The sequence below is a fragment of the Myxocyprinus asiaticus genome, chromosome 34 (genome assembly GCF_019703515.2).
Source record: "Myxocyprinus asiaticus isolate MX2 ecotype Aquarium Trade chromosome 34, UBuf_Myxa_2, whole genome shotgun sequence".
NCBI classification, from domain to species: domain Eukaryota; kingdom Metazoa; phylum Chordata; class Actinopteri; order Cypriniformes; family Catostomidae; genus Myxocyprinus; species Myxocyprinus asiaticus.
The window spans coordinates 26,041,397-26,175,554 of NC_059377.1; the positions used below are offsets into that span (position 1 = coordinate 26,041,397).

The 134,158-nt window shown below is 37.6% G+C and overlaps 4 protein-coding genes across 5 annotated transcripts; 1 reads left to right on the plus strand and 3 right to left on the minus strand.

Moving 5' to 3' along the window:
- The first annotated feature begins 13,187 nt into the window (after positions 1-13,187).
- LOC127425357 (acidic leucine-rich nuclear phosphoprotein 32 family member E) lies at positions 13,188-19,942 on the plus strand. Of its 2 annotated transcripts, none has more exons than XM_051671278.1 (7): positions 13,188-13,376; positions 16,770-16,919; positions 17,095-17,217; positions 17,493-17,655; positions 17,817-17,944; positions 18,056-18,101; positions 18,221-19,942. In XM_051671278.1, exons 1-7 carry the CDS (start codon positions 13,323-13,325, stop codon positions 18,298-18,300), a joined length of 744 nt encoding a protein of 247 aa, XP_051527238.1. In that variant the 5' UTR covers positions 13,188-13,322; the 3' UTR covers positions 18,301-19,942. The 2 variants fall into 2 exon arrangements, with proteins under 2 accessions (XP_051527238.1, XP_051527237.1); XM_051671277.1 differs by having other exon boundaries at positions 13,189-13,376; positions 18,218-19,942.
- A 14,532-nt stretch (positions 19,943-34,474) lies between these two features.
- Positions 34,475-53,391, minus strand: LOC127425351 (pleckstrin homology domain-containing family O member 1-A-like). Its single transcript, XM_051671264.1, has 6 exons — positions 53,200-53,391; positions 52,572-52,718; positions 43,586-43,726; positions 42,561-42,665; positions 41,784-41,882; positions 34,475-36,425 (listed from the first exon to the last, which is right to left on the minus strand). The coding sequence occupies exons 1-6, from the start codon at positions 53,224-53,226 to the stop codon at positions 35,322-35,324; spliced, it is 1,623 nt and encodes a 540-aa protein (XP_051527224.1). The 5' UTR covers positions 53,227-53,391; the 3' UTR covers positions 34,475-35,321.
- A 2,350-nt stretch (positions 53,392-55,741) lies between these two features.
- LOC127425350 (vacuolar protein sorting-associated protein 45-like) lies at positions 55,742-64,040 on the minus strand. The gene is made up of 15 exons (XM_051671263.1): positions 63,785-64,040; positions 63,308-63,442; positions 63,122-63,182; positions 62,899-62,978; positions 62,016-62,084; positions 61,777-61,914; positions 61,474-61,584; positions 60,295-60,429; positions 60,009-60,122; positions 59,718-59,885; positions 59,236-59,394; positions 58,966-59,073; positions 58,730-58,851; positions 57,376-57,507; positions 55,742-56,576 (listed from the first exon to the last, which is right to left on the minus strand). Exons 1-15 carry the CDS (start codon positions 63,875-63,877, stop codon positions 56,495-56,497), a joined length of 1,707 nt encoding a protein of 568 aa, XP_051527223.1. The 5' UTR covers positions 63,878-64,040; the 3' UTR covers positions 55,742-56,494.
- A 10,161-nt stretch (positions 64,041-74,201) lies between these two features.
- zgc:153441 (retinol-DH_like_SDR_c domain-containing protein) lies at positions 74,202-80,661 on the minus strand. Its single transcript, XM_051671275.1, has 7 exons — positions 80,568-80,661; positions 79,362-79,496; positions 78,325-78,516; positions 78,075-78,236; positions 77,428-77,547; positions 77,070-77,274; positions 74,202-74,339 (listed from the first exon to the last, which is right to left on the minus strand). The coding sequence occupies exons 1-7, from the start codon at positions 80,659-80,661 to the stop codon at positions 74,234-74,236; spliced, it is 1,014 nt and encodes a 337-aa protein (XP_051527235.1). The 3' UTR covers positions 74,202-74,233.
- Positions 80,662-134,158: the final 53,497 nt, after the last annotated feature.

Sequence of the window (134,158 nt, forward strand, 5' to 3'; positions counted from 1 at the left end):
TGACATCCTGATTAATAGTCATGCATTTCAAGCCGATGCTCTGGTAAAAAGCCAATCTCAGTAATAAAGTCCTGGAACATGCATACAGGATACACTTTAACAATGTCCATGTGGCAGCTCTGATCCATCAGCAAGCAAAATTACAGTCATTAACTACTAGTTCATTTACAGCCTGAATTCAGCAAGAATGATCACCTGCTAAAGCAACCAAACCATTCTTTAACTTTCACAGTGTCTTTTTTTCTGTCTGAAGGCCTTGGCTTCTTGGCAAGTTTATAAATATATATATATATGGCATACATATGAAGATATTCTTATATAAAAAAAAAACTTAGTGAAGTACTGTACACATTCAAAGAAACAGAAAGAATTACTCTTAAGAGGAAGAAATGGGAAAAAGAAGATATTAGAGATTAATATCTTTGCTCCCACCCCATGAAAGAGCTGGCTTCATTTTGTGCATAACAAGTTTCTTATGAACTTTTGAAATTTGATTAAGTGTTTTTGAGGGTTACAAGAAATCATTACATCATCACTTTGGAATCCTTAATTTTTAAGCCATAATGTGAATATAAAGACTTATTTGCTTTGTTGCTCAAGTACTGAACATAAACCAATCTTGTTGAATTTTCTGTGGTTCTTTCTGGATTTACATGTGAGCAGGATGTGAGCCACACTCCCACTGATATCAAAGCTTGATGACAGCTGACCAGTTGACCAACAAATGGGATGTATGTGAGAACAGAGAGAAGATGAGTCTCAGGGATCCCAGGGGGAGCAGGGATGGGTCTGCCACTCTGGCTGTAAGGTCCCACAATGGACAAGCCAGTGGGAGAAAACATTTGTGAGTGTTTAGCAAAGAGCATTTGCATGGAATCTGGGCACTCATCCAGAAACTGTTTTCCATGCTTACTGTAAGCACTGACCTGTAAAGAATTCTGCATCATAAATTGCTTATACAGAAAACTGAATCTCTTTCTGTTTTAAGTTTTTCTTTGATAATTAGAGATCATCAAAGTCAGATCTCAGTATTAGTGTAAGCAATGTAGATAGATCCTGAATATAAAAGTTACTGTATTTATTCAGTTTTTATGGTTATAATTATAAAATTATGTTTAAAGGTATAGTTCACAAAAAATAAAAATTCTGTCAACATTTACATTGTCAACATTGTTGTTCCAATCCGTATGACTTCATTTCTTCCATAGAACACAAGGAGATATTAGGCAGAATGTTAAGTACAGACAGCCTCATCCACCATTTAATTTCATTGTATGGAAAAAAGATGCAATGAAAGTGAATGGTGACTGAGGCTGTCAGTCCTTAACATTCATGCAGGTGAGTAAATGATGACAGAATTTTTATTTCTGAGTGAACTATCCCTTTTAGTAGAACAGCATGTCAAACACAGTCCACAGTAGAAAAATTACCAATCATGCCAAAAAAGAAGAAGAAAAAAACCCCCAAAAAACAGTGACTACACTAGGTAAATGACTGCACAGAATCACCATAGCATTCATAGCTACCCTTTAATTTGTCAGAAAGAAAGAAAGGAAGAAAGAAAGAAAGAAAGAAAGCTTTCTATGATGTTAATCACAAGTCCTAACATATAAAATCAGATATCATGGAGTAAAAACATTGCCAATATTTGGTCCAACATCCATTATTTTTTTAGCAAAAAAAGCAGCACTTGCCTAAAGCCAAGACTAAATATCAGCCTGAGAGAGCAGACTGTTTACACTTATCCCTCCATCTGCAGATCCCTCATATAATGCTGGCACTAGGAGATTTTCTCAAGTGATAAGAACAGTGTTTCTGTTACACTGCAGAAGGCCAGGATGACCACAACACAAGTTCAAATGAGAGGATTCAGTTGACACAGCTGGGAGAGACTAAACCCTTAGTCATTAAATATCTATGACTTGTGCACCATAAGCATATTTATATAATAATTGATTAATCTTTGTATGGAGACTTTAACTCTGAGTGTGTATTTCCACTGTTGAACCATACATATCTTTTTCATGTATTGAGCTGCATTTATAGTTTTTGGAGGGTTTTCTCTCTCTCAACCCACCCACAGCATAGAGTCCATGGAGAGGTAGGAAAGATGGGATTTGGAATGGAAGCCAAAGTTTGGGGTACCTGCAAGGTCTGTAGTTCCCATCGTTCCCCTTGCTGGAAACTTTTGAAGGAAATGAGCTCACTAAGAAAAACGGTCTCTGACTACAGCATACTCAAACTGATTGACAGTTAGCTGTTAAATCCACACAACTATGTTTAGGTAAAGAATGCAGACATTATGATTTCCTTAAAGGGATAGTTCACCCAAAAATGAAAATTCTGTCGTCGATTACACACGTTGCTTCAAACCATGTGACTTTCTTTCTTCCACAGAACACAAAAATAGATGCTAGGTAGAATTTTAGCCTCAGTCACCATTCACTTTTATTGCATCTTTTTTTCTCGATACAATGAAAGTCAATGATGACTGAGAATGCAGTGAAGGGGGTGATTTGTCCCCCCTAATCACCCATCTGTCCATGTTTATATATTTTGAGCAACACTCAAAATAATTAAGTATGAGATATCTTACAATTGTGTGACTGTGAGTTTGCCATAATCAGACAAAAACTGAAGTCCCCCCTCCATTGTACAAGTTGGTATCACCCAACTAGTGTTGTGCAATCCACCTCTAGCAGAGCTCCTCTGTCATATGGTACCTGTTACTTTTCTCAGCACTACCCAGATTGGGCCAATCACAGTCGTTTATTATTACTGAATGAGGATTTTTTTTAATGCTTTTGTAGATAATGCTGTTGCAGATTTCCATTCACAGGTATGAGTCCTTGCAATGATCAGTTATTATTAAAAAAATAACTATCCAATGAAAAACATATTCCAATGAGATATACAATGTCCTGAGTTTTAAATGCCAAACAGCGTGCTGACAGTGCTGACGCTGTTTCTTTTCTCAGTGCTGGCTAGGATGGGCCAATCACAGCCGTTTATTGCTACAGGATGAGGATTTAAAAAATGTTTTTTTATAGATAATGTTAAGGCGGATTTCTGTTCACAGGTATGAATCCTTGCACTTATAATTTTTTCTTAAAAATAAATATCCAGTGTAAAAATGTCTCCAATGAGATATGAAATGTTCTGAGATTTAAATGCAAAACAGTGCGGTGGCGGTATGGAAACATGGTACCTGTTACTTTTCTCAGCGCTGGCTAGGATGGGCCAATTACAGTCATTTATTATTACTGGATGATTTTTAAAAATGCTTTTATAGATAATGCAGAGGAGGATTTCCATTCACAGGTATGAATCCTTGCACCTATCAGTTTTTATTAAAAATAACTATCCAGTTTAAAATGTCTCCAAAGGGATATAAAACATTCTGAGATTTAAATGCAGACTCATGGAGGATTCTGTTTTCAGAGGTCCAAGCGCCCCCTGTTGGAATATAATGTTGTGACTCACAAGACACCGTCAGTGGCTGACAACATGTGCTATTTTGGTCTGTAGGTCTGTTACCCACAAAAAACTTTCATAAGAATTTAGAAAACATGAAATCAGTAATATGTAGAGTCAGTGAAGATGTTAAAGACGTCCATAGAAATGATCAGTTGTTTTTTGCAGAGTGAAGAAAGCAGACAGGCATTTCAGATGAGCAGGTAAGAATTGTAATTTTCTGAAAGGGTTCATGCTTTTCTGAAACATTTACCCTAATCCTTTTTCTGAATGTTTGATATGATACACAATCTCCAAAACATGTGTAATTAAGTTCACTTAACTTGGTGATCATATAGAATGAACTTAAGTTAAGGTAACTATATTCAAGTAGACTTAACTCAGATTTCCTGAGTTTTTAAATGTTGTTGTTTCTACTTAATAATTTTTATTGAATTAAAGTTACACAATAACACAGCATAAATAAAGAAGATTATAACTGATTCTAGGTCATTCATTAAATAAACGTATTTCTCCACAGAAATGCATAGACGCCTGTACTTTAACTGCACATGCACAAGGATAACTGGGATAGTGTTAACTGGGTCTAACTTGGCTCAAGGGGACACAGATTACCCTAATGACATCACATGAACTATTTGCAACAAAACATAAATAATACTACAAAAGAGCTATAAAACCTTTATGAATTCTGAATAACAACTATTTAAATGCCCCCATATGTTCCCTTTGACCAAGAAAACATATTTAGATAATTTAAGCACAAGGCATTATGGATATTCCCCATAGCTTCAATTTTGTACTCAATAGTTTGAGTTATCAACACTTAAAATCTTAAGTCTATAGATTTATAAGAAAAATGAGTTCAAGGAACATAGAAATTTGAGTTATGAGCCCAAAACTTGACATTTCCAGTAATGACAACACAAGGGTTTACAGTGTATGTCAACTTTTTTTTTTTTTATGTGACACTTTAATTAAATAGGGGTAAATCATCAACAATGCCCAAAAGTTACCCTGCAGCTTACTATTCAGTAAGTTACCTTCAGCCAATATGACAAATTCTCCCATGAATGTCCATAAATGCTTCCATGAACTGTTCTACAAATGTAACTTCACTTCTCAACAAGTTTTTTTCCAATATTTATTTGAACTAAGGGTTAAAAAAAAGCACTGATTTACAATGGATAGTAAGTTCTCATGTATTTCAGGCTGTGCAGAAAGGCCTTCACTGAATGGTTAAAAACTCAGTCCCAAGTCAGCATTCTCCTTGTCCCCAGAGGAGTTATGGACCTCTGTCCTTGACCTTATACAGTGTTCAGGTCCATGTTCTTTTCCCTTTGTAAATCTGTCATGGAATATGGTCAGAATGGCCATCCTGAGGAGCCTATGAAAACAGAGTTTGGGATTCTCTGGAGCTGATTTGTATGTGATCTCAAAATCACGCTCCCAGAGTAAAAGAGTTGTGGGTAGTCTAATTTGGGATGACTGTGTGTCCACTGATGTCTTCATTTATTTATTTATTTTTTACTCATGATGGGAAGTTTTTAAGAGGTGGTAGTGGACTTGGAGTGAATAATGGATGAACAGGAATGGGTGAGGGGGTGAATCAGGGTGTTAAACTGGGCTCAGTCATTTAAAGGATAGATTATCTCCTCCACAAATATCTGAGTTCATCTCTTGAGTATTTCCTTTTAAACTGGACCAAACGGTAATTAATAACAGCCTGTATCTGTTCATTGCTGCTCTGTCTCACGGGTTCTTGTAAATGAAAGGAGCCTTATGCTTAAAATGAAATGAGAAATGGGAATTTTCTGAAAGATGATTACATCATCTGATTTGAATCATCCATATGACCACAGAGCATACAAAATGCCTTTGAAAAGGACAAATATACAAATGTGGACATTTTCATGGAGACACGATTTCATTTTTTTCCAAAGGGCACAAACTGTAATAGTAAAGTTTCACTATGCATTTTCTAAGATGACAAACTTAACAGTCTTATGACAACTCGTAATAATTCATAAAAGATGGGAGAATTGTAAGATATCGTACGACTTGGCTCATGCAAAAAGGTTAGACATTTAGACTAATCAATCAACAAATAGAATTTCAAATCGATACAATACAGGCTTCAAATTTTAGCTTGCTTTATTTTAAGAAAGGAAACATCTGTAAACAAAACTTATTCAATATTTATTTTTGCAATACAAATGACTTATGAATCTTAATAATCTGTAATAAATTTCCCTTGTCTTTTTTCCATGGTACACAAAAATGTTTTTCCTTTTAAAATCATGTTTAGGTTCAATATTCATTCCATTCTTTTTGTCCATTCCTTTAAAGATTTTTGGCAATAGCAAAGCTACAGTTGTGCTCAAAAGTCTGCATACCTTTGGAGAATTGGTAATATATGTACCATTTTTAAAAAAAACATGAGTGAGCAGGCATAACACATTTCTTTTATTTCTTATGGGATTCATATTCAACTGTAGGTTATAACAGAATGGCACAATCATAAAACAAAACATGGCAACAAAGAAAAAAATGAAAGTCTTTTGTAATAGTTGTCTATGAGGCCCCAAATTCTTGCAGGTGGTATAGCTGCCCATTCGTCTTGGCAAAATGCCTCCAGGTCATGCAAAGTCTTTGGTCGTCTTGCATGAACCGCATGTTTGAGATCTCCCCAGAGTGGCTCGATGATATTAAGGTCAAGAGACTGTGATGGCCACTCCAGAACCTTCACCTTTTTCTGCTGTAACCACTGGAGGGTCAACTTGGCCTTGTGCTTAGGGTCATTGTCATGCTGGAAAGTCCAAGAGCGTCCCATGCGCAGCTTTCGTGCAGAAGAATGCAAATTGTCTGCCAGTATTTTCTGATAACATGCTGCATTCATCTTGCCATCAATTTTCACAAGATTCCCCATGCCTTTAGAGCTCACACACCCCCAAAACATCAGTGAGCCACCACCATGCTTCACAGTGGGGATGGTATTCTTTTCACTATAGGCCTTGTTGACCCCTCTCCAAACATAGTGCTTATGGTTGTGACCATAAAGCTCTATTTTGGTCTCGTAACTCCAAATTACAGTGTGCCAGAAGCTGTGAGGCGTGTCAAGGTGTTGTCGGGCATATTGTAACCAGGCTTTTTTGTGGCATTGGCGCAGTAAAGGCTTCTTTCTGGCAACTCGACCATGCAGCTCATTTTTGTTCAAGTATCATCGTATTGTGCTCCTTGAAACAACCACACCGTCTTTTTCCAGAGCAGCCAGTATTTATCCTGAGGTTACCTGTGGGTTTTTCTTTGTATCCCGAACAATTCTTCTGGCAGTTGTGGCTGAAATCTTTCTTGGTCTACCTGACCTTGGCTTGGTATCAAGAGAAGAATTTTCCACTTCTTAATAAGTGATTGAACAGTACTGACTGGCATTTTCAAGGCTTTGGATATCTTTTCATATCCTTTTCAATCTTTATAAAGTTCCATTACTTGTTACGCAGGTCTTTTGACAGTTCTTTTCTGCTCCCCATGGCTCAGTGTCTAGCCTGCTCAGTGCATCCACGTGAGAGCTAACAAACTCATTGACTATTTATACACAGGCACTAATTGCAATTTAAAACGCCACAGGTGTGGGAAATTAAACTTTAATTGCCATTTAAACCTGTGTGTGTCACCTTGTGTGTCTGTAACAAGGACAAACATTCAAGGGTATGTAAACTTTTGAGCAGGGCCATTTGGGTGATTTCTGTTATCATTATGATTTAAAAAGGAGCCAAACAACTATCTGATGATAAATGGCTTCATATGATCACTATCCTTAAATAAAAGACAGGGTTTTTTTGCATGATCAGTCATATTTTCAAAATCAATGCCAAAATTTCACAATTTCTGCCAGGGTATGCAAACTTTTGAGCACAATTGTATATTCACACCCTCCTTGGACACAGTGGAGCACAGTCCTTGACACACTCCTAGACACACCCTCACTTTGTGCTGCAGGGTGTTATATATGAACACATATGCACAAATAAACTCTCCAGTAACACACAGTGTTTAAGAAACAGTGCAAAATGCTGCTTAGTGATCTCAGTCCCTCTATTTATAATGGAATGTATTTCATTTACAGAGCATCAATGTGTTCATTGAAAACGCATTTCTGCAGGGCTCACACAGCCAAATGAAATAAGTCTTACTCTTTGGCTATGGCTTTGTTGTTATGATGAATGAACAGTGCTGGACCCCAGCCCATAGCTCGCAAAAAATATTACAGGCACGCTGGACTGAATGGGTTCATGTCTGAAAATAATCTGGAAACAATTAAAAGTTGTGTATGCAATGTAATGTTGTTTAACCTTTGAAGTTACTAAAACTTTTAGTACCTATTATGAAATCTATAGTATTCAGTGCTCTCAAAGTACATTTTTACAGTTAACAACTAAGCACTTTATTAGTCTCATGATAATAATAGCGATCTTGAATCACTGTATACAAATGTCCGTAATTTTAATGGTAAAAGACTAAAAATGCTACAGTAAAAAAACATTAATTGGTTAACGGGTAGTTACCTTAAAATAAACTGTAAAAAAAAAAAAATTATATCTTTAAAAAAAAACAATACATGTAGTTAAAAATTTATATTACGTTTAACAAGAGAGTGCATGTACTTTTGAGATTTTGTTGCCAAAGTACAAAAAAAAAACCCCTATTAACATAAAAGTCAAATCAAGTCAAATAATTCTTATTTGTATAGTTTTTTATTTGTGCTTTTCCCAATGCACATTGTTCCAAAGCAGCTTTACATAAAATCAGCTGTAATGTTTGTAACATCTCAAAAACATGAATAACCAACACTCCTGGAAACATAATAAACAATTTGATTTAAAGAAAAAAAAAAAAAAAAAAAATTGACTTTCTGTAGCTTGGTATTGTTTAAAATTTCACAACCTAGTCCACATACAGTATGTGGATATAAATGTTTAGCAAAAATATTTGCTCTAGTTTTTTTTTTTTTTTTTTTTTTGCATATTTATTAGGTGCTACTAGTTACAAATCAAAAAGGGAAATTGAAAATGCACACAGCAGTCACTCTCGGGTCTCAGGAGGTTGAAAATGTATTACTATATGTTTAAATTTACATTAACATTAAGAGATGAATAAATCCTGTAAATGTAATGTGTTAGTTCATGTTAACTAATGTTGTTAATTTACGTTAACAAATGCAACCTTATAAAGTGTTACCAGTAATTCGAAAATAAATATTGATCCTAATAATACAGTTTCCTATAATGTTTAAAAACCCTTTCACAGAAATCTGTATATTTAAATTAGCAATTGTAATGGAAATGCTTTTTAGTGTTTTGTTCTGCAGTATGTAATACTCCCCATTTGAACGACTAATTATTCTAAATAGTCTTCACGCCTTTATAGCCTAAAACGTATGTAGTCTCTTGGGCCTGCCTTTTGTGTCTGGCTGTGTATATCTCTCAATCACTCCCATATTAAACACTTGTTAGGGATTACCAAGGCAGTCTGATTGCCGTTGGCCCATTGTGGACTTTGCATGAGAATACAGAAGTGTGTGCCTCCCATTATTCATGCCTGAACGTGAAACCCTCTTCCCCCATCTGTCTACCCCCTTAGTGGGCCACCATGCAGCTGGAAGACAAAGGGTTCAGGAAATACAGAGAAGATGTGACAATGGCCCTTGATCAAGGTCAAGCCAGAGAACATCCATGGTTCAAGCACAATGGGCATAACCAGAAATGTGTTCAATTGGCAATGGATGTCACAGTCAGAAAAGCCAAAGTGTCTGTGTGTAAAACAAATCTTCAAGTACTATACAGTGTGCAGGCTTATGTTTTAAAATACATACAGCTTGTGTGAGGAGGATGAGTTTGCAAAGCTTTAGTGCTCCATCTAGTGGTGGCTTCCCTAAGGCAAAAAGGTACACAAGCAGTCCTAACTGGTCATAACTGGTTTTGATGTCCTTGCTATTCCTGCAACCTAGTGGATATTTCTGGTATTTTTGTCAGCATACATCCAATTCTCCTTCAGTCACGGAGTTACACATGATAAAGATAGCTGGCTAGTGCTAGTGTAAAATAACTTGAATATCAGTATGACCAAAATAGTAAGCCGATGTTATCAAAACCTTAATTACACATTAAACATAAACTACAATACAACTGTGAACGATAATAATACAAACTGTTGAAGTGTTTACATTGTGTTTTAATTTGTGTAATTCTAATTCTGAACAGCTTATTCCTGCATTTTATCCATCCCCCCTTTGCTAGAGCATTTCCTGTCTTTTGTATACCTACAGGCAAATTATTTCTAGCCAGTCAGTCCACTGACGGCCATCTTTGGAGAGCTCCCGGGAAGCTATATCCAGTCATGAAAGTGCAGCTCCTGTCTAGTTGAATGGGGAAAGACTGAAATCCTTAAAAAGGCTGGTTAAGATTAGAGCCCGACCGATATGGGATTTTTGAGACTGATACCGATACCGATTTTAAAGGGGGGGGAATTAACCGATTAGCGATATGGTGGCCGATTTAAATAGCTAAATAAACATCAGTACTGTATGTTTAGTATCAGTCAATGGCTGACCATTAAAATAAAGAATAAATTCAAATAAAATAAATAGCTAAATAAACATCAGTAGTACTGTTTAGTATCAGTAAAATGCTGACCATTTAAATAAAGAATAAATAAAAATAAAATAAATAGCTAAAACATCAGGGGCCGGTTGCACCAGCTATATGTACAACTTAGCCTAGTTGTGGCGTAAATGGGCACAAAGTCAAAATGTATGCACTACTAACTATTTGAGTGTTGCACCATTACATTTATGTAGGAAGTAACCCTACGTATAAACTAAATATTTATGGAAGCCTCCGACCAGGAGTAACTGATGGAATAAAAAAACAGACTCACTTAATGACATCAATGAGCTCATGTTTTGGTTGACAGGCTTCAGTCCTTTCGACATATATGATGATGTTGGCATTTACACTTGTTTACATTTACGAGAGAGAGAAAAAAACATACTTTTAAGGGGCTCTTCAGTATGAAACCGATCTAACGGTGCAGTTTTTAGGGTGCGTCGCCCAGTGTCAAGTTTCAACACATTCAAAATATATATAGGATATTAAAATGAATAAATGTCTATTTTTCCAGCCTGTTGTATTAGTATTTATTTATCACCCCTTATTTATTTTAGATACAGTTCCTATATATTATTATTTACACAGGGCAAATATACTATTTATTAAATCTACTTTTATTACATTTCCTATTTTAATGTCTGGAAAACCAGACTTCTAAATATTACATTTTATAAATGACACGACTGAAATTGTTCGATTGAAGGGGGTACCAAACTGTGAATCCTGAACAAAACAGTTTGGTGAATACATGTTTACACATTAGCATCCACTCGGCTGACAAGCAATGAAAGTAGCTACGTGGTTAGCTACTTAGCTATAAGTTCGTTGTCACGGAGAGTAAAAGATGGACCAGCATTGCGTCTCACCAACTAGGTAACAGCGTAGCGTGAAATCAACACTCAACAGACACAATCCACCACCGCACCGTTGTCTGCTGAGCTGCAAAAAGATGCTCTAATGCTTACCTTTCAATCTGCTACATTACTTACTGAACTAACAAACTATAGCTGGATAACATAACAAACAGATGTGATCAACATGAGTGACATGGTTGTCAGAGTTAAGGTTATATTGGTTATATCAAAGGATTGGGTCATTTTTTATTAACATTCCAGTATGTATTTCACAAACTAGTTAGCAATTAACCAAGAAGAGACCACTCAGCTCCGCACTGCTGTACTCCGCCCTGTCTGCAGAGCCACCGTCAGCTCAGAGTCAGCTCTGTAAACAATGGAGTTGGAGCGCGCTCTGCTGGACAAACTACATTATGACACCAATTCTAAAGCACTGTTTTCTGCATTATATGTTCTGAAAAAAAGTTTTCATATCTGCGCATATCGGTAAACATATAAGATAATACCGATATATCGGTCGGGCATTAGATAAGATTACGATCAAAGAACATATTTCAAATCAGCAGTAAAATCTGACAACACTGGAATCATACATTTTGCTTCTTTACCTCAGATAATGCTATACCTTGTATAGGTAAGGCGTATGCAATTTCTCGAGTTGATTGACAGGCGAGGTCTGAATCTAAAAGGTAATTTTCTCTTTTACCTGTAAGGCGGTACTTCCTTTCTACATCCATTGGGTGTTCCAATTTCTCCCATTCATTTTAGTAGAAGTGGCCCGTCTCTGCTAAATGGTCTCTGCTACGGGCGATTTCCAAACAGCATTTTTTCCCACTTCTAGGGCACTTTGGTAAGGGGATGCTTGCAAACAAAAGTAAGAAAATGAAAAGGACCCTTCCACAAGGCTGTTAGTGAAGGGTACATTCATATAGTAATGCCATGTTCCCTTCAAAGAACCCACTTCAAGTGCTCTGCCCTTCAAAGTAAGTAGGGTATAGGAATGATCACTTTCGATTGGAATTTGCCCTACATGTGCTTCAACCCAATATCTAATTATTGGGCTTCCTATGAGATATCAACATGTTTGCACACAAAGGTACAACAACTAAGTATCTTATTTACAACACGTTATCTTTGTGCTATACACAGCCTGATACATTAATTCAGTTTCCCAACAGCTCTGTAAATAGTATTTAGGAGAATATGTCACTTCAGACTTTATAAAATATTGAAAAAAATACATAATAGTCTGTTCTAACGATCGTTACACAAAATATGATTTACTTTTTCTCTGGAACCCTTGATAAATCAACATAGGAGATCAGTTGTTGTGTCCATTCCATTTCAGGGTCAGTGTGCCATGTGTCCCTAGTGGTCACCTTGAGGTATTGCACTAATGCACATTGCTGAAAGCATTTGTTGTGTATTATTTTCCCAATATGATTAAGACATCTTTAGACGAAAGTCTGGAGAAGTTTTAATGTAGTATTTTACCTAGCTACCAATAATACAATAAATAATCACAGAATATATTAGCTTGCTGGTACTCTTCAATGGTGGACCAAATGGGACTTCAGTCTTTGTGAGATCTTTAGTTAAGCGATCAGCAGCACAATACATGGGACAGATGGCGTGGCGTGCCTGCAGTCTTTAAGCCACCCTGACTGTCTGGATTTATGGTCAGCCATTTTGTAGAATAACAGTATGGGACATACTCAGTGGCTAACAGTATTATGAGCTCATTTGTGCTGTATTATAAACACATTTCATTTGTATTGGAGAAAAAGAAGTGCATTATGGTCCAAGAAAACAGAACCATTTTTTTCTTTAATTATTTTGCCATTTGTTGCCGTTCACCTTATGCTCTTTTCGGTAGATTTTTTTTAACCTGGGCTCACAAATTGATTTCGAATTGTTGGAGTATTAAAAGAAACGGACATCGGCCCAACTTGTCAATGAGAACAAAGAATGGGCGGATTTACAGTTTGAAAGCTTCATACTGACGTTCTGACCGACCCGTGTAAAATCTTCTGCGCGCGCATTTCCAACCAATCACTTCTGTCTAGAAAGAGCGATTATGTTGATAAGTGTGATCCATTTGAATGGCAGGCCGATCCACCGCTCACGCGTTCGAAAATAAATATGGACCAATCAGGGCGCGCTGTGGGCGGGATCTCAGCAAGGGGGTTGGGTGCGAAGTATCATGGAGGATCAGTTAGAGAACGGCAGCCATTGAAGATAGGCGAGCTGTTTGTCCGCGCTGTGGAGTTTCGAATAATTTTGTTTCTTTAAACGGTCTAGCCTCAGTGTAACAACCACCAACTAAATGGAGATGAAGAAGAGAATCAGTTTAGAGCTGAGGAACAAAACTCCAGCAGAGGTGAGATATTGAGCTATATTTATTTTTCGCCGAACCGCGAAATGCTGTTAGATCGCAACCTCGGAGTAGTTACTAGACTGAAGGCTGTAACACCTCATGGACGCTTAAAAGGATGCGAGTACGATATATTTTCAGAGCGAGATCAACAGAGCACAGAATATATATTTAAACGCATATAATATGTCATTAAAAAGAAAGGCCTCTGTTGTTTGGAGTAAGTCTAATCCTTATGTTAGCGCGGAAAACGACTGAATCTGACTCCGCCGCATTAGACCTGTAGATGTGGGCGTCCTACTAGCACATTAAAATAACGTACTTTTAATAAGTTAAATGCAATTAATATTGTTGTTCAGAAACTATTTATATTGTTCAACAAGTGATGACCAATTCGGCTAAGACTTTATAGTCCTGTGCTGATACAGTATACCTGTTTTTGACTGGAAACGGTAATAAGGAAAACAAACACCTGTGTTATTATGCGATTTCCAGCAAAGCCTTTCCTGATCATATGTATGCAAAATATTGAGCGAAACACACCGCGAATGCTCTATCTGCTCATTTAGAAAAGCTAATTGTAGACCAGCTTCACGGATGCGTACGTTTCTCACTATGACTTCTCTAACCTACTTAAACAAGCAGTTTTACTTTTGTCTTCCAAAGGCGGACATCTTACACTCCAACTCTTCAACATTAGACATTCAGGGGGCACTTGCCTTCGATCTTCCTCGTCATTATGTTCAGAGTTTGAGCTCACATATCGAGCGGGTCAACGTTATGAGCAAAGCGCAGTGTATAATAATGCGTTCATGGCTTCTGCAGCGCCTCGCCGTTTGTGTGGTTGAAGATTGTGGTGCGCGTGAATGCTGCTCGAGTGTTCGCGTTGACGGGCGGGGAGTGGAAGTCATTTTGTTGTATGAATAGTTGAGACGCAAATTACTGTTTTTGTGGCATTGACTCTGGTTCTATTAATCAGTGTAAAAAAGAGAGAGATTTCTGATTCACTAAACTTACTGTGGGACAGAATAACATGCGCATAGAGCCAAAATAGCCGCGGTTATACAAGACATTTCGGATAAACACGCTGCCATTTCCCCCATTGCGCAATTATGTAACCTATTGTATTATGTATTTTTTTGAAGCCGTTTGTGTTCCGTCGTCGTTTTATTAATTGAAGGAATGTGGCAGATGGTGAAGGGGCGGACCCCCACCCCCTCCCTCCGATTTGAGTAGATTAATGTAGGCTTGCTTACACCGAAGCACAGAGCCTCGCTTCTTTTGAATGGGGGTTCTGGTTTAAAGGATCTTACGTGAACACGAGTTAATGCTCCCACAGTGCAGACGTGTATTTGTTACGTGGCCTCGCGAAATATTGTCGCCTCGCGCATAATCGCGCGCGATCTGAAAATCTCCTTGTGATGCTTTGGCTGTAAATTCAGCCTAAATTCTTATGTTAAAAGCATTACCAAGGCTATACATGTGTATTTATTCTTGCTGGTGCATGGGGAATGCCCTTCTGAAATCTCCATATACAAAATGTAACGTCACTCTTTCCACAAGGGCAACAAATGATTGAATATTAAAATTTTAGGGCTGGAGTGCATGACATTGGTGTTTCAAATGTATTATTACAAGAAGACCATTCCAGAATCAATTTGAGAGTTTTTATGAAAATGGATCCTTTTATAGGTTTTTACCTATTATTACATTTTAACCTAGATTTTGCCATGAAAATGGCCATAAAAACTGGAATGGCGATTTTAAAAAAAAAAAAAAAAAGACCAGCATGTTCCCAAAGCCCCATGGTAGATTTATTTAAATAAATTAAGGGAAGAAAAGGTTTCAAAGCATGAATATTTTTAGTCTTTGGGAGTTTTTAGGGTTTGGGGCAACTATTCAGCCATCAGAGTTTCACTTTTGGAAAGCTTAAATGGATAACACGCTTATGTTCTCAATACTTTCTCAATAAATTCATGCGTTAATTAGTGGTTGACCGTTATAGGTTTTGCGACATCTGACATGATATCTAGAGTAGAGGTCAATCGATAGTGGATTTTGCCAGTACTGATAAATGAAGTGGTGAACAGAGCAGATAACCGATTCATCGGCCAATAGTTTTTAAAAGTGATTTATTGAATGTTAAAACATTTTCTTAGTCTTTCTTTACTGTGTTGGGCACAGACATAGAGGCTACAAGAGTCCAAAATAAGTAAAATCCCTGATGCGGGATTATTGTGCAAGTAAAATCCCAATAATGACCAGAATAAAATGAAGAAAAGACGGAACTTTTAACTATAAACAAGCCCAAAATACACTGGGACTCTTATTTTGAAATGTCTGTGCTTCCAAACAAAACACACACTCTTAAAACCATCTACAATGTTATAAAATAAAAATACTATGAAGTAAACATTGTCATATTGGCTAATAAATACTGTATGAGCAGTAATTCATTAACATTAGATCCTCATTCATCAATAGTAGATAAAAAGAGTTTGCTTGTCAGTTGTCTGTTCTGATATTATAAAATACTTTTTCCCTCTTCCAATGACATTGTCAGTCAAAATTAACATGAACTCAATCAATTAAGGTTATATAAAGAATTGTTAAATATTATCTATGCTTAATACGTCTTTTTTTTTTTTTTCATATTTCTTATTTAGTCCATAATCAGTGATGGTGACAGTGACTTTGCTCCATTACAGTCCTCTATAATGTAAATATTCACCAAATAGGCTATAAAAAGCTTAATATATTCATCAGGTTAAGGGTTTTGGCCACAGAGGAACACGGAGAAATAAATAAAAACTATCTGTATTGATTTTTTTTTTATTTTTTTTTTTTCAGTGACCGATAGTTCCAGAAAGCAACTATCGGCACCGATTAATCTGTTAAACCGATACATCAGTCACCTCAAATCTAGAGACCAGGTTGGCCGATATAATCAAATGTACACAAAATTTCTACATTGAAATGAACATTTATTGTATTCAGTACTTGCTCGTATTTGCTTAAACTTAAAGAAAAAAAAATGTGAAAACCTTGACATTTTTTTACTATCTATTGAAAAACCTATTGGTCGATTCTGGAATTGACACAAGGGACCAGTAACACTTCTGTTAATTGGCCAAGTGAACATGGTTATTGGCCAATACAGTTAATCACAAAATGGCCTAATATCTGCCCATTAATGGACCTGGCCGATATATCAGTCTATCACTAGCGTTAACAAGGCACATAGTATTCCTGTAATAAGCTGTTAACTATTCATAAGATTAATAGTTATGTGGATAAGATTAACCCTTGTGGATATTTATGCCCACAGTATCATTCTTTCTTTGCCAGTGGCCTTCTCAAATTCATGTTCATGGCTTGTTTGCACTTTTTGTACTGCAGGTTGCAGAGCTGGTGGTGGATAACTGCCGCTCAAGTGACGGTGAGATTGAAGGCCTGACAGATGAGTTTAAGGAGCTGGAGTTCCTCAGCATGGTCAATGTTGGTCTCACCTCACTGGCCAAGCTACCCTCACTGCCAAAACTGAGGAAGGTCAGTCAAAAGATTCAGCAAGATCATACCTTATATTACTCATAGTTGTACTCAGTTCCTATGTAATTACACAGTAACATAACTTCTGTGTACCTTGTATTACCTACTTTATAGAGCTTAATTTTTTTAGACTTCACAGTTTATATAGAGGTTAAGGATGTTTTTGTCTTTACAGTTGGAGCTGAGTGATAATAACATCTCAGGGGCACTCGAGACACTCTCAGAAAAATGCCCCAACTTGACGTACCTTAATTTGAGTGGTAACAAGATTAAAGAACTCAGCACACTGGAAGCCCTGGTAAAAAAAAAAAAAACACATGCATTATTACTTGCCCAGTAAATAATCACTGTATAAATAGAGTTTGGATATATATGGGAGGTCTTACACGTAACCATACTAATTTGTAAAGAAATCAGCCCTTAAATCTTATGAAATACATGTTTGCACCCTACATATAAAGTCAAGGTTTTTTTTTTCTCTTCGTGTTGTTGTCCTTTATGCATTCATACATTGTCTAAATAAAATGTCATAACCCATTCAAAGTTCTTTAACCTTGTTTGATGTCTTTCCAGCAAAACCTAAAGAACCTGAAGAGTTTGGACCTGTTCAACTGTGAGATCACCACATTGGAGGACTACAGGGAAAGCATCTTTGAACTGCTGCCTCAGGTCACATATCTGGATGGCTTTGATGCAGAGGACAATGAAGCTCCAGACTCTGATGCTGATGACGATGGTAAGAACAGTGAACAAGACTGGAATCTTTTTTGTTGTAATTTATGGATATTGTCAAGTAGATGCACTGAAACATTTAAAAATCATACATGTAGCAAAATGCAAATGTGATTAACGTAAAAGTTTGTAACAGTAAAGGAATATTGCTACTTTTCTACATAGATGATGATGAGGATGGTGAGGAAGGACCTGGGCAACTCGGGGACTATGAAGAAGAAGAAGAGGAGGATGAGGAAGGCTCAGAGAGTGGAGAAGTTGGGCTGTCCTATCTAATGAAAGAGGACATCCAGGTAATGTAGCTTCTACTTTTTTTTTTTTTTTTTTTTTTTTTTTAAACAATGATTGCTTTTCTAAAACTTTACATTGTTAAAAATCTCTAACAATGGATTACTTCATAACAGGATGAGGAAGATGATGATGACTATGTAGAAGAGGAAGAAGGAGAGGGTAAGCATGAATCACCTAGAGTTATAGTCAATAGAACATCTTCAGTTGTATCTTTTAAGCGGTCACATTTTTGTGTAGCGACTCTATAATGAGCAATAACTTCTTACTCTGTGCAGAAGAAGAGGCTGGAGTTCGAGGAGAGAAACGAAAGAGGGTCGCTGAAGATGAGGGTGAAGATGATGATGAAGACGATGACTAACCCTATTTGTTTGACTTAGAAACAATATCCAAGCTGTAGATCATCCCTGAAAAAGACAGTGATCTTGCAGATTGTTTTTCTCTTTGTAAACCATAGATAAATCACTGTATAGCTAATTGTTTTCTTTTATAAATACATTATATTACACTTTATAAAAGGGGTTTATTGACAATTCATTTATAGCCATTCCAAGTTTATTTCTCAACACAGAAGTCCATGTCATCAAGGGGTGTGCTTGGGGGGGTTTGCAGGGCAAGTTGAGAGATTTTGTGATTCCAAATCAACACCTGATTGGAGATTTGAGACGGCAGCAGTTGTTAGTCCAAATCCGTAAAACTCAGCCACTCAGTTTGTGCTCCGGCTCCCACTGACTTTCCCCAAGACCTCTGTAAGGAGAGTACTGCTCCTCATCTACCTCTCCAGGTATAATTTTCAGCCCACCATGGAGCAGCAAGCCAGTCATCTCCAGCCATCAACCCCCTTTGTTGCTGGATAGACCAATCGCTGCCAAGGATGTTGTCACACTTTAAATGGGATGGTTTCCACTTGATTCAGCTTTTCTTATGGATCAGGCTTGCTCATGTTGGCAGACCAGATGGTATGTGATCTCATACATTTTAAAATGTGATGTAAATTAATTGAGAAAAAAATTAGGAGTTGAGCAATTAAATTATTTTAAATCTCAAAATAGTTTATTATTGCAGAGATAAATCATGGATTGTTTTTTGAGCATTTTGCCCTTACTCAAGTTTTATGCAGAAGTCATCTATTTTTGACAAGATGTCATCTTAGATCTATAGCGAAGTAAAAAATTCAGATTTGTTCCATTTTAAGAGAAATGGCATTGCTGGAAATTTCTTAATGTTCAGGTTTAACAGCTTTGTTGGATTGAGCCCTTTCTACCTTTGTCTTGCTGTGGAAACTGGTTAGTTTCTACCTTTTGTTGAGGTATTTTACAGAGTAATACCTTGAATCATATGTTCGTATGGCAATATGTATATAGTATCTGTTTCAACAGGTTGCCGTTTTTGTGTGTTCTTTTTAATCTATTTGGTCAATTGTTTTAATACAACTTACACGCAGGTCACCTGTTTTAATTTCCAGTACTTGGTTGTTGTGCGAGTGTTGTGTTTGGGGTTTTATGTGCTGTAAACCTCTCGAGGATTTTAGTTTGGTCGTTGGATTTTTTTGATGTGTTGAATGTTTTTTTTTTTTTTGTTTTTTTTCCTTCAGTTTTTTTTTCTTCCTTTTTTTTCTTCTTAGTTTGAAAACTCCATTGTCCAATTATGAACTCTGTTGGAGTTTGTGTAATGAGTGAATGAACTGTCCTTTTGATGATTAAAATGATATAACTCCTTGGGATGTTATGTTTAAAAGATGATCCTTTGTGTGGAAAAGTTTTCTGTAATTTGGTTATAAAATAATGAATTTTACAAATTGAAGTCTATGATGGCCGTTTTGCAAACGGTAGCCTCAAACATAGACAAAGAAACTGTTTTTAATGTCTCCAGAGTTGATGATAGAAATTGGTGATGTTTCAATCTATTTTTAGATAAATTTGGAAGATTTATAAAAGCCTTTCGAGGAATGCAACCTGGTGTAAGTTTTATGTGGAAAATAAAGTAAAAACCTTTCACCTTAATGTCCTTGATTTTTAGGATATGATTTCATTGTTTTCTTCGACTTTAATTTTATTAATTTTTATTTTACTTATTAAAAATTGTGTAAAGGAAGTAGAACAGCAAAAGTAGGTATTTTTAAATCCCACATGTCATTGACTTTATTTAGCTTGTGGCATGTGAGCTCCACTACCATCTGCTAAGCCTTTTACTTTGACCATTTATCTTTTATGAGTTACACAAACTTTAAGCGGTAGAGCATAGTGGAAAAGGGTGAGGCGTGTGATGAACAGGCACTAGCAGAACAGACAGTTTCCACAAGAGTCATTAATTAATTAGGACTCGGAGTAAAGCTCTCATCATCCAGCCAATCAGAATACCTGTGGAACACTGGTGGGGTGGAGTCTTCTCATTATTTATATATTTGATAAGTGAGAGTGTTTCACTATAGGTGATTGTTAATAAAGAGTAATAAGGATAATGCAACTGAACAATACTTGTTCTGATCTGACAGGAATATTCCAGGTTCAATACAAATTAATCTCAACCGACCGCATTTTTGGCATAATGTTACGGAAGCTCTGAACCGCAAGGTGGAAAAATAAAATAGTGTCTCAGTTCTTTCCTGAGCCTAAGTCATACATTTTCTTCTCTCTTCCTAATTTTTTTTTTCTCTCTTCCTAAATGTTTTTTGTTTTCTCTCTTCAAAAAAATGTTTTTTCTCTCTCTCATCAAAAAAAACAAAAACGTTTTTTTTCTCTCTTCAAAAAAATTTTTTTTCTTCAATTACATTACAGAATGCATATGGAGAGATAAACAACCTGCCCTCATATAACCCCACTCACACACACGCTCATGATAATAAACGCCGGGGGACGAATACAGAAAATGACATTACAGAAAAAATTTGGAAGAGAGAACAAAACGTGTTTTTTTTTTTTTTCCACCTTGCGGTTCAGAGCTTCCGTATAATGTTGATTAGCACAAAAAATAATTTATTTTAAAAAGCAAAAATGTAGGTTACAGTGAGGCACTTACAATGGAAGTACATGGGGCCGATTTTTGAAGGGTTTAAAGGCAGAAATGTGAATTTATTTTAAAAAAATAATTTAAATCGTCGTTTATATGGTCGTTTTAATTTTTTGGGGTTTGCGGCGTTACGTCGTCATGGCAACAATGTTGTAAAATTGTATATAACTTTATACAGAAATGGTTAGTAAGCAATTTTATCCACTAAAATCATGTTAATGCACATATTGTTCACATCTTGTTACTGTACTTTTAAACAGTGTGTATTTTAACATTTACCGATTGGCCCCATTGACTTCCATTGTAAGTGTCTCACTTTAACCCAGATTTTTGCTTTTTTTCTTTCTTTTTTTTTTTAGAAAAGGAAAGATAAGTCAACATTACATTTTGTGGTAATCAAAATTGTGCCACAAATGCTGTCGATTGATCTTGTATTGAACCCAGAATATTCCTTTTAAAATGTTGTAGGACTGAAATCCATAGAAGTAATGATGTTCAGATATTTGAAATATATATTTTCTTTGCAGGTTAGTGACATAATATTTTTCTAATACTGGCTACTAAGAAAATTATGACTACTATGCATAAACAAAATTTTGCAAATATTTGCAAAAAAAACTAAAAACAGAAGTGAAACTTATTAAAACACCCTTAATTCTCCAGGGTCTTTCTATTTAAAAAATGGTAATAGTATGATAGATGATTTTCTGTGATAGTAACTGGTTCAAAGAAAATAATTTTCTTCCTGTTGTTTTAATCACATCATCTTACTTTTAACTGGGCTCCATACATTTTGCGGCCATTTAATGAACACATAAAACACATGTTAGCAGCAGCTTTGTCATCTATAATTTTTCAACCCTTCAGCACTTTTCTGGCATTATACAGTGAGTGAGTGTGATAAATGCAATTGAATATTTGTCTATATATGTCTATATATGTATTTTTTTATTATCAAATAATATGACATTTAGTGAAATATTTCAAATATTATAAACCACCAGACATTGAAACTTTGTTTCACTGCAACATGGGCTTTACACCACGTGAGGGAGCTAGTTTACTATTAATGCTTGTTTTGTCTTCCATAAATTAATTCTCACATCCTCTCATGGTCATATCCCAATTACTGTAAAGGCCTGTTTAAGAGGCTTTGACTATGTGAAGATATTTCTGTGAACATACTTAAAAGGGCCATGGATGGAGCTACACAAATGTCTGTTAAGCTTTGCATCCTGTTTTGCATAGGGAATTGCACTTATGTTGCATTGTCTGTGATGTGTATGATGGCCACTACTCAAAGAGTATTTTGACCTTACATTTGAAATGTGTAAAATAATGCTTTATCAGTGCGTGTGCGCCTTAAAAATATTCTTTTGTTCCTCAATAGGGCTTAGATGAATCTACACACGCATACAAACACACACATATGTCACACAGCCTAAAGCTCATCCATGTGCAGACTGTCCCGACCCCCCACTGCGTGAGCTGGAGTCGTCCAATCAGAAAGCCATAGCCTGTGTAAGCCTTATATGGAGTTAATGCTGTGAAGAGCCAAGAATGAATGTGCAGTTATGATGCGTAGCCATTTAGCTTTTGTTACATATCCACTCCTCCAAGAGGGAGCTTATATTACAATAGCTGCGTTTACATGGACACTTTTTGTTTTAATCGGAATGAAATAATTCCGATTGATGATTCCGTACGCACCGTTTACATGAACGCTACATAAAGTGATCGGATTGACGTGAGCGTTTATATATATTAAGCAGCGCCGCTGAAAAAGATAGTTGCGACACTATTTGAACTCACCGCCACGTGGTCACGTGGTTCATGTAGTTCCAAACAAATCCGCGCTGTCGACCTGTTTGAATGGGATTAAGCGGGGCAGACAGCATCAGCGACTATATTTGCAGCCATTTTCTGTAAATATTAACACATAATGTGCATCAATTACTACGTTGACCATTTATAGTTGAATTTTTTCTGCGGAGTGATGGAGAGACAGCATTAATCAGTTTTTCTGTGTTTAATTTTGGAGGGAAGGGGGATTGCTCCCATAAGGTAGAATACATTTACAGTATGTATGTATTAATATTTTTATCGTGCTTCTATGGTCATAATTACTCACATCCTAATGTTATCTTGTGTTAAGACAGTCACATAAGCATGCACAACAAGTGAATATCAATGAATGCAAGCAACTGCTCAATTTAACCCAAGAAATAAGTTTGGTCAATAGTGCAAAATAAACAAGGCAACCAGTTGCATTCAACAAAATATTTTATTATATAATATATCCAGGGAGAGGGTGGATACGTTTTTCCTTGAATGGGCAGTCTTTCTAGAAACTCATTTGACCTCCAGGTCAGGAAAGGCATAAAAGTGTTCAAAATAGAGATTGCATTCTTTCTTTCACCGCACAGTTGGAAGAAAAAGAGATTCACTGGATGATGACTGCTCAAAACATCTCCAGACACACATGCATGAACCACAGAGTCAAATCTTTATCCATAAAATGATAGCAAAAAAATTCAAACTCCGTGCCACAAGTAATGCTACAGTTACTTGAAAATTTGGGTGAGGGCATTCCACTGCCAGAAGCAGACAGTGGTGGAAGATGTATTCAGATCTTTTACTTAAGTACTAAAGTACTAAAACCACACTGTGAAAATACTCCACTGCAAGTAAAAGTCCTGCATTCAAAACCTTACTTAAGTCTACCGCCCCTGGAATCACAAGTTCGAATCCAGGGCGTGCTGAGTGACTGCAGCCAGGTCTCCTTAGCAACCAAATTGGCTCAGGTTGCTAGGGAGAGTAGAGTCACATGGGGTAACCTCCTCGTGGTTGCTATAATGTGGTTCTCGCTCTCGGTGGGGCACATGGTGAGTTGTGCGTGGATGCCGCGGAGAATAGCGTGAGGCCTCCACACACACTATGTCTCCGCTGTAATGCGCTCAACAAGCCACGTGATAAGATGCGCGGATTGATTCGTCCTCTGCCACCCGGATTGAGGCGAGTCACTACGCCACCACAAGGACTTAGAGTGCACTGGGAACTGGGCATTCCAAATTGGGGAGAAAAACCTTACTTAAGTAAAAGTACACTACCAGTCAAAAGTTTTGAAACACTTATTCTTTATTATAATTTTTTTTTCACATTTAGAATAATAGTAAAGTCATCAAAACTATGTAATAACATAAATGGAACTATGGGAATTATGTTGTGACTAAAAAAAATCCAAAATAAATCAAAACTATGTTATATTTTAGCATCTTCAAAGTGGCTACACTTTGCCTAGAATTTGCAGAAATGTACTCTTGACATTTTCTCAACCAACTTCTTGAGGTATCACCCTGGGATGCTTTTTAAACAGTATTGAAGGAGTTCCCATCTATGTTGGGCACTTATTGGCTGCTTTTCTTTATTATTTGGTCCAAGTCATCCATTTCAAAAAGTTTTTTTATTTTTATTAAATTTTAGTTTTATAATGAAATAAATTAATAGGGTGGCACAATTATATTTTTGTATTGTACTAATTTCAAACATTTAAGCATACGCCTTCAGATCAAAAGATTTTTAAGATCATGAGAAACATTTCAGTCAAGTGTTTCAAAACTTTTGACCGGTAGTGTATGTAAGTATTATCAGCAAAATGTACTTAAAGTACTAAAAGTACTTACTCTGCAGAAAAATGTTCCCTGTCAGTGTTTTACTATTATATATGATGTTTTTGGATTAATATTACTGCTGCATTAATGTGTATGTTGCATTTTACTGCTGTAGATGTTTAAGGTTGAGCTTATTTTAACTAATTTATATACTTTTGGGTAGTTTAATCTACAGCAATGCATCATATTCTATCATCATATGTTTGTTGCATCGTTGTCTTGTGAGAACCACGTATCTAAAAAATCTACTTTTCATGATCTCAGAAAACAGCCCTATTTTCAGCTTTGTGACAGTACATTTTCTAGCTTATAATTTAGTTTAAGTAGGAGAATTTTCTCAACCCATAAAGGAACACTTAATCTTTCAGTTCATCACAAACATTCAAAATCACCATGAATGATCATTTGGTGATACATGGTTTTCACTGGACAGGAAGGGTATAAAAATTGTAAACTGACAAGTAACTACTGCAGTAAGTAAAGTTGTCAGACAATTGTAGTGGAGTAAAAAGTACAAAATTTGCCTCTGAGATGTAGTGGAGTAAAAGTATAAAGTTGCATTAAATGGAAATACTCAAGTAAAGTACAACTACCTCAAATTTGTACTTGAATACAGTACATGTACTTAGTTACATTCCACCACTGGAAACAGACCATGTCATAGGCCCCAGAGGAGACCGGGTCTTGAGTCGAGTCGAGCCTGTTGCTGCTGGAGAGAACTGAGAGTAGTAAAGAAAGATGAAACTGTGTTAAGGTTAATACACTGAAGGATATAGATTAAATGCACATCGAAAACCAATGTTTCCCAAAATTTTTAATGAGGTAGAGATTACAAAAGTGAGAGTACACACCTACAGTTAGGTCCATACGTATTTGGACACTGGCATGATTTCTGTCAAGTACATTGAATCTGAAATTTAATAATGACTATGGACTTCAAGTGCAAACTCAGCTTAAATTTGTGGGTATTTTCAAAAAGTTATTGCACAAGTTCCTATAAACCTAAAGAAAATGATCATATTTAGTACTTGGTTGCAGATTCTTTGAATTTGATGACCAAATAATACCCTCATACTAAAGCTGAAAGTCTGCATTTTAAACTCCAAATCATTGTTTAATTTAAAATCCAATGTGCTGAAGGACAGAGCCAAAATAACCAAAAATTGTGTCACCATCACCCCACCAGCTCCAGCACTCCACCATTCCAATACCCCCACTAACCAGCTTCTTCATCACTCCACCGCTTACAGGAATGGCAAGCTCCACCAGCCTGGTCAACTCAACCTTGGACTACAATTCCCAGAATACCTTTCCTCCCACCATTCTCACATACACCTGTTTCCGATTCCCTCATCAGCTCCCTGTGTATTTAGTCTCTGCTCTGGCTTTACTTCACCTAGTTTTTTTGCATTTCTGAGCGTTCTCTATATTGTTAGCCTGCCTGTTTTGACCATTGCCTGTTCCTTGGATTATCCCTGTTGTCTCTCGATTTGGATTTATTTGCATCGTGTGGATTTGCTTATCTGGTTTGACCTCTGCCTGTTTGACTACTCTCTCTAATAAAATCTGCTCATGGATCTTCCCTCTGTGTCCGATTCTGATTCGTCACACCACTCTCCACTCATAAGCCTTTTCTGTTGAAAACACACACACACACACACACACACACACACACACACACACACACAAAAGCCACTTTTGTTTAAGGAAGAAAAAGAGAAAAAAAGGAAAGTATTAATGAGCCCCAGTAATTTTAATCTCCTTCATAAACAGCAGAATAACTGCTTATAATAACAGACCAGTCTGATGTGTGTAAAGGTGTGTGTGGTTATGTTGTATTAGTTGCCTGTATTAAATAAAAGAAAGAAATAATAATAAGAAAATCCCATCTGTTCAACAGCTGGAAAAAATGCTGAAAAATGGACAACTGCCATATTGACCAGCACAACGTATAACAAAAATTACTGAGTGCACCTTTAGCTTGACATGGCATCAAAAATACAAGGCATTCCTTTGCAAGATGCTGAGAAAACTGAGACGTGGCTTAACTGTCTTTGAAACATCTAGCTAGCTAGCGTTGTACGTAGAAATACAAATGGAAAACAGTGCGGATGGATGCAAAAATGTGTTCATGTGAACAGTCCATAACTTGTAAACATGTAATGTAATCTAACTTGTAAGAGGCAGGCACTGATTGAGGTATTGATGTCAAAACATAAATAGACATAGGCAGAAAACAAGTGAACACTGAATAAGTTGACAGAACATGGAACATTAGGCTACTGGGCAAACATTTATGTGTGCCAATCATTTTTTGCCTAAACCATTTAAAGCATTTACATGACCTTACACATCTGAAGTGCAATCGTTGTAAGATTGTGCATGTAAACACACTCAGTGATTTATAAAACTGAGCAGATTTTTTCTAAACAAAGAGGAAGAATACTTACAGCATATTGCATCATTCACAGTCCAAGATGAGAACTCATGAAATTGTTGCCAGTGTGCAGCTGTTCTTGGTAGAATCCATTTCACCAGCAGTTGCTCATTATGCAACAGCTGCCAGCAATAAAAATGTGAATTCAAATCTGGGTGGGAAATCTTATTTAGAGGCATGTTTGTATCATTTGTATTCTATCGTGAAATATTGCTTTGACCCAGATACACCAGAACACATGCAAGTAACAGTAAACAGTTGCATTGTGGATCCCTTACAGACCAAATCCCATTGGCCATCTCTAGACCTTACACAAAACTGTGGAAGTTACTTTAACCTTGGAGCAATCAATCTTTATTCCATCAAAATAATGGGGCTGAAGTCATTTTTATTGATTCAGCAAATTGTCACCACTCTACATAGTAACTGTCTGAATGGAGGTCATGGACAACATTGCACTGAAAGAAACAAAGAATATATGGCAGCACAGAACAACCAGAAAGCATTCTCATTAGCCCTTGAACACTAATTTAGGGTCTTTATTCATTTTACAAAGCTATAATCATCTGTAATGTTTGCTTCATGAATTAAACATGAGAGGGCATACTAGCAGCTGTTTTGAACCCAGGGTAAAGTGATCACGAGGACAGAAGAGCAGCCTGAAATTAGTTTCCTTCTCGTTAACTGGAAAGTGTTAAAAGACGTGTTTAAGTTGCAAATGATTGATTTAAGGCAAGGAAACTACCACACATCCTGTATTGGGGATGTACAAATCAACCATTAAAAAACATATACTGGTCCACTATTTATCTGAAAATTGGGAGGCTCGTGGCCCCTAAATGTCTATGGTGGTTACGGCCATGATTGAAGGGGACCTAAAACACAAATTTGTGCCTTGGATTTGAACATGATAATGCTCCAGTACCCTGACATTGACCCCATTCTCCCGAGTTACTGACGAGCCCCGCCATCTCCCATCAGACATTTTTGCATTAGTTTATGTGTGGTTAGTTGCCTTCTTCTGCGGCACGACCGATAATGCATTGCATCAACAATCATCAGAGACCTGGGTTCTCATCCTGTGTTGTAACCAGTGTTGGATGTAACCTGGTTACAAAGTAATTAGTTACTGTAATTTAATTACTTTTGTAGTCAAAAGTAGTGCAATGCATTACATTTTAAATTATTGTAATCAGATTACAGTTACTGACTTTCAAAGTTAAGTATTTTTAAGTACATCACTTGGGTTATTCATATTTCTAAAATAATATTATTTATATAGAAACCATTTAAAACATGTTCATATCATGTTCATGTTTGTTTGTGTTTCTGTGACAGCTGAAGGGACAACGACAGTGAAAAAGGCAGAAAAATAGACATTATTTTGAAATCATTGAGCGGAATAACCAACTATTTTCTGTGAAAATTGTTTTAGAAAGTAACTCAAATATAAAGTAATTTGTAATGTAATTACTTTTCCCATGAAGTAACTGGTAAAGCAATTTGATTACAATTTTAGAGAAGAAATAAGTAATTTGTAGCAGATTACTATTTTTGAGTAACTTACCCAACACTGGTGGTAACCAGAGGTTCCGTTTTCCCTCAGAGATTACATTTTGACTCCACTGATGGTTAGGTTTAGGGTTGGGGTTTGGTGGTAGAGTTAATAAAATATGTATTTCTCTTCATTGTATAACATCACTGACAACTAAAAACAACTCACTTTACAACTAGCTTTGGATCTCACACGTGCCCATATGTTCAACCACTGGGTCACTAGTTTGTAGACATAGAAATCTGAAAACAGCTCTCATAGGAATTGTTTTGAGTGAAAACTGGGGGCTGTTCACACCGTACTTGTACTAAAAAAGCTAGAGGCAGCACCACAAATAAAGCACAATTCAGGTGTCTTGAGATGCGTTTTTAACAGTTGATGTTCTTTTTAAGGACTTTTAAAGGTAATTTACTAATTAATAGTCATTTTTAAACATTTGTATAAAATCATGACTACTCACATGAGATGAGACTTATCAGTAACCTTATAATAGCTGTTTTATTCCACATGGACAAGGTCCACTCATTGGGGCTGCCATGTTAAGATCGCATGACCAGCTGAATACTACTCACTTAATCTTATTAACCACCCTATTATTAGACACTTTCACTCTTGGTTTCAATTAATCATGGCTGACTGTGAATAGTGATTTTCTTCAGGGGCATCTTTAACTGAAAACTATTGCATTTGAATGATGCTGCAAGCTGCACCCATGCCCCTAGGTGTCAGTGTAAGTCTAAAACGACATTAACAAAAATGTACTGTGTGCACCTTTAATTTAAGTACCAATGTTCCACTGTCAAGCTAAGGTTCAGTTTTTGATTGCAAATGTTGGTAAGCATGTCACTATCAGATTCTGTTGGTCTACTATCCCCAGGTAGCACACATACATCTCCAAAATGTCTTTTTAAGAGAGATGAAAGCATCACATTCTAATTAACATCTGATATACATATTAAAAAGAACAGATTTACATACATTCTAAATAATAAATGTCTCAAAGACATCTTCTGAATGTCTTTTTGACATCTGTCTCATTGCAGATGATTAAACTATCTTAATAATACATCTTTCAAATGTAAACACCACACATCAAATAGATGTGTAGGGTCACTGACTACCTTAAAATGATATCATAAGGCAAATGTAACCTGCTCAAGTCAGATTGGTTCTCTTACATTTTCATCTGGTAAATCGACCTGAAGGCTCTCAATTTAATCAAGGCCGCCTCAGTGGAGTGAATTGGTTTGATTGATTAATTGCGCTTGAGGCATACCATTAAATAAATGCACAAGGTACAGACAAACCATACAAAGCCCGTATTGCTGCACTGTGACTGATCTATCTATTAATATAGGTCACATTCAACAGCCATTCTTTCTAAGCCTTCTCCTATGAAGAAATATAATTTAAGGGTGAGCAAGGCAATACCATTTAGCCCCTGAACTCAACCACTGTTATATGTCTCTGGGATGTCTCTATTAATTTATTTGAATCAGTAGAAGTACACTAAAACCAGATGTTGCTAGGCTAATAAGTCACAATGCGACACCCCACGCCCATCTTAACCCACAGGTATACAAGCTCTCACTGGCCCAGATGAACCGTTGCCTCCGAGTGAATCAGGTGAATCAGATCATCAACTCAAATGCTTGCACTTCAGGCACTGCATACACAATCAACCTTCATTTGTGAAAGCTGCTACAAGACTGTTAACATGAGCCCAATCCAAAACAGGAGTGAAAGCAGTGCTTTGAATGTATGGCTTCTGGGACAGTCCTACATCTCATGTTTGATCCTACATAATCACATTTGAATACAAAACTCCTCTCTATTGGATAATGTGATGAAATGTACTGCTGAACCTCCAGGGCCCTAGAGCTTATTAATGATGGTGAGAAGAGTGAAACAAAGGAAAGTGGGTTATAAATACTTTATTCTAGTCAGGCAGCCAAATTAGTTCAGCACACTGATTTGTGGAAACTGTTTTTTTTTTTTTTTTAACATAAATTAAAAAAAAAAAAACAGTATAGTAAACCATAAATGAAAATTTTGTCATCATTTACTTACCCTCATGTTGTTCCAAACCCATAAGACTTTCTCTCTTCTGTGGAACACAAAAGGAGATATTAGGCAGAAAGTTAGCCTTAGACACCATTAACTTTCATTGTATGGACAAAAGTGCAGCATTAACATTCTTCAAAATATCTCTTTTGTTCCACTGAATAAAATAAATAAATAAAAAGTTATATGGGTTTGGAACAACAAGAGAGTAAGTAAATATTTGCGTAAACTAACACCTTAAGTAGTGCACAATAATTGTAATTAATTTTTAAGATTAATTGTAAAATTAATTAAAAAAATTGTATTGAGGCTAACATTTGTACTATATTGTGTAATGCAATTAATGTAGTCCATGACAACATAGTAACATGGAGCAGACATATTTACAATTGCATCTTGCATCTTGCTCATAACGAAGAATATTGGTAACACTTTACAATAAGGTTCCATTTGTTAACATTAGTTAATGCGTTAGCAATCTTGAACAAACCATTAACAATATATTGGTTACAGCATTTATTGTGCATTTATACACGTGTATACATGTTAACCTATTGTAAAGTGTTACCAGAATACTGCATGTGTTTTGATCATTATTGCGATTTATTTTGTGCTGCAAAGCTGGGGGTTATTTTAAACCTTAGTGCTATGTTCATAATGCCAGAGGCACTGTATAACAATGAACTACTTCTCTAAGAACAAACCACATTTTGCATTTGATCCTGATGATAAGACTTTCAAGCTCCGCACACTGAACTTGATTCATTATAACCTGGAACTGGGCCAAGAGGATGACTCCATTTTGTATCATACCCTAAAGGGTTTAGTGAATGTTTTGCATGAGTACACTACATATATTTACATGACTAGTGTACACAGGCTGTTACTCAGACTAAATGCATCTAAATGCATTAAGTGCATCACTGTACAGATGTGTTATCCTGTACTTAAATGGATGGATGGATGCATGCATTTGGAACAAACCTCATGAAAATTTACCATGGTTTTAGTATAGTAATACCAGATGTAACTATGGTACTTTGGTGGGAATGTCATAGATTCATATTAAAATATCTGTTAGGTGAGTGAATGAAACCAGCAGATGTCATAATTTCTAAATGTGTTTGTCCTACTATTTTCCCCATAGCAAATACCACAGTATGTTTAATTGAACCAATAATTACATTGATCTTACAATTAACCATTAAACTATGGTTACTATTTAAGAAATATGAGTAAAGTTAACCTGGCTAGATTCAGAATTGTAGTTTTGTCACATAATCAGAGCAATAATTTGCCACCATTATTATACAGTAATCATATTACAATGGCTCAGTAAAAATCTTAATGTTAAACAACATGTGTGAGTGTTGGGTGATACGGCAATGAGGATAGCGACTGTAAGTCAAGATTTGTGACACAGAAAGGGTAAGACCTCACTTGGCCTTAAACCTAATGCAAATAAGCTTTGCATGTGAAGCCTGGCATGCTGGAGTCAAGCTTGCTTTGGAAAGCTGTGGCCTAGATTACAAACATAATTTAGATTACATAACATTAATTTAGTGGTCTATGATTTATGCTAATTTTTTCATCTAATTTGACTAAAAGTCTGGGCTTTTAGAAGTGTCATAATATAACGGGTACTTGTGTTTCCTAATAAAAACTTTAATCATACAGACCAATTACTGTTATAATCATAGATTGTAAAATTAGATTCAGGTCTTTTAGAACATTCGCAGATGGAACAAAAATGTGCCTTCACTGACTACAGGGACAGTTGTTGACCTTGTTCACTCACCCCACTGATTTGAGGTAAGATCAGTAACTCATGATATGCCTGTAATTATGACCTCATAATTACCATTCAATGGGAGAGAAGTTAATAATTAGCTACTTCAAATAACAATGTGCCAGTTCAGAGGCTTTACTTCATGGAATTCAGTACAGTACATTTTCAAAACAACACAAGGCCTCCGAAAATAAAAAAATGAATCTGGAATTGAATGATGCAATTCATGTGAAAGAGTATTTACTGGATAGGTCCACTGAGTTGAGTCCCTGTTTTTGAGGTATGTGGCAACATTTGTGTTACTGTATAAAAAAAATAAAAAAAATAATAATAATATAAAAACAGTTCTGTATCTTTTTTTGTTTTGTTTTTATTTTCTCCCTTTTTTGGAATGCCCAATTCGCTCTAAGTCCTCATGGTGGCGTAATGACTCGCCTCAATCCGCGTGGCAGAGGACAAATCTCAGTTGCCTCCACGTCTGAGACCATCAACCCACACATCTTATCATGTGGCTTGTTAAGCGCATTACCGCAGCGTGTGGAGGCTTCACGCCATTCTCCGCGGCATCCACGCACAGCTCACCACGCACCCCACCAAGAGCGAACCACATTATAGCAACCACGAGGAGGTTACCCCATGTGACTCTACCCTCCCTAGCAACCAGGCCAATTTGGTTGCTTAGGAGACCTGGCTGGAGTCACTCAGCACACCCTGGATTTGAACTCACGACTCCAGGGGTGGTAGTCAGCAACTTTACTCGCTGAGCTACCCAGGCCCCTACAGTTCTGTATCTTTTGAATTCTGCTCCACTAATTTGTTTTGACAAGCAGTGTTCCATGAGTAATATTTTGTATAACACCCTGTCTACACTGGACGCTTCCGTTTAAGTAAATATTCTAAAAAAGGTGCCGATAGCACGGGCCAATCAGCTGTGAGCTTGAGTAGACTTCAGCAATAGTTAAATGGGTAAATAACCTGCATCCTACTTTATTTTCAACAGAAATCCACTGATATAAACATTTACTTGTTAGGGGCCCCTATTTTTTTGATAGTGTTCTTATTAGGGGCCAAGCACAACTGTATCATTTGTGCTTACTGCAACATATTACTAGCTTTATATTGGCACAGCCCCGATAATTGCTGCTTGCAGCTACAGTATATTTACTGTATATCATTATTATTGTAATGTTATTGTTCCTAATAATGCATATAAATGTGGTTAGAAACAAACGATTATTTAAACTAGTAGACCAGGGCCAGAAAAATCACACACTGGTTTTAATATACCAATCAGATGTTATTTAAATATTAATGGATAAAAGGTTCAGACATATGATATTTGGTGAGTAAAATAATTTTATCTCAGACGGACAGGAAAATAAAGTGGTTGGAGTAGCTCTGCAGCACGTCAGCAATAGAACAGAGTGTCTGTTTTCTGTCAGCGCAACGCTTTGCAACAGATGTTTCCAGTGTAGAAAGCTTCATTGATTATAATGGAAACTATCTGCTTTTGATGCAACGACCAAAGGTGTAAACAGGGTGTATGTCTTGCAAAGAGTGTAAACAATCTTTTTTCTTTAGCAGAGCAATAATAAACACACTAGTTGGCCATATTGTGTCTGAAATGTCAGTTATTCAATATTAACTTCTTGTTTATAGAACTGTAGTATAAAAATAATTGGTATCATACTCACAATCATGCTGTTGTACTGAATATAAGAATGGCTGCTATTACATATGACCTGAGGTGAGAGCAAAGGTGCATGTAAGACTAACCCAGAAATGCATGTTGTACTTTTGAAATAAATAAATCATGTTATAGGTGTCCTTTTCATTTTTCACTAACACTTACTGCTCTAGTTTCTCAGATACTCAAACTGTAGTCTGTCCAAAAAAACAAACAAAACAAAAAATACATTAACAAGACAAATTTTATTTTCAAAGGCTGTGTGCCTTTAGTTATTTAATAATAATAATAATAATAATAATAATAATAATAATAATGTCTATCATGATTGGATCACTGCTGGCCTTCACAGAAAACACTCCAAGCTTTCCATCATGCTCTCCTCAAAATAGCTTTTCCACCTGAGTTGTTTCTGCAAAAAGGGAATCAATACTAACTACACAACACACACCAGTTCTTACCAATGGCAAGAGTACACCTTTGCAGCCTTTAAGGGATAGTTTGCCCAAAAATTTAAATTCTGTCATTATTTACTCACCTTAATGTTGTTCCAACCTGCATGACTTTTATCGTTTCAGTCACTTCTTACTTTCATTGCATCTTCCATACAATGGAAGTGAATTATGACTGAGGCTGTCTGTGACGAGGAGGGCGGGGCCGGGCTGTGAGGGCACACGGCCGGCCCCCAACTGGGCTAATCAGCCGAGGAAAGGGATAAAGCCGAGCTGGAAGCGGCAGTTCGGGAGAGAGAGAGCCACACGCAGGTGCCATGTGTGTTTATGTTTATGTCTTTTTAAGTTTTCATTAAACATTATTTTGATGGTTCTGCCGGTTCCCACCTCCTCCTTGCCCGACCTTTACCTGTTACACTGTCATTCTGTGTTCCAATGAAAAAAGAAAGTTATTCTTTCTTTTTGGAACAACTTGAGGGTGAGTAAATGATTAAAGAATTAAAATTTTTTGGGTGAACTATCCTTTTAAAAATAGAGTCAAATTTATAAACAAGTAATATTACTAATTTAAATTCAAAGTGCAAAGACAAAGGGTTGAGGTGTCAGAAGAATGACAATTAATATATAAACAACAGACTTAAATGAAGCAGGGCACTATTGTTCTCCATCCTTGCATTCATTGTAAAGGCTCACAAGTCTTTGACAGCATTATGACTGGCTAAAGATTTGGTTTGGGGTTTTTCTGCTTGCGGTTCTGTGAGGGTGTTGTGGTCGTTTCAGTTGTACTCTGCTCTGCCCGCTGCTGTCTGGCTTGTAGCTCCTTTACCTCAGCCAGTATCTCTCTAGCTTCTCGCCAAAAGGAAATGGCTTCCTGTAACAACCGCTCAGCTGCTGCCCTCCTGCTCTCCCAGTCCAGAGCTTCACTTAGGGGAGAGTCAGTACTCTTCATGCCTTTGAAATGGGGTGAGTTACAGATCCGAAATAAAGCAGAGTGTGTGGATCTCAAATGGGGTGAGTTTGAGCCAGTGGAAAGTGGTGAGTCTGAGCCTTTGATGTGGGTCAGATCAATGCATTTCATAAGGGGTGAACTTGATTCTTTAGAATCAGGTGAGTCAATGCTCTTGGAACGAAATGCACTCCTGGAATGAGCCGATTTTGATGCTTTAAAGCGAGGCGAGTCCTTTGATTTTACGTGAGGCGATTCCTTCCTCATGGAACCAGGTGAATCTTTTGCCCTTATTGAGGGAGAGTCAATGCCTTTACTGTGGGGAGAGCTTTGTGAGCTTGAGCCCTTCAAGTGTGGGGAGTCAGAGCCCTTGAGATGGCGAAGTCGGGGGGAGTCAATGCCTCTCAGGTAGGGGTAAGATCCCATCCTGCCTCTATGGGGCTCCTGTTCCTGGATCTCAGCCAGTAGCTCTTGAGTCCTCCGCAGCCTCTGAGTGATCAGGTCCTGCAAATGACTTGTGGGACTCTGGGCCAGTGTTGCCTGAAGCCTATTCTTCTTGGTCGGTTTTCGCTCTCCTCGGGACAGAGCATCATCCATGGAAGCACAGCGGTTGCGGCCCTGAGCAAACATTTTCTTACCATTTTGAGGGGTGTGAGACTTGTTCTCACTACAGCGGGGCAAGCTGCTGGTTTTCACCTTGCTTTCTGTAATGGAGGCTGATGGCCTGGACACATCAGTGCCAGCTCGTCGACGGCCAGGAGCCAGTTTATCCAGGCTGACCTGATGGTCCTTCATCCACAAATCATCATCAAGCATACATGCATCCTCCTCATTCACCAAGTCCAGTGTCAGCATTCTAACAGAGGAGGAGGAGGCCTAAAACAAGAACATAATAAATACCATAAACATTAATTACCCAGTTGAGCTTCACTAAACAAGTCAGTCCTACATTAGTAACTGTTGTCGTCCACCAAATTATAAGACAAGCTTTTGCTTTTTTCTAATGGAAGTCTTTAGAGTGTTTGGATAGTTTAAAATGGAAATTTACAGAAATCACAAAACATTGTTGCACTTACAATAGTAAAGAACCCAGAGTGGATACACACAGTATGTTTGGTTGCTTTTCAAGTCCTTAAATGAATCTTGAGAAGTGCATGCGGTGGATTAAACTACACTGAATTAAGTGGTAAACCACAATTGTTACCTCAAGGATCTTGCTATTTAACCCATAAAAAATACTTTCGTTGATATAACCTAAATTGTCAGGTAAATTTGGTCAGGTTAAATTATTTTTTTTTTTATGGAATAAAACCAGTTAATTTATATGTGTCACAGTTTGTCACCTTTCTGTTCATAAGGGCTCTTATTTTGACATAGTTATCGTCTTCTGTTATTAGTTTACCCCATACTACATTTCCCATGATGCACTGCCCTCATCACAGCCATCTGTTCCCCATCTTCCTCACCTGTTCCCTATTCCCTCATCAATCATCAGTTTGTGTATATATATATATATATATATATATACCCTCTAGTTTATCTCACTCTTTGTCAGTTCTTATGTTACCATGTATGTTCCTTAGATTGTTGTTAATGTGTTTATGATATTGTTTGGTTCTTTGTATAACCTTCATCACCTTCATTAAAAGCCTGCGTGTAGATCCATCATCTCTCATCTCTGCTACAAATGTTACAATGTTACCACATGAAGAATGTTTTTTTAGGTTGCACCACAAAACATTTTTACACTGTGTCAGTATTCAGTCCCAAATAAGCCCATGTAATATCGCTTAGGACACCAACATTTGCTCCAAGGTATATTAATAAAATGTTATATTTCATGATGTTTTCAGCTATAAATAAGAGTGTAGAACTCTCTGCTCCATTTAATACATTTTACTACTGAGTCACGTGACGCCATGCAAGGGTCGGACGTGAGCGGTGAGCTCTGCGCACTTTGTTAGTTTTTAATACTTTTTGTGTCATAAACTGGTAAGATTCGATACACCCTGTTCCATAACTGTTCTATGAAGACAATATGTCAAAGAATTCAAAATCCTTGAGCTCTGGAGACATTAAAAGACACTTACATGCTCAAGCTTATATCCCAGACAGGGCCGCAGACCAGGGACTCAGTTTGGATGGTGCGGCGGGAGAGATTCGGCGTCAACTGTCGAGCATGTCGGCAATGCTGGCGAAGGTCATAGCTGACTTGGAGGATCTTGCTCCATCTTGAGGTGGTTACAAGAGTGTCGGACGTCAAGAAACGGATCGATTATCTGGAGTCATCGGAGAGGGAATTAGCTGCTAACCTGCTAGCAACCAAGATCGCGTTTGGGAAAAGTTGGAAGACCTTGAGAATTGTAGCCGGCGAAACAATGTCCAAATTGTTGGAATTACTGAGAGCGAAGAAGGCCAAGATATGAAATTCCTAGATGAGCTCTTCCAGAGTCTGCTCGACATAGCAGGCCATAAGCTGGAAATCAAGCGAGCTCACAGAGTTCCGGCTCAGAGATCCACTGAGGGAGACAGGCCCCGATCAATTCTGGCCAAATTTCTGAGGTCATCTGATAAAGATCTTGTGTTACGTGAGGCGAGGAGTAAAGGAAGGCTTTTTTGGAAGAACCACAGCATTTTCTTGTTCCCAGACTTTGCAAATTCGACAAGAGAGAAACGTGATCGATTCAAGGAATGCAAGAAACTCTTACATCAACAGAAGGTTGCTTTTGCACTGATGTTCCTGGCCAAATTGAAAATAGATACTAAGGATGGCCGCAAAATATTTACATGCCCACAACAAGCGATGTCCTTCATAAAGTCAATGGAGTAAGTTATTGTGTGACACTGTCTATGCAGCCGAGTGGACCTGACTCACTGAACATTCAATTGATTCACTTGTCCAAGGAAACTGGGTGTCTTCTTTGTTTCTTTTTGTGCTGGTTCTGCCTAGCGGTTGGAGTTTGTTTTGTGGAGTAGCACTCCTTTGGGATGGTTTGTGGATGAATCTGCACATTCTTTGTGCTTATTCTTCCTATTGGTTGGAGTTTGTTCTTTGGAATATTTCTTGCAAAGCATTGGAGTGATTAGGGATTTTTTTTTTTATTTTTATTTTTTTTTTTTTTGCATTCACTTGACTGTCCAAGGAAACTTGGTGCCTTTTTAGTTTCTTTTTGTGCTGGTTCTGCCTAGCAGCATAAGATTTATTCTAAAATAGATTTTTTATATATCTAAGTCCCTCATTTCATCTGTTGTTGATTGCTCAATTGGAAACATCTTAGTCTCAGATCACACCCTGGTGAGTTAAGAAGTGTTGCCACATATAGAGAAAAAGAAATCATATAGTTGGCGCTTTAATGTATCCCTTTTGCAAAATCCTGAATTCCAACAAATGCTAAAGGCTGGAATCAATTTTTATATGGAGACTAACTGGTCCTCAGTATCCTCTAAAGGCATGGCTTGGGAGGCAGTTAAGGTGGTTCTTAGGGGTCGGATCATACTGTATGCTTCATTCATAAAAAAAGCCAAAGCACGAGAACTCGTTGATTTGGAAGGGAATATTAAAAATGCTGAGGTAGAGCTGAAGCGCCGAATGTTATCTGATGGCCTCAGAGAATTGACCCGATTGAAATACTGATATAATACTATTTTGTCGCGGAAGGTGGAGTTTTGGCTGTTCAGGGCAAGACAGTCATACTTTGATTCGGGGGATAAAGCAGGGAAGCTTTTGGCTAGATATATAAAGAAGAGAGAGTCTTTTTCTACCATACCCTCATTGAAAACTGCTAGTGGTGAAATATTTACCTCAGCCATTGATTTTAAAAATGCTTTTAAAGAATTGTATCTTGATCTTTATAGTTCTACGTCTTTGTCTACTGATGAAGATATTAGAAACTTTGTGGAACCATTAGATCTCCCTAAACTGACGACTGAGCAAAATAATTCTCTTGATTCTGAGATAACCTTGCAGGAGCTTGACGAGGTAATTAAGGTCTTACCTACAGGCAAGTCACCGGGGCCAGATGGCTTTGCTACTGAATTTTTTAGATCTTATGCTACAGAACTGGCTCCACTTTTGTTAGAAGTTTATATGGAATCATTAAAGAATGGAAAGCTTCCGCCAACCATGACACAAGCCCGGATCAGTCTGATTCTTAAAAAAGGACAAAGATCCAAGCGAGTGTAAGAGTTACCGTCCAATTTCCATGATCGAGCTAGACGTTAAAATTTTGTCAAACATTTTGGCTAACCGATTAAGTTATGACATCTCTTATACATACAAATCAGGTGGGGTTTATTCAGGGCCGCAGCTTTTCTGATAACATTAGGCATTTCATCAATATCATGTGGTCAGTGGCGAATGATCAGACTCCGGTCGCTGCCATCTCACTTGGCACCGAAAAGGCGTTTGATATGATTGAATGGGATTATCTTTTTAAGGTTTTGGAAATATACGGGTTCGGAAATACTTTTACTGAATGGAATAAGTGACTTTATAGACACCCGGTAGCAGTGGTACAAACAAATGGATTAATTTCAGATTATTTTACTCTGGATAGGGGCACCCAGCAGGGTTACCCTCTTTCCCCATTATTGTTCTGTCCTGCCCTGGAACCATTAGCAACCGTGATAAGAAAGGAGGATGATTTTTCAGGGGTAATGGCGGGGGGTGTGGCGCATAAGCTTTTGCTTTACGCAGATGATATTTTATTATTCGTCTCTGACCCCATTAGATCTATGCCTTGCCTCCACAGGATTATTATTCCTTTTCTAAATTCTCAGGTTACAGAGTCAGTTGGTCTAAATCCGAAGCTTTGGCTCTGACAGCGTACTGCCCAGTAACGGCTTTTCAACCGCGCATCTTCCAGTGGCCCAGACAGGGCATTAAGTATTTGGGCATTTTATTCCCAGCAAATTTGTGTGATTTAGTTAGAGTTAATTTTAACCCTTTAATAAAAAGGTTTTCGAGTGCTGTGAGTAGGTGGGCTTCATTACATTTATCTATGATTGGGAAGGTTTATGTTATTATAATGAACTGTATTCCAAAATTCAACTACCTGCTACAGTCTCTCCCTATAGATGTCCCCCTCTCTTATTTCAAGCAATTTGATAGCATAGCGAAGTCCTTCATTTGGAATGGTAAACGTCCCAGATTACATTTCAACAAGTTACATAGGCCGATTGATAAAGGTGGGCTAGGCCTACCCATGATTTTGTTTTATTATTATGCATTCAGACTCAGACATTTTGCCAATTGGTCGCTTCCACTTGAGAAAGCCCCTCCCTGGTTTTGTACTGAACAGGAATTCCTTGCCCCTATTTCACCATTGCAAAGCCTTTCTATTAAACTAACCGGAGAAGTTAAGTCACACCCCGTTATCTCGCATCTGTACTATTTTTGGGAGTAGTATGCACCCCCCTAAAGCGGCAGATACTCTGGAAGTGGTGATTACTGCTTTTGGAAAAGGTCATGAGGCATTGGTGTATTACTCCCTGTTAATTCAGAGTCTGGGGGACGGAGCTTTGTCTTCTCTCAAGAGATTATGGGAGAAAGATTTAAATTTGGTATTGGAGGAGAGAGTGTGGGCTAGGATTCTAAAAAACATCAAGTCTACATCTAGAGAAGCAAGGGTCCGTCTGATGCAATTTAAGATTTTGCATCGATTCTATTGGACCCCCTCTAGATTGTCGGGGGTTGGGGTTTAATGTGAATAATTGATTCCGTATTTTATGTTGTGTTTGTATGTTTTATGATTGGAATCAATAAAATAAATTTAATAACAAAAAATACATTTTACTATGTTTAAATCCCTTCCAGAGAATTCCACAGATTTTTCCTCAAAACCAGCACAGAAATATGCTTTAAAAAAAGTAATCACATTCAAAAGAGAATTTTCTGTTTAAATTGACCATAATAAGTGTTTTCCTGTATTCTGATTTACTGTTTCCACAGTTTTTAAAAGATGCTGTGCAATGTCATGGTTCAATCTGACCCATTTGCCAATTGTCTTTATTCCATAAAATATGGCCATAAAAACCTTCAGCAAAGTTTTCTGTCTGATATGACCATCTCTTTGTTTTGCAGTTGTTTTATTAATAGCTGCATATCAGTTTTATTTCTAATGCATCAAACAACAACCAAGTGCCCATCAGTATATTTCCACTGGCACACAACAGAGTAAACAGACAAATAACAACTGTCCTCAGACTCAAAGTCAAAACATTAAAGCCACCCACCACAGCCATAAGATGACCTCGCGTGGGCAAACGACGCCCGAGTGGGATCCTGGCTCGATCACGTGTAGGGTGTGCCAGAAGACTCTCCTCAATCATGACCTGCAGAGGCAAAAAAAAGTCTAAGTAAACTATAGATGCGATCACTCACACCATATAGGCTTGTATTAGCAGCCTTATATGGATTCTAATTTACACACAACAGACTTAAATGGCATGAAGAGCTATGTAGAGAGTTAGAAAGTGTTAATTAGTCTCACTTTCATCTTACCCAGAAGTTGTTAGTGTGAAAATGAATTTGCAGATTTATAAATAGTGGTGTGATATACACATGTTGCTAAATTCACACAAGTGAGTTTCAAGTAATGCAAAATGCTGTTATTTATTGGAACCAAGTCTGTGTAAAATTTGTTTCTCCATAAAGTCAGGTTGTAGCTAGACCTATAACTACAGCAAAGACTTTGTGCGGTGCATGGGAGTGCCATCTGAGGCTGAGACTAGCTTCTAGTAGACACAAGACGCTAACGTGAAAGGGTATTAACTTAACCGCAATTTTACAAAGAAGATTTTAGTGTCTACATGTAAAATTGTTGTATGTTCAATCCCAGCCCTTTTAGCTTTTAAATTTAAAACCTACTTGATTTGGGGACAATAAATGTAAAAAAGAAATGCTTGGTGTTGGAAAAAAAGGATAGAGTGTTGTAGGAGACTGCAGGAGGTTGGAAAAAAGCATTAATCATCAAAAAATAAACAGTGAGTATTTGAAATGTCTGTGCTTACCTCATCCAGAGCATGGTTCTTAGCTCTGGTAATAGCTGTATTTAAAACATTGATCCAAGATTCCTTTTCTTCTGGACTCACAGCCAGAAATACGAGATTGGGACTCTAATGGAAAGAAAGCCATTTTAATATTAACTAACATAGCCCTTAATTCCATGGTGATAGTAAAACTATAGTACTTTTTCAAGACAGTCTTTTCCCAAAAAGTATGTACTGTAAAAGGGTTTAATGAAAAATAAAAATTTTGCACCGTAAAAAGTAGGGTGCATCATTGTTCAAAGTCAAGTTAAAGCCTTATTTTCTCTTTAAATGATATTTTCTTTGTAATTATATTTTATTCATAATGTGCATGAAAGGGAAAATATCCTTTAAATATTAGAGTTGTAAGAAAAAGATTAAAAATATTGCTATAAATATTATATAGCACTGTACGCTTTAATATCTACAATAAATGTAATACAGAAATGTTGTTGATTAATACCAGCTGTGCTTTAATGCGCAACCTTGTAATCGTGTCGCAGGTAATTGATCCATAAGTGTTCCATTGTTTAGTAGATCAACACCCTTGCCAGTGCCCTAATTCGTGTTCACAACAAAGGGAGCAGGGGAGCGAGATGAGACACCCTGTAGCTTCCATTCAAAACTCCCTTCCCAGTTCAAAAACACTAATTAATGAGACTTTGCTGCAAAAACAGTTTGCTTCCAGATCTAAATGGTTGATATGTAATTAAACAAAACAAATAATTAAACTAAAGTACATTACTATTGTTTTTGATATTATAAGTGAACTTTTGGTTCATTCTTAAAATGACTTCAGGAAGCAAATGGTAGAAAAAAATTATGATGTGACCACTCTTAATGAAAAGTACACTGATATTAATTGTCACTTCTTTTCTTATTTTTGAGTGCATTAAAATGTAAGACCAAGAAACAAACATTATGGTCTATAACATTTAAATTGAGTCTACTTTTTTATTTGTAATATTACTCCAAGGCTCTTTTTTCAAGCCTTGTTTTGTTCTTACATTGTTCCCAGGTTGGTTGCGGCGCAGCAGGGTGAATTTACTGTGGTTCTTCTTGCTGTGGCTCTTGGCCTTTCGCAGTTCCTCTGAACGCTCGTACTGTGCCAGGTCAAACACTTCATGAGTCTTTCCATCATTCTTCATCTGGACAGAAGAAGAGCAGCATCAGCACACAGTCACAGGCCATCACCAGGCCTGAGGGTACATGTCATTTCTACTATTAATTGACAGGATCTGCAGCGCTTTCCCAGACCCACTGTGCAGACAACAGTGATTCATGGTGGGACATATTGACTTTAGCTCGAAGGACAGCAATAATTAATGTTCATGCTGTGAGTTCACTAAGGGCTCAATTCATGCAGACAGAACACTAAACAAAATTACAATAAAATGGAGACACAAGCATTTATGTTTAAAAAATGTACAATAAGCATCTGTACCCTTGAGGGTATATGAAAATAAAAGTGATAGTCCCACCCAAAAGATAAAATGTCTTCTTTTACTCACTCTCATGTTATTCCAAACTCTTATGACTTCAGAGGTAGTCAAAAACGCATTTGTCCACATCGCATTTAAGGTGTAAACGCTAATCCGTCCTGAATGCGTCCCGGACAGCAGCAAAGAGCCACCTCACGCGCTGCACTAAAGGAAAAGGAAATTGTCCGATCTGAAATTTTGAAAAAGCTAATTTTAAATACAAGCACGCAAACTTCATGGATCTTGGTCAGTGTGCCTGATATCAACATTCAAGGACACAGATGACAAGCACACACATCTGAAGCTCAGGTACTCCACTAAAAACAACAGATAATTCCTCTCGAAATGTTGCGTTTGAGCTTAGGTTGAATTTCAACAGCATCTGGGAGAAACTGCGCGCCAGTTTTATCTATGAATTGTATTACTTTTTTACAGTTTATTATCATGCAGTAACATGCAAACAGAGTGATTGGTGTATGTCGTCATGAAATCAAAGACCCTACCCTGGAAATCAAGTGGTCACAGGAAACGCATTTAAGCAACCAGGTGTAAACAGAGATGTGTCTCACCTGACCACATGTGATCGGATCAGCCGAAAGGCATCTTAATACAGGGACATATGCGTTTGGAAAAACATTAGGATGAACTATCCCTTTAACAAAGAGCAAATATTGTTCTGCATATGAAATTGGTCAGATGTTTCTGTGGACAGCATCTACTAAAAAAGGAAGCATGTTTAATGGTTCAGTTCTGGAGAAACTTACCAGCCAGATAATTTGAGATCACAAAAATTAAGGGGTATGTAAAATCAGTACATAAGCAGTTTATTTCTTCACAATGCCCTATGACTCCTTAAGAACAGTACAACCCTCACATATAATTTATGTAACCAAGCCTTTCAAAACTTCTTAATATTTATTTAAGTCCATGCCAAATACAGTAATACAACAGGAAAATAATTGTCACTGGTGCTTTTTTTTTTTTTCACCAAAAATCTAGACAGATGTTCCAAACGGTTTCCGTTAGTTCAGCTCCTCCTCTAATTATCCAGCCAGTGATCCATCTGTGAAAATGCCTCATTTTAAGACAAGTCAATCCTCGTTATAGCTGACTGTTGTGGAAAAGTGGTAAATTTCACCGAACCTGAGAAGAAAAAAGCCCACAGTAGGATTTCAATTCCCAGTGAGACACAATGAGGGTCACTAAGGTTTCTTCTGAGACGGCCATAAAACTCAACGCAAGAGATATTAGCATGAGCTGTAATGTCACAGGGATAGAAAAAAGATACAAGTAGACATTTTGGGTCAGATTTCTGTATGATTTCTAGGCATGCACCATAGCAACCAAAATGTGCAACAAAGGAATCTGGTGTCAGTGAGCTTGAGATTAAAGTAAAAGATCAAAGTGATGTGTGATCATAAACCAAACAGCAAGCACAAGTAAAGCGGTCTGTTCGTAATATCTCTAGCTAACTGAATAGAAATTTTACTCCATAATATCATATTCTGATTGTAATAAGTTCATGTTTGCAGGGGGGGTGGGAGGTCAATGATTCCATTGATCATGGTATAAATATTGCAGGGGTTCTACTTGCTTGTTTTGATTATTGGGTTGGTTACCTCCCCCAACAACCCCCCCCCCCGGTACAAATTACCCTATAAACCACATATGGCCCAAGGAGGTCTGGGTAACCTCACACCTTCAGCTGGTCTCCTGGCGTCACACATTTAACTGTGAGTGAGTGCACACTCTGAGAAAGAGCGTACTAGTGATGCTAATATGGGGCAAAAACCCCTGGAGGAAAAGAGCCTGGCCTCTCTTCCCCACATCAATATTTCACTCTCCCACTAATGGCACAGCACGTTCCCAGCAGGGGGCCCTCTTTATCTCTGGATTAACCACTTCCAAAAATAACCTACAAACCGACCATCTTCATTTTGACGACGGTAACTCCATCCACAACAAAAATGTAAGGACTAAAACACAGGCTTCATAAAGAGTGCTCCTATGAATTTTACATTCACTTGATGTTTTTTATCCAAAAATCCCAGAGGATTTTCAGAGTAAGGCTGATTTTCAAGGTGCTGTAAACTGGTATTTTATAAGGCTGGGTTCTTTCACTTTGCTTTTAGCCTTACAACCTTAAAATCACTCTCACACTGCCAGGGCTACAGTATAATGCAGTGGTGCTCCATTCAAACAGGAGTTTCCTATTTCTGGACATATCACATGTGAGTGATTGGCTAACAGATAACAAGTTCAAAGAACATATCAACTTGCATCATTCAGATTTGCATGCCTAAACTTAGTCATTTAATAAAATGCAGCTAACCACATAGTCATGCATAGTGAGGATGGCAAAATAAACAGGATTTTATCAACTTTTAAAATGAAGATGACACTTAAAGTATCTTTTCTTGCTGGCATCAAAGGCTGTGCAGCCATTTCTTCAGTATTTTGCCACAAATGCATCAGTCACTTGGTCGAAGCTAGCCAAGTAATGTAGATGCCAACATGGACAGGTTTCTCGACATCCCATTGTCCTTGAAATCCGTGAACAAAATCATGCAAGGTAAAACTGGTTGCCCAGTTTTAGTTCCTCTACAACAAGGGTCAGAAATTAAAGGGGCCTCATGACAGAAATTACCCAAAATTCAAAATATGGGGGTAAGAAATGCTCCCATAAAGGGATAGTTCACCCCCCCCCCCCCCCCCCCAAAAAAATGGTCTCATCATTTACTCACCCTCATACCATCCCAGATGTGTATGAATTTCTTTCTTCTGCTGAACACAGATTTTTAAAGATTTTTAGAAGAATATCTCAGCACTGTAGGTCCAAAGTGAATGGTGACCAGACCGTATCACATAAACGCCACATAAAAGTAATCCATAAGGCTCCAGTGGTTAAATCCATGTCTTCAGAAGCAATATGACAGGTGTGGGTGAGAAACAGAACAATATATAAGTCCTTTTTTTACTATAAATCTCCACTTTTACTTTCACATTTCTTCACATTTTGAAAGTGAAAGTGGAGATTTATAGTAAAAAAAAAGGACATAAAAATATTGATCTATTTCTCATCTATCTGGGGTGGCATGAGGATGAGTAAATGAAGAGATAATTTTTATTTTTGGGTGAAGCATCCCTTAATGAATTCTTCTATCGAAGCATAGTTAAACATGTTATTGTACAAGTTGATGATGATTGAATTTATGGGTAAGAGGTAATGCATTCTCAACCTATTTTTCATATTGAGAATTTATGTTAATTGATTAATTGCATTTAAGAATTTGACATAAAATGATGACACTGTATATTTTTTATTTGGTTAGAACAAAAATACCTTTTAAAAGGCATGAAGTGCCACTGAAAATCAAAGCCAGGTGGCAAATATTTCCTCTTAAGGGAAAAGTTCATTTCTGACACTGATTACAACTATGAAGGAATTAAAGGTGGAAAATAGATTTGTTGAATCCTCAAATCAATGCTGAAAATATTGTTATCTGGTTATTGGTGTTATTGAACCAACTTTCCTAAAATAGGTATAATTTAAGTAAACACCTTAACCATATAGGGCCTTTTACAACACCCCTCACCAGGTAAAATCCCTGTAACACACGGCCTTTCGTGGCTTATTGCTTGATTAATATAATATATACAGATCATACAATGCATATGTCATGGACATTCAATAATCAAAAGTCTTGAAAATTATATAATTTGGGAAATACTGGCACATTTACAGAGATGTCTGTGCACTGTGTATAAGTAAATCTTCAGCACATTTAAATGTGATCCATTTGCACATGTGATGGTCAACCATGACCATCACCCTGGATAAAGTGAACTTCAGAGAATAAATTATTTACACCAGACATATAGAGAGAGCATGAATGGAGGCACTTTCAACAGCTATAATTGCTCAGCTGCCTACATGTACAAACTTCAAGTGATGCACTTGGGAGTCAGAAAGGTTTGTGGAGTTCATAGCTTGTGTTGCATGAGGTGTGACTTGCTATGCTATATGAGTGAGAGCAATTAAAGAGATATGTCAAGTGACATCACTCTAGCAAGAACAAGGCTACCTTGAACACTGAAGGAAAGTCAAGCGCAGTAGTATCACTGTCAGTACTAGACAGCCTCGGCAGACAATACACAGAGCCTGAAAGCAGCAATCACCAGAGGACAGTCCTGTAGCTTACATATTAAGACTGATACAACCTGCTGACATTGTATTCTGATACTATAAACACCTTGGTTGGCTGACTGTTGGATAGATAAATAGAATGTTAATGATTTTACATGTGGCTTTAAATGTGGATTGTTGCCTGTCAAACCTAAATATTTGGGGAATTCAGGAGGGATTGACAGTAACGGATGGGAGAAGATATTTTCATTTACAGACCTACCCTCTGCTTTTGAAAATGTGATGAATTATATCATTACTATAAGCATGGACTGTAGAATATGTTATTTTTTTATGTTCTTTAAGAATATAAGATTATCATATAGTCTTCAAACCATAGATGAATATTATTTTTACAATCTAAAACTACAAATTTGTATTTTATGTACTTAATTAAGAAAACAAAGTTCCAGATATAGCTTTGCAAAAGAATAACACTTAAATGAAGGTACCAACTGCATCAAAGTCAAGCCCAGTTTACAGGCAAGTTCATGTTTGAATAATGCACCACTATAAATAGGAACAATTCAACTTTGTTAAGATCCACTTCATTGTAACAAAATACTTCTTTGAGTTTTGCATACAGTGTGGGGAACAAATGTCCCCACAAGGATAGTAAAACTTGAAATCACCAACATTGTGGGGACCAGCCAACAGCCCTTGAATGTAAACCAATCTAAAAAAAATTTATTTTTATCCCCTTTTCTCCCCAATTTGGAATGCCCAATTCCCACAACTTAGTAGGTCCTCGTGGTGGTGCGGTTACTCAACTCAGTCCGGGTGGCGGAGGACATGTCTCAGTTGCCTCCGCTTCTGAGACAGTCAATCCGCGCATCTTATCACGTGGTTCTTTGTGCATGACACTGCGGAGACTCACAGCATGTGGAGACTCATGCTACTCTCCGCGATCCATGCACAAATTTCCACACGCCCCATTGAGTGCGAGAACCACTAATCGCGACCTCAAGGAGGTTACCCCATGTGACTCTACCCTCCCTAGCAACCGGGCCAATTTGGTTGCTTAGGACAAATGGTTGGAGTCACTCAGCACACCCTGGATTCAAACTCGTGACTCCAGGGATGGTAGTCAGCGTCAATACTCACATTTTTAAGACAAATTCTTCTTTTATTAGTCCTTTACAAAAGTTTTATTTCAAAAGTGGCACTGAGAAGCTAACAGACAGGATGGGGACATTAATTTAGATCAAAGGAAACTGACATTAATTATTCCACTAATATAAATTAAATATAGTAATGCAATTATATAGAATAAACTGTGCCCTAATTGCTAAGGCTATGTAAGATCTGATACTTTTAGAGTGCAAGGCATCACTATATCTGTTCATGGATAACCTTAAAGATAAAACAGGTATGTCTGTTTCTCAACCACTGTCAAAACAAAATACATGGGTGCAAACTCAACTGGTTGCAGGAGCATTTCATATACACTCACTGAGCACTTTATTAGGAACACTATGGTCCTAATAAAGTTCCCACTGTGGTTTTCTGCTGTTGTAGCCCATCCGCCTCAAGGTTCGGTGTGTTGTGCATTCTGAGATGCTATTCTGCTCAGTACAATTAAACAGTGGTTATCTGAGTTACCATAGCCTTTCTGTCAGCTCGAACCAGTCTGACCATTCTCCGTTGACCTCTCTCATCAACAGGGCATTTCTGTCCACAGAACTGCCACTCACTTGATGTTGTTTTTTTTTTTGGCACCATTCTGATAAACTGTAGAGACTGTTGTGTGTGAAAATCCCAGGAGATCAGCAGTTACAAAAATACTCAGACCAGCTCGTCTGGCACCAACAATCATGCCACGATCGAAATTACTGAGATCACTTTTTTCCCCATTCTGATGGTTGATGTGAACATGAACTGAAGCTCCTGACCTGTATCTGCTTGATTTTATGCATTGCACTGCTGCCACACGATTGGATGATTAGATAATCGCATGAATAAGTAGATGTTAGGTGTTCCTAATAAAGTGCTCAGTGAGTGTAGGTGTTGGCATGATGTGTTTTTTTTTTTTTTTTTTTGCATTTTTCATAGCATGTCATTGGATTCAGGAATCCTTAGGGACAGCGACAGGTGCAGCTGGGTCTCCGATCTTTATATGTAAGTCATAACGTTGCTCATCCAAAAACCGCAGCTGTGTGAATGAGGGATGGGTGACTGCTTTAGCAACTCTGAAAACCATTTACGTCACTTTAATGAGAAAAAGCAGGGTAACACTGAAGTGCCCGTACAGTTTCCCATGATGATATGCTGAAATGTAATGCGTTTGTGAAAGTGATGAGGGCCTAAAGGCAGTGACAAAAACAAGCTACTACACTTCCATGAAAATTACAACCATTCCTCTGCACATGCTTCAAGTGAGCAACTGATTCAATTTGAAAGATTTGTTGCTCCTACAATAAACCAGAAATTGAATTCTGAGGGGCTCTTCGATTGGCCTCTAATTTCATTATTTGTAAGCAACTTTCAGAACCTTTAGGGATCTATGGTATTTGCTGTTGGTACTGACACAATATCCATGACACAATGCAAGCACAGGCAATATTGATTGTAACCACTAGCCTGTTTCAGAATCTACACTAGGAAAAGCTCTGTATTATTTGCTTCACAAATGGGTATAAATTTTCACTATTTATATAATATACTTTAGAAAATTACATCTTATCAAAGGGATTATTTTGATGATGTTGCAAGAGCATACCCTTAATATTAAGGACAGGGGTTTTTGGCAAGCAATCAGGCCCCAAGAATGTCTGACTATATAATCTGTGTAGTTTATGTTTACTTTAAAAATGAACACATACATACAGTTTATTTTATGGTAACACTTTACAATAAGGTTGTGTTCGTCAACATTAGTTAACTACATGAACTAACAGATCAATATAAATAAAATGTTCATTTCTGATTGGGGCTGGGTAGCTCAGCGAGTAAAGCTGCTGACTACCACCCCTGGAGTCGCGAGTTCGAATCCAGGGTGTGCTGAGTGACTCTAGCCAGGTCTCCTAAGAAACCAAATTGGCCAGGTTGCTAGGGAGGGTAGAGTCACATGGGGTAACCTCCTCGTGGTCGCTATAATATGGTTCTCGCTCTCAGTGGGGTACGTGGTGAGTTGTGCCTGGATGCCGCGGAAAGTGAAAGTGGAGATTGATAGTAAATATTGATCTGTTTCTCACCCACACCTATCATATCACTTCTATAGACATGGATTAAACCACTGGAGTTGTATGGATTACTTTTATAGTGCCTTTATGTGCTTTTTGGAGCTTCACATTTTTGCTACCCATTCACCTGCATTGCGAGGACCAACAGAGCTGAAATGTTCTTCTTAAAATCTTTGTTTGTGTTCAGCAGAAAAAAGCCATACACATCTGGAATGGCATGAGGAGGAGTAAATTATGAGAAAATTACATTTTTGGATGAACTATCTCTTTAACTAATGCATTAATTAATGTTAACAAATAGAGACTTGAAAAGTGTTACCCATTTTAATAGTTAAATTAAGTAATTGGAGTGACAGAACTGTAGTAATAATGAACACCTTTAATGAACATAATACAACAGTTTGTTCTTGTCTTCAAATCTGAATGGATGAGCAGTGTTCCACTTGGACGCTTCACTATTTGTATCACTCCGCTTCTCTGTGTTCATGGATTGGAACACCGGTGGAAATTTTGATTCATTGTTCAATTTGATTTTATTCACTGATTCGTTCATTAACCATTTCTGGAGATTGCATATTTACTCCAGTAGGTGGCGACAAATAAGCGTCTTTTATGTTATGAGTGTGTCCTTCAATCTTTTACACAACTGATTTGTTAAAAAAGATTTATTCACCACCAAAACAATGGAAGTGATTGAGAACGATTCATTCACTTAAAATATTTGTTCAAAAACACTGATTCACTTGCGAACAAAACACATTTACATTTATTCATTTAGTAGATGCTTTTGTCCAAACCGACTTACAAAATAGGAAGGATACAACACCACTAGTTAAGTGCGGAGAGCAAAGGTGTGCTTAATAGTCTACTTTGGCTAATTTTGGAACTATTTTTGCTGGCGGAAAGAAACGCATGAACTAACTCATCAATTTTTGTCTGAAATGTCAGTTATTAAGGCCTGTTTGTTGAACCTGTTTGTTGAACTTTTATCATTTTGTATAAAAGCGAGATCGTGCCTACAGCTGAATCACAGCCGTGCTGATATATGGAACAACAACACTCTTAAGTTGCTCATCTGATGTTGCTGAAGATCATTTTCAAGATGCATTATTTGAAATTAAAGTCTAACTTCTGCATAACTCACCTCTTTTTCAAATATGTACAGATGATCTCCTTTAAGCATCACAAAGCGGTTTCGCCATATTTCCCTGAATATCCCTTTGCCACAGAACCTGCGTATCCAGCCTACTTTGTCCGGTTGCGATGACGGCTGGTTGGCATCTTGAAGACCCTGAATGTGTAAATAGTAACCCAGTTAACTGTCTTACATAACTGTTGTCCAAACAAATCTCTCACACTGCACCTTCAAAATACAGATTTTCATTGGCGATATAAGTGCTGCGGCCCACGGTCTATAATTTAGAAAAAAGTAACGCTTCAAAGTGCTTTACTGTCAGTTTGGGTGTGGTCAATTAAACATTAGGTTAACTGGAATGAAAGAACATATCACCTGTGTCCATACGGCTACTACGGCACATACTGTATTGTGCATGGGAAGAAATGTAACCGGTAAATATGGTAGGCTTTTACATTCCTTATCATAACAAAGGAGTCACTATATTGTTCAATTAATTTACACGGATAAAAAAAAAAAAAAAATGCTTATCTAAATGCATATAATGTATTATATTCAGTCCATGTGTAATAGAAACTGTTTTATTTTCACGTATAGCTATGACGCATTTCAAAGTATCATAGTATAAAATTCTCACCCGTTTGATCAAATGGCTTTTCTTCATGCTTTTCCTTTAATGTGTCTCTTCCAATATTACGCGCGCTGTCCCGCTTTTAAAAGAAAGATATATATTTTTGCTTTGCTCTAATCTTCCTCCTTATTATAAATTGCTCTATGCTCCGTGCAGGTGTTCTTGTGGATGGGATGAACTGCTGGTTCTCAGGGCTTGACTGCCTGTCTACATTGACGATTTGCAAAACGCGGGCACAAGCTCTCCATTGGCTTGGGTGACTCCCTGAGATGCTGTTGCTTGCACTGAAACAGATTGGTGGGGGTTATTCCCGTTTATAGAGCTCGACTGCTATGAACGAGCACAGCTGTAAGAGTGATGTCACGGTGCATGTTGAGAGGTTCAGGCGCTTTCTCTTTTTCTCATTAAACTAAACACATTGCAAATCAGCTTACTTACACGGTAACGGATACAGTTATTTTTCAGTGATGTATGGACAATAAATGTATTTAGCTTTATAATGTGATACCTTAAATTGACAAGTATATACAGTACTTTCAATAAGGAAATAAAATCACTTATCTTTTTTATTTTCAGTATATGGGATGCAGAACATGTCCATGAGCCATTTTTTTAGTCAATATCTAGATTTTAGGATAACATTTACATGTATAAGGGAAAGTGTATATTTTAGATATTGTGAATGGTCACAATTTCTTTAAAAATAATAATAATAATTTTTAATCATCCTTTGTTCTTCACTATTTCACTTTAAATAGGCCTGCAGTGTTAAAAATGATTTTTTTTAACCTTTGTGTTGTGTTTGTTTGTGCTAATTATAATAATAATAATAATAATGTAATTAATTAATAACCACTTGCTTGATCTAAACAAAAGGTGTCATTTTAAAGCTTAGAATCTGGACTTCACAATGCATATATGATCCTACCATTTCTTAAATAATGATATTTAATTTCCTGACAAATTATAACTTTTGTTCTCATCATTTGCTAATTTGTTATAACAACAATTATATTCAAAGTTGGTAAAAACATAAACAAAGATTAGATGTGTTATATATCATTGGAAAGGTCTCAATGAGTAAAATGCAATGAGCAAATTTGTTTCACTCAGAGAATATAATAAACAGGAGTGTCTTTTTGTCACATTTTTTTCTTATTACTTCCTGAAACATAAATATAACACAGACAATGACACTTCGTTACTTACAGTAGGCTATCCCGACTCAAACAAGCCCAAACACAATATAATATGATAAGCAGACATGGAAATATTCCTCAGAGTGTACACGGTAAAACGATGCACAAAAGCATTCTCAGCACATGTCCGAGGACTCTGTGTGTGTAAACACACATCCACATATGTGCTCATCTAAAGGACTGGGATACTCCTAAACACTTAATACTTCTGTATTTTGGGGGCCTGGGTAGCTCAGCAAGTAAAAACGCTGAATACCACACCTGAAGTTGCAAGTTCAAATCTAGGGCATGCTGAGTGACTCCAGTCAGGCTTCCTAAGCAACCAACTGGCCCGGTTGCTAAGGTGGGTAGAGTCACGTATCTCCACGGTAACACGCTCAACAAGCCACGTGATAAGATGTGCGGATTGACGGTCTCAGACGCGGAGGCAACTGAGATTCGTCCTCTGCCACCCGGATTGAGGCGAGTCACTACACCACCACAAGGACTTAGAGCGCATTGGAAATTGGGCATTCCAAATTGGGGAGAAAAAGTGATCTCCCTTGTTTCGAGATCAAATCTAAGACACACTCACATTCAGACAGACACGCTACATCACATGTTGCTCTAAGCATCTTTTCTGTTAACATAAACTGACCACCTTACTCCAAAATGAAGCAAGAAGCAACCCATTGGGTTGAAGAAGTGTTTCTGCCCAGGAAAGCTTATGAGCTTTCTTTTGCCCAAACCTGGAAATAACAAACTTCTTGGACTTGATTTTTGTTCCCCTGCCTGTACTTTCGTACAACACATCAAGTGTAACATTATCTGGCAGGAAATCATCCAGGGCCACTGAGTTATAGGAAGCAACCACTAAACCTCTTTTTACCTCATACAGAGTGAATTGTGTGTGTGCTGGATGCAGTAAGTTCAAGTCTGATGGTTCTCTGGTTGATGGTGGGGATTAAAGGATGTGATTAGGAGGGGAGGAGGTGGAGTTATACTGGAGGTTAAAGTATTGACCAAAAAGGTCAGGGCTTAACTCAGTCTACTTGATACAATTTCATCGTCAAGTCATCTGTCAGGTGTTTAGAGTTTGTAAAAACTGATGCTTTAGTGATTGCATCAAAAATTGAAAGGTGTTAATGTATCAATCATTGGATGAACCGCTCATTTTCCTTTCATTTATTGAAGAGCATAATAAAATACTGTAATTTACTCATAATGTCAAGCCAGTCATACAAAGGCAAAGACAAATTAGATGGACCGGTCAAAATGAGCCATGCGTGCTCACACTGAGATGAGTATTTGTGTGTTTTGTTGTGTCTTGACATGCCTACCAGTGAACAGTCATCCCATCAAACTTAGAATGAATGTTATATATGCTGTTTAATGGCCTCTGATAGACACAAATATTACAGTACTTAACTCAGTCACAATGTTTGACTCAATGAGCTCTAACTTTTTCATGAACAGATAATGCACAGCAAATAAATAATCCATATTCTTTTATCTGTTTTAAAAACACATTTATCCACGTCTGCATATCTGTAGCATGTAATTTCATATAGCAGGACAAAGATGTGAATAAAAACATAAAAAATATGGTGGACTACTTTGTTTTTTTTTTTGACAACACAAGCGCTAAAGAAATCGAATTGTGTTGATTTTGCTCAGTTTTGAAACAAACTGATAATAATGATTTTCCAGACATTATTGACACCTTTGATGCAACATTTCACAGTAGTATTGTTACCCAACTTATATATACAGAGCAAGAGCAGCCTTCTTTTTATATACATATATAAACACTTCATGTTTACATGTGATCTCGGTCCAAAAATTATCAAATGTGGCAACACTGAGCCAATAAACAAAAATGCTGTCAAACTTTTGGGGCATCTCAACATTATTTACACATGATCATAAAAGTAATGCACATTTAGAATGTTCACACATCAAAAGAAACACACTGCTTACATAATATCATAACTAAAACGATCTGATACATTTTAAAGTAATGTCAGGAGTCAGAAACAGGGAACAATGTGCTCAGCTCAGGGTTTACAGGACAGACAGCACTGTAAGTGTAAGCACACAATAATGTGAGTGATTATATTAGTTCAGCGTCTACTTAGTTGTCGGCTCGCTCCTTGTGTCCTGTCACCTCCAGAACCTACTGAGAGCATCACTTCCTCTAGGAAGCTGTGACAAGGGAAACAAATTTGGGTAAAAATGAGCATTGTCAGCGATATATGTGGCAGACTCAGGTTTACACAACCCACAGTGGGTAAGAGATAACTGGAAGGAATTACAAGCAAAATTGTCATTCTTATACATTTTAATTACATATTTTGTTTCAGGAAGTTTATGGAGAGGCAAACTAGGTACACTGCTGCTGGCTACAGAGTACAGTAGCCACAGTTCTGGATAAATTAGGTGGAAATTAGTATGGTTTATGAATGGGATTAGCAAGAACAAAATTCTTCAGTTTTGAAAAATCAAGGGTCATACATGGAGCTTATTTCAAAATCAACATTGCATGTAAACAAAAACAAAAAAATATAAGAAAGTATTGCTAAATAATATTTCAAATTAGTAATGCAATGCCCAAGAGATTTCAAAATCACCTTGGAAGCGAAAGATGCTTAAAAGGGATAGTTCAACCACAAATTAAAATTCTTTCATTTTATCATTGTATCGAAAAAGATGCAATTAAAGTCAATGGTGACTGGGGCTTACATTCTGCCTAACATTACTTTCTGTGTTCCACTCAAGAAAGTAAGGCATTCAGGTTTGGAACAACATGAGGATGAGTAAATGAAATGTCAGAAATTACATTTTTTGGGGGGTGATGAACTATCCCTTTAACTCCATATACTGTAGATTATCTCTGAATCTTCCTCCAGAATGAAAACCTGACGGATTCAATGAAGTCTTGAAAAAGGCATCAAGAGGCTAATGGAAAGAGGTGAGAGCACTGGGAGTATTTAAAGAAACTGACCTCTCAGTGTTGTGAATGGATGTGCCCCCAAGTACGATGCGCACCCCTGGCATTGTGCGGTTCAGGTTATAAACAGCCAATGCCTCCTCATAAGTGGCCCCTCCAATTATAAAGACGATAATGTCTTGAGGTCTGGAGGGTGCAGACAGAATGTGAAACTGTTTAAGTAAGTGAATAATAATAGAGCAATTTTATATCACTGTAGTCCAAGCTTTTGCATGGTAATTTTGTACATTAACTCTATAAAAATTAACCACTGATTTTAATTAGATATTTTCTTTACTCCTCCTTCAGCATACAAAATGTGTTTTAAGAAGCCACTGGTTATATCATGATTTTTAAACATGTTTTGATTTGGGGAGAATTTTGGATTTTCAAGATTTAAAAATGTAACCACTGTATATCAGTATATTAAGCACATACTATGCTTTGACTTTTTTTTTTTTCATGTTTTTGAGACATTACAGACATTGCATCAGAAATTAGCATAAATCATTCTGATTCAAATTAATGGCCAGCATCATCCAATCACTGTCAACCATGTTAAAATACAATTTTGCATGATGAATCTGTGTACTGATTACCACTGTCCCATGTCTGCCAAACATGTTGAGTGGTCCAAACATCATCTGCAGCCTCAAACTGAACTTTTGACCAGATGTTAGGAGTGAATGCACTTAGCTGTTTAGAGAGCTATAGGATGATTCCTTGCTCTCTATTTAGTGAATGACTTAACCTCCAGTGTGCTGTCTGTCTGCACTGCTCTCAGAACAGTTTGATCCTAACTCAATATAAAGCCTCTGAAAGCAAACATTTTCAGCTTTTGGGAGACCCATTGATTCTCAATGCTTTAATGCACAGTAAACATTGCTCCCTAACTAGGGAATGACTTAACCTCCAGTATGCTGTCTGCCTGCACTGGTCTCATAATAGTTTGAAGTGCACCTCATTTTCACCCTAATTCCGTATAAAGCCTCTGAAAGCAACATTTTTTAGCTTTTCAGCCCATTGATTCTCAATGTGATAATGCATAGTGTATAAAGTATATTTTACAGAAAATTAGCCTATAGTCCACGTATGTGGTCATTGTGTTTAACAGCGTGCCTTTTCATGCTAATGTATATATACACTACTAAATAAATAACAAATTTAATATTATTTAACTGCTTTAATGGTGTTGCAATTTTGCTTCAGTGGGTCTTTGAGGGTTAAATGGGCAATTTGAAGCTCATTTAACTGGTAGGACGTTAAAGCTATAACAATAACAAAAGGCTTACATCAAATGTCTGTACATGCTCCCAAATATATTTTCTATCTGAGTGTGCATGGCAGTCTATTTATGTATCTTTGTCACCTGTCTCTCAGAGAACTTGGCCCCAGGTAGGGGAACTGGCTGTCCTTCAAACGACCCTTGATCAGCTGATCCAGTGTGTCATGTAGCAGCGGCTGATGCTGTGCGTACACATTCTCAACTCCCTGTTCAAACACACACAAACATAATCACAAACAAGTCTGCCCATTTTTAAATTGAGCATGTGACTATGGCATAATGGCATGTTGAGAAAACACATTAGTAAACAAATGCTCTACCTTAAGTCCTTTGAAAAACTGTTTGGTGATGGCCACAGCATCTGTAGGAGTGATGAGGTCACTACCTCTGATTCGTTTGCCCCCGTATTCCAACACGGCCTGTACCATCTGCAACACAGATTGTAGCAACGTCAAGCATACTTTCCATAGTTTAGAAGTTAGCTTTTTTGTAATCAAACAACCTGACGATCACATTAACTGCATAGCTGCCTGGATCACCCATCTTTACTGATACATGACAGTACAACAGGAAAGATCTGATTGCCCCACCTTGCGGTGTCTCTCGGACACTCCTCTGCGGTTGAGCTCCTCCATAAGGCTGGGCAGGACACTGCTGCTGTGTTTCTCATAGCGAAGTGCATACAGCATCACAAGCCGCACAGCATCAAGTTCATTCAGCCGAGGGTTCTGCAGTAGCCGTCTCACATTCTGCAAGAAGAGGAACATGTACATTGTTTCCCACAGGATTTTGTTGCGCCCTGTTCATTTTTGTGCTCAGTTAGCAAAGAAAACAAAACATTGTGTGCAGTGACTATTTATTGTCAATATATTTTTTAAGGCACCCAGTCTTTCTCTCGTCATTTAACTCACAACTCAATTCCATTTTGGAGTGCTACTATATGTATATGAATTATGAATATCTATGTATTCATAAAATAAATAAATGAGCTCTTGGTAATAAGACTAAAGACTGCAGTCTTAAATACAGGCTTGATAAGTGTCAAGTATCAAGTTTCTGGTAAGCGTCTGACCTGTTGTGCACTGGAATGGTCATTCTGGCAGGCGAGTTCCTGCTCCACCTCCGAGACCTCCATGAGTTGTCTCTCACTAACCAGGCGAGATAGCTCCCCAACCACGGTCACGTGCTTCGACACTGTGCCTGACATTTTCTTAAACTGAGGGTAGTTATCCACAAATGCCTACAAGCAGAGTCATAAAAACAGAGCTTTGTGACAAAATAATACAACTCTACTTACACATCTGTCTTCGTACAGATGTGCTCCAAAGAACAGTATTGATGGCTTTATCAGTGGCCCTCCCACCTTCATGTCAGATATGGACTCTAATTTCTGTTGGCCCTTGGGCTTTTTCTTCTGGAAATCCTCCATCAAGTTTTTGATGTTTGTTCCAATCTCACCAAAATTCAAGTACAAGTTCTGATTGCAAGAAAGAGAGAGAAAAAACATATAAACATTTATACACTGTATTCAATGATCTTACATACAAGTACATTTCTGTGTTATGAAACTGAAATCAATCTAGTACATTATTTCATGAAGTACTACACTTTATTGTAATCTGTGGATGCACAAGCCAACTGTTACTCACATTTGCATAAAACTCATCATTTTCTGCAGACAAGACCACCTCCCGTAGGTCTTTACTGATTCCAGGCACTCTTGACAGGTCTATGCGGTTGTTATTGAGGCCCAATAGCTCATGAACCATAGCCTGATATGTCCACTAGAGGAAACAAACACATGTAGATGTAGAATCTGCTGCCAATCCAATAAATCGTTATGTAATATTTATTTGGCTGTATCACTATGATTGTTTTAGAAAAACAAGAGCACATTGGCTGTATTTTCAAAAGAGGAGAAAGAGAATAAAAAAGGATTCTATGTAATGTCTAACTCTAAAACTTGACACTAAAATACTGTTTTTACCAATAGAGCGCGTAAAACTCCCATTCATTTTTTCCATACACTAATTGATTTTCAACTATGACTTATAAACCTTTAAAGACACTTGAGCTCTGAGGTTGTTTATTTATGGTATATGCTTCAGTTGAAGCCATCAGTCCCATTTATTTCAACTTCACTGTTTAAAAATCATTTAATAGTAGAATTCATGGTGAACAACTACACTACCCATGGTCCAGCACAGAACAATCCACCAATCAGAGAACTGCGGCCAAAAAAAGTCCAGCAGTAATTGCCAACTTCAATGAAGCACTGTGAATGATGAAATGAGTCGGAGTCCTTACACCCTTAAACTACATACAATATATTTGTATACATTGGAATATTTTGCTGTAAACCTAAAATATATTGTTTCTATACTTATAATCAACAACCTAAAATCAATAGTTTAAAATATTGCCATCGTTTTTCTTCTATTACGTCATTCGCAATGCTTCATGGGATTGTAGTTCGTGCCCTCATGAAAGTACACATTTTTGTACTTTAGTCATTTTTTCCAATTTGCAAATAATTTTTTGGGGGTAATTCAATGTTGTAATTCACCTCGTTGCTGGCTGGTTTGGTTCATGGCTTAGAACTATGGAAAAAAATTAATGGGAAATATATTTCTGGAACCCAGATGCTGAAAAAGTGGGCGGGCACTGTTGTTCTCCATTTCCCCAGATAATCCAAAATAAAACCATGGGCTCTATCACCTTCTAGTGGTCATGCTTAGATTTTTTCTCCAAGATTTTATTCTGTAATGCAAAACAAGGGTCTCATCTATTCAACTTCAGCAACAATTTTAAGAGATGTTGTTTCTTGCCTGGTTGAGAAGAGGAGTTATGGCATCATCACTTCTGTCTAAAATCAGGAGAAGTGGAGGTACTTCTGTTTTTCTGAAGTCAAACAGCTCATACTCCTTAGTAATGATTTTCTGTGGAAGACACAAACAGAAAAGAAGATCACACAATTTCCTCAAGGAAGAGATACATCTCTAAAATAGCAGTCTTGTTGGACATTGACACTGATGGAGTGAATAAAACTCCAATAATCAAACCATTTTCCATATATGTAAAGTGGCACATTCCAGATGTATTTACAAATATGTATAAAAGTAAAATCTTACTTTGACACTTTCTGCCAGCCTTTTCGACATGTCAGAAGAGAGTTGGTAGCGGATCATTGGGCATTTCTTCAAAGCCAGCAACACTGAAGTCAAACCTTGAGTGACACGGGGCAGTACACTGGGCTCCCAACTGTGACCCTACAAAAATAAAGAGATATTTACAATAGGCCTAAAACCCTCTAGAACCTTCTAGAGTGCCAAATAGTCTTGAAATACAAAGTTTTAACATTTTCTCTTACCCTGGATACCCCTTGAAGTTTGAGGGAAAAAAGGTGTGGGTTCACTGCAATGAAATCTCCATAGAACTCCTACAGTATGGTAAAAGCAATTAAGTTAAAATGAAACATAATATAAATATTTTATTAAAGCGATAGTTCACCCAAAAATGAAAATTCTCTCATCATTTACTCACCCTCATGCCATCCCAGATGTGTCTGATTTGCTTTCTTCTGCTGAACATTCATGCCTTCTGAAGCAAACCAGTTGGTTTGGGGTGAGAACAGACCAAAATATAACTCCTTTTTCACTGTAAATCTAGACCTCATCAGTCTCCTTGGCGATCATGATTTCAAGCACGATTATACTTCCTATAGTGCCATCTAGCACTCTGCGCATGCGTCAAGCACTAGGAAGTGCAATCAAGCACTAATTGAAATCATGACTGTGCTATAGAGACTGCAATGGCAAGATGTAAAGTGAAAAAGGAGTTACATTCTCACTCCAAACCAACTGGATCATATTAGAAGACATTGATTTAACCATTGGAGTCTTATGGATTAATTTTATGCTGACTTTATCTGCTTTTTGGAGCTTTTGGAGTTCTCATCACCATTCATTTCCATTGTATGGACCTACAGAGATATTCTTCTAAAAACCTTTGTTTGTGTTCATCAGAAGAAAGAAAGTCTTACACATCTGGGATGGCATGAGGGAGAGTAAATGATGAGAGAATTTTCATTTTTGGGTGAACTATCCCTTTAAGTCAGATACCAAAGCATTAAAATGTAGGAAACTCTGAGCTTCTTTTTATTTAAACACTGCTTAAGTTTAATACTATAAATATATCTAGCAGAAAGCAGTACACTTGTGCCAAGATTTCATTATGAAGAAGACTTCACTCACCTGCACTTCTGCAACTACTTCTTGTTCATCTGCCTCAGCCAAGGCCTTAACTTCACTCTTACTGATCACATTGCTGAAATCTGCATAGAAAATAGAAAAAAGAAAAAAAGAAAATCACAAGTCATTAAGTGCATGGTGCATCTTGTAACCATCAGCATATATTATGCAAAATGAAGCATAAGTTGAGGTGCAACGTGTCTGTTGATCAATTGCTGCCACTCACAGATGAAATAGACACTATATTTTGGTCGGCGAAGCTCTTGAATCAGGAGCTCAACGTTATCCTGAAAATAGAGAGGTGAAATTATCTACAGTAGTAGTACATTATCTGCAGTCTAATCTATATCTATATCATTTTTTATTTTCAAAATGTGCAAGAGACTATTATAGAAACTGAGTATTGGGATACCTTAGTTGGCTGGAGAAAGCAGATAGCCTTAAGGTGCTTCATGTTGTCTCGATTTTGTGAGTCAATGCGCTCAAAAAGGTAGACTTCCTTCTGCAGTATCTCAGACTGGGTGTAGACCACACTTACTATACTGGTCTATAAATATAAAAATACACATATTCATTCAAGATACACAGTATATAAGTAAGGGGAGTAAGAGAGCAATGATGTGAAACTTCACTCATGTACAGCTGGTTGATCACAACCGTTTTGTTACTGGAGTAAAAACAAGTAAGCTGTCCACCTAGACAGCATTTTAGGGCATTTAAGAAACAATTGACAGTTCATTCAAAACCAGTGACATACATGTCAGGCAACAGGTCATCATATGCACTGCACACAATATCAGACTCTCAGTGGTATAAGGACATCTGCTCTTTTTAACTTTAAAGAGTAAAACAGTGTTAAACTTCAAACTCTACATTTACATTTACTTACCGTCTCTTTATCCATAAGTAGCACCTTCATTCCCGGTCCGCTGCTCTCTATCATTTTGGAAATATACTGCTTGACAGCAAGAGTCACGTTCATTTTGTCGTTTTCTATATTTTCTAATTGTCAGTGAGAATGGGTCCAATGCTCCGATCGTTTTACAATTGTTTAACAAAAATATAAAGGGCTCTTTTTATTCAGCTCCCGCACAAAAATATAGTTGACAATGAGAGATAACTGTCGGTGCTTCCTAATACTTCCGGTGTTCGCGTGTTTTCAGCACACATCTGATCTGGGATCAGTTTTAGATGAATGGATCTGCTAGTCTTGCGGGTTAAATGGACTAGTTCAACTGATCTGCTAACAGTTCCTACGTATATGAAAAAATATCCCATAATTCAAAGCTGCAAAATAAAACGGTGTAAATAAAACGCCATATTGGTGAGGGCGAGGTGTTATTTGTTGTTAATTAGTCATCAAACGAAGTACTCATATTTGCTCTACATAAAACATCTTCATTATCAGCTTTAAAATGATAAATTATAAAATAATATATATATATATATATATATATATATATATATATATATATATATATATATATATATATATATATATGTAGACACATCAATTAACTATTATCTTACATTCATATCTTAAAGGTGCACTTAGTAATTGATTTCCTCATTAAAAAAGTTTCACTTAAGAAATTAATAGAGATTTAAAAAATCATGACCATTCACGAGACTCCAGTTATATCGGTAACCTTATAAAAGCTGTTCTATTCAACATGGAGAGGGTCCCCGCACAGGGGCTGCCATGTTGAGATCACATGACCAGCCATATGCTACTTGCAAAACCAGAAAATTTGAACATCCCGCCCCTAAACATCAATTTCAAAATGCCAAAGAGTTGTGTGGGGGAAACTTTGCTGATAGGATTCCAAAAACTTGGATCATTTGCAGGGTGGAGTGAATATTACCCATTTCCCAAACCAAAGACCCAACTGAAGAGGCACAAAAAATGGGTAAACCTGTAAGGTAAGCCGCCTGAGTGACTTAACCAGTTAAGAATAGAGCTGTTCATGTTGTAGAAGAGAATAGTATTTTCAAACCGTGGGTTCACTCAGGATTTTCCTATTATTAATATTATTTTTATTTATTTTTATTTTTTGTAATGGCAGTTTTGGAATTATGAGGGTCTAAATTAAGGTCTGTGGTAAACATTATGGAGATACTTGGACGTTTTATTCTACAACATAAATAACACACAGTCATACACCAAATGTGAATTTTGAAGCTGCCGGGTTAAAAAAAAAAGAAAAAAAAGAAAAAAAGAAAAAGGATGTTTCTAACAAGCTGTTAGATAAGGACCACAATGGTTATCCTTTCATCAGGCACATACACTCACATGCTTGTGGTACTTGTAGTCGTTATTTATGTTGTAGACATAATGTCCAATTATCTTAAAGTACTGTTTACCTCAGACCTTATTTTACAGTCTATCTTCTATAGCCACTTATCCTGTGTAGGATCATGGGCCACGGGTAGTGCTGGAGCCTATCCTAGCTGTCTTAGGCTGAAGGCAGGGAAACGTCCTGGACAGGTGGCCACCCTTACCAAAATGAAGAAGAAAAAAAAACTGCAGTCTGATATTAGTATTAAAAAGTGCAGTTTTGTGTAGTACAAAGATGCTGTACTGATATAGAGCACTGCAGTAAAATTGCAGGTCAGTGTCACATTACATCTATGTATTACAAACAACATTTCTTTAGAGAAAATAAGGCTTGAGGTACATCCCAAACTGCACACTTCTGCACTATTCTATGTCATTTTGTAGTGTAAGAAGTAGGGCAGGGCGATATGTCAAAAATATTTTTGCGATAATTACCTTATATGCCTTATAGCTGTAATCGGATATCACGATATCCGATTACATCGTCAACACACTCGCCGAGGGTAAAAATGTAATTCATTTATTGAAAAACATAAACAAAAGACATTTCCAAATTCAAATTGCACTTTAAACTAAAGAAAAAAGCAATTAAATAATAAAGTGATCAAAATATTTTATTTAACCACCTCCCCAAATCCAAACATTTACCATCTTCAACTGCTCCATTTGCCATCAAGCGCGCATCCATCAACACAAATGGAAAATTACTAATAGCCTACAGATTAAGAACTAAAGACAATTATAAATGTAAAGACAAGAATAATCAAAATAAATAAGCCTAATAAATTCCTTGTGTTCCCAAAATAATGCTGCTTAATGTGTGTTCTTATCGGATTTGTGTTTGTATTGCGTTTTGGTAATACAGTTATTGCTGCCTAAAGAAAAGAAAATAAAACTCAATTTTAGGTTCAAGGTGAATGTGTCTTGCATTAATTTATGATTTAATCACTTTAGTCTTTATTTATTTAATACAAAGATATATAATACTGAAACTGCAGAGTTGCATTCACAATGCATGTCAACCGAGTGGAAATAAAGTGAACTAAACTAACAGCACTTCCCATCCCGTGATGATTGGAGATTATTTGCAGCATTCTCAAAGATGACATTATTCTTGCAAACAGTTTTCAGAAGAATGAAACGGAGAAAAAAAAAGAGTGAAAACTCTATACATGCGTTTGTTCCACATGACAGGCTCGTGCTGCACGCCTCTGAACAAACAGGGAATCAGGTGAATTTTTTTTTGCTTTATTGATTTTGCTTTAAAATTTTAATTAATTTAGGCTATTGAAACATGAAAAACATTTCTAAATTCAAATTGCACTTTAAACTAAATGAAAAAAAGCAATAAAACAAGGAAGTGATCAAAAAATCTTATTTAACCACCTCCCCAAATCCAAACATTCACCATCTCCAAGTGTTTTTCTTCAAGCGCGTGTCTTTGTGTCTAACACCATTTCTTGTTATGTGTCACACTCTGAGACGTCTTACAGGTCGCCCGCCTGTTGCGGGTAGATGAGCAAAGTTACCCGTGCATGAAATACATTTGGACGGGAAACTTGCAAACTGGATTCAACCTCGTCGCATTTGGGTGAGTTTCACACCCTGGCCACTGCTTAATATATCTGGCAACTTCCCAGATCCATGGTTTTTGCCATTTCCTGATATTGTCGATAATCGTCTGTTCGCAATCGGCATCGGGATCTTTGTAAGACATCATCGATATCCGATTACATCGTCCTATCACCCAGACCTAGTGAGTAGTGCGAGTAGTATGTTTACACTGAAAATGTAACAAAAAGAAGTTTATAAGTACCACGCACTTTTTAAACCCTCAAAACAAAGTGTGGAATGTTGGACACTTATGGGGCTTTTCCACTGCACGGTATAGCACAACTTGACTCGACTCTGCTCGCTTTTTGGGGGTTTTCCACTGTGGATAGTACCTGGTACCTAATACTTTTTTTATGGGGCTTTTCCACTGTGGATAGTACCTGGTACCTGATACTTTTTTTAGTACCACCTCGGTCGAGGTTCCAAGCGAGCTGAGCCGATACTAATGGCAATTTTCCACTGCACGTTACAGTTCGACTCGACTCTGCTCGCATTACCTTTCTGAGCTTGCCTTTCCACTGCAGTTTAGTGCCGCCTCAACGTGGGTGGGATTATAGGCTGATCATCATAGTTACACTGCCTCTACTGCGTGACAACATCTTAAACGCGACACAAACATTACTGACCATAAACAATAACAAGACTGCTAGCTGTTATCTACTAGCTCATTGTGCTGCATAAAGCAGTTGTTGCATGGTGATTTTACACAAGTGTAACAGTTAAATTGGCCTGGTTGTTTTAGAAGCAAGCTTTCCAATAGCTGGTCAACTAAATAAAGTGAAGATTTCAAGCAGAATATAGAGTTAACGTAACAAAATGTACCATCCTCCATCATGGGCTCCAACAACGGCGAGTCCAGGGCAACTCAAGTAATGATAACACAATTGGTAACACTTTACAAAAAGGTTAATTGTTAACATTAGTTAACAACATTAGGTAACATGAATTAACAATGAACAATACTTTTACAGCATTTATTAATCTAAGTTCATGTTAATTTCAACATATTAACAGATTTTACAAATCAAAAGTTATGTATATGTTAACACTATCCTTGCTAAGCCAGTGATGGTCTATGGCTTGTGAATATTCACCTTCATTGTGGTCGATAACTTAAAATACACGTTGTTAAACCCCTTCTTCCTTTTACTGGATGGAGCAACAGCTCCGTGTCTCAATATGCGATGGATATTGTCCAATGTCATCTGCAGAAACTTGTAAATAATGTGTGTGAAAAGTAATTTCCCCCCCGAGTCGTCTCGACAGCATTAAACAGCATAGAAAGAAATAGTTTCCGGCACTGCGCCGGAAGTAAGTGTGCCCCCAGAGGCAAAATGAGGAAGTGACCATGCCATTCCGAGTTGGTGATCAAAGTGATTGAGAAAGGACATCTTAATTGTAAAACAAACCCAGATGCACAAACTAAAGCCACATTCACATGACTTGTTGGAGTGAAGTGGCCAACGTTTCCTCGGCTCCTCGTTGCGCTTCCATCTAGCCGGATTATTCAAATAAAGTCTCATTGTGTGGGCAGTATTAGCGCTAAAATCAAAACAAAGCCCTATTCGGGCAGTCATTTTTTCTCAGTGTGACATCTGTAAAAGAAAATGCATGCCTTCAGATGACATTGAATTCACGGTGGAAGAGCGAGTTCGGTCAGTCTACGAACCCGGAAATGTGCTTCTCCCGTGGTCAGTCGCATGTAATATTTGCAATATTTGTAATAGTTTAGTCGACTAGTCGGTTTGTTCTGCCACTAGTTGAGTGAGATGAGTGTATCATCAGTTGCCGTTCTCTCTCTCTCTCTCCAGCACGCAGTCAAACACACACTAGTGCGTACGGAGGGAGAGAAAAAAGCAGCACATATACCACGTACAGTAAAGAAAATGTGGAAAATTTTGGGAAAAGTTAGGTTAGCATAACCTCTCTTTTTCTATTTTTCTTCTACGAAAGAGATCCCACTCAGTGTGGTAGAGCGTGGACGTAACTTTATTAATGTGAATAATTTCCAAAATTTCTACACATACATATTACCATACATCTTGACAAAAAGAAACTGTACAGCACTTGGCAGTGGTCAAAAAGGTTATCCAAAACAACTTTTGGATTGATTCCTGCTTTTAAATTCAGAGATGTGGATTCGAATGGAAATTATATTACCACACGACCTTGGTGTTTGTCAAAAAATAGTAGGTAATTTGGCCGGTAATTTTTTCGTGGGTGGCGGGAGAAAAACACTAACATTTTGGATTCGGACGGCAATAAAATCACTGACTAGCCCCAGTAAATGCTAGAATTACCGTACATCCCTGTGTAAAACAATTAGCATCCGAATAGGGCTCAAGACGCACCGCTTTTCATGTGGAGTTCAAAACCGCGCGAATCATGTGAATGCAACTTCTCAATTACTGTAGCAAAGTGGACAGCCACAGCCTGTCAGACGATTAATATTGTGGAGGATGAGGGTTTAAGAGATTTATTGTGCATTGCAATGAATACGCAACCTATGTGGACCACTGAGTACCTCCCACTTAGACTTTGGGAATGTTTTATGTTACTTAGTGGTATTTTAGTGCATTTCTATCTTTATACTGTGAAAGGCTTTGTTTGGAAAATATTAATAAAACATTAGTGTTGCATATTGTTTTCTTTCCTTTTTTTAAGTAGGAACTAAAAGCATTTTGACAGGAAAAGTATATATAGAGACATATTTCAGCATTTTCAAAATCTGATTAACTATGAAAAATCATGCGATAAATCGTGATTAAATATTTTAATCGATAGACAGCGCTAATGTTTATACATTTATACATTGCCAATTTCTTCATGCTTATTTTATACTTTTATATTTGCTAGTGACTGTTCAATTTGAAATATCGTGTGGCTGATGCTCAGGTGTCTTAATGGCCAGGCACATCTTTAAAAGCTTTTAAACCTTTTTAAATGTTTGAATGTCAATAAATTGCTGATTAGTAATAACCTGCATTGTGTTTGCAGTCAGGTTTTAAAGAATTTAGAGAAGTACAGCAAATGTATTAAATGTAGGCATGCAGAGTGCAGTTCTAAAGAACAACAGTAGAACTGCAGTACAAGTGTGGTCATTTGGACACAGTATTCCTGCAGTTTTCAGTAATGCAGTACAAGTGTGGTCATTTGGACGCAGTATTCCTGCAGTCTCCAGTACTGCAGTAAAAGTGTGGTCATTTGTACGCAGTATTCCTGCAGTTTTCGGTACTGCAGTACAAGTGTGGTAATTTGGAAACAGTAGTACTAACACATACAGATATATACATTCACACTGTCACCTATGGGCAATTTAAAGTTTCCAATTCACTTGACCTGCATGTTTTTAGACTGTGGGGGAAACCGGACACCCTGGAGGAAACCCACATGAACACGGGGAGAACATGCAAACTCCACACATAAAGGCCCTGGGTGAGCCGGGACCGAACTGTCTTGCTGTGAGGCGACAGTGCTACCCACTGAGCCACCGTGCCACCCATTATTAATATTTAACTCATAAATTGAAAAACCCCATAAAAACCCATAGAAAATTACAGAGGGAACCCATGGCGAATTAGCCTTCTGGGTTCGCCTTCAAATTGACGTCATGGCTGAACAGTTCTATCTCATGGCACATTTATGGTGCATTTCAGAAAACTAAGAACTCTTGAATTTTCCCACCTCCTACTTGAAAATAATGACTGGAATGCTGCTCGAATTTGAACATCCGACTGATTGATCGATCAGTCCTGACCTTGGTGAGAAGCATCATTTGACGTCATTTCCAAGATGGCGACGACCAACGAGCATAACACTGATCTGATTTTTGTGGTGTTTTCACTGCACAAAATGTTTGAACATGCAATATACAAGAATGCGAACATTTTGTGTTCAAGACTTTTACGTTTTTGTTATAATTGGCATAAGAACACAAAATGTTCTTGTTGAGTCATGGCACCATCTTGTGGTTTGAACGTGTAAGCTTGACGTGTAATTGAGTGGAACACATTGAGGTCGGAAGTGGAAAAATTTCAACTCTAGTATTCCCACATCCAACTTCGTCTGGAACACTGCAATATGTCTGCTCCAAGATAACTTAGCTATTACTATTGTTTACGAAAATTGGATAGCTTTACGTTAGCCTTCTGTATAATTTTTTTCATGTTCACTCAGAAATTTTTAAACTGCTATGTTAAAACTCTGAAATTGCTTTGTAATCAATTCCTTCTCTGTAGCACTTCGTCATAGACAGCCTACACCTGATTTCCCCGATCTTGTCGCGTCTTCTGCTGTGTCAGTAAAAAAAAAAAGGCGGGATGTCGAAGGTGGATCTCGAAGACCTCCCACCAAAATGTTAATAAGTCAAATCATTTGAAAGCTATTATATTAATTTGTATAGTGCTTGTCACAACACACATCATTTCAAAGCAGCTTTACAGAAAATTATGTAATATGTCTTCGAGTCATAATTTCTTTTTTTTTTTTTTAAGTAGTCATATCTCTATTTCTGTATTTACAGCATTATTTGATTCATATGTTTTCTATGTACATATTATTCTAGGGAATAAAAAGCAAAATTCAGTAAGCAAAATATTAACATGTTCATATTTATTGTATGTTTTGACACTAAAGCAATTTTGAACAGTAAAAAAATCTGATGAAATACAGGTGCATCTCAATAAATTAGAATGTCGTGGAAAAGTTCATTTATTTCAGTAATTCAACTCAAATTGTGAAACTCGTGTATTAAATAAATTCAGTGCACACAGACAGAAGTAGTTTAAGTCTTTGGTTCTTTTAATTGTGATGATTTTGGCTCACATTTAACAAAAACCCACCAATTCACTATCTCAACAAACTAGAATACATCATAAGACTAATAAAAAAAAAAAAACATTTTTAGTGAGTTGTTGGCCTTCTGGAAAGTATGTTCATTTACTGTATATGTACTCAATACTTGGTAGGGGCTCCTTTTGCTTTAATTACTGCCTCAATTCGGCGTGGCATGGAGGTGATCAGTTTGTGGCACTGCTGAGGTGGTATGGAAGCCCAGGTTTCTTTGACAGTGGCCTTCAGCTCATCTGCATTTTTTGGTCTCTTTTTTTCTCATTTTCCTCTTGACAATACCCCATAGATTCTCTATGGGGTTCAGGTCTGGTGAGTTTGCTGGCCAGTCAAGCACACCAACACCATGGTCATTTAACCAACTTTTGGTGCTTTTGGCAGTGTGGGCAGGTGCCAAATCCTGCTGGAAAATGAAATCAGCATCTTTAAAAAGCTGGTCAGCAGAAGGAAGCATGAAGTACTCCAAAATTTCTTGGTAAACGGGTGCAGTGGTTTTCAAAAAACACAAATGGACCAACACCAGCAGATGACATTGCACCCCAAATCATCACAGACTGTGGAAACTTAACACTGGACTTCAAGCAACTTGGGCTATGAGCTTCTCCACCCTTCCTCCAGACTCTAGGACCTTGGTTTCCAAATGAAATACAAAACTTGCTCTCATCTGAAAAGAGGACTTTGGACCACTGGGCAACAGTCCAGTTCTTCTTCTCCTTAGCCCAGGTAAGACGCCTCTGACGTTGTCTGTGGTTCAGGAGTGGCTTAACAAGAGGAATACGACAACTGTAGCCAAATTCCTTGACACATCTGTGTGTGGTGGCTCTTGATGCCTTGACCCCAGCCTCAGTCCATTCCTTGTGAAGTTCATCCAAATTCTTGAATCGATTTTGCTTGACAATCGTAAGGCTGTGGTTCTCTCGGTTGGTTGTGCATCTTTTTTTTCCACACTTTTTCCTTCCACTCAACTTTCTGTTAACATGCTTGGATACAGCACTCTGTGAACAGCCAGCTTCTTTGGCAATGAATGTTTGTGGCTTACCCTCCTTGTGAAGGGTGTCAATGATTGTCTTCTGGACAACTGTCAGATCAGCAGTCTTCCCCATGATTGTGTAGCCTAGTGAACCAAACTGAGAGACCATTTTGAAGGCTCAGGAAACCTTTGCAGGTGTTTTGAGTTGATTAGCTGATTGGCATGTCACCATATTCTAATTTGTTGAGATAGTGAATTGGTGGGTTGTTGTTAAATGTGAGCCAAAATCATCACAATTAAAAGAACCAAAGACTTAAACTACTTCAGTCTGTGTGCATTGAATTTATTTAACACACGAGTTTCACAATTTGAGTTGAATTACTGAAATAAATGAACTTTTCCACGACATTCTAATTTATTGAGATGCACCTGTATGTTGAGGTTTATTAACAACAATTGGTATTGCCTATACCATGAAGCATTTTCAGTATAAACACATTGTGTAATTCAACAGTTTCTTTAAAAGTGAAGCATGCAATTCCTGTGACTCCAAGCGGAGGTGCCAAAATAATTTTCAAACAGACTTCCCAAACACTTCCCAAACAGGTTTCACGCTTCAACCTCATACAATTGACCCAGTATTGCTATGTTGGGCTGGCCAGTTGATCAAACAAACAAAACAATGTTTTGATAGTCCCATATTTTGGGGGAATTAACCTATTATTTAAGCCAGGTTCACTTTACAATTTTAGCCACGATTTTGCTGTTTGAGACAAATTCTAGGGATTGTCGAAGATTTTTTTCTTATCGTATGTCAAAATGGTCAGTCTTTGATCGCTTAATGTAATACTGTGTTTACCTCATTTTCACAGATGGTAGATTAATTGCTTTTGCAATTAATCTTGGTCTCCTAAGTAGTTCTGACAGTGACAGAAATTTTGCAACGCAGTCGTGGAGTGTGAATGCTCCTATGACTCTCAGTCGGGATGATTGGGACCAAAGTTCAGTCTGACATAGTCACACAGTGAGCCATAGCTTTTATCCAAGATCTCACTGGGATCACAACAAGCAACAGTCATAAAGGAATGTAAAAATCGTATAGTGTACACCAGGCTTTACTTATAGTTGTCTCTGCATATTAAGATGAGATAGGGGAAAGTATTGTAACTGCAAAAAAATAAAAATAATAATAATAAAAAAATTAACACATCACCTTTGTAGAAAACCAATGTATAAAAATGTTTCAATGTCACACCTCATTCCAGCCCACATGTGAATAATATCCATTCAATTTGTAGCACATAATGAGCACATTTCCTAGAAAATTGCACTCACGGCAATCTTCAATTCCAAGGAAGGCGGATTACTACATGTTTGATCCAGACTAAAACGCATTCCAGATTCTGTAATTCTAATTAAACTGCTTATATTAATCATCTATTTAATTTATTAAAACTTTCATTTGGGAAAAAAAGAAGAAAAAAAATTCAAAGGTGCCCTGAGAGAGCATAGCATTTATATATAGGCATGTGATATTAAGAGTAGGGCTTGATGAGATGTTGGGGGTGTTAGTCCTCTTCACTGTAGCCCACAAGCTTTGCACTAACTTCCCACAACCTCAGGGCAGCGAGATCATCTTTACCTTCTGGAGCTGGTTCCTTCAGCTTACAATCACTGTAAACAGAATGTTGTCATAATCATAACAACATAATCATAATCTCTGTTGTCATACAATCATAATCTCTGTTGTCAATGAATAAGCATAAAAATGTCAGAAATGTATTTGAAATATTTTAAGAAACTGTAACACTAAATATGCTTCAATCATGCATGCTATATTATCTCATGGGTACTTTCTATAACAAACAGAATAAACTTACAAGTAAAAGTTCAAGGCTTTTCTAATGAATATTAATTAGGTAATGCTGACATTGCGAATTCCTGTACTGTTTGGTCACTTAAGATATTCATTTTCTACCTTTCAGCATTTGTCATTAAGATACAATATCGAGCAGACCAGCTTTAAATTTGTTCATATTTTAACATGACTTTTACTAATTTTTAATAAATAACTCTGAGCTGTCAGAATTAATACGTTAATGCATGCAATCATTTAAAAAGTTTAGGTGTATATTTTTCTTAATCGGGATTAATGCATTTACTGTTAATACAACATAAACTAGCATAAACACTTGATGGAAGGGTGGAACCTTTGTAATGTGTCCACCTGGAGTCATTACACTGACACACACTTCAGAAACACACAGACATCAGCGCTTCCCTGGCAGTGAAAAATTATGGAAAAAGGAACTCTTAGCGCTATTTGATGTACAAAACAAGCCTAGATGGGACTTGTGATAGAAAATAACATATTTCCAGCCTATGTAAGGCGCATTTTAATTACCACAGAAGCACACAAAGTCTTAACCATCACCAAAACCCAGAATGAGACATTTTTTTGTCTATAAGCACTTTTCATGTGGAGTTCAAAGCGGCAGTTGATGCTGGCGTTGATGCTCTGACACGAATCATGAATGCAGCTTCATGATTTCTGTAGGAAAGTGGATAGCCACAGTCTACCGGCAGATTAATACAGTGGAGGATGAGAGTTTAAGAAATGTACTACCCATTGCAATGAAAATGCAACCTATGGGGGGACTAGTTCTTTCAATTAGTCATCCTCCCAATTAGACTTTGGGAAATGTTTAATGTTACTTGAATTGTTGCTATTTTAGTGCATTTCTATCTGTTTGGAAAATGTTAAGCATTATATTGTTACATATTGTTTTGTTTTCTTTCCTAAGATGGAAATAAATTCATTTTGACAGGAGAATAAGCATATATGGTGACAAATTTCAGCATTTTCAAAATATGCGATTAATCGCAATTAAAAATAAATAAATCGACTGACAGTATTAAAATAACTTTATGCTGCCTTTATGTCCTTTTTGGAGCATGAAATGTTTGGACCGCACTGGTTTGCATTTTATGGATATTAGAGCTGCACGATTAATCGTTAAAGATCGCGATCTCAATTCAGACACCCACACCATCTCATTTCTAAATGACAACCATTCTGCAATGTATATTAACGTTCCACTGGCATGCATTTGTAAGGCGGTCAAATTTAAATTCAGAATTCACTTCAAGGCACGTTTTTAAATGTTAATAAATTTTATATGGCATCTACAAAACATAGCACTCCTGCACGAGATGCTGAATAAACTAAAACGTTTGTCCAGCACAGTGGTTTACAAACTGCAGGGTGCAGCCACGATTAGCTAGGAGTGTGACAATCTCTGTTCTGTTCAATATTTTAATACGTTTTGTAATGCTACGAAAATACCGGCATTACCAAGATTTGACTAAATTAGTTTCATTTTGCATGAAATTACCTTTTTTAATGTTTTATATTATAATTTTTTTAATGTTTAATTGCTACTTTTGCTAAAAAACTTAAAGCACTGTTTACTCTGTTCTCTTTTTAATTACTGGCTCTTGAATAATTCCAAAATAAGCTTGAAGCAAGTTTTACAAGAGAAACACTGAAGGCCTCATTGTATTATTTAAAAAAAAAAAACAACTTTTGTAAAATAACTGTTTTATTGCATATTTGCTTACAAGTGCAATACCAAGTTAACATAGAACTGTTAATGAAGCTTTTTTCTGCTCGTTTTGCTTTTTACTTAGCATGTGAGAAACAGTTTAAATCACTTTTTTTTATTATTATGCAGTTTTTTTAACAGGATTTTTTTTTTTTTTTCAATAATCACAAGGTGCTGTTTGATTTATAATGTATTCGTTGTGCCCTCTTGTGGACTTTACATTTATATATTTGATTTACAACTTCATTGTAATTTTGCATAGACTGAAGCAGAGAACATTTTGTCAGAACCTCTAATAAATTATATTTTACTTTGTTTAATACCCTTATGTCCAGGTTTTGTAAATCACTGAAAGAAGCATTTTTCTTCAGAATCGTGAGAGAATCTTGATCTTTATTCTAAGTAAAAAAATCGTGATTCTCAGTTTATCCAGAATCGTGCAGCTCTAATGGATATAAACACATCATACTGTACATCTATGAAAATACCTTTGTAAGTCATACAAGTTTCAAATGGCATAAGGGTGAGTAAATGATGAAAGAAATATCATTTTTGGTTGAACTCTGCCTTGACCAAGACACGTTCATTTAAACAACAATTTCAAAAGCTTTCTATATTAGACAAATTCCAGCCGCAAGCTTTATTTCCCTTTTCAGCAAAAGAGATGCATACATAGTGACACAGACAAAATCTACCATGGAAATAAAGTTGTGGGGAATGGGCCCACAGGTCCTACTGCAAATGATGCCTATACCTAGATGTGTGTACAACGGGTAATGATGACAATGCACCAGCTCACCTAAAGTAGCAGCCACTGTAAGTCTCCAGCCCCTCAGCAACTGCACAGTAGATGGAGGTCTGAGCACCTTGCTTTGGGTTTTTCATCAGTAGGAGGGCAGGAAGAGACAACAGGGCACTGAGCAGTGGATGTCTAGTCTGCACGTAACGGCCCAGTTCAGTGCGGATTACTCCAGGGTGAAGGGCATACACTGTTACACCAGACCCTGATTTGAAAAGAAACAAATCAAGTGTAATGTTATAACACTATTTAAGGAAAAATACAATATTCAGTGGGTTGTTGTTGTATAGGGCAGCTTATCAAAGCATTTTCTAGATATGCTTGAACAAGACTGATGTACCAGTGATGAAACACAAACCTTTAACCCTCCTTGCTAACTCGCGAGTAAACAGCAGGTTGGCAAGTTTGCTTTGCCTGTAGCTGACCAGGGAATCGTATGGTGCTTTGTTGAAGTTAAGGTCATCAAAGTGGATCTTACCTGTGAGACAGGTATTTGAACTGAAATATGATGTACATTTAGGAACGATCTCACATGAACTTCTGAAATAATAATGTTTCCCTAAGACTCACAAAATCAGTAAGGTTTGCTCCGGAGTAAACATGGATATTTTCATATGTGATATCTTTTGTCGCCTATATCACATGTACAACAGAAACTTTATGGATAGCTTTTGAAAACTGAACAAGATCATGTTTAAGGGATATTGTGCCAAAAAAAATACATTCTTTCAGAATTTCATCACCTTCATGTTGTTCCAAACCTGTAAGACTTTCTTTCCTTTGTAGAACACCAATGGAGATTGTGTTCAAAGTGTACTTTCATTGTATGAAAACATTTTTTGCAATAAAAGTAAATAGTGACTGAGGCTAAATTCTGCATAACATCTCTTCATGTGTTCTATGGAAGAAAAAAGTAATATGGATTTGGAACAACATGAGAGTGAATAAATGATGACAGTATTTTCATTTTTGAGTGAACTATCCCTTTAATGGGTGGGTCTTTACCTCCATTGTGAGCAATGCTGGACACATTAACAACGCGACTTGGAATAGAGTTCTTCAGCATGTCCAGGAGCAGAACAGTCAGGAGGAAATGGCCCAAATGATTGACAGCAAACTGGGTTTCATAGCCATCTTCCGTAAGGCTTTTAGGGCACATCATTACTCCTAGTAGTATGACAATGGTTTTGTCCACAAAACGTAATAATTAAAAATAAAGCTAAAATCACAGTGTGGTTTGTTGCAAAGGTCTCACCAGCATTGTTAATAAGTATATCCAGTCGATCCTCAGTGGCAGTGTATTCTTGAGCAAACTGCCGTACAGAGAACAGAGATGCCAGATCTAAGTGCCGAACTACTATGTTGCCATTTCCTGTAGACCTGCGAATCTCTGCTGCAGCCTTTTCTGCTCTTGAAAGATCCCGACAAGCCATCACAACCCGAGCCCCTAAGAATAAACAGAAATTCACTTTATTAGAAAATAGTGTCTGGCCTAGTCTAATAATTTATGCATATGCATTGTGACCTTAAAGAGAGAGTTCACCCAAAAATGAAAATTCTCTCACCATTTACTCACCCTCATGCCATCCCTTATGTATATGACTTGTGTTTTTCTTCTGAACACAAAGATATTTAGAAGAATATCTCAACTATGTAGGTCCATACAGTGTAAGTGAATGGGTACCACATTTTTTAGCTCCAAAAACACATAAAGGCAGCATAAATGTAATCCCTATGACTCTAGTGGTTAAATCCATATCTTCAGAAGTGATATAAGAGTTGGTGAGAAACAGATCAGTATTTAAGTCCATTTTTACTATTAATCTCCACTTTCACTTTCACATTCTTCTTTTGTTTTTGGCAATTCACATTCTTCGTGCATATTGCCACCTGCTGGGCAGGAGGAGAATTTATAGTAAAAAAAGGACTTAAATACTGATCTGTTTCTCTCCCACACCTATCATATCGCATCTGAAGATATAGATTTAACCACTGGAGTCTTATGGATTACTTTAATGCTGCCTTTATGTGCTTTCTGGACTGTAAACTTTTGGTCCCTATTCACTTGCATTGTATGGAACTGCAGTGCTGAGATATTTTTCTAAAAATCTTAATTTGTGTTCAGCAGAAGAAAGAAAGTTATACACATCTGGGATGGCATGAGGGTGAGCAAATGATGAGAGAATTTTCATTTTGGGGTGAACTATCCCTTTAAATCCTTAAAATACTCCAATGTTGGCGTTTCAGCTTTCTTCATGAGGATCAGTTGATGAACAGTGACAGTGTATTTACCTCTTATGGCCAAGTCACGTGCTGTCTCTCTTCCGATGCCAGTGTTGGCACCAGTTATGACAACTGTCTTTCCATCCAATCGCACATGACAGCGGCATACTCCACCTGCAATCCACTTTTTCAGCAGAACCAAACCTGATGTTGAAGAAATGATCCAATTCAAGACCAAGGAAATTCTAGTATTGTCAGTTCTGATAAGCACAGTGGCCTATGCAGCCTGCAGATAAAGTCCTTGTGCTTTCAGCTTTGTCTTGGAAGCAGTGTTGAAGACCTGGATGGTTGCCGTTAGGAGATTTGATATCAAAGCCTTGTGGTCCATGATGCAATGGTTCAGCAGGGTCATTAGAGTTTATTAGAAATTCACAGAACTGCAGTAAATGTGTAAAACACATTTTTTGTAAAAAAATGAATTTCTGTAAAACACCCTGCAACTGGGACAAATTTCCAACTAAATCCAATTTCAATTGGCATTCAAAATCTCCTTACTAACTTTAGCTAAGTGGTCACTAACATGCTTGTCCAAGATACTGAAAGGAGTATCTCAGTACAAGTGAAAGCAATAACTGAATTAATTGTGGGTGGAAATCTGGGGTAAAACAAAGGAACCATAGGCAAAAACATAACATTTAAAGAAGCTTGCTTTAGTTTAAATAATCTTTCTGGGTGGAGACTTGCTGGGATTATGGCTTATTTTGAGTCTACAAATTACAAGCATAATTCCTTTTTTGGAATATATTTCATTTGTTTCTGCAGTTATATAAATATATTCTACAAGCATTCTACAGATATTCTACCGAATATATATTAAGTTGTGATGTTTCGGTGTTGTAGGGCTGTTTGGCTTTGCCATAGAGTTTCAATCCATTTATTTTTTTTATTTAATAAATGTAATATTACAATGTAATGAAAATACTGCACAGCCACACTGTCTCTGAATTATTTTGGATTCCTCAAAAATCTATCAAATCCCTTAAATTACACAAAATTGAGCCACAAGATTGTACCTTCCACCAATAGTTTTAAAATGGTCTCAGAAATAATTAATGGAGCCAATAAATCTCATCCATGTGGTCTTTGCGTTTTGTATTCTGTAATAACTTGCACAGAACAAACAGTAGCCTATTAAACACTTTAGTTGATTACTGACAAATTATGTTTTAGTGCTCCAAAGGTTAACATGAGAGTTAATTATATAACATAACTTACTAATAGCTGAGATCGCAGTTACTGTGCCGTATTTGGCTAGACGATTTGACTTCAATTCCTCCCACAGTTGAATGACTGAGATAGAGAGATACATGTCATATGTTGTGATGAGTAGTCACCTATGCTCTCATTTTTTATTTTTTTTCTGTTCTACAGTACAAAACTCCTCTTTTCTTTGTTCATTCAAAATCTGTTGTTTCAACTGCACAGCCACAGTTAAGCTTAGTGACTGCTAACACATCAGAGCACCCTGCATTTAAGGCTGGGTTAAGGTTTTATAAGAAGATTAAGCCAAGACCATGTTAGACTCCATGGATTATGGTGACACAGGAATGTGAATAAGAAAAACAGCAATAAACACAATTTCCTGATTTAAATAGACATGGTTAACATGTGAAGTGTTTTGAATTTTAGATTTTTGGATTTCAAGACAACACCGAAATATTGTGACAATTTATACAGTTCCCGTTAACGTTAACTGTATAAAAGCTTTTAAGGTTATGTGGCCCATTACTTGATTATTGATTTGAGTATAAAGCTTGGATGGCAGTTTTTTTATATTATCTGCAAATATCATATGATATGTGACACGATAAATCAGAAAAGAATAATTGTTTTGAAAGTCATGGATATGTTAAAAAGCACATTAAAGGAAGCATAAAGGAAATCCATAAGACTCCAGTGGTTTAATCCAGGTCTCCTAAAGCATTCCAATTGTTTTTGGCTGAGAACAAACAAAAATGTAAGTCTCTAAGTACGATCATGATTTCAAGCTCGATTACACTTCCTAGCGCCATCTGGCACTCTGCGCATGCGTCAAGCATTAGTGTAATCGAGCTTGAAATCGTGATCGTACTTAGAGACTGCAATGGGAAGATATACAGTGAAAAAGGAGTTATAATTTTGTCTGTTCTCACCCAAAACTGATTGGAATGCTTCAGAAAATATGGATTAAACCACTGGAGTCATTATGGGTTACTTTTATGCTTTATTTATGTGCTTTTTGGAGCTTCAACATTTTGGTCACCAATTACTTGCATTATGGACCTACAGTGCTGAGATATTCTTCTAAAAGTCTTTGTTTGTGCAGATTTGAAAATTACAATGACTTTATTCCGTGAAACACAAAGGGCAATGGCTGGCAGAATATAAGCATTAGTCACCATTCACTTTCATTGCATCTTTTTCCCCATACAATAAAAGTGAATGGTGACTGATTCTAATATTCTGATGCACATCACCTTTTGTGTTCTACAAAATAAAGTCATACAGGTTTGGGGCAACAAGAGATTGAGTAAATGATGACAGATTTTCATTTTCTTGTGGGGAACTAAAGCTTAAATGTTTTTGAATGCCATGTGTTTATTCTTACTGCAAATTAAACACAGTTAACACTGCAGTACCTACTTTTGTTTTGGCCACAGATTAGAGTCTGTGCTAAGAGAAAGATTGTTCTCTGCAATTACTCCGTGACGTTTTTATATTGGCAAGCGTTTGTTGTGTAGGTTATTCAAAAGATACGAAGCCATTGTTGTGTTATTTGTTGTTGTTTCAAGGCTAAAATGCGCGAAACTGCCCTAGCAGCTTATCCGCCATTATTTAAGCAGTTAAATCAGTAGAAACATTGCGAGATGCTTCTCTGTATAGTTATTGTTGGTCAGTTCTTGGAATAAGAGCAGTCGAAACGTCGGCTCTTGCAGAACTGTACTAGTAACGCCATGTTGCTGGAGAAAGGTGTTTTAAAGAGGCTGTTTAGTTCAGTGCGTTTAATGTGTGTTAACTACGTAAATTCCCTATGATCATTGTCGGGTGTATAGTGATAGTACTGAGGGTAATTTTTATCAGATAAAATAATTGTTGAATTATCAGATAATTCATCAGTCCAACACCAAACTATTGGTATTTTTATCCAAACTTTGACCAAATTTGGCAACGTCACCGCCTACGTCACAGACGGAAGTGGTGGCAACGGCGCGAATAGAAAACAAAACCTATAGTACTCAAAAAGTTAGATGTTACCTTTAAATTCTGGTTAAGCTAAATGAAATGTCGTGCTGCGCTATTGGCTGTCAAAATCGCAATGGCAAAAACCGAGGGCTTCACTTTTATCGGATCCCGTCGTTGAAAAATGAGTTCGAGGCAACTCGTAGACGGCTGTGGCTTCAAGCCATTAACAGAACTGACTGGACTGAGGAGATCATTTCCAACTCACGGCTTTGCAGCGAACATTTTATCACAGGTATGTTATCAACTTATATCATTATAATAATAGTATAGCTATGAATAATATCTGAATTTATGATGACTTTGTGTCGTACTTTCGTTTAATCGATGATTAAACAGTCCTTCTATCAAGGTGAGCGTAGCAATCAGTGTTGCCAGATTATTCAGGAGAAACAAGCAACTTGTGCTGGAAAAATAAGTGACCCTTAGTTTAGTTTCATAGGAAACACTTTTTACTCCTATGACTGTTTATTAAAAATATTATTATTATTTATTAAAATACGATTTATTTAAAGTTATTCAACACAATCCAGAAAAATGTAAACAAAAAAAGTACGACATTTATGAAGAAAACAATAATTAAGACGACAAAATTGCCGATCTAATATTGTAATTGATAAAATACAATTATTTATGTCATTTAAAAAACGTGTGACCTTGCCTGAATGGATGCCAGTGTGGTTTTATTGTGCTCACTTTTTTTTTTTTTAACCCAACTGATATATATATATATATATATATATATATATATATATATATATATATATATATATGACGTGATAATTGCACAATTTAAATCATTTCATCTATTTAATGAATGCATGATTTCTTTACACATACCATAGATAAATAATATTTGCATTTGTTTATGATGTAAAGCCAGAGAAGGTTGGGTCATCTAAAGTAAGGCCTTAAAAAAACATTATATGTATCATTTTAATTTCAGGTCTCTCAGCAAAACTGCCAATAGTGTTAGTGCTGCCCCCTGATAGTCCACCAAACGTTAATCGATGAGAAGAGTCTTGATCGACAAAGTTTTGATTGGTCCATTGGTCACAGAAAAAAAAAAAAAAATCCACAGGAAACCGACGAACACCGGTATTACCGCTGGTTGGACGCTAGGTGGTACTATGGGGTAATTTTCGTTAAGTAGGATTAGGGTTAAGCCTACACAATAAACCAAGACACCTTGATTTCAAACTTTGAACTTTATTTTTTATTTATTTTAATTAAAAATTAAAACGAAACTGGAAAAAATTAAGTGCAATCAAAATGTGTGTTGTTCATTGTTTTGAAAGATGACTTTGGCAAAGAACCTACTTCATCTGTGCATTCTCTACTGGACGGGTATTTCGTTGTCCGGGAAAATACATCATGTGTGTGAATAAATTCGTTAGTTCCCTCCTTCACACACATATATATCTTGCAATATCCAATTACATCGGCAACCCCTGGGCTGAGAGATCGATGAATATTCTTGCTTTAGTGATTTTGCATTGAAAATTAATTAATTTAAAAAACGTAAATCAAATACATTTCTAAATTCAAATTGCACTCCAAACGAAATGAAAAAGCAATAAAAAAAATTATATATACACACAACAGTTATTTCCGGTCCTCAAATCTGATTGGACGAGAGACGTTCCATGAGTACTGATGGTCTCAGCACTCGGACGCTTCACTGTGTGTATCACTCCGCTTGTGTTCGTGCTGTTCTAAACTAAAGTGTAAGAGCAGTGCAGACGTGTTAAGAGCTACTGTATATGTCTCTTTATATGTCATTTTTTTTTTGCATTACATATGTTAGCCAGCAGGTGGTGGCAAAAGATAATTTTGGTGTGTAATATGAGCCAGTTAGGTGAGGTGAAGTCAGCGTCAGTCAGTGTTTACACAGAACAGCACTACGTGATCGCTCATATTACTACTACACTACTAAAGGTAGGAAATAGCTTTAAACAAACAACTTCAGCATTAAGGCTCATCACAGCTGATAGACACAACAGACTGATTAATTACACAACTCAAGGTGTTTACCTCTTACCGGAATTTCCACATTGGAGAGGACGTGCTGTTTAAAATGGCGGAGAAGACTGCGGTTTCTATAGTGAATGACTCTTGCGCACCGGCTACCGCGAAATAGGGAGAAATACCCCCGCTTGGACAGCTGAAAGCTGACAGCATCTCTGCTTGGGAGTGGCAATAGGTGATAGCACACGCTTCATCTCTCTCTCTCTCTCTCTCTCTCTCTCTCTCTTTCTCTCACTCTCGCAAACACACACACACACACACACACACCCATCCTTGTTTATCCAATAACTTGTTAGAAACAGCACAAGCCGTGAAACTATTTCTGAAGTGACATTGTTTTGAATCAGTAATGAAGGCTTGGACGCATCATTTGGTTTGAACCAGCAACGGCAGATTCTGATCCGTTGCATAAGAAAGTAGTTCCATGCACAAATGCGTTTTTTATGACCGTACTCAGTTTTAACTAATTTTTTAAAATGTACTTGTTCATTGAACTGTTGTATATAAGCAATATCACAATCGTGCTATATGGCCCTAAATCAGCACTGCTGTAATTACCTACCGAACTTGGCCTGTGGCTGAATCACAGCAGTGCTGATGTAGGACCATATAGCACTCTTGCTCATGTGATATTGCTTAAATATATATAAGTAACCTTCTATTTACCATCAGACAAGGATCCGTCTAAACATGCAGGCGTAAAATTACTTAAATGAAGACATAAAAACAATTATAAATGTAAAAATAATAATTATCAAATCAAATCACTTTTATTGTCACACAGCCATATACACAAGTGCAATGGTGTGAGAAATTCTTGGGTGCAGTTCCGATCAACATAGCAGTCGTGACAGTAATGAAACATATACCAATTTACAATAACATCAAATTAACACAACACAATTTAAAGTCTAATATACACATAATTACACACAACACAATATACAAATAATAACATACACTGTACAGTACAATACACACAATATAGATACACATTATTCAATAAAAAAAAGTATATATAGAATGTACAGTAGGTTGTATTTTACTGTATTGACATTCAGGCTGTCGGTTGATAGTAAGTTGTTAAGAGAGAATATAATATAATAATAATATAATTTATGGCAGTCTGGTGTGAGATATAAGAGTAATAAAGTGCAGTGCTGATGTATTTTGATCGTGGGAGATCAAGAGTTCAAAAGTCTGATTGCTTGGGGGAAGAAGCTATCATGGAGTCGGCTGGTGCGGGTCCTGATGCTGCGATACCGCCTGCCTGATGGTAGCAGAGAGAACAGCCCATGGCTTGGGTGGCTGGAGTCTCTGATGATCCTCCGAGCTTTTTTCACACACCGCCTGGTATATATGTCCTGGAGGGAGGGAGGGAAGCTCACCTCCGATGATGTGTCTGGTAGTTCGCACCACCTTTTGCAGTGCTTTGTGGTTGTGGGCTGTGCTATTGCCGTACCAGGCGGAGAATCAGCCAGTCCGGATGCTCTCTACAGTGCAGGTGTAGAACCGTGTGAGGATGTGGCGGTTCATTCCAAACTTCCTCAGCCGTCTCAGGAAGAAGAGGTGCTGATGAGCCTTCTTCACAACGGCCTCAGTGTGGATGGACCATGTGAGTTCCTCAGTGATGTGGACACCCAGGAACTTGAAGCTGCTGACTCTCTCCACTGGTGCTCCATTGATGGTGATGGGACTGTGTTCTCTGTCTTATCTTCTGTAGTCCACCACAAGCTCCTTTTGTCTTACTGACTTTTAGGGAGAGTTTGTGCTCCTGACACCAGTGTGTCAGAGTGTGCACCTCCTCTCTGTAGGCTGTTTCATCATTGTCAGTGATCAGACCTACCACCGTCGTGTCATCAGCAAACTTAATGATGGCATTGGAGCTATGTGTTGCCACACAGTCGTGTGTACAAGGAATACAAGAGTGGGCTGAGAACACAGCCCTGTGGGGCTCCAGTGTTGAGGGTCAGTGATGAGGAGATGTTGCTGCCTATTCTAACCACCTGGCGTCTGCTTGACAGGAAGTCCAGGATCCAGCTGCACAGCGAGCTGTTTAAGCCCAGAGCCCGGAGTTTCTCATCTAGCTTGGAGGGTACTATGGTGTTGAATGCTGAGCTGTAGTCCACAAACAGCATTCTCACATAAGTGTTCTTTTTTCCAGGTGGGAGAGAGCAGTGTGTATTGTAGATGCAATGGCATCATCAGTGGAGCGGTTGTTGTGGTAAGCAAACTGCAATGGGTCTAGAGAGAGAGGCAGCACAGAGCAGATGTAATCTCTGATTAGTCTCTCAAAGCATTTGCTGATGATAGGGGTCAGAGCAACAGGACACCAGTCATTTAAGCAAGTGATTTTTGATTGCTTTGGAACAGGCACAATGGTGGATGTTTTAAAGCATGTGGGGACTACAGACAAAGAGAGGGAAAGGTTGAAAATGTCCGTAAAAACACCAGCCAGCTGGTTCGTGCATGCTCTGATGACGCGGACCGGAATGCCGTCTGGGCCCGCAGCTTTGCAGATATTCACCCGTTGGAAGGATCAGGTTACAGCCGCTACAGAGACGGAGAGTGAACTAACCTCTGTAGCTTCGGCCACGAGAGCTCTCTCCACGAAGGCGGTGTTATTTCCCTCAAAACAAGCATAAAAAGTATTTAGCTCATCCGGGAGAGAGGCAGCGGTGTTCATGGCGGAGTTTTTATTCCCTTTAAAGTCCGTGATGATGTTAATTCCCTGCCACATGCTTCTAGAGTTGGTGGTGTTAAACTGTCCTTCAGTCTTGTTCCTGTACTGGCGTTTTGCTGGGCATAACTGGCTTGTTTATGCTCCTCTGCGTTCCCGGAATTAAAAGCGGAGGTCCGCACATTAACTGCCGCGTGAACATCGCTATTAATCCATGGCTTCTGGTTCGGATGGATCCGTGTTGTTCTGGTCGGAACGACGTCCTCTACGCACTTTCTGATGAAACACATTACGTTATCAGCGTAAAGCGTTGTCGTCATCAGAGGCGGACCAGAACATCTCCCAGTCCGTGTGATCAAAACAGTCCTGTAGCGTAGAGTCTGATTGGTCCGACCAGCACTGGATCGTTCTGAGAGTGGGTGCTTCCTGTTTCAGTTTCTGCCTGTAAGCGGGCAGAAGCAGAATGGAAGAGTGGTCCAATTTGCCAAATGGTGGGCGGGGGAGGGATTTGTAGCCATCCTGGAAGGGAGAGTAGCAGTGGTCCAAAACCCGGTCCCCTCGTGTGTTGAAACTAATGTGCTGGTGGTATTTTGGTGCGACTGATTTGAAACTGGCTTTATTAAAGTCCCCGGTCACAATGAATGCGGCCTCAGGGTGCGCGGTTTCCTGCTTGCTTATAATCCCATACAGTTCCTTGAGTGCCCGGTCTGTGTCGGCTTGTGGCGGGATGTACTCAGCAGTGATAATGACTGCTGTGAATTCCCTCGGTAGCCAGAATGGTTGACACAGAAGCATGAGAAATTCCAGATCAGGAGAGCAGAAAGACTTGATAGAATGTACGTTCCTCTGATCACACCAGGATATGTTGATCATAAAACATACACCACCACCTCTGCTTATACCTGAGAGGTCTTTCGCTCTGTCCTCTCGGTGCACGGAGAACCCCGCAGGTTCAATGGTTGAGTCTGGAATCTCCGCAGACATCCAAGTTTCTGTAAGGCAGATAATGCAGCAGTCCCTCGTCTCTCGTTGGAAAGAGATCCGCGCTTTCAGCTCGCAGAGCTTGTTATCCAGAGACTGAACATTTGCCAGTAGAATAGTGGGTAGCGGGGGTCGATTTGCGTGGCGTCTTACTCTGATGAGAACGCCGGCTCTGTTTCCCCTTTTCCTCCTGCGTTTCCACGGCCGTGCAGCACAGACAAAAGGGTCCGCTTGCGTGTTTGTAAACAGCTGGTCGGCATTGAGGAATTTGAAGTCCGGTATACGGTGTGTTATTGCTGAACCAATGTCCAAAAGTGTTTGTCTGTCGTAGACAATAAGGCAGACAACATTCAAGACAAAAAACAAAAGAACTGTAAACAAAACAAACAAAACACTACTATGTTGTGTCGGAGCTCGCGACGCAGCAGCCATACTTGGCACCATCTTGAGTCCAAAGGACTCATTATAATGATGATAATAATAATCACTGAAATATAAATAATGGTTCGAGTTGAACGTGTTTTTGTAGTATTTTATGTTTTAATCACAGATGTATTGGCTGCAGAGTTGTGGTCACAATGAACTGCTCTGTGGAAATAAAGCGAACTGAACTCGAAGCATCTCCTGAGCTGAGATGTCTGAGGTCATTTGCAGCACTCATGGACGATACTGTTCTTGCAAAAAAAAAAAAAAATCAGAAGACAGAAACAAAGATATTGTGAGAACCTTTACATGCGCGTGTTCCACAAGATTGCACTCCTCCTTATCTGTGTCATACATGCGCATAGACGTCTTTTCTGTCATCTGTTCTTAATAATATAATAAAGTGTGTTTCTTCAAGAGCGTGTCTGTGTGTCTACAGGCAAATTATTTGTAATATTAATTTAATAATAATAATAGCATAATAATAATAATAGTAATAATTTTATACATTAATGGGAAAACGAGCCAAATATCGTCTTGACATCGTCAAAGGCATCCGCTATTGGCGATCACTCTGACCATCGTCGATCCCCGAGATCATTGTCTGTCAGCATAACCCTAATGTGCATTTCTGTCTATAAATTAACAAAATGTTCAGACAGTTACCTTGCTACGACGCATTCAGAATCATTTCCACTTTTGCTCTGCGGCTCACTTCGTGCATGCGCTTGTAAAATGTATATTTTAAAGGCTCATTATTACGGTTTATTAATTCTCTGTAATGTAGAACAGTGTTAGCAATGTTACTTATAACATTCTTTCTCAGCCCTGGAACTCAAACCATTTTCCGATGCCCCCCAAAATATATATTTAAGTAATTAAATTAATATAATAAACGTGCGACTAGTCGACTAATGGCTTAAATTAATGCCTACTAGTCGACTAGGAAAATCTTTGGTCGGGGGCAACCGTAAACAGTATCATATTAAATTATCCAGTGAAGACTTGGAAACAACAGAGAAACTCGCTTTATTTTTTCTTGTAAAATTTTGTCATTAGCTGGGTTTCTATCCCCGTATTTTTAAACGCATTTTGGAATATCGCATAAAAACCGCAGGATGGAAACTCCAAGATGCAAATAAAATCTCCACAATGTGTATAAAGTATACGCTCGCTAGAGGTGGATTAATCATTTTATTTATATATATATATATATATATATATATATATATATATAAAGAAATGTGCATAAACGCTAGTTCACGTGAGGTTCTCGTAGGTGTATATGGACTCTGAGTTTTGAGGGACTGACGCCGTTTGGTGCTGTTGTGCGCGGGGTTAATGCGCACGTTTTTCTTTTTTCTGTTTGTTTTGTTCAGGGGGAAGTTTGGGGTTTGATTGTTGCATGTGTAATCTTGTTTTTGACTTTTTTTATTATATCAATATGTCAAATGTTAATATGAATCAGTTGTCTCTCTCCACATGGAATGTGAATGGGTTGGGGCACCCTATAAAAAGAAGGAAGGTTATTTATTTTCTTAAACGTAAGAAATATGAAATTGTTTCTTCAAGAACACAAGGTGGACATGTTTTCTATAGTGCTGGTTCAAGTAAGAGCAGGGGAGTCATTACAATGATAAATAAGCATCTATAATTAAAATGTCTCAGACATATTAAAGATAAATTAGGAAGAGTCATTGTTGTTTTAAGAGAGATTCAGGGGCAAAGGTTGATGTTGGCTAATATTTATGCACCTAACGCTGATGATCAGGGCTTTTTTATAGATCTTGATGGGATGTTACAAGCTGCTGGCACCCCTCATGACATAATATTGGGAGGAGACTTTAATCTTTTGATGGACTCAGTCCTTGATCATAGTGAAGCAAAAGTGTGCAAGTCCCCTAGAGCAACACTGACACTTCACAGGATGTGTAAAAATCTTGGTTTTACAGATATTTGGAGACTTCGGAACCCATCTGGAAGGGATTATACATTTTTTTTCATCAGTCCATAAGATTTACTCTAGAATATATTTTTTTTATTTTTTTATATCGAAGTCCTCATTTCATCTGTTGTGGATTGCTCAATTGGAAACATTTTAGTCTCAGATCACGCCCTGGTGAACTTAGAGAGATGTTGCCACATACAGAGAAAAAGAAATCATATAGTTGGCGCTTTAATGTATCCCTTTTGCAAAATCCTGATTTCCAACAAATGTTAAAGACTAAAATCATTGTCTATATGGAGACCAACTGGTCCTCAGTATCTTCTGTGGGAGTGGCTTGGGAGGCACTTAAGGCTTTTCTTAGGGGTAGGATCATACAGTATGCCTCATTCACCAAAAAATCCAAAGCAGGGAGTTGGAAGGAAATATTAAAAGTGCCGAGGCAGAGCTGAAGCGACGAATGTCCTCTGATGGTCTCAAAGAATTGACCCAATTGAAATACAGATATAATACTATTTTGTCGCGGAAAGTGGAGTTTTGGTTGTTCAGGGCAAGACATTCATACTTTGAGTCGGGGAACAAAGCAGGGAAGCTTTTGACTAGATATATAAAGCAGAGAGAGTCTCTTTCTACCATTCCCTCAGTGAAATCTGCTGGTGGTGAAATATTTACCTCAGCCATTGATATTAATAACCCCTTTAAAGAATTCTGTCTTGATCTCTATAGTTCCACGTCTTCGTCTACTGATGAAGGTATTAGAAACTTTGTGGAACCATTAGAACTCCCTAAACTAACGAATGAGCAAAAAAACTCTCTTGATTCTGAGATAACCTTGGAGGAACTTGACGAGGTAATTAAGTCCCTACCTACAGGCAAGGCTCCGGGGCCAGATGGTTTTGCCGCTTAATTTTTTAGATCTTATGCTACAGAACTGGCTCCACTTTTGTTAGAAGTCTATTCTGAATCATTAAAGAATGGGAAGCTTCCGCCAACCATGACACAAGCCCGGATCAGTCTGATTCTTAAAAAAGACAAAGATCCAAACGAGTGTAAAAGTTACCGTCCAATTTCCCTGATCCAGTTAGATGTAAAAATTTTGGCTAAAATTTTGGCCAACCGATTAAGTTATGACATCTCTTATACATATACACTATATTGCCAAAAGTATTCGCTCACCCATCCAAATAATTGAATTCAGGTGTTCCAATCACTTCCATGGCCACAGGTGTATAAAATGAAGCACCTAGGCATGCAGACTGCTTCTACAAACATTTGTGAAAGAGTGGGCCGCTCTCAGGAGCTCAGTGAATTCCAGCGTGGTACTGTGATAGGATGCCACCTGTGCAACAAGTCCAGTCGTGAAATTTCCTCGCTACTAAATATTCCACAGTCAACTGTCAGTGGTATTTAACAAAGTGGAAGCGATTGGGAATGACAGCAACTCAGCCACGAAGTGGTAGGCCACGTAAAATGACAGAGCGGGGTCAGCGGATGCTGAGGCGCATAGTGCGCAGAGGTCGCCAACTTTCTGCAGAGTCAATCGCTACAGACCTCCAAAGTTCATGTGGCCTTCAGATTAGCTCAAGAACAGTGCGTAGAGAGCTTCATGGAATGGGTTTCCATGGCCGAGCAGCTGCATCCAAGCCATACATCACCAAGTGCAATGCAAAGCGTTGGATGCAGTGGTGTAAGCACGCCGCCACTGTACTCTAGAGCAGTGGAGACGCGTTCTCTGGAGTGACGAATCACGCTTCTCCATCTGGCAATCTGATGGACGAGTCTGGGTTTGGCGGTTGCCAGGAGAACGGTACTTGTCTGACTGCATTGTGCCAACTGTGAAGTTTGGTGGAGGGGGGATTATGGTGTGGGGTTGTTTTTCAGGAGCTGGGCTTGGCCCCTTAGTTCCAGTGAAAGGAACTCTGAATGCTTCAGCATACCAAGAGATTTTGGACAATTCCATGCTCCCAACTTTGTGGGAACAGTTTGGGGATGGCCCCTTCCTGTTCCAACATGACTGTGCACCAGTGCACAAAGCAAGGTCCATAAAGACATGGATGAGCGAGTTTGGTGTGGAAGAACATGACTGGCCTGCACAGAGTCCTGACCTCAACCCGATAGAGCATCTTTGGGATGAATTAGAGTGAAGACTGCGAGCCAGGCCTTCTCGTCCAACATCAGTGTCTGGCCTCACAAATGCGCTTCTGGAAGAATGGTCAAAAATTCCCATAAACACACTTCTAAACCTTGTGGAAAGCCTTCCCAGAAGAGTTGAAGCTGTTATAGCTGCAAAGGGTGGGCCGACGTCATATTAAACCCTATGGATTAAGAATGGGATGTCACTTAAGTTCATATGCGTCTAAAGGCAGATGAGCGAATACTTTTGGCAATATAGTGTAGATCGGGGGGGTTTATTCAAGGTCGTAGCTCTTCTGATAATATTAGGCGTTTCATCAATATCATGTAGTCAGTTGCGAATGATCAGACTCCGGTCGCTGCCATCTCACTTGATGCCGAAAAGGCGTTTTATATGGTAGAATGGGATTATCTTTTTAAGATTTTGGAAATGTATGGGTTCAGGAGTACGTTTATTGGTTGGATCAAGTTACTTTATAGACACCCTGTAGCAGCGGTACAAACAAATGGATTAATTTCAGATTATTTTACTCTGGATAGCTCTTTCCCCATTATTGTTCTGTCTTGCCCTGGAACCTTTAGCAGCCACGATGAAAGGAGGATGATTTTCCAGGGGTGACGGCTGGAGGCGTGGCGCAAAAGCTTCTGCTTTATGCAGATGATATTTTATTATTCGTCTCTGACTCTACTAAATCTATGCCTTGCCTCCACAGAATTATTCATTCCTTTTCCAAATTCTCAGGATACAAAGACAAATGGTCTAAATCCGAAGCTTTGGCTTTGACAGCGTACTGTCCAGTAACGGCCTTCCAGCCAGGCACCTTCCGGTGGCCCAAACAGGGCATTAAGTATTTGGGTATTTTATTCCCAACAAATTTGTCTGATTTAGTCAGAGTTAGTTTTGACCCACCCTTTAATAAAAAGGTTTTCGAGCGATGTAGACAGATGGGCTTCATTACATTTATCGATGATTGGGAAAGTTAATGTTATTAAAATGAACTGTATTCCAAAATTTAACTACTTGCTACAGTCTCTCCCCGTAGATGTCCCCCTCTCTTATTTCAAGCAATTTGAGAGCATAGCGAAGTCTTTCATTTGGAGTGGTAAGCGCCCCAGTTTACATTTCAATAAGTTACATAGGCTGATTGACAAAGGTGGGCTAGGCCTACCCAAGATTTTGTTTTATTATTATGCATTCGGTCTCAGACATTTGGCTCATTGGTCGCTTCCACCTGAAAGAGCCCCTCCCTGGTTCTGCATTGAACAAGAACTTCTTGCCCCTATTTTGCCATTGCAAAGCCTTTCCATCAAACTAAATAGAGAAGTTAAATCACACCCCGTTATTTCACATTTGCACTCAGTATGGACAAAAGTGTCCAGAGTGTTTAATTCAGATATTTATCTTAATGTTGCCTCGAGCCTACGGCTAAATCCCGAACTATGCATTAATAAGTCCCCTTTTTGTTGGTCAGAGTGGATTGCGAGGGGGGTTAATTCACTCAGTGATCTTTATGAGAGCGGTGTGATGAGATCCTTTGAAAATTTGGTTCAATATTTTGGGATCCCCAGATCTCAGTTTTTTAGGTATCTTCAGTTACGCCACTTGCTCTGTACTATTTTTGGGAATAGCATACACCCCCCTAAAGCTGCAGATACTCTAGGAGAGGTGATTTCTGCTTTTGGAAAGGGCCATGAGGCTTCAGTGTAGTACTCCTTATTAATTCAGAGTCTGTAGGATGGAGTCTCAACCACTCTCAAGAGATTATGGGAGAAAGATTTAAACCTGGAATTGGAGGAGGGAGAATGGGCTAGGATTTTAAAAAACATAAAAACTGCATCGAGAGATGCAAGGGTGCGTTTTATACAATTCAAGATTTTACATCAGTTCTATTGGATCCCCTCTAAATTGTATAGGCTTGGTCTTAAAGACACACCCACCTGCTGGTGATGCCAATCAGAGGATGAGACATGACCCATGTTTTTTGGTGGTGCGCTGAGATTCAGGAATTTTGGTTGACGGTACAGAGTGTTGTGTGTGACATGTTGGGCATTCGGATTTCGTTTTGCCCCAGACTCTGTGTTTTGGGTGATGGGGCGGTCATTGACATAGGTGACAAATACATAAACAATTGGGTCCTCACCAGTGTGATGATAAGCAGGCAGATTGTTTTAAGGGGTTGGAAGTCGGTGGGAGTACCCTCAATTCGGGAGTGGTGTGAGGAGATGGGAAGGGTGGCAGCCTTCGAAGAGGTAATGTGTAGAAGGCTGGGGATATGGGATTCTTTTATTGGGAAATGGGGTAGATATTTGATGTTTTTGGGGCGCTCTCGGAGTGGGTCTGTGGAGAGGTATAGTTTAGAGTTGTATGTTTATTATATGTGTATATGTATGTATGTATGTATGTATGTATATGTGTATATATATATGTGTGTGTGTGTGTGTGTGTATTTATTATTTTTTTATTATTTTATTCTCTGTATATGTGTGTACTTATGCAAGACCACTGGGAAGTTTGTTTGGGGTCGGGTGGGGTTCTTGATTGGGGAGGGGAAGTAGTGGGAGTTAATGTTGATTCATTGTATATATGTTTTTTTTTCCTTTGCTTTGGAAAAATCAATAAAAATGTTAATCACAAAAAGGAAATGCGCATAAACTATTTTGGAAACACATTGACCGAATAAACTCAAATTGGATATATTAGGAATACAAGATGCCAATAAAATCATGTGACTGAATAATTTATTCATAACTGGACTAATCAGAGGGCCAATCATCACATCTGAAATGTTGCTCTAATCATCTTGGGGAAAAAAAATGGTATCTAGAAAATCAAAAGCCTGCATAGAGTTTGCAGAGCAAATAAGTCGAATACAAACTTGAAGTGTGCCAAAGAGCAGGTTTATTGACACTTTTGAAAAATATATTATAGATCCGCTTGGCAAAGACATAAGGAAAGAGCAACCACAAAATGCTCCCAGAATTGTGTGATGTGCTGTTGCTCCCAGACATGAGACAAATTCTTCTAAACTGTTCTGTCTGCGTGCTCTAAACCAAGAGTATTTTATTAATAAGAGTCACAGTGGCTACAGTTTCTCTGGAAGTGTCGATTTTGTTCTTTTGAACACATGGGATGGAAACGCAGCTTAATTGCACATTGTTTATGCGATTATTATGGTTTTTCGCATAAATTTCGCAACATGGATGGAAACATATAGTGGGCTGACTTGTGTCATTTACTGATCCAGTTTCCGGTGTGAAGCGCAAATATGTGCAAAATTGAGAGTGCTGCGTGTGTTTTGGTTTGAACATGGTTTGGACTCTTCCAATAGCCGTATGATTGACACGCCTGATGTAGAGTGCGGCTTGAACAGTAGGGGATATTTGACAGCTGCTACAAGTTGTAGGTCATACTTTTTGCTAAGTGTTAATAAGCCCCAGCAAGCCTAAAAAACACTGACTGAACACTGGAAATAAGCCCAAAAAACTGCAAACCGTGACCACCCATTTGCAAGCGACTTTCTGAAAAACAAGCCCAAATTTGTTTATAATAAGCGGAATTGGCAACTATGATAGCAATGCGTAGTAGAGGCGCTCCCAAAAGGCCAAAGTATACTTTGCTTATCATGCTTATCAGCGCACAATATGCGTGGTGCAAATTTCGTCATCAGCACAGTCTGCGCGCACTGTCCGCGTACGTTCCAGATTTTCTTGACAGTCCTCGTCTGTGCACATCGTCGGTGCATGCGCCAGCCATTGACTGTACTAAAAGAGTATCACAAAGCAGTCATAGTGCACATGTCGAGCGCATTCATATTCTCTAGCGGTCAAAAGAGTATACTTTGAAAGGCACCACTGTCGACCAGGCACGATCTGATGCAGAACGCAGAAAATTTAAGTAGCCTATACCCGGGTCTATAGACATTCTATGGGCGGTACACTGGTGAGTAGACAAGGCCGTTTAATTTTTAATTATTATTAAGTGCTTTTTTATGGAAGCAACTCATCATTTAATGAATTGACCACCTCAACATTTTTTACACTAAACAATTCTTTTGTAATGAACAATGTGTGGAGTTAACTATGGTATAATTGCTGTTTTATAAGAGAAGACACAGATAATTTTACGACAGGTAGGTGTCAGTTTACGGCTCTCCCCATTCATTTGTATGGTATCCGCAAACGGTGACTTACTGTAGTAACAGGCTAGTTGAATGTTCCGCTCTCTCCTATGATAGAGCAGTTAGGTTACCTTGCTAAATAAAATAATCTCTGACTATGAATAGCTGTATTATTATCAATAGTGTACCCAAACCTAACTAGCTTTGAACCTGAAGCCTAATTTTATTCTATTTTACCTTTTAAAGGCCAGGCGTCCCTGGACCGAGAATCCCCAGACTTTGTGCCCACATTGTTTAAGCACAGGAGACATCGGTCTGACAGAAGCCAAGACAAATTTGACAGGTGAATTCCCCAAACTTCATAATGTAACATGGCATGCACTAAGACTAGTCTGCGACATTCATCGCGATATTTAGAGGAACCAGCTAGCTAGTGCTCGCTGTCTAAATCTGTCAAATCTATCACAACAGTTTGCTGGCTTTCTGCCACCGCTTACTGTGCATGTGCTGCAATGTTTGTAAACAATGGGATTGGTCTATTTAAATTGCATTAGTGTGGCAAATGAATATTGCAGTAAAATGTCTTTTACATATGCAGCATCTCATACATTGAGTAGAAACATTTCATTTGATGAAATTGATGTGAATCTTAGGTGATTGATGCTAATCTGGGGTGAATGCATCTTCCAATCTTGATTTAGAAAACTCAGTTGCAAACTTGGGAATAGTAAAGTCCAGAAGAGTGAAACAAAACCCAAACGATCAGATCAGATACTTTTAATTTTTTAATGGAAAAGTCAGACACATTATATCAGAAAGTCTGTAGTTATGAATGCATATGAGAACCATTTAAAAAAAATCCACATCTGTCTGGAACTTAATTCCTCATTTAATTCTTTCAAACGTTGGTAGTCTTAATTTTGTCTTATTGTGTAATTACAATAGAGAGAATTCCAGCAAAATGATCAGCTTTCCACAAACAAATATTTTTGACTTGGTCTTGAATCTACAAGCATAATTTTTGTCCTCACCATTACTTTATCTGGAACAATAGAGATATATTTTATATAAACACAATATTAATATTAATTGGGTTAGGGAATTATACAATGCAGAGCGATTACTATTTTTAAGAGTTTCTTTTACTTTTTAAAATACTAGTTATTGTATTCAATTGTTATTGGTTCAAGCCCCTCAGGTACTCACATGTTGTTTAAAGATGTTTGTGAATACTGTTCTCTCGAATTGATCTCATTTGATGTTTTCAAAACCTTAGTTGGTAAAAGTTGTTTATAATTTACTCCAAATAATAATAATAGAGCCATTTGCAGTCTTTTTCAAAGAGAAATTGAACCATGCCATTTGCTATATCATATTGGAACTCTCTGTTGAATGGAATGCTGGCATGGAATGTTATGCTGGAAAAAAAAGAATGGTTGTTACCCCAGAAGTACCATATTAGAAACAAGGTTAGAGAGGCGTCTTTTAAACATATACATAGATTCTATCCAGATTCTATTATTATTTACGTAAATTCAAAAAAAGTTTTAAAAAAATAACTGTTTTTTGCTATGACTACAATGAAACTGCATTTATTTTGGCATTAGATTCATTCAGTTACAATGTGGCGTAATGTAAAAAAAAAAAGATATATTAATTAAAATATTCAGTGTTCAAGAACTTTTTCACTGTTGTGGAAAAATTTACTTTTGGCTTCATCGATTATCCAAAAGAAGATGAATTTTGTATTTAATCTAATTATATTTCTGACAGTTTTAATATTCATAAATGCAAATTCACTAATAAAAAACCCAACTTTATGGTTTTACTGACTGAAGTAAAGCTGTACATTGTAAAGTTCACAGAGAGTCTCTAATATTGTCAAAGTATTTACTTGAATTACATATATATTTTTTATACCTTTATTTTGTTTATATTTTACCTTTCCCTGGCACTTATTTTATTTTTATTTTTTTCTTTTTTCTTGTGTTTTATTAGTAATGTTATACATTTCCTGCTGTCTAATATTTAATGTTTGCAATTACACAAAAAAATGACAGTTGAATGCTGAAGTTTATTCAGTAAAAAAAGAAGAAGAGTGAAACAATATGGGATGAAAACGATTATGCAGCAAAAATGTTAGACTTGCTGTAGCACTAACATTAATTGACTAAAAACCACTGATATACTGTGTGTGTGTGTGTGTGTGTGTGTGTGTGTGTGTATGTATATACATGTGTATATACGTGTGTGTGTGTGTGTGTGTGTGTGTGTATATATATATATATATATATATATATATATATATATATATATATATATATATATATATATATATATATATATATATATATATATATATAGCTAATGCGCATGCACATTCTCAAGTTGATTGATAGGCAATGTCTGTATCTAAAAGGTTATTGGCTAATTTACCTGACTTCCTTTCTATATCTGTTGACCATTGCGCGTTCCAATTTCTCCTATTCATTTTAATAGAAGTGGCCTGTCTCTGCTAAATAGCCTGTGGATAAAATAGAGTTTTTAGTATTGCTATGCATGTACGTGTGTGTGTGTGTGTGTGTGTGTGTGTGTGTGTGTGTGTGTGTGTGTGTGTGTGTATATATATATATATATATATATATATATATATATATATATATATATATATACACACTTGAAGTCAGACGTTTACATACACCTTAGCCAAATACATTTAAACTCAGTTTTTCACAATTCCTGACATTTAATCGTAGAAATTACTTGAAATGCCAGAATAATAGTAGAGAGAATGATTTATTTCAGCTTTTCATCACATTCCCAATGGGTCAGAAGTTTACATACACTTTGTTAGTATTTGGTAGCATTGCCTTTAAATTGTTTAACTTGGGTCAAACATTTTGGGTAACCTTCCACAAGCTTCTCACAATAAGTTGTTGGAATTTTGGCCCATTCTTGCAGCCTTTCTCCTCCAAACATAACAATGGTCATTATGGCCAAACAGTTCAATTTTTGTTTCATTAGACCAGAGAACATTTTTCCAAAAAGTACAATTGCACTTTGTCCCCACGTGCAATTGCAAACTGTAATCTGTCTTTTTTATGGCGGTTTTGGAGCAGAGGCTTCTTGGAGTATGATGGCTGCATGGTCCCATGGTGTTTATACTTGCATACTATTGTTTGTACTGATGAACGTGGTACCTTCAGGTATTTGGAAATTGCTCCCAAGGATGAACCAGACTTGTGGAGGTCCACAATTTTCTTTCTGAGGTCTTGGCTGATTTCTTTTGATTTTCCCATGATGTCAAGCAAAGAGGCATGTACGTATATAGCAGTGCTAAAAAGCTATTTAGCAGAGACGGGCCACTTCTATTAAAACAAATGGGAGAAATTGGAATGCCCAATGGTCAACGGATGTAGAAAGGAAGTCAGGTAAATTAGCCAATAACCTTTTAGATACAGACATCACCTATCAATCAACTCAGGAACGCGCATGCATTAAGATAATCAATTTTTCTGAACTTAATAGTGCAGTAAACCCTCTGAAACTTACAAAATCACTTAAGAAAGCGTTAGGGGATTTTGTCAGTGCAAAGTTGTTACATGATGGTAAGTTTGTGAGTTTTTGCAGAGATAGTAACAACAAAAAATTGCCTTAGGTTTGAAGTCTCTGCTCGGTCAAGCGGTGAATCGTGTAATCCCTGTGCAAAAGACATGGGTCAGAGGAGTCATTACGGGCGTCCCTACGGGTATGGATGTGGATAAAGTTAAAAACTATCAAAGGAGGGAAAGTGCTTAATGTCAAACAATTTAAATGTATCAGAAATAATAAGAGAGTGGATAGTTTGTCAGTAATTATTCATTTTGCTAAAGAGAAATTGCCAGATAGGGTGTACCTGGGATATGTCAGCTTTACAGTGAGGTCATATGTTCCCCCTTCATTGAGGTGCTTTTAAATGCCAGAAATATGGGCATGTGGCTGCTGTTTGCAAAGAAAGGCAATGTTGTGCAAGGGGTGGGGGTGAGCATGATGGAAGGTGTGGGCAAGAAGTAAAGCCAAATTGCTGCAACTGTGGGGGTAAACATAGTGCTGGCTATAGGGGGTGCCAAGTGCATAAGAATATGGTGCAAGTACAAAATGTAAGGGTATCCGAGGGTTTTCATATGCTGAGGCTCTAAGGAAAGTGAAGAGGCCGATGCAGGGCTCTGAAAAGGTGATCACACCAGATCAGATTATTGTAGGCCAGAATCAGAGCAAAGAGAACAAGAATGCACTTGTAATGGACAGAATAGCATTTGTTGCTTTAATGGCAGAAGTAGTAAACTGCGCTGCACAAACAGAAAGCAGGACAGAAAGAATTAAAATCATCAAAAGCAGCAGTAAAATACTAGGACATTTCAGTGGAACAACTAAGTGAGAATCTTAAGGAGCAGGTAACAATCTCACAGGGGTCAGATGATGGAACATAATGGTGTTAATCATTTTACAATGGTATGCTAGGAGTATTATAGCAAACAGATTAGAATTTAAGAAATGTATATAAGAACAGGAGGAAAAAGCCACACATAAATGCAAAAGACTTGGTTAAAATCAAACCTGGATTTCATTCTACAAGGGTATACAGTTGTTCGTAGGGACAGAAAGACTGGTAATAGGGGTGGAGTGGCCACATGTGTTAAGGAGGGTGTGGGATATAGGGTTATAAAAGTGAATAAAGAGCATGAGTCAATAGATATTGAAGTATGGGCTGAGGCACAAATGTTAAGAATGGTTCATTTTTATAATCCATGCAATAGGCTAAATAGGGAAGCACTTGGGGGAGGCAGTAATTATAGAATGATGTGGTGTGGGGATTTTAATGTGCATAACACATTATGGGGAAGCACAAGCACTGACCGTAGTGGAAGCACAGTGGAGGAAGTAATGGATATTAAGGAATTAGTGTGCTTGAATGATGGCTGAGCAACAAGAATTGATGTTTCAAAGGGTTGTTGTTTTGCCATTGAATTAACACTGGCTTCAGAAAATCTGGCAGGATTAAGTGAGTGGAATGTGTTGGAACAAGGCATGTGCTGTCGAGGAGTCCTCGCCACTGCCATCTGCCAGGGGAGCAGCCGTGGCCGTCTGCCTGGGGATGGAGGGGTCGCTGCCTGCTGCCGAGAGCCGGAGGAACAGCGGCCGTCTGCCGAGAAGGGGAGGAGCGGTTCCATCTGCCAGACCGGTGCCGTCACCGGCCTGAATCGGGCGGAGGAGGAGGGAGTGGCCGGGCCGTGATGGAGCACGGTCGGCGCTGAATCAGCTGATCAGTGGGAGAGCGAGATAAGGGCAGCCGGAGACGCCAGTTCGAGGGTGAGAGAGACGCACGCGGCCTTGTTGTGTATGTGTTTTTGTCTTATGTTTTATGTTGTTTTAAGTTGAGTTTTATATTAAATCTTACGTTTACTGTTCAGCCGTTTCCCGCCGCCTCCTTGCCCGTCCTTGAACTGTTACAGATATGTTGTGTAAAGAGGGACTCCTAATTAAACTCTGTTATATGTGCATAAAGGGTAGAATTTATAACTGGATCATGGACTTCCTTTATAATAGAAAAATACAAGTAAGAGTGGGATTCTCGTACTCCAAAACATATAACATAGATAATGGTACTCCTCAGAGTAGTGTCTGCAGTCCTATATTTATTTACATAATGATTAATAATATTTTTGGACAGGTTAACACAGATATTGGCAAATCACTGAATGCATATGACGGAGCTATATGAAAACGTGGTTGTAACACCCAACATGTCGTCAGAATAATGCAAGAGGCAGTTAATAGAAAAGAGAAGTGGGCTAATAAATGGAGTTTTCATCTGTCTGTACAAAAAATGCAAGTAATATGCTTTACAAAAGGCCCAATGTGCCATCAGTAAGAATAAAGATGTATGGTCAAACACTGAAATAAGTCCAGGTAATCAGATATCTAGGGGTGTGGATGGATAGAAGGTTGACATTTGGAGTACATATTCAAAAGTTAATAACCAAATGTAAAAAAGATATCAATGTATTAATATGTCTGGCAGGTTTGGATTGGGGAGCAAGTCATCATTCTCTTTATTATATATACTGAACAGTGAAAAGGTCATCCTTGGAATATGGGAGTATACCATATGTGTCTGCATCAACAACATAATTTAAGAAAGTGGAACTAATACAAGCACAGGCAATGAGAATATGTTGTGGTGCTTTTAGAACATCCTGGCAATTCAAGTGGAGATGAGAGAAATGCCGCTGGACATCCAAAGACATAAACTGACTATGGTCTATTGGGTTTCAATTATAGGTCATGCAGATAATCATCCTTTGAAACAGATATAAGAGGATTGCTGCATGGGAACATGGAAACAACAAAGTCACAAGTTTTGGTTGGACTGCTAATAGAAAATCTCAGGAAATGGGTCTGACAAGTATGGAGATTAGCCCCACCATTGTTTGGTCTGCAACACTCTCATGGTTGTTTCCAATGCCAAATGTAGATCTGCAGCTACAGGAAATAATCAATAATAAACCATGTGAGATTTCAAAGGAGGTTATGGTTAGACAATATATAAACCAGAAATATTTTTCAGTATTACAGATTTATACTGATGGTTTAAAGGACCCTATTTCTGGTTATGAGAATCTAATTGCCTAAAGGTTTGACATCATTTTCTGGAATTTTCCAAGCTGTATAAAGGCACAGTTTATTTAGTGAATGTAAACTTCTGACCCACTGGAATTTTGATATAGTCAATTAAAAGTGAAAATCTGTCTGTAAACAGTTGTTGGAAAAATTACTCGTGTCATGCACAAAGTAGATGTCCTAAACGACTTGCCAAAACTAAAGTTTGCTAACATGAAATCTGTGGAGTGGTTAAAAAAATGAGTTTTAATGACTTCAACCTAAGCGTATGTAAACTTCTGGCTTCAACTGTATATACTTCTTTTCTTGTCAAAATGCATTTAGTTCTTAAAAACAATATGCAACACTAATGTTTTATTAATATTTTCCAAACAAAGCCTTTCACAGTATAAAGATAGAAATGCACTAAAATACAACCAAGTAACATAAAACCCTCCCAAAGTCTAAGTGGGAGGTACTCAATGGTCCACATAGGTTGCGTATTCATTGCAATGCACAATAAATCTCTTAAACGCTCATCCTCCACAATATTAATCGTCTGACAGGCTGTGGCTGTCCACTTTGGTACAGCAATTAAGAAGTTGCATTCACATGATTCACGCTGTTTTGAATTCCACATGAAAAGCGATGCGTCTTGAGCCCTATTTGGACGCTAATTGTTTTACATAGGGATGTAAGGTAATTCTAGCATTTACCTGGGCTACTCAGTTAATTTATTGCCATCCGAATCTAAAATGTCAGTGTTTTTCTCCCACCCTAACCACCCGCGAGAAAAGTACCGGTCAAATTCCCTACTATTTTTTGACAAACACCAAGGTCGTGTGGTAATTTAATTTCTATCCGAATCTACATCTCTGGGTTTAAAATCAGGAATCAATCCAAAAGTTGTTTTGGATAACCTTTTTGACCACTGCCAAGTGCTGTACAGTTACTTTTTGTCAAGATGTATGGTAATGTGCATGTGTAGAAATGTTGGAAATTATTCGCATTAATAAAGTTACGTCCCTGCTCCACCACACAAAGAGTGGGATCTCTTTCGTAGAAGAAGAAAAATAGAAAAAGAGAGTTTGCGCTAACCAAACTTCCCCTGAAATGTTCTACATTTTCTTTACTGTACATGGTATATGTGTGGCTTTTCTCTCTCTGTAGAGAGAGAGCGAGAGAGAGAGCGCGGCAGCTGATGATGCACTCTCATCTCACTCAACCAGTGGCAGAACAAACCGACTAGTCAACTAAACTATTACAAATATTGCAAATATTACATGCGACTGACCACAGGAGAAGCACATTTCCAGGTTCGTAGATTGAGCGAACTCGCTCTACCACCGTGAATTAATTGTCATCTGAAGGCATGTGTTTTCTTTTACAGATGTCACACTGAGAAACAGTAACCGTCCGAATAGGGCTTTGTTTTGCTTTTAGCACTAATACTGCCCACAAAATAAGACTTTATCTGAATAGTCCGGTAAGACAGAAGTGCAATGAGGCGCCGAGGAAATGCTGGCCTCTTCACTCCGAGTCGTGTGAATGTGGATTTAGTTTGCTGCGTCAGGGTTTGTATTACTATTAAGAGGTCCTTTCTCCATCACTTTGATCAACTCGGAATTGCTGCTGTGTGTTTGTTTGTGGTTTGTGTGTCTCTAAGGTCCCCCCGGTTACATTGCAAAGGTTCCATCCTGTTCAGAATCAGAATCAGCTTTATTGCCAAGTATGCTTACACATACAAGGAATTTGTCTTGGTGACAGGAGCTTCCAGTGTACAACAATATAAAAACAGCAGCAAGACATAGATAATAATAATAATAATAATAATAATAATAAAAAATTATACACATACATACACATACGTAGTACAAATCTGTTATCTGTTATGTACATTGCAAATGTTTTTTTTTTTTTTTCTCAGAGGAATGAAATGGCAGAAGAGGTTGGATGTGTTGGATAAATATAAAAAAGACTAAACTGTGTATTGCACATAGTTATTGCTCAATGGGGCAATTTAACTGTTCATGAGATAGATAGCCTGAGGGAAAAAACTGTTCCTGTGACTGACGGTTCTGGTGCTCAGACCTCTGAAGCGTCTGCCAGAAGGGAACAGTTCAAAAAGGTAATGGGCAGGGTGAGTGGGGTCCAGAGTGATTTTTCCAGCCTTTTTCCTCACTCTGGAAGTGTATAGTTCTTGAAGGGCGGGCAGGGGGCAACCAATAATCCTCTCAGTAGTCCAAACTGTCCTTTGTAGTCTTCTGACGTCTGATTTCATAGCTGAACCAAACCAGACAGTTATTGAAGTGCAGAGGACAGACTCAATGACCGCTGAGTAGAACTGTATCAGCAGCGCCTGTGGCAGGTTGAACTTCCTGTACAACCTCTGCTGGGCCTTTTTCACAATGGAGTCAATGTGTGTCTCCCACTTCAGGTCCTGTGAGATGGTAGTGCCCAGGAACCTGAATGACTCCACTGCTGCCACAGTGCTGTTTAGAATGGTGAGGGGGGTCAGTGTTGGGGTGTTCCTCCTAAAGTCCACAATGATCTCCACCGTTTTGAGCGTGTTCAGCTCAAGGTTGTTTTGACTGCACCAGAAAGCCAGCTGTTCTACCTCCCTTCTGTATGCAGACTCATCATCATCTTGGATGAGGCCGAGGACAGTGGTGTCGTCTGCAAACTTCAGGAGCTTGACAGAGGGGTCCTTGGCGACGCAGTCGTTGGTGTAGAGGGAGAAGAGTAGTGGGGAGAGCACACATCCCTTGGGGGCACCAGTGCTGATTGTACAGGTGCTGGAAGTGAGTTTCCCCTGTCTCACAAGCTGCTGCCTGTCCGTCAGAAAGCTGGTAATCCACTGACAGATAGACATGGGAACAGAGAGTTGGTGTAATTTATTCAGGAATATAGCTGGGATGATGGTGTTGAAAGCCAAACTGAAGTCCACAAAAAGGATCCTTGCGTATGTCCCTGGTCTGTCCAGATTTTGCAGGATATGATGCAATCCTATGTTGACTGCATCATCCACAGACCTGTTTGCTCGATAAGCAAATTGAAGGGGATCTAGAAAGGGTCCAGTGATGTTCTTCAGGTGGGCCAACACCAGTCTCTCAAATGATTTCATGACCACAGACATCAGGGCGACAGGTCTGTAGTCGTTATGTCCTGTGATTTTATTGCAACTAGTGTTTAGATCTCTCACAGAGCTGAATAGAATGCCAGAATCTAAATTGTCAAATTGGTAATTACGTTAATCGTGTTTAAAAAAAATAATGCATCAGACATTGTAAATTAATCATATTTGTTAATTTCGACAGCCCTGGTTTAGACACTTTAGAACTGCAGTTTTGTTCAATGTAAAAATTGCAGTTAATTTTTGTAAGGGAAATCCAACCAATGAATGCTCTAGTGTGCACTGACTCATATTCAGCATTGGTAAGTCTGGCAAGTGGGCAGCCATCATCTAGAGATGATATAGTCTGTGAAATTCTACAAAGAATTTTTAGAATTAACAGACTAGGCATTGTCATATACTTCTTATGGGTACCTGCTCACATAGGGGTAGAAGGGAATGAAGAGGCTGATTATCTGGCAAAGCAAGCCTTAAAACATCAAGCGATAGACTTAGACATCACACTGGGTAAAGCAGAATTAAAGGGACAGTTAAGAGTGTTTGCTAACAAAAACTGTCAAGATAGATGGGATAATGAAGAGGAAGATATCTATATAATATTCAAAGACAGATTTGTGTTGGGAGAGGCAATTATAGGACAAGGAGAGAAGAAACAGTAATCTCCTGTCTTCGTATTGCGCACTCTGGTCTGAACAGTTCACTGTATATAATAGGAAAGCATGTATCATGAAACTGTATACACTGCGATCAGCTGGAAACTGTCAAGCATGTGCTTCTCTCCTGTGAAGCATATGATGAGGAAAGAATCAAGCTCATTCTAAAATTAAGAAACAAAGAGTATCAACATATCTCTTCAGACTTTTTTTTGCAATATTCATCTGGTCAGTACATAGTATATCGTGCATTTTTGGAATATCTAAAAGAAATTGGTTTATATAACAGATTTTTTTTCTCTTATTCTCGATGTTCCACACTCCAGTCCAGTTGGTGGTGGTAATGTACCATTAGCTGGTTTGCCAACTACCAAAAAATAGAGACGCATTAGCTATTTACTTTATGCGTCAGAGAAACTAGCGCGCAGCCATCTTGAAAAATTTTGCCTCGGAACTTCCGTTCTAGTGGTTCTATATAGATATCTATGGTGTTGATGTCAAAATGTAATTAGCTAGCGAAGTGGATTTACAGGTTATAGAGTTGTCAAAAACTATCATTAGTATTTTAAAGTGTTCAGGGGATGTCATAACAACTGGAAGCAGCAGAGCGGGGAGATTTTAAAATGAGCACTTCATTAATAAATACACTAGATCTTACCTTCAAGCTGTGGATGTACCGATGTGCCTCTGTGCTCATTAAACTCCAAGAGGCAACACAAAGTCATTAAAAATATATCTATAAGACACCTCTGGCCATCTTCTCATGTCATTCACCCATCACGTTATAGTTAAGGTAAGCAGATTTTTTGAGCGTTAAACCGGGGAGGGTACAGACATACACATGTGAAAGTGTATGTTTTATTTTATATATATTTTAATCACATTTAAGCCTCTAAAAATGTAGGGTGACAAATTACTTTTAAAAAATACAATTGTAATTTTCTTTAATGTTCAACTTGCATGTGCAATAATATGAGCTGTCCTGTTTGAAATTTCATTTCGCCCAGGGAGCCATACAATCTAGAACCGCCACTGTCGCAAGCGCACCCTTTGCGCCCTCAATGTGGTCTTCATCGAGGCCCGCACTGCTATGGGCTCATGGCAGTCCGCTACCCAACAGTCCTTGCGACAGACCAACCAGAAGGACTCCAGTTTCTGAGCTGGAGGAAAAAACATGGCGGACAAGGCGATGTTCAATTGCGGATTAAAAATGTATTTTAATAATCGCTTTTTCCTGATTGTCAACGGTGGATCACTTGCTTATCAGTGCTATTTATACTTGCAGAAGTGTGGCTGTGTGTATTTTATAACTATTTTTGCAAATATATGGTGGTATGTTCTTTCAAAATCAAATCACAAATCAAATCAAATCACTTTTGTTGTCACACAACCATATAAACAAGTGCAATAGCGTGTGAAATTCTTGGGTGCAGTTCCGAGCAACATAGCAGTCGTGACAGTGATGAGACATATACCAATCTACAATAAACATCAAATTTACACAACACAATTTAAAATCTAATATACACATAATTACACACAACACAATATACAAATAATAACATACAATGTACAGTATACAGTACACACAATATAGAATACACATTATACAAAAAAAAAAAAAAAAATATATATATATATATATATATATATATATATATATATATATATATAGTATATATAAAATGTACAGTAGGTTGTATTGTACTGTATTGACATTCAGGCTGTTGGTTGATAGTCAGATGCCAGTGTGTTGTTAAGAGAGAATATAATTTATGACAGTCCAGTGTGAGATAATAAGATTAATAAAGTGCAGTGCTGATGTATATTGATCGTGAGAGATCAAGAGTTCAAAAGTCTGATTGCTTGGGGGAAGAAGCTATCATGGAGTCGGCTGGTGCGGGTCCTGATGCTGCGATACCGCCTGCCTGATGGGTAGCAGTGAGAGCAGCCCATGGCTCGGGTGGCTGGAGTCTCTGATGATCCTCTGAGCTTTTTTCACACACCGCCTGGTGTATATGTCCTGGAGGGAGGGAAGCTCACCTCCGATGATGTGTCTGGCAGTTCGCACCACCCTTTGCAGGGCTTTGCGGTTGTGGGCGGTGCTATTGCCATACCAGGTGGAGATACAGCCAGTCAGGATGCTCTCTACAGTGCTAGTGTAGAACCGTGTGAGGATGTCACGGTTCATTCCAAACTTCCTCAACCATCTCAGGAAGAAGAGGCGCTGATGAGCCTTCTTCACAACAGCCTCAGTGTGGACGGACCGTGTGAGTTCCTCAGTGATGTGGACACCCAAGAACTTGAAGCTGCTGACTCTCTCCACTGGTGCTCCATTGATGGTGATGGGACTGTGTTCTCTTTCTCTTCTCCTGAAGTCCACCACAAGCTCCTTTTGTCTTACTGACGTTGAGGGAGAGGTTGTGCTCCTGACACCAGCGTGTCAGAGTGTGCATCTCCTCTCTGTAGGCTGTTTCATCATTGTCAGTGATCAGACCTACCACTGTCGTATCATCAGCAAACTTAATGATGGCATTGGAGCTATGTGTTGCCACACAGTCATGTATTAATTATCACGAATTTGTTTTGCTGTATTGTGGTCCAACCAAATTGGACTGTTGTGCAATTTCGCCATCACGGATGAGACCGGTAAACTGAGTTTATCCATTAAAGAGTCAAAATACGTGGGACTGTTTTATGAGCCGTCCACCGCGTCTCTGAGTGATTAACTAACAGCTGCTTTCTCTCCCACGATCGCAAAATCAGCTTTAGGGCCATCACTTTATTCTCTCTCTCTCTCTCTCTCTCTCCTCGTACTAACCACACACACACACACACACCTCATGTGTTATAGGATTGTTTTGATTTCCATATCTAATCATATCACTGTTTAGTTTGTTGTTGTAAGTCGGAAGTTTATTGACTGCACTGTATTAATTATTAATTTATATTACTGCATAAATAAACTTTGTTATATTAAAAAGAGAAGTGTTTTGGTTTGTTTTGCATACGCCTGTGTCATGCTGACGGGATGTCAGTGCTCGGATTCAAGCCTTCATTCGTTGTTTTTTCCCGAAAATCGATATTCTTCGGATGTCGATTTTCCTAAGAAAACAATCTAATATTGAGACTGTTTTACTATCTGGTTATTAGTCCCTGATTCCAGGGTGGTGCCCCGTCAATGTTAATCCTTATTAATATTCTATTGATTTTTGATAATTGATAATTATCTTTGATGATTGTTGAATTTGAATGATCAATAAGCTAGTGTTAATTTTAATTAATGTTTCATCAATGTTAACCATTAACGATTATCTTTGATAATTGTTGATTTAAAGGATTAAAAAAAGCTAACATTGATTCTCATCAGTGTTCTATTGATTTTAATAATTAATAATTATCTTTGATAATTATTAATAATAACCAAACCCGCTCCTAAACGTAGCGCACTACATTTACTGGAGCCCCATATGAGGTTTTAATGAGTTAGATTCAATTAATTCATTTAAATATTAATTAATAACTAAAGAAATAGTTATTAATTATTTCTGATAGTAACACTGATCTAAACAACCAGTAAAGCCCTACACATTTAAGCAAGTGATTTTGGATTGCTTTGGTACAGGCAGGTGGACGTTTTAAAGCATGTGAGGACTACAGACAAAGAGAGGGAAAGGTTGAAAATGTCCATAAAAACACCAGCCAGTTGGTTCGCGCACGCTCTGATGACGCAGCCCGGAATGCCATCTGGACCCGCGGCTTTACGGATATTCACCCGTCGGAAGGATCGGGTTACATCCGCTACAGAGACGGAGAGTGAACTAACCTCTGTAGGTTCGGCCGCGAGAGCTCTCTCTGTGAGGGCTGTGTTATTTGCCTCGAACCGTGCATAAAAAGTATTCTATACATTTTAATGTGTTCTAAGCTGTAACCATCCATGTGTCTGAATAATGTTTATTTGTTCTCTAAAGATATAAAACAATGGGGTTTTGTTGCTGTAGTCATATGTGCACTTTGTTTTTCAGAGGTTCTTTATTATCTAATGCTTTATTGTCAGTGTGTTGCTTGAAATTATTTAATAAAAACAAATATTCAGTAGTTAGTTTAAAGTGTGCTCCTTTACACTATCTATCAATGCCATTACTTTTTTAAATAATAATTTGTAAAACTGCATGTAAATAAAAACAATGTAAAAAATGCGTCATCTGATTGAAGTCTTGAAGTCTGTCCCAAATGCACACTTTTACCAATCATGCCCCGTCATGGACTTGCTGACTAGTGCCCCATCGGTCTGCACTCATAGGAAGACCACAAGGGGGGAGGGTGCCATTTGGGACAGGGTTTTTAGACATGGGACAGTCTTGAACACTTACTTCCTGTCGCGTGCACGCGCGCTCATGTGGCCAAAACCGCCTGGGCCTTTGCTTTATCTCAAAGAGGCAAATATCATTATCGAATCGAATTACAGTCAGTCGGTGCAGCAGATAAGTCTTTAACGTGCAAAAATGACGCAATCGTACATTTTTTTTTATTTTTATGTATATTGTAATTAACCTCAAATAAATCCCATGAATCGTGGCAATAGGACTGGAACTGATTTTTTTTTTTTTTAAATCAGCATGCAATGCAACATTAACCATTCGTTTTCTTTGGCAACAAGTATTTTACTTGCTATTATTTATTAAACAAATGCATAATCATGATCAACCCCCTTTCTCACAAAGATCCCAGCCAATCAGTCTGCAGGGAACACGCGTGGAAGTGACGTTTTTAAATGTTTCCCCCACCACTGCCAGCACGGAGGGAAAAGGCCTGCAGAGCTGGGATCATTGTTTTTCTATCACAGCAAAGCCCGCGAAGAAGTACAGGAAGTAATCGATTCTAAAATGGTATCGTATCTTGTACATATGCAAAAGTGTGCATGAGGTAATATGTTTAATATAAATGTAAACAATATAGCAGTGGTTATATGGGAGTTGTTATAAATGTTTCAGCCAGATAAAGGCTAGTCTCTATAGCTATGCTCACACAGCTGCACGGTCTCGCATTCGGTGTGCTAACGTTAAGCTTGCACGATGGGAGAACCGGGAGATCGCGGAAAGGTTCATGTGTTAGGGTCTATTGGTGACATGATGAATCGATTGGAATCAGTGGCAAAGAAATGGAGCCTATATGTGTCCAGAGAGTATTTAGCAGAGATGGGCCACTTCTGTTGAAATGAATGGGAGAAATTGGAACGCTCAACCCAACAGATTGGGTTGCGCAATGCTTCTTTTTTGCCCTTAAATGCATGGGCGTTTTGCCAAACATTATTACATACCTCAGGTCTTTAGCTACCCGGTGCTGGTACTTATATCTATCACAAATGGATATACAAAATGCCAAGATCCTGTATTGTAAAAATGTTTAAGATCCATTTGTGATATAAGTACCAGTACCGGGTAGCTAAAGACCTGATGTATGTAATAATGTTTGGCAAAACGCCCATGCATTTAAGGGCAAAAAAAGAAGCAAAAACATCTCTTACAGCAAGCCGTTTACAATGGAAGGGAATGAGGCCAGTCCATATACGTTCAATTACACATTGTCTCTTAAATATATCCACAAGATATAAATAATATATGTGTAAACATGATTGTAGTGTGATAAAATCGCTAGTGGATTATCAAGGTAACGTTATATCCAGTATAACAATTTAGTTGCCATGACGTCACAATGCCGGTGTTATTGATCAACTGGGGATGTGCGCGTGCACGTGAATAATTTTACTTGCATTTTCAGCAGATTTGTTTAATGTGAATTGTCAATGAGCAAAGAAAAGACGTTTTGCACATTATAAAGAATATTGATATCATTATTAAACCGAGTTTTGTTCATCGATGTCTGTTCCAATGAATTTGACGTAGTTTCTGAGCGATTTTAACATGGTTTCACAGGTTGCCCATGTTAACGTGGGACATTTTTTTTGAATGGGAACTGGCGATTACATTTGTCAGAGTAGTAAATCACATGTGGAAGTCTTTTATTTGCAACACTAAAGCATCATAGGCTTATATGTGTTTCTTTATAATGAATAATGGCTTGAACTAATAGTTTGAGTAACTTTCTCCGACCATTAAATATAACAAAGTGAACAATTAATTATAGGTGGGATACTGGTCCAGTGGTAAGTCAAACTGGCAGTAAACATAGTGACCAGGTTCAAATCCCAATCAATCAAGACAAATTTGAAGTTTTGCTGAAGATTATGATTTATTTTTACAGGTCTACTGAAAACAATTTTGTAAGTCACTTACAAAGGCACAATGTATTATTGTTTTAAATAGATTAATCAAAATTGAAACTGAATCTAACAGCCAGTAATTACATTACAGTCTACAAAATTTTCCTGGAATGGTTGAATTACTGAGAAAAAAAAAAGCGTGAACTACATTTTCTGAAGTTTACAGGCTTTTTAAAATTGTCAAAACAGATTTAGGATTGAAAATCTTAAGATTTTGCCTAACAAATTCATTGTTTCTGAAGAACTTTCTCATGCTTTCTTAGAGTACCATTTATTCTTACCCATTGGTCAATTTGGCCTTTGTACTTGCTCTCCACCAAAAATATTGCACTGTTCTGAAAGATCATCTTTTGGCAGTGTCATGGGTAGTCATAAACATATGACATTGTCATGCACAGAACCTTTGAAAAGTAAAAGATGCTATTATAGCAATTTAAAGAAAATCGCAGATATTCACAGGGAATTGAACCCAGGTCTGAATGCATGGTTAGCAAACACACAACCCCTAGACCAACAGACCATAAGCCTGTGATGATTTAGTGTTGCAAATAAATGACTTCCACATGTGATTTACTACTCTGACACATGTAATCGCCAGTTTCCATTAAAACCAATGTCCCACATTAACATGGGCAACCATGTTACCCTGTGAAACCATGTTAAAATCGCTCTTAAACTACGTCAAATTCATTGGAGCAGACATCGATCATACAAAGTGGGTTAATAATGATACCAAAACATTTTTATGATGTGTAGAACGCCTTTTTTTGGCTCCTTGGCAATTCACAAATCTGCTGAATGCAGGTACAATTATTCACGTGCACATGCACATCCCCAGTTGATCCATAACACCGGTAAACCATGTAAGCGGTTTTATCACACTAAAAACACGTTGAAAAGAGATTTAATCACAGTAAAATCATGTTAACATGTATAATGTTTACGTATTATGGCTATACTTTTTTAACGGTCTATGTTTTACCGTGTATGGATTGGCCCTATTTACTTCCATTGTGGCTTACTGGCATAAATGTAAATGTGATTTTTATGTGTGTGTGTATGTGTGTGTATATATATATATATAAACAAGAGACGAGTCAAAATTATTGTCTGTGGTAATCAACATGCTACAAAGTAACACTTTCAATTGAGCTTAACTTCTATTGAAGCCGGAACATTTTTTACAATTTATAATAGCAAGAATAACTGCTACTGCTCTAGTATTTTTCCATTGTGGGAAAGAGTCTGCAATGCATATTGAGTTACACAATTACTGTCACTTGCTAGCTATCAGATTGATTATAGACCTTATCCAGAGTAGCACCATATTTGACTTTTACAAAATTACAGTCTCTATAATGAGTTGTACTTTTGTAATGGTGTTGATTAGCTGACATCTTTCCGAAAAAAATCTAAATAAATGGAAAAAGACAAGAAAAATAGGCTTTATACAGTGCATGCCATCAAAGAGACTAAGTCTATCCCTCACAGCCTTGATTTCATACTTGTCAAAAATCAAATATGGCTCTACTCTGAATAAGGTCTGTTAGTATTTACACCACCCAAAGGCACACCCAATGTTCATACCCAACATATCACCAGTCTTAACCATCAACAGGAATTATGGCACACACAGTATAAGCAACAGTCCTTGCCTGTTTACAGAAAGATGGCTGATTCTGACCTTTTCATGCTTTGTGATGAAGATGATCTAGAAGCATGTCAGGGTTTCACGGACAGCAGTCAAAGCTCGGGTATGCAAATGTTTGGTTTTTACTTATTAAGGAATACACAAACATGCTTCAGAATTTTTTTTTCCTCCCAAAAATTGGTTAAAAACAAATAAACATGTGTATCAGAGTTATTTATACATTTCATTTACTTTTACTTTACATTCAGGTCCTATAGTCCAAAGTGGCAATAGTGCAACTGTGCCAGCACAACCTGATGGCACCACCTCTGAAGAAACATCAGCTACTACTTACATTACAAATCAACCTGTGCCTTTGGCTACTGGTAAGCAAGAATACATTAAAGATGTGAACAATAAACATTTCAATTAGTGGCTTACAACTTCCTTTCCATATACTAACACCTAGTGGTCATTAGGTACATGCCACACCTTCAAATTTTTTTTCCAAGAAACGGTCAAAGGTCCATTTCCAAATGTCGCACTGAGCCCTTCCAATCTCTAATTGGAGTCCACACTTTGGCGACGCATAGACTGTTATGGAGATCGCATCAGTGCCCAAATGCACATGAAGTGCGCCATTTGGGACAGGGTCAAAGAAACAAAGTGTTAAACTGTGTCCAATTGTTTTTGTGTTTTCTCTTCCTCTAGCTCCTGCTGTTACATTACTTCCAAATGCCATCCAGCCAAATGCTGTTACATTACTTCCTAATGCCATTCAGCCAAATGGGGCGGCAGGTGGAACACTTGGCCGAACTATCTACATCACTACACAGGTTTCACTTTTTTTCATTTATTGCCTTACATCTTCCTGAATGAGGCATCTTCTGTTTACATTCAGATACTAGACATATTTCAGAAGTTAAGGGCCTTTTACATCAAGGGGCGAATATTCAGAGCAAACAAGCTTTTTAGAAGTTTAATGGTTTTTTAAATTTTATCCAGCGACGAGAACACTTTTTTTTTTTTTTTTCGGTTTTCTTTTGGCGTGAAAGGCATGACACCTGTTAAAACAGCCCTACATACTCGATAATATGTGATTCAGGGGGCGTATTACAGAATGATCCTAACTCTAGAATCCTATCGTATCTGCTTGGTTACCATGGTAATTTCAGTTAGGATCTCATTTAGGACAAAAGCTATTACAGAATAACATTTCCAAAGTGCATTATCTTAATTACAGGTAGGAAAAGAAGTATTACAGAAGCATCCTAACTTGGCAAAAATCTTCATGTCCAAACTTAAGGATAACCCCTCTGGCGTCCTAACTGAAAACTTATTTGAAAGCTAATGGTTACAGTCACATTACAGTACTATGTATCATAACTATAGCCCTGTCAGAGAATGGCGCTACATTTAGTAGTGATACAAAACGAAGAACAGCGTGTCGATTTAGTTTCTCCAGAAAGCCAATGGGCAATTGCTGCTTTAACTTTCTTTAAACATCTTGTTTCATCTTGGCAAATTAATAAACACATTTTACTCTCCGTTCTTGTCAGAGAGCATTCTCTTTTTCTTAGCAGTGTATAGGAAACAGACACTCAGATCAGGATTCAGCATTTCTTATGAAACACCACCTTTGGAAATAAACAAATAAAGGCATTATTGAAGGTTATGTGTTAAGAGGATAAGCGGCTGTTAACACTTAAATGAACTCCTCCGGTGCAGCTGAGATTTTAGCTCGACAGTTGCGTCGGGATTATCCCAGAATTATACCCCCACACCCAGTCAAAACAGGAAGAACTCAAAGGTCTCTCAAAATAAAAGTCCCACTTAAATGAAAGCTCTGTTCAACTGGATGTGTGAAATTGAAGACAGAAAAATATATCTACTGTATAAAAATGTAATATTCAAAAAGTAGCAGTAATACTCATAATAACAATTATGTAATATTAAATGGTTGTTTTAATATTATTATTATCATCTGTAAGCAGTATCACAAACGCAAGCAGCCTTGTGTCACAGGTAATCAGATTTTGTTTTTCATTAATGTTTTCATTAATACTGTGAAGCTCTGTTGTGCAGCATTTATTTGACCAAAAATAAAATTTTACTTTTTTGGTAAAATTTGATTATTTGATTATAGCTGTATCAATTTGATTAAACACCATTTGATCACAACATTTAATTAAAACATTTAACATGGAATCCAGAAAAATTTAAACGGGAAACATATCTCTGAGTCTTTATGCAGTTCTTTTAATCAAGCCGTTATCTGTGTAATTTCATAAAAATTGAGGTTTTTTATTTGTTGATTATAGAATCGATTTAGTATCGATTCCGAGGTACCAGGGCTGGTATCGTACCAAAGCCAAAATATTGTATTGGAGCAACCCTAGATAAGATATGGTTTTGTAAGATAAGAATCCTAAATTAAGATAGGGTTTGCTTCTGTAATATGAATTTGTAAAAAATCTTAACTGATCAGATATTAACTCAAGACTTAAGATAGGAAGTTTTCTGTATATGCCCCCAGGTATTCAGGTGTAGTTATTTTTCCTTCAGTTGTTATAAGACTGAATGGTTCATGGTTCAAATCATGATGTATTTTTTGCATTTGTATTTTTTTTTGTGTGTTTCAGACTAAACCAAGTCAGCCTCTGGCAAGCTCAATGAATTTGGGACCATCATTTAGTTATGTCTTGAATAGACAGCCATTTACTTTTCTGAATACTGGTAAGTCATAACCCAAACCAGTGGTTTATTTTAGTGTTACTGCCCGGCACATTTTGAGGGATGCAGTGCTCACATTAACATTAATATGTACTTACAAATTATGAATGTGCATGTATCAGACATAAATAATTGTGCCAGACTTCTGTCACCATGCATTTTGCTTTCTTAATCTATAGTTCTGCTACTATTATATTTGAATGGAACATAACATGGACACATGACTTATTTTGTTGAAATAATTTGGTCTTACCTCTTCAGCTCAGGCACCACAGTTTATTGCTCCAAATGTGGTCACCTCGGGTAGTGCAGCACAGCCAGTGCCCCCTGTGAACATTTCTACAGTGCAGATTCCAGTCACCCTCACCCTCTGCAGCCCCTCAAACTTAAAGAGTGTCACCTCAGTGGCACCTGGGTTGACCCCTCTGAGCATGGCACCCTCCAGTGTCCTACCCCCCAGAGTTATGCCAACCACAACGCCACGCACAGGAGGTGACCGTTTTTGTAGTATTTGCTGTTTTTTTATGTTATAACAAAGTGCAAATTAATATATACTGAAGTAATAGGGCTGGTCAATCTGACCAACATCTTATATCATGGTACAAACTTTTTTTACATCACCGTAATTGTATAAATTATAATATAGTTACATTTTATAGAAATTCAATGAAAATGGGTTTGGAAATGGGGTAATGTCTGTTCATATCTTTATGCATCAAGTTGCAACTTTGCTTGGCAATTATGAACAACTTAGTGTAGGTAGTTGCTAGGATTTTTGCTAGGAGTTAATTTACCTGTCCATTTTATGTATTTTTTTAGGACCGACAGTAAAGGTTATAAAGTTTACAAAGGTTAATGTTGGAGCTGCAGCACCTTCAGCTGCTGGTCAAGTAGTGAGTCCACCAGTGCAGCTCACCAAAGCTGTCACCATCCCAAACATTACAACAACCAGAGCTCAAACACAGATTACAAGACCTCAAACACAAAACTCCGCTCCACCTCCTGTCACAGCAACTAACGGTCAGCTTTACAAAATGCTTTGATTCATCTGTTTTTCAGCACTCATTGTTCATTGCTGTAGAGCGTTTTGTTTTTTAGATCTTGGCATCAATTTATTGATTAATGCATCATGTTTTTTCACTGCAAAGAAAATATAATTTTCTTAATCTTTTTTTTTTTCTTATTCTCCAGTAAAATTATTGAAACATCTTTTAAAAGAGAAATTAACTTGAGAAGCAATTACATAAGATACTTTATTAAGAGGTTTATGCTTAAAACAAAAGAACTAAACTAAATAAACATGTTTTCCCTTAAGTTAAAATAAATTACGTTTATTTTTCTTACATTATTTTTTAAACATAAACCTCACAAAATTGTGTTAGATTAATCTGAAAACAAAATGTAAACTCTTTACTAATGAGCGTATCTTGTTTTAAAGGGTTGAATGATAAATTATGAAAATTCTCTCATCATTTACTCAACCCTCATGCCATCCCAGATGTGTATGATTTTATTTCTTCTGCTGAACACAAACAAAGGTTTTTAGAAGAATATCTCAGCTCTGTAGGTCCATACAATGCAACTGAATGGTGATCAGAACTCCAAAAAGGAGATAAAGTCAGCATAAACATAATCCATAAGACTCCAGTAGTTTTATCAATGTCTTCTGAAGTGATCAAGTTAGTTTTTGGTGAGAACAGACCAAAATATAACTCACAATAAACCTTGACATCAGCAGTCTCTTTGGCGATCATAATTTCCAGCTCCATTACACTTCCTATAGCGCCATCTAGTGCTTTGCGCATACATCAAGCACTAGGAAGTGTAATAGTGCCTAGAGACTGTAATGGCAAGATGTACAGTGAAAAAGGAGTGACATTTTGGTCTGTTCTCAACCAAAACCGATAGGATTGCTCCAGAAGACATTGATTAAACCACTGGAGTCTTATCTATGCTGACTTTTTGAGTTCTGGTCACCATTCACTTGCATTGTAAGGACCTACAGAGCTGAGATATTCTAAAAAGCATTGTGGTCAGCATAAGAAAAAAGTCATACATATCTGGGATGGCATGAGGTTGAGCAAAATAATTGTCATTTTTCAGTGAACTATCCCTTCAAGCATTTTTAGATATTTTCACTAGAAAACAAGGCAAATGTACAAAGTAAGAAAATAAGTTTTTGCAGTGTAGGAAGTCTTTGAGAAGTAACTGAGCTAAATGTTTGTTTCAGTGTTCAACAAAAGAGACTCCAGTTTGCCAACTGTCTGCGTTCACTGTAGGTTCATTTACCAAAAGAATGAGTCCCTCCGTGGATACTTCTGTGTAGGTTTCTATTCATTCCCTTTCAAAAGTAAATGCCAACATACAATGCTGTGAAGTCATTTCTAAGAATTAACTTTTATAACAAAAATTATGTTGTCACTTATACCTTAGTCATTTTTATTCGTCATGTTCCGTTTTCTAGCAATGCAATCAAGAACTTATTAAGAGCATCCAGCACCTGACAGCCAAAACTAAAAAAAGGAGCAAGCGCCTGATGAACAAAACCCATCCCCCACCCTCCACATCCAATGTTTCATCAGACACCTCTCTCCAAAATGTCACCACTTCTGAGATCCCAGAGGGAATGCCTAGTCCTAGCGCTGGGGATTTTGGCAACCAGCCAAGAGTGATCATGTCAATTGAAGACTTCTTCTATGGGCAGCACCCTGGCCGGCCTACCCAAGGAGAGGCCAACCCTGAACCTGTCATGATGAAGTGCCAACTCTGTGATAAGAAGCTGAAGGGCAACATCAAGTAAGAAATGTTATGTACTGGAAGGGGGGGTGATCATTCAAAATAGATTAGTCTGATGTTTGTCAGATTACATGGTGTACATTTTCAGAGATTCCGAAGTTTTGCACTAGTTTTAGAATTTCTAATTGTGTAAGTAGATCAAGAATGATTTTTCGTCCTTCAACCCTTAATTTTAAAGGTTGATGAACCACATGAAACGCCATATGCAAATGGATTATCAAACAAGAGGGGTAGACTGTCATATCATGTGCCAGTATTGCTACAGAAACTTTTCAACACCGTTCAGTCTGCAGTGCCACCTTGAGGCAGTCCATAGCCAAGTGGAGTCCTCAAGTGAGTACAACATAGTGATATATCCCAATTCACTTGGAATGAATTGCACTTGCTGGAAGTGTTTATTTGTGCATATATATATACATATATACCCATTTCCATTATTTGATCTTCATTTGATGAATTACTGCTGCCACGATCAAAAGAAAATCTGCACAAACATCTCTTTTAAACTAAATTTAAGTTTACCACCTGCTTTCCTCAGCCGATAACAGTGCAGCGTTAATTGTACTATGTAGTGATGTCAAAATCACTGGTACTTAGGTACCAATTTGATAGTAAAATAAAAAAGATGTAATGATACCAGTGTTTCTACAGTACTGGTAGTACCAAGCACTGACTCAATTTGATACCCACGCACTGTCTGACTGACACACGACTGCTTTTAAATGCTCTCACACTTATGAGCGCATGCTATGTTACTCCTTTTACCCTGAAATGGACAATTAATACATTTAAAATAGTGATATGTCCTAATATCACTAAGGAGCCAATTTTTTTTAATGTTTGGATGATGCATTTTTTTTCAAAAGAGCCCTAGCACAATCGAATAATTTACTATTTTCAAGTTTTTCAGTCAAATAAAATGTTTATATTGCTTATATAAGCTACCGTGAAAAACACAGACAAAATAAAAGTTTGATTCAAAATAAAAACTTTACGGGAGAATTGAGGTTGCGACAAATATATAACTACTGTATAGTACAATGTAGTATTTACTGTAGTAATAATAATAATTATATTTAAACAATATCTCAAGCAAAAGACCAATTTTGTGTTTTGTATTATGCTGTGAGGATCTTTACAGTTAAAACATATTTGATTTAAAAATACAATGATATGTTGAAAAGTAATTGTTCTGTTTTAATTTGATTACAGTTTTATGAATTTATTTAATTGGACACTATTTTGATGATGAAGTTGATTAAACAGAAACATGAAATGGAAAACAGAATTTGGGCGAAAAAACTGAATTAAGAAAAACATATAAAAAGGATTTAACAGGATTATAATTTTTTTTTTTTATATAACTCTAAGCAGTGCTCACTTAATTGAGAAAACCCCTTAAGAAAACATGCAGTTGTTTTAATGTATTATTTACATTGATACATTTAACTTTGTTAAATAGGTTAAAGGGGTGTTCAGTAGTATCTAACACTTTTTTCTGTGTGATCGAAATTGGTATAGAGAATCATGAAATATTACTTTTATTGGTACTGACTACTGAAATTTTGGTATCGTGACAACACTAGTACCAGGCAATTAGCACAGAGATTTGTGAATAAATTGCGATTAAAAAAAAATTAAGCCTAATTTACATAGAAAGGAGGTGTGTTTGTGCTGAAAAGTATGACCATTAATCATTTAAATACTCACTGATTTCACCTGCTTAAACTAGATTGCATGTGATTGGTAAATAAGATGCAGGTTTTTGCACTAAAACACCACATGCTTAAGTAGCACAACTGTTTAGTGAATTCATCCCTAGGTGTTTTGCAACATTGTTGATACAGTACAGTTGATTTGTGCCTTTGCTAATACATGACTGGAGGTCTTTTAATGTCAACCAACTTAAACATTTAATTCTGTTCTATAGGAGTGTGTAAGATCTGTGAGTGCTCCTTTGAGACAGAGCTTCTCTTGCTGAACCACATGAAACAAACTCACAAGCCTGGTGAAATGCCCTACAGGTGTCAGGTAACTAACTAATAATCAGCTGTCTGAGTTTGTGTTCATGCTTAATTTCATTTATTGAAGCTGGCACTCAATTCTGCAGTTGTTTCCTCTTCAAAATGACAACCTTTTTGTAATCATTTACTGGAGAACCTTGGAAAGAGCTGAGGTTTGTCTTATGTTTTGCATCTCAGGTGTGTGAGTTCCGCTCGTCTTTCTACCAAGATGTTATAGCCCACTTCACAGAGCGCCACAAGGACACTGCTAACTTAATGTGCCTTTTCTGCCTAAAAGTATTTAAGTCTTGCAATGGCTTCCAATTGCACATCACCAAACATCAGGTAAAGCTCTTAATTTTTGTAGGTATTAATAGTCTCCTAAACAATTATTAACATAGAAATGCTTTCCTGTTTTAACCTTTTGCATTATAGAAACTAATGCTTACTGTTTTTTGTCTTTATAATAATAAGTGGGTCATTCTCAGGAAATGTTGCCCTTTGTGCCCTGTTAGTGTCCCGACTTATCAGGATACTTAACCTCAGAAAATTATTTTATTTAATTCTGTCTGCTGTGTAATGCAAAAGTTATTTTTAAACTAAGACAATTTTTTTAAATGTTCGTTTTTCATCAGAATATCAGCCAACGTACATGTGCACATTCACTACAACCAAAATTACATTTCAAAGAGATATACTCTATACACTGATTAGCCACAACATTAAAACCACCTGCCTAATATTGTGTAGGTCCCCCTCATGCCGACAAAACAGTGCCAACCCGTATCTCAGAATAGCATTCTGAGATGATATTCTTCTCGCCACAATTGTACAGTGCAGTTATCTGAGTTACCATAGACTTTGTTAGTTCAAACCAGTCTGGCCATTCTCTGTTGACCTCTCTCATCAACAAGGCATTTCCATCCACAGAACTGCTGCTCACTGAATGTTTTTTGTTTTTGGCACCATTCGGAGTAAACTCTAGAGATGGTATTCTACACAATGGAATTCTATTTTTATTTGTATTGAAATATAAGACTATCATTTTCTATGTACAGTGCATCCAGAAAGTATTCACAGCGCTTCACTTTTTCCACATTTTGTTATGTTACAGCCTTATTCCAAAATGGATTAAATTCATTATTTTCCTCAATATTCTACAAATAATACCCCATAATGACAACGTGAAAGAAGTTTGTTTGAAATCTTTGCAAATTTATTAAAAATAAAAAATTAAAAAATCACATGTACATAAGTATTCACAGCCTTTGCCATGACACTCAAAATTGAGCTCAGGTGCATCCTGTTTCCACTGATCATCCTTGAGATGTTTCTACAACTTGGAGTCCACCTGTGGTAAATTCAGTTGATTGGACATGATTTGGAAAGGCACACACCTGTCTATATAAGGTCCCACAGTTAGCAGTGCATGTCAGAGCACAAACCAAGCCATGAAGTCCAAGGAATTGTCTGTAGATCTCCGAGACAGGATTGTATCAAGGCACAGATCTGGGGAAGGGTACAGAAAAATTTCTGCAGCATTTAAGGTCCCAATGACACAGTGGCCTCCATTATCCATAAATGGAAGAAGTTTGGAACCACCAGGACTCTTCCTAGAGCTGGCCGCCTGGCCAAACTGAGCAATCGGGGGAGAAGGGCCTTAGTCAGGGAGGTGACCAAGAACCCGATGGTCACTCTGACAGAGCTCCAGAGTTTCTCTGTGGAGAGAGGAGAACCTTCCAGAAGAACAACCATCTGTGCAGCACTCCACCAATCAGGCCTATATGGTAGAGTGGCCAGACAGAAGCCACTCCTCCGTAAAAGGCACATGACAGCCCGCCTGGTGTTTGCCAAAAGGCACCTGAAGGACTCTCAGACCATGAGAAACAAAGATTGAACTCTTTGGCCTAAATGGCAAGCGTCATGCCTGGAGGAAACCAATACTATCCCTACAGTGAAGCATGGTGGTGGCAGCATCATGCTGTGGGGATGTTTTTCAGCGGCAGGAACTGGGAGACTAGTCAGGATCGAGGGAAAGATGAATGCAGCAATGTACAGAGACATCCATGATGAAAACCTGCTTCAGAGCACTCTGGACCTCAGACTGGGGCAAAGGTTCATCTTCCGACAGGACAACGACCCTAAGCACACAGCCAAGATAACAAAGGAGTGGCTACGGGACAACTCTGTGAATGTTCTTGAGTGGCTCAGCCAGAGCCCAGACTTGAACCCAATTGAACATCTCTGGAGAGATCTGAAAATGGCTGTGCACCAACAGTCCCCATCCAACCTGATGGAGCTTGAGAGGTCCTGCAAAGAAGAATGGGAGAAACTGCCCAAAAATAGGTGTGCCAAGCTTGTAGCATCATACTCAAAAAGACTTGAGGCTGTAATTGGTGCCAAAGGTGTTTCAACAAAGTATTGAGCAAAGGCTGTGAATACTTATGAACATGTGATTTTTTTTTTTTTTTTTTTTTTTTTTTTTGTTGTTGTTTTTTTCTTTTTTCTTTTTTTTTTTTTTTGTTTTTAATAAATTTGCAAAGATTTCAAACAAACTTCTTTCACGTTGTCATTATGGGGTATTGTTTGTAGAATTTTGAGGAAAATATTGAATTTAATCCATTTTGGAATAAGGCTGTAACATAACAAAATGTGGAAAAAGTGAAGCGCTGTGAATACTTTCTGGATGCACTATGTTTTTTAAAAATGCTTCCTGTATTCTTTGTCCATCACATTCTATTCAACCCAATTACACAGTGGTATTTCCCCCTTTAAAAATAATGGTTTGATCTTCCAGACATCATATTTGATGGAGTGACATCTTTTTGACTACAAAGTAAAATGTACACAATTTTACCATGTCTATCAGTATTTCATGTTTGTACTTATAATGACCTCAATATTTCAACTCTGTTATTGGAAGAAAAGAAAAAAACACAGTGATCAGATTTTCAGAGAATTTTGTACAAGAGTTGTGGTAATAGTTTAAAAATCAGCAATTGAAAACCCTTATTCGTCTACTAATCTGAATGTCCCCCTGTGGCAATCACAGGCCTGGTATTTTGGGCCTGATAATTTTGGGAATATATGATTTCTTAAAAGTTGAGCAGTTACCAAATTAAATGATAAACATTGTTTTTTCAATCCTGAAATTTTCAGACACGTTTCCAGAGAATCACCCAAGTACTTCTGTGTGACAAAGTACAATTTTATCATTTAGTTAGATTACCTTGGTGGCATGTGCATGTTGCCAGACTGCTTCTGTTTCAGTCCTGTTGTGTGTGAAAATGTGTTTGTTTGTACAGAAAACATCTGTGCCACAATGTGACAAATGCCGACTTCAGTTCCTTTTTCCGAAAGAGAAGGAAAAACACCTAGAAAAATTCCACAGGACCTTTGTCAGGCCCAAGCAATTGGAAGACCTCAGATCTTGCACAAAGGTAAAATACTCCCATATTTAATCTGAAACGTTGTAATCAGTTTATCTATAATGGTTAAACTGCCTACAGCTTTTCATCTCCCAGTCATTTTAATAAACGAATTGAAAAACTACATTTAGGGATGCAAATTTTGGCAAACATTTTTTTTAGTGTATTTATAGTTTTTAACTGACAAACCTGAATTAAAAAAGTTGACCCCACACACATGCAGGCTTAGTGAATACCGAAATGCTTGTAATGGTGTTGCGACATTAGGATGCAAAAACATTTAACTATACACTGCATGCCCAATTATTAGGCAAATTGTATTCCTCAGGATTCATTTTATTGTTGAACAAACACAGTGCTCTCAGTCAATCCAAAATGATATTGAACCTCAAACCTGAATGTTTAACAAAGAAAAAGTGAATTTTGTCTTTCTCAAGGGAATATATAAGTGTGCACAATTGTTAGGCAACTATTAGTGTGCGCAATTATTAGGGAACTAAATTACAAAAGGAATTTCTCCCAACTTAGTTGTTTATTCTCAATTTTTAGAGTAGGTGCAACAAATAAGTAAAACAAAATGACAATTAAATAACATTTTTGACCATTCAAAAATATTTAGTGACCAATATAGCCACCCTTCTTTTCAAAAACTGCCATGAGCCTTCCATCCATGGAGTCTGTCAGTTTCTTGATCTGTTCACGATCAACATTTGCTGAAGCAGCAACCACAGCCTCCCAAATGCTGTTCAAAGGGGTGTATTGTCTTCCCTCACTGTAAATCTCACATTTGAGAAGGGCCCACAAGTTCCCAGTAGGATTTAAGTCAGGTGAGGAAGGGGGCCAAGTCATTATTTGGGCATCTTTGAGGCCCTTGCTGGCTAGCTAAGCAGTGGAATACTTGGATACATGTGATGGAGCATTGTCCTGCGTAAAGATCATGGCCTTCTTGAATGCTGAGGACTTCTTCCTGTACCACTGCTTGAAGAAAGTACTTTCCAGAAACTGGCAGTAGGTTTGAGAGTTGAGTTTCAGTCCATCTTCAACTCGAAAAGGTCCAACTACCTCATCCTTAATGATAGCAGCCCATACCAGTACCCCTCCTCCACCTTGCTGGCACCTGACTCGAAGTGGTGCCCTGTGTCCATTAGTGATCCAGCCACGGGCCCATCCATCTGGTCCTTCAAGTGTCACTCTCATTTCATTTGTCCATAAAACCTTTGAAAAATCTGTCTTCATGTATTTCTTTGCCCAATCTTGATGCTTCAACTTGTGAATATATTCAGTGGTGGTCGTGTTTCAGCCTTCTTGACCTTGGCGCATGGAAATAATAAGATCAGAATACTCACTTGCCTAATAATTGGGCACGCAGTGCATTACGATTTCTAGCACGATATGCACAACTTAGTTGTGCACTCTCTAGGTTCATTGTGCCTGCTCCCCATTCTGAGGACTGTCTAAAAACAGTCTAATTGAAAATGATTTCTGACCAAGCTAATGGGCAAATTATCCTTCATCAACCTACATACCTGTTGAGTGATCTCCTCAAAATGCATTGTAAACGGATGTTTGTTGTTGCACTCAGACTACCGCTGAACTGTAATGGTGTATCACAATTTGTATCATACCATATGTACACTAACGTGTACATACGTATATGACTTGCTGTTAGTGTTGGGTAAGTTACTTAAAAAAAAAAGTTAGCAACTACAAATGACTAATTATTTCTCTAAAATTTTCATCTAATTAATTAATTGAAAAAGTAATCACATTACTTATTACTTTTAAGTTACTTTCTAAAATACTTTTCCGCTGAACAAATTCAAAATAATGTTTATTTCTTTCTTGTTCATTGTTACATACAAGTCATACACTCAGCACCTCTTATTTCTCCTTCACAATGACTCGTTACAGGGCCAGAATGTGTTCTACATAAATAATATATTAGAAATAAGCATAACCCTATAATGTACTTAAAAGTAATTAAATTAATTGTAAGTCAGTAACTGTAATATGATTACAAGAATTATAATGCATTACACTACTTTTTTGGTTGCACTTAATTTTACAGTATGTGTACTTAAAATACAGAGTAATAATAGGTAACTACATGTATGTAAAATGGGTTAAGGTTAGGTTAAGGTTAGTAATTACTGTAGCTGTTGTAATTATAGAGTACTTAAATGTAGAACTGTACTGTAAAATAAAGTGCTACCCTTTTTTTTTATTTTTTTTTTTTACTAAAGTTATTAGATTACAGTAACTACTTAGTAATTGTATTACATGCAACACTGCTTGCTGTATATGATAAACCAAGTTGTTTTGCTATTTTTTATTTGTTAATCAGTTAACTGTCTCTAAATACAACAATTTTAAGATTCCCTTTTTAGAATTGTAAGTTCTCTAAAAAATTGTAATTGCTCAAGGCTTCTGGCACATCAGCAGATGCCAGTTTTTTTTTTTTTTTTTCTTTTTTTTTTCTGTTGTCTGCTTCATAATGCCATAATTTTATAGCTAATTACATAATTTTATTGGGTTTATTGCTTGTCTGTGGTCTTGTGTGTTTACCATTTGCCCCATGTCTACTTAAGGTAACCATCCGAGCTTATGCCTCGAATAAGCACGCTGACAGTACTGACAACAGAGATCAGTTAGGAGCACCTCTAATGAACACTCCCACCACTAGTGAGCCAAAGACGTTTTCAAACACCTCAACAACATCTGTGGGATCTCAAACTGTCAACAGGACAGTAATTCCTACAAAGAAAAAGTCTGTAGAGAGCATGGTGGAGCTCATGGTCAAACTTGAGAAGCAGTGGTGAGTGTGTATTACATTTTCAATACTTTGCAGAGAAAGAAATGTCTATTAGACTTTAAAAGCTTTATTTAATGCTAGAGTATGCAATTTATACCAGAAGCATTTTTTGATATACTGTTTGAAAGTCTCTTTGCATCCTGACAGCAAACAATAAATCATGTGCTCTGATACTAACATTTTTTTTTAAAAATAATCTGTGGCAGTCACAGGCCTGTAAAAGGCCCGTCCAATCATTTCATTTAGCCCGAATGCGATGATTGGATGGCCTACCTGCCTGTCTAACTATGTACCTGCCTACCCCCGTGCACTCAGTGGCGTGAGTTGGGGGTGGGACTATCTGACTGTTTGAACAACTGCAGGCAAGGGGCGTATTCAGAAAGCTGTTTAAAAAAACGTTTATTTTTTAAATTCTGTTCGGTGGTGCTAATGTCGCAGAAATTACATACTCCAGTTTTAACTGTCTTCTGACTGATAACTATCTATTCCTCCAGCGAGCCAACAGAAAAACACTTCTGTGTGGAATGTAACTACGAGATTCCATATTTTTCCAACCATTTTCCCTCTTATGTGCGCTGTTCCCTCTGCCGATACCATACCTGCTGTTCCAGAGCTTATGCCAATCATATGATCAGGTAAAAAAATAGTTTTTTAGTTTTTGACGTGTTACAATAATTTATTTGTGAAAAAAAGAAAATCTCATTTTTTTCTTTTATTTTCATTTGCAGTGTACATGTTCCTCGCAAAAGCACACACAAATATATTACCTTATACAAACCTTGCCCAAAGTAAGAGATTATTATTTTTTTTTTCTTTTTAATTTTTTTTCCTTGTATGTTTGAATTTTTACTTTTATGGTCAGTGATGATTTTAAAAACATTTTTGCAGGAAGGGGCAGCTAAGCTGTACAAAATGTAAATTCAAAACTAAAATTGGAGATTTGATGGCCAAGCATCTTGTTGATAATCCTAACCATCAAGCAACCCGATGCACCATGAGTGGTAAGATGTGTATTTGTCTAAAAAAAAAATTTTCATTATAGTGATATCACAATTATTTTACTTATCATATTCTTCATATTTCAGAAGGATTCTCACATGGATATAAAAGGTAACTTGCTATCAGTTTGCTCCAAGTCATGCATACTACCGCCTCTAGGGTGGGAAAGGGCTGTAAAATAATGACTTGGTGAGGTTGCAATTTTGTTGCTATGTAGTTTTTCATAATGTGGACACCACATTTGGGGGGGGGGGGGGGATTCACTAAGAATAAATAAATAAAAGCGGTAAAAGCACAGTATATTTGCACATGCTGGTTTTGCACCCAATTTACAAAAGGAATTATGCAGATCAGGCAACACCACAATCGTGCCCACAAAATCTGCGAATTCTGATCTTGCAGGCTGGCTCTGAGCACTATAAAGTGAAGAATGCAGCAGACCACCGCAATCTGTCACACTGCCAGGACTGTAGAGCATTCCTGTGATCCAGACACCTGAATCGTCTCTTTAACATGTCAAAAGTGTGCTTAATGTAACTACACCACGCATCTAGATATATGCAAGGTTATAGTGCATTTCTCCATCATTTGATCATTTTTGATTAATTACTGCTGCCACAATTAATAGAAAATATACATAACCATCTGTTTTTAATAAAATTCATTTTACCGCCTGTTTTCCTCGGGCAGTAATAGCGCAATGTGAATCAATGAACGAAGCGTAATCTATTATGAGCCTAATTTACACAGAAAGGAGACGTGTTTGCACAGAAAGGAATTACAATTACTTTATTTTAAAAAAAATATATATATATATATATGTATTTCAGCACTGATTGCACCTGCCTACACTAGTGGTTAAAAAATAAGTTTAAAGTTTAGTGAATTCTCCCCGCAGTTTAGTAGAAGGTACAAGAGGTAACTAGGTTTCCATCTCTAATCTTACAAATTGCTGTCTTTGTAGATTTGTCTTCATCCCAATTAACTTATTCCAAAGAGGTCAGCGACTCGACAATGGGGTCCATTTGAATATGCAAGTGGAGAGTTCTTTTCTTCTCTCATCTAAACCCCTTTCTCGACCCAGCTACACAATAAAACTACCTCCAGTCCCCGCTCATACGCCATCCCTGCCCATTCAGGTTCAGCCTATTAAACAAAGCACTGTTCCAGACACATCAAAATCAGCTGTGAATGGAGAGATTTCCAAAGCCAACCAGGTTGAAACAGGACGTCCAATGGAAAAATCACTTACTATAGCCCAACTGAAAGTTGTACTGTACGCCCTCTGCTGTGGGGTTCCTCAGGCCGCAAATCAATTTGGCACTCAACCAGAAGAAGTCCAGTCCCTACTTTTAAATCGTCAACGTCAGCTTGAGCCCTTGAGAAGCACAGAAGGCTTGACATCTCCAGCAGCTGACAGGTTGGTTGAATGGGTGCTATGTCAACGTGAGCAACAGCTGCCAATTGATGAATTCAACCTTTTCAGCAAAGCCTCAGAGTTCATGAGCAGTACAGGTAGGCCAAACATCTCTTATGACTGGGTGGTTGATTTCTTACTGCTTCATGATCTGGGCTTGCAGGCATTTGCCACATCCAGCAAATCGCTACCACCAAAATCTCGGGAGCTTGAGCACTCCTTTAGCTGCTTTCTAAAACAACAAATCAGCTCACAAACTTTCAGGCTGTCTGCTATTGGTGCCATGGATGAGCTCTCCATCTTTATTGATATGGAACGACTGGATAAAGCTGATTCGTCCTCCATGATGTCTGCTTTTAAGTTGATTGGTGCCACCGCACCACTGATAGATGTTGTGTTCACAGCTTTGGCTGATGGCACCATGCTGTCCACCATGCTTTTCCTTAGAGGAGAACCTCTCAGACCAGATGCACCTTCCATGCCTGACTTCATCATCCTGGCGGCAAGACCACAAGGGTTCACAGATGAAGAGAGACTTCAGCTTTGGTTGGACAAGGTTTGGCGACCACATTTAAACCCCAGTTCTGGAGGCAAAGGATTACTAATAATGGACAGCTACAGAGGACACGTGGCTGATGAATTCTTGGCAGCACTCAACAGTGCTAGTACCCTGCCCAGTGTGATCCCTTGCAGTTGCTATGGTCGTCTACAGCCCCTGGAGGCCTGTACGGGGCTTGTGTTATGCGACTATCTTCATGCTCGCTGGAGCCAGCATGTGACGACAGCGCCACAGGACTTAGTTGGGGCAAAACTTGCTGACCTGGCTCTTCTGCTTTCTGGCTGGCTTGTTGAGGTACTGGATATCCTAAAAGCAGAGCCAAAACTACTTTTCCGTTCTTTTGATCGAGTTTTGAGCACAAATCCAGAGGCAACATCTGAGGAACCTTCTGAGCTTGTGCGGAGTCTTACTGAAGCTCTCATTGCCAGTAAAATGAAAGATGAGGAAGCTAAGCAGCAACAGTCTGAAGAGAAAGCTGAATCCTCTAGTATTGGTTCTCCAAACTCTTGGCCCTCCCCAACAAGCAGCATCCTTGCACTGAAAAAGATCTTTGAGAAAGATAGTGATTTAGAATCTTTCCATGGTTTTGAGGAGTCAGAAATGATGGATCATTAAATCTTTTTAAAATGGAATAGTGTTCCTTTCCTGGCTTTACAGCTCAAGAGTATCTTGAATCTTCAGAATCTTGGACAAACCTCCAGGTGTTTTATGTGCTGCCTTCCACAGATAAGTTATTTCATTTTTGAAAACAGTCTTTGAAAATGAGTCTCTCATTTTCTCTCTTGTAGAAAGTAGAAGCCTATTGCTTGAATATGTCTATATGATTGCATATGTAAATATTTGTCACTCTAATGGGTGTTTAAGATCCCTGGTGATCATGGCCTATGTTGTTCTTTTGACTGCTGTTTTGCATTACAGCTTGTTACACACTTCAACTTAGTATAGCAGTATTTCCCTTTCATTAGGTTTGATCTGTTGTCAGAATGTGCATTAATGTAAATAGAAATTATCTGAAATCATGTTGCCTACTTTATTTAGGGTTGTATTGTAACATATTTGATAACATATTGCTGAATAAACACTTATATTGGTATATAATTGTAATCCTTGTTATATGATTAAGTGACGTGGGCTGTCAGGTTTTTATCAGTGTTTTTAGCTGTCCTTAAAGGAAAAGATCATTATCCCTCAAGCGTATTGTATAAACTAGAAGTACAGTGTTTCTCAATGTGATAATTACTGTAGTTCTTACAAAAGTCAATTAAGACTAATTAGACAAATCAGTTCATGAATGTACCTTGTAGGAAAACTACCTATAATTAAAACCTTTACAAGTTACATCACCAAAGTATGGAATCACCAAGACTTAACTCCTTTTCACCTAGAGAAATGCATACTTCTTGCCAAGACAGCATTTGATTGGTCAAAAACAGAAGCATTATAAATTATTACTGTTTGAGATACTGTTTTCTTTTTCTGCATATTTTTTTTTACCTGTGGCAAAGCCCAATTATTTTTAGTAACCATTATTGCAGTTTACAAAGAAAACATCAAGTCATCAGTAAGAAACTGGCAAAATAGAAAAGGAAAAAGAACCTAAAAAAATAGGTGGTAAACGATTATAAAGGGCATCATGAATAGATGAATCTATGAATGAAACTTCATCTAAGCATTGATGAGCATACAGGGTTCCCACTCTTTTCAAGGCACAATTTTTAAGGACATTTTATGTGCCCAATGGGTGTAATACTCAAATATTTTAGCAAAAACACGAGAGGTCATGTTGTAAATTGTGGTTATATTTTCTGAACTCTGTATTTGACAGATTAATTATGTTTTGTCAGATTGATGTCTAATCTAATGAATTAAAACTTTAATCACAGAAAATCCAATTAAAATGAAATTTTTTCAACGTATTATCAAATGAAGTGCTTTTACAAAATACCCCAACACAACTTGAAACAACATTGGAGATATTTTTGTCAAATGAAGTGCTGCACAGAACATCACAGATGTTTGATATTTCTTTAAAACATTGTTGTTATTATTTAATTACAGTAAACATTACATTACAAAAGCAAAAAAAAAACTTCAGACCCTTCTTCACAGGGGTTCTAAATACAATTAATAATTTAAAACTACACAATGATCACTCTTAAGATTTTATAGATATTAGTTTCATTTTCTGTAAAGC

Excerpts from the sequence above, each read along its gene's own strand:
- LOC127425357 (XM_051671277.1), top strand. The coding sequence starts at position 13,323 with ATGGAGATGAAGAAGAGAATCAGTTTAGAGCTGAGGAACAAAACTCCA. Across the intron at positions 13,377-16,769 it reads GGAACAAAACTCCAGCAGAG|GTTGCAGAGCTGGTGGTGGA; the intron begins GTGAGATATTGA and ends TTTGTACTGCAG. Across the intron at positions 17,218-17,492 it reads TCAGCACACTGGAAGCCCTG|CAAAACCTAAAGAACCTGAA; the intron begins GTAAAAAAAAAA and ends ATGTCTTTCCAG.
- LOC127425351 (XM_051671264.1), bottom strand. The coding sequence starts at position 53,226 with ATGAAGAAAAGCCATTTGATCAAACGG. Across the intron at positions 43,727-52,571 it reads TGTACATATTTGAAAAAGAG|ATGAAGAATGATGGAAAGAC; the intron begins GTGAGTTATGCA and ends TCTTCTGTCCAG. Across the intron at positions 41,883-42,560 it reads AGAACCATGCTCTGGATGAG|GTCATGATTGAGGAGAGTCT; the intron begins GTAAGCACAGAC and ends TTGCCTCTGCAG.
- LOC127425350 (XM_051671263.1), bottom strand. The coding sequence starts at position 63,877 with ATGAACGTGACTCTTGCTGTCAAGCAGTATATTTCCAAAATGATAGAG. Across the intron at positions 59,886-60,008 it reads AGTCCATATCTGACATGAAG|GCATTTGTGGATAACTACCC; the intron begins GTGGGAGGGCCA and ends CTCTGCTTGTAG. Across the intron at positions 57,508-58,729 it reads CCAAGTTCTCTGAGAGACAG|ACCTCAAGACATTATCGTCT; the intron begins GTGACAAAGATA and ends TGCACCCTCCAG.
- zgc:153441 (XM_051671275.1), bottom strand. The coding sequence starts at position 80,661 with ATGTATCTCTCTATCTCAGTCATTCAACTGTGGGAGGAATTGAAGTCA. Across the intron at positions 78,237-78,324 it reads TATACTTATTAACAATGCTG|GAGTAATGATGTGCCCTAAA; the intron begins GTGAGACCTTTG and ends TCATACTACTAG. Across the intron at positions 74,340-77,069 it reads TACAGTGGCTGCTACTTTAG|TGATTGTAAGCTGAAGGAAC; the intron begins GTGAGCTGGTGC and ends TTCTGTTTACAG.